The 108,526-nt window shown below is 42.0% G+C and overlaps 4 protein-coding genes across 16 annotated transcripts; 3 read left to right on the top strand and 1 right to left on the bottom strand.

Annotated features, from left to right (window-relative positions):
- The first annotated feature begins 32,894 nt into the window (after positions 1 to 32,894).
- tbca (tubulin cofactor a) lies at positions 32,895 to 43,608 on the top strand. Its single transcript, XM_076079419.1, has 4 exons — positions 32,895 to 33,053; positions 38,244 to 38,349; positions 40,732 to 40,818; positions 42,781 to 43,608. Exons 1-4 carry the CDS (start codon positions 33,001 to 33,003, stop codon positions 42,859 to 42,861), a joined length of 327 nt encoding a protein of 108 aa, XP_075935534.1. The 5' UTR covers positions 32,895 to 33,000; the 3' UTR covers positions 42,862 to 43,608.
- Positions 43,609 to 43,743: 135 nt separating this feature from the next.
- otpa (orthopedia homeobox a) lies at positions 43,744 to 52,929 on the top strand. 3 transcript variants are annotated; one of them, XM_076079303.1, is made up of 4 exons: positions 43,744 to 45,655; positions 48,223 to 48,283; positions 48,768 to 49,192; positions 51,590 to 52,929. In XM_076079303.1, the coding sequence occupies exons 1-4, from the start codon at positions 45,644 to 45,646 to the stop codon at positions 52,100 to 52,102; spliced, it is 1,011 nt and encodes a 336-aa protein (XP_075935418.1). In that variant the 5' UTR covers positions 43,744 to 45,643; the 3' UTR covers positions 52,103 to 52,929. The 3 variants fall into 3 exon arrangements, with proteins under 3 accessions (XP_075935418.1, XP_075935258.1, XP_075935337.1); XM_076079143.1 differs by having other exon boundaries at positions 48,223 to 48,322; XM_076079222.1 differs by lacking the exon at positions 43,744 to 45,655 and having other exon boundaries at positions 48,046 to 48,322.
- Positions 52,930 to 61,507: 8,578 nt separating this feature from the next.
- On the top strand, positions 61,508 to 75,640 carry wdr41 (WD repeat domain 41). 3 transcript variants are annotated; one of them, XR_012947746.1, is made up of 14 exons: positions 61,508 to 61,701; positions 63,180 to 63,295; positions 64,134 to 64,182; positions 64,276 to 64,404; positions 64,523 to 64,585; positions 65,051 to 65,162; positions 65,281 to 65,343; positions 66,091 to 66,195; positions 66,323 to 66,507; positions 66,608 to 66,729; positions 67,427 to 67,512; positions 68,373 to 68,506; positions 68,602 to 70,840; positions 71,081 to 75,640. XR_012947746.1 is itself a non-coding variant. In XM_076079032.1 (13 exons), exons 1-13 carry the CDS (start codon positions 61,654 to 61,656, stop codon positions 68,740 to 68,742), a joined length of 1,353 nt encoding a protein of 450 aa, XP_075935147.1. In that variant the 5' UTR covers positions 61,508 to 61,653; the 3' UTR covers positions 68,743 to 75,640. The 3 variants fall into 3 exon arrangements, 1 of the variants encoding a protein (XP_075935147.1); XR_012947745.1 differs by having other exon boundaries at positions 68,602 to 71,444; positions 72,106 to 75,640; XM_076079032.1 differs by having other exon boundaries at positions 68,602 to 75,640.
- pde8b (phosphodiesterase 8B) lies at positions 65,977 to 102,298 on the bottom strand. 9 transcript variants are annotated; one of them, XM_076078763.1, is made up of 23 exons: positions 101,983 to 102,298; positions 94,513 to 94,569; positions 87,483 to 87,673; positions 85,775 to 85,834; positions 85,263 to 85,320; positions 84,923 to 85,011; positions 84,706 to 84,784; positions 84,242 to 84,382; positions 84,066 to 84,154; positions 83,923 to 83,977; positions 81,410 to 81,461; positions 80,721 to 80,798; positions 79,958 to 80,034; positions 78,356 to 78,520; positions 77,509 to 77,554; positions 76,409 to 76,538; positions 75,692 to 75,890; positions 75,081 to 75,298; positions 74,842 to 74,980; positions 74,530 to 74,697; positions 74,186 to 74,315; positions 72,504 to 72,581; positions 65,977 to 65,996 (listed from the first exon to the last, which is right to left on the bottom strand). In XM_076078763.1, exons 1-23 carry the CDS (start codon positions 102,265 to 102,267, stop codon positions 65,977 to 65,979), a joined length of 2,604 nt encoding a protein of 867 aa, XP_075934878.1. In that variant the 5' UTR covers positions 102,268 to 102,298. The 9 variants fall into 9 exon arrangements, with proteins under 9 accessions (XP_075934878.1, XP_075934793.1, XP_075935063.1 ...); XM_076078678.1 differs by lacking the exon at positions 65,977 to 65,996 and adding an exon at positions 97,236 to 97,238 and having other exon boundaries at positions 72,472 to 72,581; XM_076078948.1 differs by lacking the exons at positions 65,977 to 65,996; positions 78,356 to 78,520 and adding an exon at positions 97,236 to 97,238 and having other exon boundaries at positions 72,472 to 72,581.
- Positions 102,299 to 108,526: the final 6,228 nt, after the last annotated feature.

The raw sequence follows: 108,526 nt of genomic DNA, 5'->3' as shown, positions 1-108,526 counted from the left end.
CATACAGATCCACTGCCACATGGAAGGTTTTCAAACTTATTTACACATTTTACAAGATACTTGTAAAGGCTTTGATACAGAAAACTCTTCAGAAATAAATATACGTCACATTTTCTACATTAAAGTAAGCCAAAGACACAAGTAAGAGTCTACAGATGCTGATGTTTAGCAGGTATAATGTTTACCATCTTAAGGCCTTTACACATCGGGGGTGTGATGGATAAACAACAACAAAAAACATCGTTGTGACAGTTTGCGACACGTTTTCATTAAAAGGTTTGAATAGATTTGTGCATGCAGAGGACCAATGTAGGTGAAGTGTTCTACAGCCTAAAATACTGTAAACTATTTCATTGAGTTTCCTTCTAGCGAAATGCTCTGAGTGGGTTTTAGTTCTCTCTCTGGTCATTTTGAAGCCTCGAGTTCGGCGATTTGCCATCTTGACTTTTTTCCAACCAGTGAACAGAAGTGAGCATATCTGGACTGAGGAGGAGTGACGTAGAGACACGTCTCTGGTAGCAACCTGTCAATCACCATGTAGCCCCGCCCCTAAAGCATCCCCTGCTTTATGGTCTGTGTGACTCTAAATGGACCATAATGTAAAAAATGAACATCATGCTGTATTGAAGAAGACTTGAAACTAGAGATTGAGACCATAAACTCATGTTTACAATGTTTACTGAGGTAATAAATCAAGAGAGAAGTAGAGTCATTTTCTCATAGACTTCTATACAACCAGAGGAGTCGCCCCCTGGTGGACACTAGAGAGAATGCAGCTTTAAAACACTGCAAAAACTAACCATCAGCCTTCGTTGTTAGCAAATGTTAGCATCCAAACACGCTGACCTAAGCAAACGTTATACCAGCTAAACACCATCACGTTAGCATTACTATCGTGAGCATGTTAGCATTATGATATTAGCATATAGCTCTACAGCCTTGCAGAGCTTCTAGCCCGGCTGTAAGTCTTGTTTTATTGTCAAGTTTTAAAGTGTAGATCGGAGAAAGAGTTTAAACGAACTCAACACAGGGTGTCCTCATGCCGATAGATGCACAAAGGGTGGGTGTGTGTGTGTGTGTGTGATCCATCTCCCCGTGTTGGCACCTGCTATAATAGGCTCTGGGGAGGGAATGAGAGAGCGGAGGGTGCTGCCTCTCCTCCCCTTCACCTCTCCCAGTGACAGCTTGATTTCTTTCCCTCTCTGGGCTGCAGCACAGTGACATGATGGGCCTGTTCAGTTGGTCTTATCACGGTCTGTGTTTGAGGAGGGTGGATGGAGGGGACGTTGGGTTGGGGGAGGGGGGGAGGTAAAAGCAGAGGATCCCCAGCTGAGGAAACCGCCTGTCTGACCTTAACACTGAGAGCAACTTCTCATTAGCCAGCGTGTCTCTGATCAGCATCTCGAGCTACAGACCTGCCAGTCCACGCTGATACGTTATGGATTTACTCCGTTTATTAGGAGGAATTTGACTTTGCTTTTAACCACAGTGTCGTTCTCAACTGTTGTCACATGTACTCTGGCAAAGAAAACGCCGTCTGCATGAGTACATGTTAGTCACATGATCTCCCATTAACCAACCACATTATTATGTAAATAACACAACAAGATATCCTGTGTAAATACTGCACAAGTTTCCTCTTCACTGTAAAATGTTAAGTTCACATATTATTCAATCAAAGGCCTGATTGTCTGCTATAAAATAACCAGTTACGTCAAAGCGGTTTTTGAAGCCTGGAGTTCGGCATTTTGTTTTTTTGCAACAGGAAGTGACTATATTTGGACTGGAGTGACATAGGAGTGACGTAGAGACGCCGTCTACGTCTCTGGTAGAGAGCTGTCAATCACCGTGTAGCCCCGCCCTAAAGCATCCCCTGCTTTATGGTCTGTTTGACTCTAAATGGACCATAATGTACTAAATGAACATCATGCTGTATTGAAGAAGACTTGAAACTAGAGATTGAGACCATAAACTCATGTTTACAATGTTTACTGAGGTAATAAATCAAGAGAGAAGTAGTCATTTTCTCATAGACTTCTATACAACCAGAGGAGTCGCCCCCTGGTGGACAGTAGAGAGAATGCAGGTTTAACACATGAAGCATTGGCTGCCAAAAACACATTGACTTCAAACAAGGGAACCGAAAGTGTTATAGATGCTAATTTCCTGGTTTTAGGACTCATTCCTGCAGCTCTCTCTGGGCTTCACATATATAACAGTTTGATCAAGTAACAGTAGATGATGATGTGATGATGTACATAAAGTAAGAGTTGTTTGTCACATTTAGTTTACGGCTCTTCTCCCTTTTCTTTCTGTAAGCTCAGCCAGCGTCTTGTAATTACCTTCTTGCTCGCTTCCAGTCTAATCTTTACTAATTGTTTGTCTCTGGTATTCAGTTTCAGTTAAGATCTGTCGATTGACAGATGAACTCTATTTTAAATCTTATTAAACTCAAAAGTCAACTTGATTCAACTACTTTTCGATCAGCTCATTAAATGAATCGCCTTTTTTCACCAACGCAACGCAGTTCAGTCTTTCTTTTCTGGCTGATGCACTAATTCATGTCTCTGTTACATACAGACTTTATTTTATTGTAATGTTTGTTTTTTAATCCAAAAAATGTTTTTTTTTAATGCAACTTGAGGGTCTGAGGACAGAGGGTCGGAGGACTGAGGACAGAGGGACTGAGGACAGAGGGACTGAGGGACTGAGGACAGAGGGTCTGAGGACAGAAGGTCGGAGGACTGAGGACAGAGGGACTGAGGACAGAGGGACTGAGGACAGAGGGACTGAGGACAGAGGGACTGAGGACAGAGGGTCCTAGGACAGAGGGACTGAGGACAGAGGGACTGAGGACAGAGGGACCGAGGACAGAGGGTCCGAGGTCACAGGGTCCGAGGACAGAGGGTCTGAGGACAGAGGGTCCTAGGTCAGAAGGTCTGAGGACAGAGGGTCCTAGGACAGAGGGTCTGAGGACAGAGGGTCCTAGGACAGAGGGTCTGAGGACAGAGGGTCCTGCACAGATTTGAAGGGCTTCATAAGTAAAATGTACTCGTTAAATAGTCTATTTATCTAATTCGACATGAAACCAAAAACACAGTTTCATGTGTCGTGCCGATAGTTCAGGGACTATTTCTTTGGTATAAAACACCTCAAATCGAACCATCAAAGTCTTCTTGTTGAGATTAATCACGACGGTGTTTCTAGAAGACTAGCCTGGGTTGAACTTCCTAAACAGTTTAACCAAACACAAAAGAAGACGTATAATCCGTCGCTGAAACCCATTCCTCTCTGAACACTGATTGCTGAGGAGCTAATAAATAGATTACAGATTCTGCAACTGATCATTTCACAAGTCGCTAACGCAGTTAATCCTCCGGCAACACGGAGCGATGTTCCCCCGACGAGCTGAGCGCTCCTCACTTAGAATAGATAATGGGAAGATGCATGACTTCTGAGGAAGAAGGTGTCATATCCACACAAATACAATTTATTCCCCCAAAACAATCACTGAGTGACTCCAGCGGACCCGTGGGAGCAGTAATTGTAGTGATTATGCTTAAATTGATGCTTCACAGCTATTCCTGTTTCTCCTGTATTGTAATTATATATTTTTTTCTTCTTCCTCGACTGAAGTTTCTTTTTAAACGCTTCTTCGCAGCGTGGAGACTAATGACTCCATGTTTCCCCACTGAAATGTTCAATCAGCGGCTCGTTAGAGGGACGGACACATTCAGCTCTGCTGATTTGATTTTTCACTTGATTTCTTCTTTTTTTTTTATGGTGTCCAACATTTATCAATCTCCAGTCCGGAGGAGACGAGGTTCATCTGGGCACACGGAAGCTTACATCTCAAGCTCGAGAGTATTATGAATCTTGAGATCAGAGTATTTATGATATGTGACGTTTTGCAATAATAACGAGTGAATAATTCGCTTTAAATGTAAGGTGACAGACTCTTGTGCATCTGCTCTGTGCTGTCACTCAAAGAGCAAAGCAAAAAGATCCTTTTAAGAGGCTTTCATTGCATTGTTTACCTTCCTCTCTTTAAAAAGAGGCCATCTTGCAGGTGCATTGAACAATTGACTCGTGCTTCTGTTTCTCCCAAAGTGAAAGCACAAAAGAGCATTCATGGTCAACACCCACCGCCAGCCTTTAATTACCGTTTGATTGCACTTTAAAAAACACTCAAGTGCATTAAAAAGTGATCACGCGGTCCAGAAAATAAATACATGGAGATGGGCTTCATTAATAGTGACTAGGAGGTAAAAGGAAGCTTCACACACTCGGCGCCCGCCGCTGAGATTTATTTGTGCCACAGACGCAGAGCTGTTGACGGGTTTAAAGCGAGTTAATGTAAGTTAATAAGTTAAAAGGGGTGAGGAGGAGGTGAGTGCTGGTAAAGTGCTCCGCCGGCCCCATAAAGCGTCGCACTAAAACAGACTCCCTCTGACATAGTGGCGTATTAGTGGTGCAGGAAAAAAAGAGACATAAACCTCAGTGATTCACGCACACAAAAGCCCCCCCCACCCCCCCCCCCACCAAAGTCTCGAGACGCTCCTAATGAAGACCTGTATGTGACGGCGAGCGCACAATAAAGTGCCCACAAACACTTTGCATCAGCCTCCGCGTGCTCTCAATGATCATAAAAAGCCAGAGAGGAGTCTGGTACTCAGAAGTGTGTGTGTGTGTGTGTGTGTGTGTGTGTGTGTGTGTGTGTGTGTGTGTGTGTGTGTGTGTGTGTGTGTGTGTGTGTGTGTGTGTGTGTGTGTGTGTGTGTGTGTGTGTGTGTGTGTGTGTGTGTGTGTGTGTGTGTGTGTGTGTGTGTGTGTGTGCGCTCGCGGGCTGCTGGGAGTTCATGGATGGGGGGGAAAAATGAGAAATTAGAGCTGCGGGGATAAATCTACGAATCGATTGATCGTTCAAGCTTCTCAAATCTGAAGATTTGTTGCTGTTTTTTAGTCTTTACATGACAGTGAATTTCACTTTTTGGACAAAACAAGACGTTTTGAGTCATGCTGAGCTCTTGTAAACTAAGTTTTTCTCAGTTTTCTGATATTTATTGACCAAATGATTCGTCGATGATGAAAATAATCAAAGCTTTCTGCCTTATAATACTGAAATAGTTCCATCTTCGTTTGAGTCTTCAGTCACTCATCGGGACACGTTTAAAACAACTCGAGTCAAATGTAAAATATTGTCAGCAGATCTACATTTGAGATCACATGCAGCGATCTGTTGATGAATCAGTTGATTTACAGGACGATATTTTGATAATCGATTGATCGTTTCAGTCGTTTTTTAAGCAGAAATGAGAAACATTCAACAGAATTTGCTACTTTTTCTGTGTCTTATGTGACAGTAAATTTAATATTTCATCATATTTTATCTCATCTCGTGCTTTGGAAGCATGCGATTGGTACATGTTAATGTTTTAATATAAAGTACTCCGTTACAAGTCAAAGTACAACGTTCAGAATCCTAATGAAGTCAAAGTACAGAAGTTTGAGCAACAAAATGTACTAAAAGAATGAAAAGTAAATGTACTCATTCTGCAGAAAAACTGCCTTTTAAGACTGATATATTAATATGTATGACATGTTTAATACTGATGCATCAATTATAGAGCAGCATGAACTACTTCCTCATCCTTAGCTAGTCTAGTCCAAGGCACAAGTTTCTATCTATTTTTCAGACGAATGGGTCACAAGAACCTTTTGTTCAGGAGATCTGAACCATCAACCTCAAATATGTATTACCCTTTTAAAAAACAGTTATTTAACATTTAAATTAAACCGTGTGAGATGTTTGGAGGTGAAGTGTCTCTTTGGTGAAACGGCAAACGACTCATAAACAACATGAAAAGAAGCAACAAAGTGTTTGTGTGAGAGCAAAGCCAAGAAACTATAACTGGTTCAATCTTTAACAATGTTTTATTTTATAAACATATACCATGTTTTTAATGTGAAATGTTTATCTGAGTCACTAAGTCACAAAGTACAATATAGTAGACTATAATGTAGCAGAAAATGGAAATACTTGTACTTGAGTAAATGTACTTAGTTACATTCCACCACTGAATATCCGGCTGCTGGACTTTTGATTTGTAAAAACATTTTTAAGACACAACTTTGGGCTCTGGGACCTTGTGAGGACATTATCAATGAAGAATAATCCACATTAATTAAGTGCTTTTTAGTTGAATACGTTGTAGGACCTAATATCTGGCTAAGAGCACTTTAAAGCCTGATTAGCACAAATACTCAGTAACATGCTTCATTATTTTTACATACTTAAATATGTATTTATCTGGATTGTTCAGTGAGAACTTGTTCTTCCCTCAGTCAGTGAATGCAGCATATGTGAGACTCGTGTTTTGCCCCACTTTAGTAAATCAGCATCAGCATCCTAAATACTTTTAAAAGTATGACCACTGTATGATCTGTAACGTCTCGCGCTCTGAAGGCGCAGCGCCATGACGCACCGGCCTCTCATCTGAATGCTAATTTGCTATTTAGAAATCCTCCTTTTACGCACGGAGGAGGATTTTAAATGCACATCTCATTTCCACGGTGGCGCACACGCAGCCCCTTCTTTAGCGCACGGAGAAAAGAAATAGAGGCGGTGCTGCAAACCCCAAATCCACCATCTAATCCCCCCCCCCCCCCCAGAGACAGACAGCCTTTGAGAGGGGCCCCGGGTCGAGCCGCGGAGTCACTTTCGGAGAGTTAAATGCTCTGGAACGATCCTTTTGTTTGCGCCACGCACACAGCGGCGCTCTTTTGAGGCGACTTAAATAGAAGAGCGAGCGGCCTTTAATTGGAGCAGTTGTCATATGGAGATATTTGAATAGAGATCGTGTGCAGCACTTCACCCAAATCCACTGGCGGTTTGGAGGAGAGGCGGAGGGATTAGATAAATGGACTCAATCAGCCAATTAACACTTCGACCGGCTCCGGGAACATGCCGGTTAACATTTGAAAAGGCTCGTGAGACCTTTTTTGTTTGTTACATGTGTTAATAACAGACGTGTCATAATACTGAGGGGGATTACACGAGAGGAGGCTGTAATCCTGTTAGGTTTAAGACCGGGATCAGGTTCGAGTTTTGAATATTTGGCCTCAATTGTTCCATTTTTTTTGGTTTCGTCCCTCATTGAAGATGATTCCCGCATCAGCCCCCTGCGCGTGCGTGTGTGCGTGCAGGGGGGGGGGGGGGGGGGGTACGGGGGCTGACAAGGTTACACGCTGCATTTGTTTTTTTGAGTTTGGCATCTCTAATCATGGCGTTTCCAATCGTGTGATTTATGTTCGCCGTCCGCACGCGCGCTATGATTACGGGCCCCGGTGGCGAGTTGCGGTTTGGATGTCTGCTGCGGGCGAACAAGGGGGAGTAAACGGGCGTTTTATTTATCACCGGTGCCACAGACCCCCGGAGCGGAAGAGCGCGCTCCCAAATTGAAATATAGCGGAGTTTACTCTCCTGATTAGGAGTCTCTCTCTCTCTCTCTCTCTCTCTCTCTCTCCTCTCTCTCTCTCTCTCTCTCTCTCTCTCTCTCTCTCTCTCTCTCTCTCTCTCTCTCTCTCTCTCTCTCTCTCTCTCTCTCTCTCTCTCTCTCTCTCTCTCTCTCTCTCTCTCTCTCTCTCTCTCTCTCTCTCTGACACCTAATTGGGTCTGGATTAATGTGGTCTGGATTGACAGTGAAGTGAATATGTAATTGATTCATATTCCTAATGTTTCACTTATTTGAGAGTTGGTTTATAAGCCTTTATAGGCTGTTAAAATGAACAGTATTGCATGTTTTGGGTGATAATTCAATATAATAACTTTTCATCTTTCAATGGAATCATATCCGGATTAAATCATATATCGAGATATCGTGATAAATAACCTACAATATATTGATAATAACCAGCTCCTACTTACTCAAATTTCTCCGATAATCATAATTTAATTGCTAAAATTTACGGTACGGCATGTTTGGGGCGATCATTAAATATGATAATTCATAATCTTTAAATGGACGGTGAAAGCGGAATTATTTGAACCTAAACCACCATCTGTTCCTAAAACTAACTGAGTTGTTTCCTGTGGAGACGGAACAGACGAAGTAGTAAAATAAACACCCGAATGTGTATTTTGGATGTTTTCTTTCCAGTAGTCTGAAAAAAAAGACATCAAATCTCAGTGATCACAACGCATGAAGAACAACAACAATGTGTTTGCCTTCCCTTTTCTCTCAGCACCAGAGGCTCATGGGAAGTTAAGCTCCCATTACCTGTAAATGCAAAGTTGTGTTGTAAAAAAAACAAAAAAACTCTACCCTCCTCCCGTGAGATGCAGGAAGCCCTTAAACTAAACGGATAACGCGTGCGTGTGTGTCTGCGCGAGGCGGCCCTGGAGGCGCTCACCTGAGCGTCACCGTACAAACCTCCACAAAGCACCGGCAGGCTGTGACCTTTACTATAATTCATCAAGCGGCGCGCTGACAGCGGGGCCCTTCACAGGCCGATAATTTGATTACTATAACATCTGTAACATCAATAATGTCCGATGAGATTGTTTTGCGCAACCAAACATGCAGAGGCCATAAAGGATTGTTGTGGCGGGCACGTGAGGAGGATGAAGAGGAGGAGGAAGAGGCATGTCATGACATTTAACCGCGTGCAGTCAGCGTGGCCTGTTTGCGAGAGGACGATGACGCTCGCGGTGATGGTGATGGTGATTTATAGCTTGTAATAAAAGTTGGAATCACCTTTACGCACGTGGTTTAAATGATGTGGACGTTTAAAAAAACAACAAGGAAGCGCGAGACTGACACCTTTTTATTGTGCACGTGTGAATTTCAGAATAACCGAAACAAAAACGCAGGCGTTCATATCACAGCAGAGATGTGTGTGATGTAACGGAGAGAGAGAGCGTGTGTGTGTGCGCGAGAGAGAGAAAGAGAGATTGTGGGATATAAATGTTTTGCTTAACCAGAGGAAACACTGAGCTCGCGCTAACCGATCGTCGAATCCATTAAGCTAATTTATTAAATGCAATTTGCCGTGTGTCATTGAGCTGAGTAATGCTGGGGAGGGTTGAGAACGGGGCCGACAAAGGGCGGGACAGCGGGTGCACGCGGCCCTGACACGCGGAATTAGGGGGGAATTAAGAGACTCATTGGAGAGCTGCTTCCTGGGTAAACAGAGAGGCAGACAGACAGACAGAGGAACGCACGAGGCCCCTCAGTGGATTTCTTCCGAGTCATTTCGATTATTGAATTTCCATGTTCAATAAAGTCTATATTTAGTATTCCCACGCGGCGAGCATGCATGATTAGCACTTTTCTCTAGAAGCTAATGTGCTTGAGGTTGTTTTCCCCACGTGCACGCGGCCAAGCTATTAAATCATCCTCCCGTGTGTTTCCTCAAATCCTCTCTTGTTCTGCTCTGCAGGTTCATTCTGCAGGTGAGGCGTTCAAAGACTCCCCGCAACGCACAGACTCTACCTTTTGAAACTGCAAGCTTTTGCAACCATTTTTTTGGTGTGTTTTTCCTTCTACTATAGTTACTATTTCTAGTCACAAATGTCAATGTTACATTACAAGACGTTTCATCATTTTGACCACATATTTAAATAAATGAAACTGCAGAAAAAAACTCTGGAGGAGCAGATAAAATAAATAAAAAAGTCCCTCTGCCATGGTTATTAGCTCGGGCAATTTATTTTTGTGTCTCAGAAAACAAGAAGACCAGAAAAAACAGAATATATAGGCTTTTTTTCCATTACCAAACATTACAACCTTATTTCCATCACTGCACCGTTAAGTAATTTGCGGGGTGGTGCGGTGGGAGGGGGGGCAACATTCTCGGTGCGTGTGTTTAAACCCATTACTTTGCCTTTTAATCAAATGGCGCGCGGGTGTCAAAACGCACTATTTTCTCCATGCATCTCCTCTCGTTCCACTTCACCGGGTGACCTTGAAGATGTTTGCTCTCCTAAACATCTCCCTCTCCCCGGGCTGCTCACCCCTCATCCATTTTTCGGCTGATCCCGGGGAAAAGGAAGCAGATCCTCAGTTTGGGGGGCACAAAGACGGTTATAATCAGGACGATATGATGGGTTTAAAGGTGGAGTCATAAAACAGGAGTTCTAATAATCATAAAAGGTAAAAACAACAAGTGATTTCAACAACAAAAATAATCAATTACGCCTCCAGAAAGGCGTGTATCCGTGTTTTTTCTTGCATGATGGATTTGATTCATGTCAGCTTTAAAGAGGCCTGTAGTTTGGTTTGTCCTCAACTGCTCATGCGTGCTAACAAGAGGAAATGACAGCCAAGCCCTAATGCTGCGTTCACTGTCATAAAAAAAGAAAAACAAACTATATTCAAAGCTATAGCTAACGCAGGGCGTTGTTTATTAGCTCTAAATGAATATTAGAGCCTAATTGTTTCACTGTCGGGCTCAGATAATGGACTATTGCTTCAATTACACCGCTGATCAATTGGTTTAACCCGCAGGTGGAAAGGTGTGAGGGAAGCACGTCATGATGGGAGTACACATACCTGTGTGTGTGTGTGTGTGTGCGTGTGCGTGGGCATCTGAGTGTGAATGTAACAACACATGGCCGTATGATTTATCGCAATGGGAACGCAGCTCCAGTTTTTTGGTGCCTGGCCTGTCCTAACGCATTTCGCTCCAGCCATCAGCTATGATTAAACACCTGCTGTTGCAAAAAGGCTGGTGGTGGGGGGGGGGGGAACAAAGCGCACTAATCCAATATGTATTTCTGACATCTTAAATATCACCCAATCCCCAATGACATCACAGGCCGCTTTTCTTTTCTTTCTTTTTTCGCGGGATGGAATTCTAAAACATATTTTTCTAATTTATGGACGGACTATAAATCAAAATTAAGCCGGCGGACAACGAAATATACATCAATGCAAAAAAAACGATGAAGGAGCCACATGCTCACACACAAGACTGAAACACATGCCCTTGTATTCTCTCTCTCTCTGTCTCTCTCTTTCTCTTTCTCTCTTTCTCTTTCTCTCTTTCTCTCTATTGACACATTCCTTGATATTTCATAGTAATATCTTCAATTTCAAACATTTCTTTTGGTCATTTGTAAAAGAACACAATCGTATCAGTTCACCAGCCATTTCAAGCCCTCCAATGCTCATTAAGCTCTACTACATTCGCTCTCAATGGATTAGGCACAATTTTTAGAGCTGAACTGGACCTGTGGACTCTTCTTTGACTGGTCTGTGATTGCATCCATGGTGCTGGAGTCTTATTGCACCTGTGTCCGCTCAAGTTCAATGCACTTTTTGTGGGGTGGAAAGTATTTCTACCTAAGTGATGTACTCACAGGAGCAGATAGCTGTTTGGGGCATCTATTGGCAGAAATTGAAAAGGATAGGTCAACGTATCCTCATACAACGGTTAGATATCTAAATAAAAGTGCAAAAGCAACTCGTGTCATTTTCCACTCGTTACATGCATACAGTCAAAAATAAACTTCTGTCTTCACAGGACACAACTTACTTATTTAGGTTGAGAAAAATACAAAGTTAGGTTTAGGAAAGATCGTGAAATACTAAGTTAGGTTTAGGAATGATCGTGAAATACTAAGTTAGGTTTAGGAAAGATCGTGAAATACTGAGCTATGTTTAGGAAAGATCGTGAAATACTGAGCTAAGTTTAGGAAAAGATCGTGAAATACTGAGCTATGTTTAGGAAAAGATCGTGAAATACTGAGCTAAGTTTAGGAAAAGATCGTGAAATACTGAGCTATGTTTAGGAAAAGATCGTGAAATACTAAGTTAGGTTTAGGAAAGATCGTGAAATACTGAGCTAAGTTTAGGAAAAGATCGTGAAATACTTAGGTTTAGGAAAGATCGTGAAATACTAAGTTAGGTTTAGGAAAGATCGTGAAATACTGAGCTACTGTATTTCTCCTACAGTCTTTGCATCGTGCTTTTTATTGGCTTTAGGGGTATAAAAGTAAAAACAGCCTAACAAACACAATATAATACGATATGAGAATACAATATAACAAAACATGTTTCAATATCAAGTTAAAGGTTACAACTAACATTTTCATTATCAATTAATCTGCTGATTATTTCCTCGTTTGATCATTTGGTCCATTAATGTATAGAAATACTGAATAAATGCACATCACATTTTTCCCAGAGTGCAAATTTGTGTCTTCAAACCCCAAAATACTCAATTTAATATCGTATATGACGGTGAAAAGCAGCAAATCCTTTATTTTAGGAAAAATGTACAACTTGTCGCAGTATTTTACATTTACGGAAAGATAAGTTTCTGTTTTCTTCAAAGTTGCTGCAGTGTTTTAGAAAGGCCTGCTGCATCTGTCCCCCCCTCCGACTCCCCCTAACTCCCCCAACCCCCCACCCCCACCCCTCCTGAGGTGACACTCATTGTATGTGACTCTTCAATTTCGCTGCTTCCCTGCATTTACAGCACATTTCTGCCGCTGTATTACCGCGCTATGAACTATCTGGACAACCGGTGTTTTCACCAGGTAATAGATTGTTTTTTTTTTATCCTCTGGACTCCACTGCTGATGTGCTGAGTATACCATGAGTGTACCATTTCTCCCCCAGAAAACCTCCCATAAAAGACCAAACAATGTTCTATTTGTTCATCTTCGTGCTGGAGGAAATTCTCGGCCTTTGCACTGTCCTAAGTGGCATTGTGTAGAAATTAGTCTCACTGCGGTGTTGATTCTATCACAACAATGACCCATTACAGGATAACTGAAAAACTAACCCAGATAATTGTTTATAGTGGCTTTAATTAATGCGCTAATGACTGCATTTCATGCCTCCTAATGAAAATAAAGTATATTTTTCAAGCATATAAAGTTTGTGGCCAATAGGGCGGGTAATTGTCATAATGTCTTCTTATTGATATTTATGTAAATAAGCGAGTTTCTTTAATCAAACCATTTGAGTCAGGTGAAAACGTTTTGGATTCATTACAACGCGCATGCGGAGAATCGATGCAGCAGTAATTTCGGACAGCGCGCTCAAAGCCGAGGACGTATCGGACCAATTTGCATCTAAAACGACTCTGTCAAACGTGTTTTGGTAATGCGTTTATGAATGTTATTCAGGCATTAGTGGATTATTTACCCTCACAATGCACACTGCGGTTAAATAGTCTGGAAAGGTTGTGTCGCTAAGTAGCTGCCTAAAGCTACAGACTTTAACCCGGACAAACATCACCACACGGCCCCCAAATAATACCATTAAGTGAAGACTTTTTAGAAGTCTGGGTGGAGCTATGCTAAGCTGTTCAGGTTTTTAAAAACACAAAGCGGTAGCATCAAGAACACGTCTGTTTCCTGAAATGATTTACAAAAAGGTTGTTTTTTGGGAGGGAAAAACAGGTGGCGTTAATTAAGAGAAGAGTGAAAGATGCAGACATTCCTCTCCATTCAGCGACTTTTATGTCAGACAGCACAAATTTAACGGCGACGTCGGTGTCCAGGAAATGAATGCTTCCCTTAAACTATCATTTTCATCTCGCTGACAAATTGGTCTCTTTTCTGCCTAACACGCCTCCCATGGCTGCCACTTTACGACGTTTCATTTTTCACCGGCGGCAGCTTCCCATCAGCTGCCTTTCTTCTTCATGAGGATCCTGATGCTGGATTACAGGAAGTGTCCTTTCCTGCTTTACAGAGCCGGGCCTCGTGGTGACGGCGTGAGGCGACGGGACAAAATATAAATAGACACTGTGGTGGAATAGAACCGAGTACATTCACCCAGGAACAATACCGAAAGTACAAATACTTTATTTTATGCTACTTTATACTTTTACACCACTACAATTCAGGCAGGAAAAGTATACTACTTTTACTCTTTTTTTGACTTCTTTACTCATTTATTTGACAGCTGTTGATTCAAAAATGACATACTTTTACTTTGCTTTTACTACCTATGTACTTTTACTTAAATGGCATTTTTATTGCAGGATTTTTGCTTGTATTGGAGCACTTTTATTTTGCAGTATTGCTACTTTTACTGACTACTTCCTCTACCACTTGGTATGTGTATATAATGTGTTTTATAACATTTGTTTTACAGAGGTGAAGAGGAACCCCAGTACATTTACTTTAAGAACTGTGCAGTTTTGAGGTACTTTATACTGCTTTATACTTCTACTTTGTAGATTTAAGATTTTGCATACTAAACATATGATTACTCATATATAGTTGGAAAAGTACCCAAAAATGAGCTCTACCACGAACAGCTAAGTACTACTTACACATGAATGCTTCAGAAATATTAATCCAATAATCAATATATAATAAATAACACTGATAAGACATTCTACTACGTAACAAGTCATTTTTGCTAATACTACTTCTCTACCTATACTATCCGAATACTTCTTCTGTCGCAGTATTTTTCATCAGTAATACAGTATTATATTACACTATCTTCGATTTTCTATCAATATATTAATATTTTTACACATTTTATGGATTTTTTCCAACAATAACATCTTAAAAACCAACATACTAGTGTCCGTATGTACCATGTTACATGTAATACATGTTGGCACCTTTGAACACGTTCATACATGAATCTGTGCAGGAGGAATGAGAAGTGCGGAGGGAGATGATTTCTCATTCTGTGTTTCGCTTCAGCTCTGCTGCCCCCCCTCCCCTCCCCCCCCTCCTCCTTTCTACAGAGGATCCAATCAATCTGCCAGCTATTAAGTTTGTTAATTGATAATGCATACTAATTAGGCTGTGCGCAGTTACTTTGGAGACTCTGAGGAGGTAATTGTAGGCACAAGTCCAAATGGAGTTTAAAACAGTCTGTGCCAGGTAAAAATTCATTAGGCGGATAGATTGGAGAGGACGAGGAGAGGGAGGACTAGAACAGGTGGAGGTGGGGGGGGGGGGGGAGGAAGGAAGGATGGGGGTCAATGCTAATGCCAGTCTGTGGAGAAATTTCCCTCTGTGATCCAATCATTGTTTCTTTACCGCGCGGCTCTCCGCTTATGGAAAGACTTTGTTGTTCTATAAACTTGAGTGAAACTTTCATCTTTATTTCTTGTTTGAACTCGCTCTCCTCCTCTTCCTCCTCCATGTTGTTGCCCTGAGGCGTGTGTGATTGACATGCATTTAACATGATGGGATCTCTGGACGCGTGACGGCTGCGAATCAAAGGCCCGCGGCGGCTTAATTGAGACGGTTGTGGTGTGTTTACTGTCCCTCCTCTCGGTGTCAGCCTGACGACCCTTTGAACCGTCTTGTCAGTCTCCCCGACAAATGAATGTGTCCCTCACTGTGAGAGGCATGCCTGGGGATCATGTCAAAAGCATGTTTTACAGCTCGCCTCAGTGTCTTTGTCACTGAGACAGAGTGACGGAGAGAGATACGCTGGATGGAAATAGATTTGGCTCGGAGGACGTCGACGAGTCCCTTCAGGGGTTTACAGTTTGTGTTACAGTGGACGCAGGTCGGACTATTTCCAAAAGACGTGTAAAAAGCTGGAGGGAGTTCTGTCCTTTTCCCTCTGTCCGTCTTTGTCTTTTCCCATTTCACCGGTTTTTCTTGTCGCTGACAAAGTGAATTAGCTATTCTCTGCTTTTGCCGCCTCAAACTCGATGAAGAGAGACCGTAAACTCTACAAATTGCTCTGATGTTCTACCGCTGTCACATTATTTATCCAGCAATAGTCTTCCGTTTCTGAATATCGCCGTCCGCTTTTGTTGAATTAATAATAATTTATAGCGAGAGATTTCACTTGCAATGTGAGCCTATCCTTCACTCCCGCTCTTCTCTCCCCGTGGTCACTTGCTAAACAATCTCTCTCTCTCTCAAGTCTTATTCTCCGTCTCTCGCTTTTGTTTGTTTCCCCGCTCGCCTCGCGGGACACCCAGAGACGGACAGCCTTGCCAGATTCATTTTCTGATCAAAGCTGTTTGATTTGGTCAATTTTGCCACATTGGAGACGTTCTCTATTACTGAGATAAATAGCCTCGGGCTAACTGTCAACGAAAACTTGTAAGCTAATAAATTATTCCAATTTCTTCCAGCTGGATTTCTCTTGGGAGTCAGCCTCTAGGAAATACACTTTTTGATTAGTAAATTTCTGCCCGTGTGTGTGTGTGTGTGTGTGTGTGTGTGTGTGTGTGTGTGTGTGTGTGTGTGTGTGTGTGTGTGTGTGTGTGTGTGTGTGTGTGTGTGTGTGTGTGTGTGTGTGTGTGTGTGTGTGTGTGTCTGTGTCTGTGTGTGTGTGTGTGTGTGTGTGTGTGTGTGTGTGTCTGGACATTCTGATGTGTCGTTTTCGATTAGCGGGCGGGCTGCTGGAGTGGAAGGCGGCAGAGGGGGCTGTCAGCAGGAGGAGGCCTCTAATGCATTATGCATTGACAAGGCTTTGGATCCTGCCACCTCCGCTGGCACGCCGGGGAGAAGGAGGCCGAGTCGGGCCTCACCTGAGGGGCCTCGGCTCTGCTTCCTCCCCCCCCACACCCACCCCCCTCTTCCTTGCTCCTCCATCCCACGCTCTCACTCCTGGGAGGGGGAGACTTTGACAGAAGCCAGCCCCCCCCCCCCAAACTCTCCGTCTACTACGCCGCTCCCCTCGGACGACCCTCAGGTGTGTGTTCTTTCCCCTCTTCTTCTTCTTTCTGCCTCGGACAGACACACACACACACACACACACACACACACACACACACACACACACACACACACACACACGCTCAAGACAAATACACACACCTCGAATTTTCTTTTTTTTTACGCTCTTGGCCTGGAAATGGGCCGATGGGCAGAGAAAGTGTGTCATCAGCAGAAACGGACAGACTGAGAGGACATGACTGATAGGCTGGAGGGGAAAATTGATCGGCTCCACGTCTCCCAGCCAGGCGGTCTGTCCTCTCTCCATCGCTCCGTCCCTCCTCCTCCTCCTCCTCCTCCTCCCCCCGTCTTTCCGCTCAACCAGCCCTGGTGACTCAATAAGGCTTCAGCATGCTCCGCATCTCCAGCCCTGCTCGGCTGTTTTTTTTTTTTAAGGCCCGGAGCAGATAAATAGGTGTGCGTGTGCATACGAGCACCAAAGCCACACACACCATTCATCAACCTACCAAAACTGTCCCTAGATGATTACCTCTTCCAAGCTCCCCCCCAAAAAACCAGGGGGAGGGAGATACAAGAGGAGGCGGAGGGGTGGGGAGGAGATGGTAAATGAAACTTTTGAGGGGTCAGTGGTTTTGTACTTTGGCTATTCATCTTCTCTCTCACCTCGCAGGGCTGCAGAACGGCGGGAGTGCTGCTGGGTAATTACCTCTCAGCGTGCCGCACTGCTTCATTATGTCCTGCAACTCTAATCCACTGAAACATTTGTAATTTAGTCTGGGAAGCTCCGCGCAGGCCACGCTGAGACCAAGATGGTTGTGCGTGCGTGCGTGCGCGCGTGCCTCGGAGGGTGATATGTGCATGCATATCATTGGTAGGGATCGTTTCTATCTCTACCTAGTCCATTTAGGAAATGAATCGAAATTTAATTCATCAGTTGCAGAGATTGCCCATTATTTTCAATGAGTATTGTTTTTCAAATCAGGGACTGGATTTTGGATTTACTGACCCCGAGCCGAGTGTTCATGATGCATACAGAGACGTACTTTCGTGCCGAATATACTGTCGCTGATTTTTATTTTGGCGCCTGGATCTGGACGAAAATGTCATGTGAAATGTTTATTGGAGATCTTGAGTCTTGATTCTTTTGTCATGCGTCTTTAATTTTGATGTCTTTTCTCGTCGATCCAAAGGTAAATAGAAAAAAGGTGTAGTTTACTCTGTAATGCAACAGACTGACTCTCCAAACTCTGACCGTTTGAAGAGAGCTGCTCTCTCTCTCTCTCTCTCTCTCTCTCTGTCTTTTCCTGCTCACCTAGCATTAGCATTAGCATTAGCTCGGTTTAGCTTGAGGGAAGAAGCTAAACCGTCGTCATTTTTTCGTGCGTTTTCCGACAAAAGTCCAGCAACACATTTCAATTTCCGCCAGTTACATGCAGACAGTCTTTTGAAAATAAACTTCAGTCTTCATGGGAAACTACTCAGCTGGGTTTAGGCAACAGAACTAGTTGGTTAAGTTTAGGAAAAGATTGTGAAATACAGGCCGAGAGAAAGATCGTCGTTTGGGTTAAAATAACCACAGAAGTGTCTCCTGGGTGAAAGATCGCTTTTGTATTGTTCCGTCTTCTTGTGTAATTTTCAGTGAGTTGAAGCTGAATAATAACATTATTAATGTTCCAATAACATTATATTACATAACATTACTGAACACAGCGTGCTTCTTACTTTAACTGTAGTGCGACAGCTACATCACCTTCTGAAGGTTTTACTGATCCGGATTGTGCAGGTAGGTGCATGCAGGCCGTTGAACCAGACTTAGCATTAAAACAATCATTCATTTGTTAATCTCTCACATTATTTAGTTTTAATCGTTGACGAAGAATGCAATTAACTTCATCATAGTTCTCCTTTTGCAGCCAGTGTTTGAGGAAATCTACCCAAACCTCGCGTCTCTTCTTCATGCTTGACTTTAGTGGTAAACTTGCTGCACTGGATCGACTGTGTCTCCGTCCTCCACGTCTTTCCTGTCATCAGCTTTATCGAAACCTTCTCCGTGTCGTCCTCCTCGGCCGGTGACGTCACGGTAGACTGGAGCCGCACCGTGAATGAGCTCTTGTCACGCAGAAAGACCAGAGACAACACGCCCGTACGTCCACAAACCCCCCACGGGGCCGCCGTCCCGGCCGAAGGCCTCGGTCTCTCACATGTGGACTCAGATGAGAGGACGGATGGGTGAACAGGCCTTTGTTTTGACAGAGCCTGAGGGACTGAGATATACACTCTCTGGACAGATGTGTTTTCAGATCTTCTGAAGGCTCCACTCACACAGTGCTGCGTGTATGACGAGTACTCTGACCTGCTATGTACATGTGAAGTGGGCCTAAAGAATATTAATCAAACAGGTTTCATTCTTTAAAAGGCTCGTTAATTTCCTGAATCAGCCGGGTGCTGTGGCTTTAATCAAATGTCACTCAAACAGGAGGAAATAGTTTGTTGGGGACTATTTTCAGCGGCGGATTAATCCACATGTGGGATTGAGAGCAAATAAACTAAAGTTCATCATAATAAAGGAGTATGTTACCCAGTGCAACACTGACAGATAACACTTGTTAGCAGGATGAATTCAGAGCTGCGTTTTGTCTTTTTCGTGGGATAAGGAAAACATAATTCTGTAAATATCAAATATACAAAAGTATTATTATTTATAGTGTGAAAGACTTCTACCTACAACTTTATTCTCTACTTTAAGTAGGAAAGTTGAAGATGTGTGCCATCATAAATGACTCATTGCAAAAATACGTCATTTATATTTGACTACTAAAGTCAATAATTTGTTATATTACATGTTAGTTTTTGCGTTTGGCTAAATATGCCCATTGTGCATATTTTTGTCTGTTCGGCTGACCTGCTTTATTCTGCCAATGTTTGTAAAGCACATGTTTTAAATATTATAGTAATTTAATATCCGTTTAATAAGGATTTACACATTTTCTGAGGGGAAGGTTGACTGCGTTACGTTTAATTAAATACACATCTAATCTCTATTCCACCGAACTGTTTATACTAAATTCTTACATGTAAATGTTTGAACATGACTTCCTCCACGACGATGATCCTCATCATCTCACCGCCGACACAAGTTGTGCAAAGTCCGTGTCCCTCTGTTGTTCTTTTGATTCACACTTTTAAAGTCTGATTTGCCTCCTCTCCCCTTCTCCTCTTCTCTTCTCCTCTTCTCCTCTTCTCCTCCTCTTCTCCTCCTCTCCTCCTCCCCCCTCGTTGTCACCTGAGAGCTCCTCCTAACTAAGCAGCTCCCAGACAAGTCCCTATTAGAGACGGTTGGCCTCTAATCCGCTAATCAGAAAACTCATTTTTCCCCCCCATCCATGAACTCCCAGTAGCCCGCGAGCACACACACACACACACACACACACACACACACACACACACACACACACACACACACATTATGCTTGTTTACACACACACACACACACACACACACACACACACACACACACACACACACACACACACATATAAGAGGTGGGGCCTTACAGTAGGAAGAAGACCCCCCCCCTCCTCCCCTCAGTTGAGAGGAGAGAGTGTAGGGAGGGCAGGAGCAGCCAGCTGGGTTGTAGGAGTAATAAAGAAGGAGAATCAATAGGGCATGCAATGGAGCCAAGGTGCTGCCATTCATCACGCCGCCTCCCTGACTCCCATCATTCATCATGCTCAATGAGGCAGCAAATAGGAAAATGACTATTTGTATCAAACACATCTGCACTCATCCACCAAGGTATTTTATTCCCATTAACTCTCAGAGTAAAATACGCACAGGCTTGTTGTTTTTCCCCTCCTCCTCCTCCTCCTCGCGGTGTCTTTGTGTTGTACGTGTCTCTCTGTTTGTAAAGAACGGTGGTGAAAAATTTCTCGGGCAAAGAAACACCTTTTTTTTTTTTTGTGCAGACAAATATTTTTACGATTCAACCACACCCACCTTCCTCCTCCTCCTCCTCCTCCTCCTCCTCCCAGGTCTCACACCCAGCTCCCCATCATCCTTTATGTGCTGTCATTGGCAGGTTGTCATGGATGTCTTCATTCTTGAACACCGACCACAAACACACACACACACGTTTCTATTTGCCTTCTGGGGTTCACACTCCTGTAATAAATCTCCGCGCTTGACTCTAAGTGTGGCTTGTATTATTCCAGAGCGGCTTATTCACGCCTTTACTCTATAAATTACCCGTGCCAGGTAAAAAAAAAAAGAAGGAAGATGGAGGTGCAGCTCGGCAGCTAAAGGCTGGATGGGATGCAAATGTGGAGGGCTATCATCATTATAGTGTAATACCCCATGAAATGGCGGGATCATTACGGTCTATGGCGGGATCATTATTGTCTCCGAGCTTTATGAGGTTCTGGGGGAACGGCAGAGAGAAGCGGCGAAAAAGTAGTCCCCCCGTTGCTCCTCTTCATCGCCCCGTGATCCGGCCCCTCAACCTTTACATTAAAGTAGTGCTGTTTGTTTTGAGGCCGCTCCCCCGGTGGCAAGCCCGCGGTTTTAATTGGATCTGTCAAATTCTAATTAAAGCGGATGATCCTCAAAACATCAACAAGCAGATTCTCATTTAGAGGAAAATCTTTTTGTCTTTGTTTTGTTGAGTCAACAGAGAGGCCAAACCGTCAGCGATGGATCAACATATTGTTCACGTTTCAGAGGGACGGTATTGTTGGTAACGCATATTAATAAGCAGCACGTAAACATGTAATAAATAAGTTATTAAAAGACACTTTAATATTGCTGGAAGCAGAAGAAACAACTAACAACTTCTCAACTCTTCCTAAGTGGAGGCCGGTGAATGAACAGATAATGAATGATAGTAAAACATAATATAAAATGTGCCTCCACATGAGACGTTATCGCTGTTGAAACACTTTAAATGCTTTTATTCGCTTACAGCTGCATCTCTTATCTTATTATCATGCAATATTTCACTTGTTTCAAAGTTTAAACTTTTATATTCCATGAAAACTGTAAAGATGTTTATTTTAACTTCACCTGTAAACTCATATTTTTCACTTTACATAAAGCAAAAACCTCTTAGAGTAACTTATAAACACATTATAATGCATTATAACTCTGATTAAAATGTATTATAAACACATTTTAATGTGTTATAACTATGTGAATTATAAAACATTATCTTTGCAAAACCAGCGATTATGAAGTATCATTTATGTTGAGCCGTGTTGTGTTTTAAGCACATTTTCAGTCATTTTAGTTGTCATATTCCACATGCACACGTTAAGGGAATTGTCTAGGAAAAGAACCAGACGTGTTTATAATAAGACATCACAGAGAATTGCAACGTATATTATGCACCAAATAACAAGCCGCCATCTGTGGACATGAAAGGGGGAACTATGTTAATCACTGCAAAAATCTCAACAACTACAAATAATAAAAAGAGAAGCAAAACAATGACGAATATAAAAAACATCAGAATGTCTGGAAACCTTCAACACACTTTCAAATCCAACTTCAGTAGATCTTTTTTTCCTGTAGGTGTTTTGATTAAAGCAGCAAGATGTTAAAGTTGCAACACTGACTGCTAGTAACCCCTGACCTTTGACACAAGAAGTGATGATACACAGAGTACATACGTTTATCTATAAACCAGAAGACTGACAAGTATAAGTATTAGTATCAGGAGTAAATAGTGAATTTAGCGAGGACTATTTTCAGATGAATCCACATTCTGGTGCTCTTTGGTGATCTTTTCATGGGATTTGTTGACGATAAGATAAATGCAGAAAGTCAGCAGATTTATCTTTTACAAAACATCAAGATTGAGAACAATTCCAAATCAAACAGCTCTAATTGTTCAGGAAAAGTTCACTGAAGTTCACTGGAAGCGACAAATACGACGTCCTCGATCTTTACCGGCGTGTTTTTAAGCCAATTAAAGAATGAAACGAAGTCTTTAAATGATTCTGATACACAACAATAATAAAAAACAACCAACCAACATTTCTCACTAACCTCTCGGTCGCTCACAGTAACTTTAATTGTTGACCTTAGATGTCATCTAACGGCAAAGAAAAAAAGTCATTTAAATCATCACAGGTGCCAGATTACAAACACGAAGTTGTATTAAAAACCTTCCTTCTCTCTTCTCTCCACGTCTCCCCCGTTTGGCCCCTCGCCTGGGCCCCACTTTCCAGCGGCTCCTCGGGGAGCAGCCGGCAAAGTCACCGACTGCAGGAACAGACCTTTCAAATTCATAAAATTCATAGGTTTTTTCACAAATGAATGAACACAATTTTCTACCAATTTCCTCATTATGCAAATATGCAAAATATCGCATTTAGGCCAATTAGGCTTCCACACAGTTCCAAATTTAACCGTTTAAGTCGTAATTGCAGAAACTATCAAATAATTACCGCCGCTAATTGTGAATATTTGTGACAGATACAACAAATTCTCACACAAATTACATTTTTATTCAAGGAGCCACTGAATGCCACTGCAGCTATTCTTTTTTTTTTTTTTAAGCAGAAGTCTAATTTAACTTACATAATAACGTGAAGTGAGTGCTTGTTATCAAATTTGAACAATTCACGAGGCTGTAATGTGGGATGATGGAGTGAATCGGTCCGAGATGCTCGCAATATTTTGCCCGTCTTCTTCGCTGGCCTTTGAATCTGCAGGAGAAACGTCTCCCGTCATTACTGCAGGTGTCACAAAGTCATTCAGAGAGTGATGGGAGCTGATAAAAGGTGATGGGCTCTCATCACCGAGCCTCTCTCCTCCTCCTTCACTGAAATACTCCCTTTTTCTTTTTTTGTGAAAACGAGCCCCTTTAATAAAAACATAATAAAACATTTTGTCTTTTTCCCCTCCTCCCTATCCCATAATAAACTGCAGGGAGCGGTGGGTGCTGCATTCAGGGAAGGTCATCTTTGGACACGGACATCTATTCCAGCCCCCCTAACACCACACACAGGCATTTATAACTGTCTTGCCGGTGACCCGTTAGCGGATTATGGATGTCCCCCCTCGGGCAGTGATTTGTTTAATCCGTGGAAATGGTCCTGGTGCTATGTAAACAAGCCAAGTGCGGAATGAAGGCGGCCACCGGAGCGTAGCGGGGAGGCCCTATTTGTCAGGGACCCTTCATAAAATACGAGGACGGCGTTGGAGATGTGATGTCTTCATTTAACACAGAGGGCAAGAAAAAAAAGAGGCTGAAATACTATTCCAGTGGATTTAACCACTTTTCTTCAGCTCATTGAAAGTGCTGCTGCAGAAAGATAATATTTTAAATTACCTGGATGAGATAGTTTTAGTTTAACAATCACACAGGACATTTGTTGATTTTATGTTTTCTAAAAAGTGACTAAATAGTTGACTTTACTAACGTTAGACTTTAAGCCGGTATGTCCGGTGTACTTGTTAGAATTCATTTCTTTTGTTGCCTGTTTTTAGGGAATTATCACGCCGGACCGAATTACATTTTCTATTTACGTTACAACAAAATGTTAATTAACACATCAGGCAAGTTGATCGAAAAATGTTGATCGTACCAGTACAATGTTAATACTCAATCAAGCTATCCACTCGCAGCATTATTAAACTGTGTTGTGGTTATTTTTAGGTTCTGGCAGCTTATGGTTAAGGTTCGAGAAAGATTTTGTTCTGCAGTGACTTTTACGTTTAACCAAAACCACGATGTTTCCTAATCTCAACCACAGTGCTTTAAACCACAGAGTAACTCTTAATTCACTCACAGGTACTTTTCCTCTGAACATAATCCAGGCAGAGAATATATTTGTCACCAAAATGGGATTTAGAAAGAATTCTAGGAGAAAGGGTTAGCTTAGCTTAGCATAAACACTATAGCAACAGGAGGAAACAGCTAGCCTGAAGGTAGAATCTGCCTACCAGCAAAAACTCACCAGTTAACACGTTTAAAAACCAAAGAGCACTTTTGGACAACCAGGCTAGCTGTTTCCAGTCTTTATGCTAAGCTAAGCTAACCGTCTCCTGGCTCTAGCTTCATATTTTATCACACATACATGAGAGTGGTATCGATCTTCTCCTCTGATTCTCAGCAAGAAAGCAGAGCGTAAATAAACACCTGCATTTGGCATTCATTGAATTAAACAGAATGGTGAACATTGTTGCAGTAAAAAGTCTCCTTTTCCTCCTAATAATAATAATAATAGTTGTATTTATGTAGCACCTTTAAAAACAGTTTACAAAGTGCTTTGAGAGAAAAATGTAAACAAAAGCGAGGCAATAAGCGACGTTATACAACAGTTTGTATGATATCTTATGTAAAGTTACTCATTTTTTGTGCATTTTCCTACAAAGTTAAGCAACACGTGTCAATTTCCGCTAGTATTTTTCAAAATAAACTTCCATCTTTACAGGAAATATCTCAGTTAGGTTTAGGCAACAAAACTAGTTGGTTAGGTTTAAGAAAAGATCGTCTTTTGGGTTTAAATAATTACGGAAGTGTCGTAACAACGTTACGCAAGTTTTGTGACAAATAAATCCTGTCCGTGAGCTTTTGCGGCCTTCATACTTCCTGGTTCATTTTTACGTGGATAACATACGAAACATATCGACAAATTAAGGCGCATTATTTTTCTGAGACCAGTATGCAATATAACATCAGAAAGCAAGACAACATAAGGGACGATGTAAACACGGGTAAAACAGTAGAATAGATGAAACAATGAAATCAATCGATACAATAACAAACAAACAAATAAATAAATAACTCAAAGCTGTAGCGTTGGACGCAGAATGGTTTCGGGAGTGAATAGAGATGAAGGAGGGGATATTAAGTCACTCTCTATAACATCCAGGACACAATGGTGCAGTGATTGATGGGGGACAAAGTGGGAACAGCAGGACAGGGTGGTGGAGGGGGGGGGGGGTCCTCGGAGACAGCAGGGGGGAGTAAATATTGGAGAGGAGAGAAAAAGAAGAGGAGAGGAGGTGAACAGAGGGAAAACACATTTCTGGAGGGACCAGGCGGAGTTTGGAGTCTATTTGTATGAGTAATCAGCCGCCTATCTACCCCACACACACACACACACACACACACACACACACACACACACACACACATACACACACACACACACACACACACACACACACACACACATACACTCTCTCTCCCTCTCTCTCTGTCAGCCGTGTTTACTCACTGATTTTCTCAACAAGACAGCCATTGACACTGGATGGATGGGGCTAATCCGACATAGAGAGGAGCAGCTCTGCCGGGGTTACAGGTCTGAGACGGAGCGCCCTCGACACACTCCCCTCACCTAATCTTCCGGCAAATATTTATCACTATCAATTTGGCTCTGACTCCGTGACATTAAAATACCACGTATAGATAACCTCTCGCTGGAGAATCGATCGCTGGGGCTCCTGCCGGCCCGTCCAGGCCGTGTGTGTGTGTGTGTGTGTGTGTGTGTGTGTGTGTGTGTGTGTGTGTGTGTGTGTGTGTGTGTGTGTGTGTGTGTGTGTGTGTGTGTGTGTGTGTGTGTGTGTGTGTGTGTGTGTGTGTGTGTGTGTGTGTGTGTGTGTGTGTGTGTGTGTGTGTGTGTGTGTGGGTGTGTGTGTGGCAGAGAGGATCAGATGGAGAAGGTCACTTTAGTGGCACATCACACCTGATGCCAAACAGGTCATCCGTGCTGCTGCTGCGGTGCCCAGGGAGGCCTTATGCATTTTAATAAGGGTTTTGTTAAAAGGGGTTCAGGAGCCAACGGGGTCCCTGAGAAGAGGAGGAGGGGGGGGGGGGACCAAGGGGCCCCCTGGCAACAAAATTAGAAAGTAGGTTTATATTTCAACCACAGGTCTCATTATCATCACAATGTGCAAAAGATTTAGGATTAAATAAAACGTTTACTTTGGTTGACCTTTTTGCTGAAAATATCACAATAATTTGTACTGTTTCAATGCTTAAAACTGTTTTGATTATACATTAATAGTTGACATGCAAAGATAAACTCAGTCAATACTTTGTTCCTCAAAGTGTTGCTATGATGTTGAATATTAAAGGCACTGCGACAAATGCAAATGCAGATCTCACTGTTCTGATTGCATAAAAAGTCAACTTTTTTTACTCTTCTACAAACTTATTTCATGCCGACAGCGGTGTGTTTATACAATGACAGTTTTCCTAAAATTATATTTTTAATAATCTTTTTGAACTTGTTCTTATTTGCCTTTATTTTGATGGTGCAGAGAGCAACAGGACCTGATCTGTGGTACCTGTTTCACTCATTGTCAACACTTTGCTGTTAAATTACAACAGTTTGTTCTATTTTAACTATATTTTACTGATGATTCTGGTTCGACGTGTGTGTGTTTGTGACATATTTCCCATGTGGGAAAAACAAAACACTGAACTGAAAATGTAACAAATAACCTGAGCCACAATAAACCTTTAATAGAAGCAATGTCTGTTACTTTAAAACACTGAACACATTTTATTAGAGCTACTTTAATATGAAAACTGTTCACCGTGAAGTTTGATGTTCCAGAGAAAAACATGTTCATGATAATTGCTCAATGCTGTGAGCCACACTAACAGAACTGTCTATTGATAGCGAAATAGATGAAAACTATCTGCAGGTAAGTGATTTTTTATTTTATTCACTGAACTGACCCTTTAATATTTGCAGGAAATTAAGTCAATCACGAAACACTTGTTATTCTGTCATCAGTCAGAGATGTTATTTCCTCAACTTTTATTAGAATTCAGAGGAAATCACATAAAGCTTCTGAGAGAGAGGGAAGACAGAAGGTGTGTGTGTGTGTGTGTGCGTCTGCACTATGAGAGCACCAGCTGATTCTCTCGCCTCCTCCTCTTCCTCTTCCTCTTCCTCCTCCTCCTCCTCTCCTCTTCCTCTCGCCTCTCACTAATTGACCGTCGGTGTTCATACACACATTTCTCACTAATTTCTCATTTGCTATTCCAGCAGTGGCCGAGGCAGGTCTGAGGAATACATCTCGCCCTCACTGCAGAGTCCATCAACGATTTCCTCCCTCCCTCCCTCTCTCCTTCTCCTCCTCCTCTTCCTCCTCCTCCATCCTCCTCCTCCTCTTCCTCAGTTATAAATTTGCTGTTTGGTTTGATAATCAAATCTATGTGATTCAGCCTTGTTCTCTCTCTCTCTCTCTCTCTCTCTCTCTCTCTCTCTCTCTCTCTCTCTCTCTCTCTCTCTCTCTCTCTCTCTCTCTCTCTCTCACACACACGAACACACACACGTACGCGCTATTACGCACACACGCGCAGATGCCTGACGCTATTTCTTATGGAGAAAATTGCCAAATTGATATCTGATTTTTTTGAGGAATATAACGATCTTGCAATTACACACACACACACACACACACACACACACACACACACACACACACACACACACACACACACACACACACACACACACACACACACACACACACACGCACGCATGCATGCTCATATACAACATAAAGACTGCAAGTACACACACACACACACAGGAGCGGCGGCGGCGCATTAGAAAACTCCAAAGTCATCCAGTTTGCTCTAATCATTACAATTAGTCGTGAATTATCACCGGACTCTGACAGACGTTCCTTGTAACTCTCTTTTATTTCCACCCCGCGCTAATCAGCGGCTCTCATTACGAACGCTGATTAAACTGCAAATTACCCAGCAGCGGCCCCGTGCGCGCCTACCAGCGCCTCGCTCAATATCAATTAAGTCGAGCAGCCCGTCTGTACTCTCGCGGCGCTTCCAAATGCTTGATAGTGCCACTTATTAGTTTGGAAAACTCGGAAAATACCAATAATCAACGGCCATGGAGCTGCACGAGGGGGGGATAGAGAGCCCGGGGTTTTCCCACCTCTCAGATGCAATCACACGAGCTTCTGCCGGTATTGGTTTTTCTCTCTCGTGCATGCTGCTCCCGTGCATGCAGGCCTGGAGGAGGCACGCGTGCACGCAGAAACCTGCGCCATGTTTTCTCCGACTGTGAGAGATATATATATATATATTAGAAAAGCTTACATCTTTTGGATTAATATGTATTTTTTGAATAACGTCGTGCATTATTAATGCATGGCAAATCTCATCTAACACCATTACATCGTTCCGGTTGCAGAGAGAATGAACTGGTTTCTCCCCTATTATGTTAACCTGTTTAGTCTTGGTATAATATAAATTAATAGCAACTCATTATAATTATTTTTGCATTAGAAGGGAATCCTGGTCCATGTTTCTAATTGAACCCCTTTTTGTGCTGGTTGATGTTGAGCAAGAGAAGGATGGAGAATGGGTTCAAATACGTTATTATGAGTATAATACTGCAGTGAAAATGTTACCAAAAATATACTCATCATGCAGATAAATGACACTTCTCTGTCTTTCACAGAGTATTATATTACTGGATTGTTGTTATGGCATTATTTTAAGGTTTAAATTGATGGAGCTTATTTTAATTTCTTCTCAAGATTTTACTCAAGTATTGTGAATAAGTCAAAAGTATCATCAAATAGAAGTAAAGTACCTCAAAATTGCAATCAAGTATAGTTTTTGTTCCACCATTATCCCATTTAGCCGTTATAACCTTATCAGCTTATGCATAAAGTTGTTATAATGTCTATTTACATTGAAAGACATTTTCATAATTTACTTTTTCATGTCTGTTTTACAGCTTAGAGTAATACATTGTGTGTAATAAAGATGAATTTAGTTTAAAATATCATTTAGGTGGAATTGAGTTTGTAAGAAGCAGAAGCAGCAGCATTTAATGAGTCTCTATTTGCAGGCTTTAATAATGTCACGTCTAAATGAAAATCAAACGTGGTGGTGTAAAAATGAACGCATTCACAGTAAATATGTGGGGTTTTTTGGCAGCAAAATGTATATTTGTTGAGAATAATAACAATATGTACAGTATATGTTTTCATGTTTCCTTAATTTGAGGCTGGATATGTAAAACATGAGCTAAAGAGACATGATATTGTATTATGGGTGGATTGTATTACAACTAGAAGCGCCACCTTGCTGATGACTCATCAACATGTTCAGTTGTACACCAGCATTATCCAATGTTTTTTTGTTTTTTTTTGGCACCACTCAAACACCTTCAGATTGGACTTTTTTCTCATGTTTTTCATTATGACAAGAACAAATATTTTCCATTTTGACAGATGAAAAAACATGAAAACCACACAACTGCAAATTTTATGGTTTAATACTTTGTGTTGTGGATTTCTTTGCAAGCCAAAGGTGTAAATTTCCTCCCTCCATCAAGCTGTCTTCCTTTCCTCCACCCTTGATATCAGTTGTATGTTTTGTTGTCATGATCAGCTGATGAGCAATTAAGACATTAAAGGTGTCTTTGTAACGTACTGTATATAATAAGTATTCTATTGTTAGGATGTGTGAACGCTGTTGCGCCATAATGTGCAGAAATGTAGTTGAGTAACATGAACTTGTAATGGTATTGGCATGCTGAAGACTCCATTGTAATGATATATATATATATATATATATTCTTTTAACACAAGTAGCCTCGAAGAAAACTATGAAATTGAATCTTTTTTCATAGATCACACAAATCAATATCAGATGCACAAAGATTCAAATGATATTGAATGTGCTGTCTTTGTAACACAGCTTTATAAGCATGTCAATTGTTTAGCTTAAGTGATATACTGTGTAAATAAAGAAATTGGCTGATACAACCTTATATGTGTCTGTATATAGTTTAATGCTCACTGACACGAAATGTTAGAAGCCAAGTCAATGCAAACACCATTAAATACACTGAAAAACATATAGAGCAGGACTCAGTATCAGGTGAGACCTAAGTGTGTTATTTTACTGTTGTTTTTGTTTTAAACAAGATGGGCCGGTCATTCTGGTTATTAATTAATCTGGTTATTCTTTAATTGAACCATTAACAGTGAAACACATGCTAGAGGCAGGAGACTGTATGTGCAAATCAATAGATAGATACTAAATGGATAGATGGATAGATGGGTAGGTAGGTAGGTATAGGTAGATGAGACGGCTGAGATATCCTTGATCATCTCATCTTCTCTCAGTGTGGAACAACCTCAGCTGTCAATACATACCTCCCACCTCACTACAAGTACGAATTAAATTAATTGTCAAGCTGAGTGAGGCCTTCCACTTTGCTCCAAACCCAAAGGACATCACCAAATGTCAACTATACCCTCAGATATACAGTTGTGTGAAAAAGTGTTTGCCCCCTTCCTGATTTCTTATTTTTTTGCATGTTTGTCACACTTAAATGTTTCAGATCATCAAACAAATTTAAATATTAGACAAAGATAACACAAGTAAACACAAAATGCAGTTTTTAAATGAAGGTTTTTATTATTAAGGGGGAAAAAAATCCAAACCTACATGGCCCTGTGTGAAAAAGTGATTGCCCCCCCTGTTAAAACATAAATTAACTGTGGTTTATCACATCTTTGGAAAGCTGAGTTCAATTTCTCTAGCCACACCCAGGCCTGATTACTGCCACACCTGTTCTCAATCAAGAAATCACTTAAATAGGACCTGCCTGACAAAGTGAGGTAGACCAAAAGATCCTCAAAAGCTAGACATCATGCTGCGATCCAAAGAAATTCAGGAACAAATGAGAAACAAAGTAATTGAGATCTATCAGTCTGGAAAAGGTTACAAAGCCTTTTCTAAAGCTTTGGGACTCCAGCGAACCACAGTGAGAGCCATTATCCACAAATGGCGAAAACATGGAACAGTGGTGAACCTTCCCAGGAGTGGCCGGCCGACCAAAATTACCCCAAGAGCGCAGCGACGACTCATCCAAGAGATCACAAAAGACCCCAGAACAACATCCAAAGAACTGCAGGCCTCACTTGCCTCAATTAAGGTCAATGTTCATGACTCCACCATAAGAAAGAGACTGGGCAAAAATGGCCTGCATGGCAGAGTTCCAAGACAAAAACCACTGCTGAGCAAAAAGAACATAAAGGCTTGTCTCAGTTTTGCCAGAAAACATCTTGATAATCCCCAAGACTTTTGGGAAAATACTTTGTGGACTGACGAGACAAAAGTTGAACTTTTTGGAAGGTGTATGTCCCATTACATCTGGCGTAAAAGTAACACGGCATTTCAGAAAAGGAACATCATACCAACAGTAAAATATGGTGGTGGTAGTGTGATGGTCTGGGGCTGTTTTGCTGCTTCAGGACCTGGAAGACTTGCTGTGGTAAATGGAACCATGAATTCTGCTGTCTACCAAAAAATCCTGAAGGAGAATGTCCGGCCATCTGTTCGTGACCTCAAGCTGAAGCGCACTTGGGTTCTGCAGCAGGACAATGATCCAAAACACACCAGCAAGTCCACCTCTGAATGGCTTAAGAAAAACAAAATTAAGACTTTGGAGTGGCCTAGTCAAAGTCCCGACCTGAATCCGATTGAGATGCTGTGGCATGACCTTAAAAAGGCGGTTCATGCTCGAAAACCCTCCAATGTGGCTGAATTACAACAATTCTGCAAAGATGAGTGGGCCAAAATTCCTCTACAGCGCTGTAAAAGACTCATTGCCAGTTATCGCAAACGCTTGATTGCAGTTGTTGCTGTTAAGGGTGGCCCAACCAGTTATTAGGTTTAGGGGGCAATCACTTTTTCACACAGGGCCATGTAGGTTTGAATTTTTTTTCCCCCTTAATAATAAAAACCTTCATTTAAAAACTGCATTTTGTGTTTACTTGTGTTATCTTTGTCTAATATTTAAATTTGTTTGATGATCTGAAACATTTAAGTGTGACAAACATGCAAAAAAATAAGAAATCAGGAAGGGGGCAAACACTTTTTCACACAACTGTAAATAACGTGTACAATCTGGTTTAAATCCTTTTATTTTCTTTCTTTCTTTCTTTCTTTCTTTCTGTAATAATGAAAATAATGATAAGTATTATTATTATTAAATAAATACATTTTTTTATAATATAATATAATATAATTTATATTGTATTATATTATATTATATTATATTATATTATATTGTATTATGTATCCATTCTGGTATACTGATATTAAAAGAATACAATGATTCTCTGCAAGAATAGTATTTTTTTATTTATTTGACACGTGATTAATTTTAGCCTAAAGGGCTTACTGGAACGGTCATTGAGATCCACACGCTCGACGATCATCCGCTCCTAGAGTTCGATTTATCTGCACGCAACTGGTCGTCTCTGATTTCCGGCTTGCACACGCTCCACAGCAGTAAACCAACGCACGTTACATCCACAGACTGCAGGCTACAACCGAGTAATACCCACAACCTACAGCCATGGCAGACCCAAGAATACGGCAAATTAAGATTAAAACTGGCATCGTGAGGAGGTATGGTTGGCTTTTTGTTCCAGTTAAACCAGACGATTTAGCATGTAAATAAAGCTAAGTACGTACAATAGCTAACGTTACGTTAAGCTAAGGCTAGCTAGCGAGCTAACTAGCTTAGCCGGACGGACAAGCCGGGCTCGGCATAGAACCGCGCGTGGAGGAATGTTTTGTCCGTTAGGGTTTCAACTTTACCCCGGTGCTTTGGTGCGGCCTGTGGTTAGTAAGCCGTCTTCTTTTATTGTGTTTTCAGTAGATACACTTCATCTTGCTCACACTTCTGGTGTGGTAATACAAGTGCATTTACCCAAAAACACAGCGTTGTACTTTAATAATATGTTATGTTGTGAGTTGCAGCGGTAGCTAACGTTAGTCGACTCATGCTAGCTTTTAGCTAGCTGGCTATCAAATTGCTAATAACATGTAGCCTCGTTTTTGGCTCGTCTGCTGCTTCTTTGTTTCTCAAAATGTAATGTATGCTAATGTAAGAGGCCATTAAGGTCCAAAAAATAAAACGTTTTTATATTGTTTACTCTGAAATGGTTGTAAATTTGACTTAAACACAGAGAAGCTTACACTGAAATATGACCGATGCTTTGGTTTTAATCTCTATAAAGAAAGACTTTTCCCATCAGTCTGAGCTGACTTTGCACATTTGTGGCGATGTAGGAAATGCCTGCGCAGTCGGATGACACAGCATCACATGTACTACTACTGTTATTGTGGTCTGTGGTCATCACAAGGATATTAATAGGATATTAACGACTGAAAATGTATATATTTTAGTATTACATTTCTTATTTATCTAACTTTTTCTTTGGTCACAGAAATCATTTCTTTTATCGGGGTATAACTTTAGTGAACCATGAGATTATATTTCACCCACTCAAGCTCTCGGCTATGTCTTTGTTAAGGTTTTATATTATAAAGATTATTAAGACATTTATATGTCTAATCTTGTACAGTCGGTATTCGTCAGATTCGGTTTGACTGGAATCTACAGATCCTGTGTCGATCAATACTCATAATACACTAGTATCAAAGCTTGGACTATTATATGTGTAGTAACAGAGGGGAAGTGATTGGAATAATAAAACTAATCCACCCACAATAGTGGTTAAAAATATGGGAAATGTAGTATAATTTCTAAGCTGATTTAAATCCGAAAAAGACTAAGCAAAGCTAGTAGCCAAGTGAGAGTTTGTTGTATTAGACCAGTAGCTTCACTTTAGATTTACTGGGACTAATCCTCAATAAATGCAACACGTAATTCTGAGTTTCTGCAAAAAGCAGCAACAGGAAATGTGGAGTTTGCTGTAAGAGCATGTTAACATTATAAAATCTCTCTCTTGTCCTTTAGGAGCACTTTGTCCCTGAGACACTCAATTAGTTTTTTCAACTCGGCCTTTTAGCTGTTTGAACAAAATGTCTGCTCTCTTACATTTAGACAGACGTGGAAATGTCTTCATATGAACCCTGAAGACTCTTAAAGCTGGAAAAGTTTTTCTCGAAAAACGATAAACTAACTTCTGTTCTTCAAACTATGTTACAAGGCTGCAGGTCTGTCTCTCTCTCTCTGTCTCTTTCTCGCTCTCTCTGTCTCTCGCTCTGTCACACATCAATTTTACTTTAAAATGAACACTTACAAATTAAAGTTTTACTAGATTATGGTACTAACGTTGGTCAACACTCGTCTCTCACTGTTTCGTTGTTGTCTGTTCTCAAACTCGTAGCTCTGCCGGGTGGCTGGAAGTCCCTGTCGTACTGGAGAACATTTATGCTTTTGTTCTTTTACAGTTTATTTGTGAATTTCACAATGGTCGTGCAGAACAAAGGCACAAACCGTGACTTCAATTGTCCGCTTCGTAGGGCTTATAACGCCGCTGGACACGCCGCTCGCGAATCACTCCAGTAACAGCAAGCTTCCTCCGCATGTCGGCAGTAGTAGAATTATGAAAATATATTGCACAATTTAACTGCTTCTAGTATAAACAAAGTCAGCAAGGCCGGTCATTTTTATGCATGTTGAATTAACCACTGGTAGTCGATCGACACGTCATGACTGCTAAAACCCGATACAGTAGCGAACACGGGTGTCTACGTCATCGTTTCCCCGTCCACACTACGGCTCGACCCCGACGTTCTCAAACTAACACGTCGTCGCTAACGTTTTCAAACGCCTCCGTTTTTGGGGTTCTAAGACTCCGAAGTAGTGCGGACGCTCGCCGTTAACGTAGCAAAGGATATGCGTTTAAAAATGTTAGTAGTGTGGATGTAGCCTATTAATAGAGTTGGCTTCCATTGTGAGCTAAATGTGTGGGGTAATGTGCTCAGGGTAGTAGTCTGTGTGATGGACCGGGAGTCTAATCCCCCCCCCCCCCCCCCCCCCCCTCCCCATCAGCGGCGATGGTGTAATGTGCTATCGATTGTGTTTTGATGAGGGTCAGATTACTAACAGGCTCCCCGAGGTGCTGATGATGATGCTGGCTGGATTTCCCACAGCGCATAATGTGTCCAGTGTAGGAAAACAACAGGACAATAGTGTACTTCATCAAGCAGTATTTCACCTCAATACTGTTCTGATGTTTTTAAGGTTAAATGTACTATTTAATACTGCAGATATTACACAAAGTACTGTTTTTACATGGAGCCTTAATCAAGCTGTTAGGTTTAAAAGAACAGACTGTCATCGCTTTCTGTCTCTTCATAATCTCACTCTTTCTCCTCCTCCTCCTCTCCTTCGTCTCTCCTCTTACCTTGCTCTCCTCCCTCCCTTTAGAGGAAGCCTGCCTGCTCTTTTAGCCGGGCCTATTTCCACTGGCTTTTCTGCACATTCCAGTCGGTGCTTTTTCTGCCCTAGCGAGGCGGATGCCCTTAATAAAATGACAACAGTAATTTGCTTTTGTCATTCCGGTCCCAGCACAGACTACACCGTGGCTCAAAAATACAGTGCTAGAGGAGGCGGCCGAATGTGTGTGTCGGCTGGCTCTAATTCCCTTTTTTTTCCTATTTTCCAGAGAGCTGCCTTTTCCATTAAGCCCGAGGTGGCAGGTCTATTTAAAAACCAGCCGCGACCCCACCCCTCATTCACACGGCGCTCCAAGTCTGGGAGAAATAAGAAATTAACATCAGGACTGGAAAAAAGGGAGGAGGAATGGACATTTTGTTATTAGACTGTCCTTCAGTTTTATTCAAATGATTCCAGCCTTCCTCCCTCCATCTTTTCCCCCTTCTCTTCGCCTCTAAACGGGCGACATCGCTCACTCCACGAGAGTGGAAGGCAGGAGCTGCTATTGCATATGGTGGCTGTTTTAAAAAGCTTCTTTATTAGAATGAGTAATTGATGTAAAATATGACAGAGTGCCGCTGGCTTCCTTCACTAAGCAAGGAGCAACACGGAGGGAAGGTCCTCCAGTAATGTTACTGATTAATGAAGGATCGCCCACTTAACGCACACGCAGCGGATTTTCATGAAAAATTAAACTTGTGTTGTCACTGCGACAGGCAGGCGCAGCCGGAAAAAGACGATTAGTTGTGAATCATTATCAATGGCGATATTTTCAGACTCCATTATGCCAATCAGGGTCGGAATCTGTTGAATATATTTAGTTCCATTTGGCCCGTAATTGATAAATAATCAGAATTTATCAATGTACTCGAGCCCATTTTCACTAACAATCAAGGAAAAGAGGCCCATTTACCACCTGACTTGGTCCAAATTAGGGACTAAATTGATGATCAATTAATGTGTGTGCGTGCGTGTGTGTGTGTGTAAAGGAGTCAGATAAGCACAGTGATAACGTCGTGTGAGCTGGAATGAATGATAGTTTGTGTAGCTGCTGTTTGTTTACTCAACACAGAAAACGTTGAGCACAAACTTTAACTTAAGTTGCATATCGACGTTACTCGACACTTAAAAAATAAAGAAATTCTGACATTTGTTTGAGTAATTCATTGGTAACAATTAATTAAATCAGAATTCAGTTTGCTATACAGTAGGAATGATAAAGAAAAAATCATTTTGTACTTTAAAAGTCTCTAAAAGAAAGAAATAATCAAATGATTAAAGTTGATGTCTCTAATTGTCTTTAGAGAGATTTTAATTTACTCTGGAAATTCCTACAATAAATAAACGTGAAAGTGATTTTATATTTTGTCTGTTTTATTGAAATGTAAATGTAATACTTCTGAATATTACTGTTAAATACTCGAAACAATTTGACAAATATCGCGTTGAGTTTATTGCCATTTCTCACAGTTTTCCAACCATAGTTACTCAGTTAAATGTGCCAAAAACCAACACCAATGAATCACGTAATTAAATAAATAGTTTAAAGATAATCCGTGAGAATGATCGTGAGTTGCAGCCCTAGATTAGACTGAATTACTAGATTCAGACTTTTAAAATAGTCTAAAAGGTATCCTAATATTCTTATAAATGTAACGGTATCTATGTGTAGTGTGTAATAATTAAAGCATGTTGTACAATTCTCAAATTACAAAAACTGAGAGGAAAATGTAAGAATATATATTACATTTTATCCCTAAAAGCTCAACTTTAGCACACTATAAACCGTGTTTTTGCTGAACTCGTGTGGTTTAGCGGCTCAACTTTGCCTCAGTGATGTAGAAGTGTACTCGAGCGTGTGTCAGTACACTGTGACATCACTGCAGGGTGTGTGAGGGGGTGCAGGTACCACATACTTTAAACCAGGGAGGGAACAAAGTGCAGATACTTTTGAATTGGCAGGTCTTTACAAAGAGAAAGCTGCATTTTTAGATAATATTTTTGTGTAAAAGACGAGGTTTGTCCGGAAAAACAAGCATATTAACAATTTATTAAAAAGTATTTCAGTCAGATATTCAAAGACAGCTTTAAGATATGCAAGCACACCCCATCCTGAGTTGCTTTAGATCAAAATACACTGTGTATATATATATAGTGTGTGTGTGTGTGTGTGTGTGTATATATAGTGTATCTGAAGCATTATTGGATGCCGGTACTCTGCGTAGCAGCAGCAGTGAGGAGGACTGATGTGTTCGCTGGTTGTTATTGAGGTGTGTATCTTGCCACCCTGCGGGAGATGATCTCACCGATGGAGAGAATAAAGATGGATGGCTCTGTCTGTGAAAAGGTGACCATCGCATGCTACCGTGTCACTGCCTTTTAACTACTAGAACTGTCTTCTGCAGGCTGGCCAAAGAGAAGGTTTCGTACCAGACCGAGGCGAAGCAGCAGGAGGAGAAGGTGGAGCGTCTGAAAGCGGAGGCAGGAGACCCGTATGTCATCAAGAAGCAGGTACGTAAGGGGCTACATTTGGGCTTCTTTGAGACCGTACGATAGCGGCGCAACGGATCATAAAACTCACGGATCGGATCAGCACAAAAGAAAAGATCGCATATTTTACTAAATATCGGTGGATAACGATCGTCAGTAAAACTTTATTTCACTGTGATGATTAACGTTAAACTGTTATTAATCCGCGGTTCACATCGGATCGACAATGGTCCCGTTACACGACTACCGTACGACAATTATGTGTCTTAATTCAAAAAAATCTTTCCATTCATCACGGACAGTTTTCCTGCGCTCTCAGCCAGTACGTGACGAGGTTTTGCTCTCCCTTATAGTTCGGAAGTGAATTCTATCTTCTTTCGCGTAATGAGGTCGGTCCACGGTGATAATGAAGAATTAGGTTTTGAGAGGAGAACCATTAGTGATTTTGTAATCTGCTTGATGCAGATGTAATTATATCATGTTACTTTAGAGGAGTTTGATAATTACTGACATGCTGGTGATTTAGTGTCCCTACCCTCTCATTGTCTCTCGCTGGGCCTGCAGCCCTCCATCATTTATGAGTGCATTACGTTGCTAGCTTGCTTTATGTCTTGATAGCATCTTAAACACTTTATCTGTTCGTGGAGCATTTTTACACTTTTACACGTTTTCTTTTTCTAACTTTAAAACTGAAATGCAGAACAAAAACGATCTAATTTCGTACAGTATTTTCAGCCGTGTCGTGGCTCCAGGGATGTAAATCACTCTTCATCATTTTGGTGCAGACTGAAATATCTCCACAACTATGCGATGGACTGTCATGAAACTTTGTACAGACATTCATGGTCTCCAGAGGAAGAATCCTGGTGACTTCGGTAATTCACAGATTTTGTCCTCTAGTGCCACCATCGGTTTATGGTTTTGATTGAAAATTCCCAACAACTGTTGGGATGGATTGCCGTGGAGTTTGGTTCCGACGTTCATGTTCCCCTGAGGATGAACTGTAACCACTTTGGTGATCCTCTGACTTCTCAACCAGCACCATCATACTTTTGTTTGAGTGAATACTGTACCTGCCAAAGTCAGTCTCAGCTGTACTTTGTTTGAAGTGCTAATTAAGAAATGTTAGCATGCTAACACGGTAAACTAGGGTGCGTTCCAAATCGCCTACTTTTTGACCCGCTTGCTCATATGTCCACGGCTTCTGTCACAAAGGATTGTGGGTCTGAATAGCCAGAAAAGGCATGCTGGCCATGCTGCACTTGACATACTATTTTTGGTACATACTAAATATTTGTCTGGCATACTAACTAGTACGGTAGTATGGGTATTTGAACGCACCCAGAGGTTATACATGCTGAACATCAGCATGTTAGCATTGTTATTGTAAGTAGTGTTAGCATGCCGTCGTTAGCATTTATAGCTTTATGGGTCCCGGTTGATTTCGGATTTTTCCCTTCTAGATGTTCCTGGCAGGGTTGGAACCGCAGAGCCGGCAGGCAGCGCATCTGATCTTTTTTTATTTTTTATTTTTTACTGGTATAGCATTAGAATTCCGTGTGTGTTTTTGTTTTGTTCATTCACAGAGCGGCGGCTCGGGCTGAGCAGCAGGCTTGGCTGGCGTTAAATGGGAGAGATTGGGAGGCCAGATGGATTATGGTTGGAGATGAGAGGTCTGAGGCAGGATGGATTAGAGGTTTTTATTTTAATGGAATCAATACGCTGTAAGTGTCATCTTTATCCAGCGCTGATGGGATCATTCCACTGCACTGGGAGGGCACCGTGACTTTTCTCTGTTTCAGCACTCACCTTGTCATATCCAGACGGCCAACCGGCTCCACTAGTTGTCTTTCGGCGTGTCAGTTAGTCTGCGTACGAGTTCACCCGACCGCCCGTTGGTGTGCACGTCCGTGTAATGTACACGTGTGTAACTGCGTCCGTGTTGTGACTCGACAGAGGGGGCTCGGTGAGGAAGCGTCTGTCAGCGAGTGAGTGTGTCTGACAGCGTTAGCCAGCTCCTCTCTGCTCTTTAGGGGGCCAGCCGCGGCTGTGAAAGTTCCCCCACAGTTTCACTCCAGGCGTAGTAATACCGCTTTACGCCTGATCACAGCGCCCTCGGCTCGGGGGGCTTCTTCATTTATCCAGGTGTGTCAGTCAGAATCGAGGCGGTCGATAACTCAATACCATATTTCATACCGCCGGCTTGTTTGGAGGTGTTAAACCGCAGCGCAGTGCGTGCGGGACACCCTGCATGTTAGTGCCAGGAATACAACGAAATGCAGCCAATGAATATGCCTGTTTCTAGCTGTTTAGATTAATGTTCTTTACTTGTTCACTGATGTGTATAAAGTCTAATTTCTGCACATGGTGACGGCACTGATGTGGTCTCTTGTGTGGTTTCAGATCGAGGTTTTGCAGGAGTCCCACATGATGGTCCCAGACTGCCACCGACGTCTGACCGCAGCCCACGGGGATCTGTTTCAGTTATTAGTAAGTAAACCTCCCAACAGGACAAATGTGTATTGATGAGACTCTCAATCCATTTATTTTGTTGCTGTTACTGTAACTAATTTACGGCCTTGTTGAAAATACATGGTGTGAGATGATAAGAGACACACGACAACAATAACAATCTATTTATCAGAAAGAAAAATAGCGTAGCTTAACACAAAATGGGTTCCTTTCCCTGCCATCGAGCAGTGTACCTTTTTTAGTCCTTTTAGTTTCTGTTGTATATCTGAGAGTAACTGAATCTGATCTGGAACCAAGCTGGTCCTCATGGCTCATTTGTAAGTAGGAGAACGTGGGCTTCGCTCAATATTTGACTGAACAGAACCTTTGTTCGTTAGCGGTGCTGCTAACGTTACCGTCCGTGCTTCAAAATTATACCATGATATAAATGTTAGGCCATACCACAGAGGGGGGGTTGTGTGTGATTTCAATGAACTGCTCCAAGTATCACACGTTACACCAATTAACAGTATTTCAGTGTAAGCGTGCCCAGCGTGCGTCTAATCCCTTCAGGACTTCAGTTGATGTGGTGAGAAGCAAACATAAGCATGCGAGTCTCAGGGTCATCTCAATTAATGCTGCTGGTGTGTGTCACTCACATGAGGGCGGAGGGAGCGAACCCTTATCACTCCTCACTTCCTTCTTCCCTTTCAGACAGACATGCACACGCTCATCACAGCTCATTAGCAGCGCTGTCACTTTGGGTGACCACCGCAGGAACTCACACTCTCTCTCACTCTCTCTCTCTCTCTCACTCTCTCTCTCTCTCTCTCTCTCACTCACTCAGACTCACTCGCTCACAGTCACTCTCACACTCGCTCACAGTCACTCTCACACTCTCTCACAGTCACTCTCACACTCACTCACAGTCACTCTCACACTCACTCAGTCACTCACTCACAGTCACTCACTCACACAGTCACTCTCACTCACTCACACTCACTCACTCACACTCACTCACAGTCACTCTCACAGTCACTCAGTCACTCTCACTCACTCACTCACAGTCACTCTCACATTACATTACAGTCATTTAGCAGACGCTTTTATCCAAAGCGACTTACAATAAGTGTATTCAACATCGGTTTTCGAGAGAACTAGTCACCAGAAGTCATAAGTGCATCTCCTTTCCTCAAACAAGCATCTAAGAGCATAAACCAGAGCCAACGTACAGTGCAGAAACAAACGAATGCAATAAGTGCCACAAACTAATATAAAAACAATAAGTGCAATAAGCTAGTATGAATACAATAAGTGCTAAGTAAGTGCTAAGTAAGTGCTAAGTAAGTGCTAAGTAAGTGCTAAGTAAGTGCTAAGTAAGTGCTAAGTAAGTGCTAAGTAAGTGCTAAGTAAGTGCTAAGTAAGTGCTAAGTAAGTGCTAAGTAAGTGCTAAGTAAGTGCTAAGTAAGTGCTAAGTAAGTGCTAAGTAAGTGCTAAGTAAGTGCTAAGTAAGTGCTAAGTAAGTGCTAAGTAAGTGCTAAGTAAGTGCTAAGTAAGTGCTAAGTAAGTGCTAAGTAAGTGCTAAGTAAGTGCTAAGTAAGTGCTAAGTAAGTGCTAAGTAAGTGCTAAGTAAGTGCTAAGTAAGTGCTAAGTAAGTGCTCTCACAGTCATTCTCTCACTCACTCTCTCACTCACTCTCTCACTCACTCGCTCACTCACTCGCTCACTCACTCTCTCACTCACTCTCTCACTCACTCACTCTCTCACTCTCTCTCTCACTCACTCTCTCACTCTCACGGACTCGTACCGTAAATCTCACTTACGTGACACTGACTGAAATGCGACCTCTGGCTTTAACTTTGTTTTATGACGACATCGACACTTTTTGTTCAAAAAGAAGTTGAGGAGAATTGCGGATTAATTGTTAAGTAACCGTAATTCCTCACTTTTGTGTGTAGGAGATGGCAATGAAACTGTGTGTGTGTGTTTGTGTCCTTCCAGGAAACAGAAGAGGATTTGGGCGAATCAGAGGAGTACAAAGAGGCTCGAAACATATTGGACTCGGTGAAGCTTGAAGGATGATTTCTGATCTGTTTCTGTTCTCACTGTGAGATTCACTCGCTTCTTTAATGTTCATTCCTTTCGTCGGACCCGCTTGGAGACCGTTGAGGGCGAACTGAATCCGCCCAGAGTCTCCGTTGTTGATATTATTTTCTACTGTTTACCGTTAACGTGTGATCACACTCGATGAAACACTCGGTTTATCACAGAGGAGGGTTTATCTTTCTGTTCGTCACACTGAAACACAATCTGGACTTTAAAAGACATAATTAAACACACGCACGCATGTTTGTCTTTTCTGCAATTATAACCACTGTGGGTCCACTGCTGGATTGATTTGAAGTGGGAAGGCTTTACACTGAATGATGTAAACAGTAAAAAGAAAAAGAAAACTGTAGTTATCCATGTTTACCGTAATACCTTTCAGAATGATTCCTTTTTGTATGTAAAGAGCCGCTTACGCCTGCAGGGCGTTTATTGGCTCTAACCTTAGCTGACGATGCATCCCAGAATACTAACCAAAGCTGCAAGTAGCGATTATTTTCATTCTTTCGATTAATCGTGTCTGAAATGTCATGAACAACTTGTGTGTGCAAAACACAAATATATTCAACTTACAGTAAAAGAAACAGAAAATAATCATATTTGAGGAACTTAAAACAATGAATGTTTCTTCTTTTTTTTTTTTTTATCAATTATCAAAATTGTTGGAATGTAATTTTCTTTCACTCTATAACTGGTGAATAAACTGATGGATTCAGCTCCTAACTGTTGGATTTATTTGAGTCTTGTAGAGAGCAGTGGAATGGAAGCCTGCAGTACAGAGTTGTTACTTTGTCAGTTTAAAAGACAAACGTCGGTTATGTCCGTGAATAATAAAACATTAACCGTTACATCTGTTCTCCAAATGGCCTAAAATAACGACACCTTGCATTAAAGGCTGAGAGTCATTCCTAAATAGTCATACTAATAAACGAACTCAATTGCCAGACAAATTAAGGTTACATTTGACTTGATCCTTATTTTGCAGATTTCGATAATTATCGGGATCACCCCCAAAGTCTCATTACCGCCCTAATGAGGCGCTGCTACTCCGTGACATCCACCCCGCTCCGTGTCGTTAAGGAAATCGCTCTTCAATGCTGATTATTTTATTTGGAGGTATAATTATATTTCTTTCGGATAAATCACGGCCTAATCGAGTCCGTGCAGGGGGGGCAGTGCCGCTAATTGAGGCATGAGATGCGGCGGCGGGGCGCTACATCTGGGTTTATGTGACCAGAGGACCCCGTGCAGGCTGCTGACTGCTCTGAACACGTAGAGGCTGCTGGGTAACAAGCTTTCACATCCGACACTGAAGTAGCAGCAGCAGGAGATGATGTATAGCTCCTGCATTTCCTTATGTAAAAGTATTATCAGCTAAATGTAACCTAAACAGCCACGATAACAGCACTCATGAGGCAGCGGAGTGGCCTCTTTTCAGGGAGTTATATTTATTATGTAATTAGATTTTTATTGGCTACTAATGTGTGAATTTAAAAGCAGCATTTTAATGTTTAATTGGAGGAAAGTGAAGTGCATCTTATTTCATAAACTGACGTTTCTATAAGGTCTGAGTCTCTATATGTGTCAGATAAATGAATATTAAAAGCACAATTGTCTTAATCTGAAATGTAGTGGACTATAAAAAGCACAACAAAGGAAACACTCAAGTGCCAGTACTTCAAAATTGTCCTTGCATTAAGTAACTATTACTCACTCATTAGCTCATTTATTGGGGCTGCTGCTATAAAAACAGAAAACTAGCTGCTTCAACCTCTCTGCTGTGAGATCATTTGACTCGTCTGCTGTGAATTATCAGAGAAACCAACTGTAGGCTTTCTACAATTGGCACTAAATGAAGGATTTGATCTGTAGATATAACCTCTGAGCAAGCTGACCTGACATTTCCAATCTGACAATGTGAGAGGATGTAGCACAAGTATGGGCCTGCATTTGCTCAAATAATTGTGAGGTATATCGGGCTTTACTTAAGTCATTTTATGGCACTTTTACGCCACAATCCAGTAGAAAATAGTTAAATACACTTTTTGAAAGGCTACTTTGAAGAAAAGTATTTCAATATCTTATATTGAGCATATGAAATGATTAAAATTAAGAAAATGTAACTTTAGTCCTTAAAAAAGGTTAAAATTAGAATGCATAAGTGTAATAATCTAATATTAGGATCTATAGATTATGGATAATATGTTAAGAGTTTATTGATATAAAAAATAGGCTTTAACTTTAGGGGATATTGCCTACACGAGTCCTTATTTATGACGTGGGAGCGGTGCGTTGCCGCCTCCAGACGCGGAAGCGGCACAGAAACGGACAGATGCGTTTTTACCGCACATCGTCCTTCTTTTCTGCCGCTAAAGTTGGTCCATGTCAAACTTTATATCTTCTGGTTGCGGGAGCAGCCCCCGCTGCGGCTGCGGCATCAGCTGCTCCCTTTCCCTCTTCAACACGGTAAGTTATTAGGCTGCTCCTCCATATAATCCCTCCATGACTGTCACCACACCGGCCCCATGAAACAAGAATCTCATTTGTTAAACTGGGGCTCGTGCAGATGGAAGATCGATTGTTTTTCTCCTTAGAAATCTCTAATTGAGTGAATACAGACTGCAAAGGCGGATCAGAGGGGAGGAAAGGAGAGAGAACAGAAATCACTAAGGCCTCGTGGTGTGGAGAGGCTGTACATGTAAACCAAGTGGTCAGAGGTTCGAGCCCCGCCTGGTACCAAACTGCAACAGTCACACACATGGATCTGGAGGTAAAACAAACTGCCTCAGAGGCTTCAACCTTGATGCACCATTCACTTTACAGTATCACACTCATATGTTGTTGTTTTTTCTTTATTAAAAGTCACTCCTCATCTCCACAGCGCGTGAAAGCGTCTACTTTCCGCACAGATGCACCGCATTAACTTGCAGGGGGCGAATTTGTTTGTCTATTTTTATTTATGTCATGGATGAGATGGATGTCAGCGCGTTAGTGGAGAGATGTAGCGAACTGCGCTGTGCTCCTTGTTTACTCTAATTACGGCCTTATCAAGTCAGCAAAACCAGGACCTTCAACACACACACACACACACACACACACACACACACACACACACACACACAATCTATTGACACTATTAAGTGAAATGATGCCTCTGAATTAGTTGAACTAAATGCATTGCATCTAACTTCCAAATTGGGTCATATTACAAAAATAACTATACAAACTTGTGTTTAAGTCTCTAATGCATTGAATAAATTGTTTTGTTATTCACGTTTTCCAAATAAAGCATGAAATACTGCAGGATTCAATCCATACAAAACAAAATAAATTATTTTACAGGCAGCAGCAAGCAAAAACATGTTTATTTTGGGGGAAAAACACTTATTCTACATAAAAAAATAATTATAGTGCAGCTTTTTCCTCGGCTTGTAAATAATAAACGAAATATTAAACAAAACCAGACAAGATCATATTTATTATTCCTTTTTTTTTGGCCCAGTACAAATATCTTGCGCCTCCTGACATCTCGTCCCTCTCTCTCTCCCTCTCTGTCTCGCTGTTTTGGGGTTAAATATGACCTGCTGCCACGAGAGGACTCATTCACTTCTGTTTGTACAGCCATAAAAGCGCTGAGCTGTCGGAGAGTCGTAAAGTGAAGCGCGCAGTCCATCATCCCGCAATGTGATGACTTTAAACGAACATGTATAGGCTTTCAGCGCACCAACAAAAGCTGCTGCTGCGAGAATAAACGCTACCTTTTGCACCTAATTATTAACACGAATAACACAAGACAATTTATTTATAATTGTGTAAAATAAATACGTTAATATGTCCTAAGAAATACAGAATATCTTTAAATAACGACGCTTATTTCCAGCCTTAAATCTACCTTAAATTCCAGCTTCTAAAAAAAAAAAAAATAGAGAGAGAGGACAATAAATATCTCCACATCTTCTTCTCCTCCTCGGAAGAATAGACGCAGACAATCTGCGCAAAGACACTCCGATGCGTCCGAGAGGAGACTTCCCCGCACACTGCTCGCGCTCCATCCGTCCCTCCCGGTCTGTCCCCTCGTGCCACCAGATTGCAGACAAATAAAAGACGAGCGGAGAGGCGTTAGAAGCCTGGATGGATGAAGAAGAAGCGGGTTCACGCTCGGACGCCTCCTTTGTGCCACTTCTTTTTTTTCCAGCACATAATAAATTAAAAAAAGCTGCTCGCTCACACAAACGTCCCGACATCTGTCTGAAGCGTGTCCGATTTAGTTTAGTCCTTAAATATTAAGGCGGACTGGTGTGTGTGTGTTTGTGCTAATTGAGTCTAATGGCGGTTTATTCGGAGATAAAGGGAGCTCCTTACTTCTGTTTCTCTCATTGAGAATAAATCATTTAGATTTAAAGGCCTCCTCCGCGTGTTGCAAATGCTGGTGTTTTAACTGTGTCCCTTTCATGTTGAACTCCCTCCACTTTCCCTTCGAATTAATTCGCTCACACATCATTTGAACCAAGTCCCTCCCTTCTTGACAGTTGGGCCTAAATACTAGTAAATCACCGCTAATTTATACCGATCCGAGATGTGGAATAAAGGCGTATAGATCCGGCGCTAATTACATAAAAGCCTAATGGCCTTGAAAATGAGAGCCTGGTTAGAATTATACAAAGTTTGTTATTTGGCTGACTGGGAAATCATATTAGAGGAGGTTCACTTGGTCTCCAAGAGGCATTTAGTGTCTTTAAAGAGGTCGACAATAGCATCATGGAGACTAAAAAAAGAGGAAGAAGCTTCACATTATAGAAGTTTGTATTCAAGGTGTTGCATCTGTTAATGCAGCCATGTGCTTCCTCCTCATGAATAAACTCCCATATTCTAACAAAACAACACAGAGCAGCATGCACAATTAAACAAATATTGTGGCGATCCAACATTTCTTGAACGGGTCGAAAGCTCTCACACATATTAAATCAGGTTATTTTATTGGATGTAATTTGGAGGAGAAATCAAAGCCAATTACAGGAATGAGGAGGAATGAACTTGTGGATGTGAGAGGATGGAGGAGGAGGAGGAGGAGGAGGAGGATGGAATGGGGGGGGGGGGGGGGGGGCTGCTGGGGGTCTCGGGCTAAAGCTGACATACCTCAGGCTTCAGCTCTGATTGGTCCTCGTTTGGAGAAGCTCATGGGTTCATTCCGTTGTTAAGCGCCTCCCCATTTCTCTAAACTACATTATAATGCAACGAACCTCCCTTTTAACCACAAACCGAATTTGCTTTCATTTAGTCTATATATATTTCTTAAATAGGTTAAAGTCATAGAGATATTTTTTTTGTTGGGAATAGCACTTCGCCCTGGAGCGGTGCGCAATGCTATCTCATGCCGACCTCCTGGATGCTCGCCTCGGTGAGTTATCATCACCAAACTCCGGTCTTCAACTCTACTGTAAGCTGGAGGCACTTCTAATCCTAAATCAAGCTTTGAATGTTGTCAATTTGCTTCTTATTTCCTCTTAATGCGACCGAAGTGAGCTAAACTCGCTTAATTCATTGGAAAAGTAATTATTATTATTATATTACCGCGTAATTTGATTTAACAATTTCCTAAGATATCGGTGTGATCGAATTGAATTAAGAGTATTTAAGGAGCAGATTGTAATGTGCATGCTGTAGTTGTCTCTCTAAGAGCTGCACGCGTTGATTGTGTTTTTAATATTTCTATATCTGTGTTTTAAATCTGCTTTAATGCATGATGTGCATCTTTTTTCTACTGCAGCAAAAATAATGTGTTGCATGAGAAGTATTTGCTTAACCATGTGTCCCTTTTTTCCTCCCAGCAAAAAGTGTTCACTATTCAAAAATCTCACGCGCTGTGGTTTTGTCTCGTGCAGGGATGAAGGATGCCGCGGCGGAGCTCCTGGGCCACAGGGAGGCTCTGAAGTGCCGGCTCGGCGGAGGGGGCCCTGACCCCGGACACTCCGGTGGGGAGCTCGGCCCGGGCCAGGACGGCGTGGAAGGGACCACGATGCTCCCGGGCGATGATATCAGCAGCGGCGGCGGTAGCGGCGGAGGATCCAACGCGGTGCAGGTCAACAGCAAAGAGCAGGAGAAGCAGAACAACAACAACAACAACAACCAGTCTGGAGGAGGGCAGCAGAGCCAGAGCCAGAGTCAGAAACAGAAGCGGCACCGGACCCGCTTCACGCCGGCGCAGCTCAACGAGCTGGAGAGGAGCTTCGCCAAAACGCACTACCCAGACATCTTCATGCGGGAGGAGCTGGCGCTGAGGGTCGGTCTCACGGAGTCCAGAGTGCAGGTACGGAGGGCTGGATCCTGTTTAATCAGCGGTGGATGAGAGGAAATCACAGGGACTCGTGTTCCGTTTGATAAAGATATAATAATCTAAAGCAGCATCCAATACACGAGCCACAGCTGAGGTCCGAATAAATCCGCGTATGAATAAAAAAAATAATTAAAAACTCAAAAATTCGGACAAAATAAAAACCTTCTTTATTGTAATAATTATAGAAATCAAACCCCTCATAAAAGCAGCTTTTTATTCTTTATTTGTGTCTTGTTGTGTTCTCTTATTGAACATTTGTATTTAATGACTTTGCACATTTAAAACCATACAAAATTATTAATTTCTCATAAATAATCAAAGTAAATTTACTTTTAAAAAATTGCCGTTATTTTCCCCCCTTGGATGTAGAATTAAATGTTCTGATTTCAGCCGTCGGTGTTTGGATTTTATTACTGGAGAATCTAAAAATAATAAAAAAAATGTAAGTAGCCTAAAATAACATCTGATGTCTTAATATAAGTTATTTCAGTTCAGCACAAATAAATAACTTGAAGTTTATTCATCGTCTATAGCTTCCGGTTACACTGAAATAATAATCTACAACATAAAACACAACTATTAAAATACAAATACACGTTTTCATTACATCCCAGAATTTTACTTTATTTTATAGAAAAAAACATCAAAAAACAAAAGTATAACAGCAGAATTTTCATTTTATTTTGTTTGTTATTACGTTGAACTTTTATAAGTGAGCCAATAAGAAATAAAGTGTATCGGTGTGTGTGTGTGTGTGTGTTGTGCGGGTTGAGTGCCTTGCCCAAGGGCAGTGACCGTGTCTGGACTTGAGATTCAAACCTGCGGATTAGCACACACACACACACACACACACACACACACACACACACACACACACACACACACACACACACACACACCATGCACATAGAGAGCAGTTATTAGTATAAGTAAGTTTAGTTACAGCACATCCTGTCGTCCTCTCACTTCACCAGATTGTATTCTTCAAAAAAAGAATAATAATAAAATAACGTATGCTTATTATATTATATTATATTATATTTAACTGCAGCAGCTCGTTTTACAGAAAGGTGTTTTTATTCCTGGTGACTTTATTCTGCCTGATTCAGAATCGGCCCTTTATACACATTCTGCGTCCGTCTCATGTAAAATGAACCGACGGGGAAATGATGATTACATCTTAATTACACTCGTTTAAATCGCCTTCAGATAAAAGCCACTCTGCACCGATATGAACCTTTTAACCGGACCTGACTCTACTGTGTCACTGTGCGGGTTCCTCGGTGATGCCCTCAGTGACTTATGTCTGCAGATAAAACATCCACCACATTGGGGCTCATGGAGCCACCGCCTTATTAACTACAGCACTCGAAGCTGCTCACATGTGAAATAAAAGCCTAATAATCATTATTATTATTATTATTGCATGGATCGATTCGGTTTATATTTCCATATAATAAGAATTAGTGAAATGACGCACGTCTGCTGTGATGAGAATAAGAAGCAGGTCCAGGATCTTCTACGTCTTAATGCCGCACGCGCTGAGGGAGCACTCTGTCTTTTAAACGGAATGAGAAATTGGGTTTTCTTTCTCTTGAAGTGTAATGCATTTCAGGCCGGATTTCACGGCTGGCTACGTGGAGAGAGGAGGTGGGAGGAGGAGGGAGGAGGAGGGGGAGAGTGAGATTGTCCCGTTCTTATTACTGCGCCTCCACTTTCTCAAGCAAATCTTCACATTAATCATATATAGACGCCCCGCGCGCGCTTACAACCAAACGTACAGAGAGCTCAAGGACCTCCACGAAAGAAAAAGTGTGTTTGTCACAGCAATAACAGTATCTGTATCATGAGGGCGCGTGGTGTTCAGTGGCTCCAAACAGAGCAGTCATTTGGGATCAAATTATGTTTTTAAAAAGGTTGGATTTTGTACCAAAATAATACCAAAAAATACTTTCTACATCTATGAAACATCGAAATAATTACACATACAACTATAAATGGAAATGCCGATTTATTGAAGCAAAAATGATTTACAAAATATTTCCCTTTGTTGCACTGTCTGAAGTCTGAATCCTCCAGAGTCTACCCACGTGTTATTCCTTTATTTGTATTAATTGGAGACTTTTATACATAAATGATAACAATGTAAATGGGTGGCATGTTGTCACGAGCTGATAAGATCCTGAAAAGAACAACATAAATCAGTGTTTTTCTGCAGCAGATTTATCGCTGCTGGTTCACATCATCGTGATGATCACAGGCCGATGTCACAACCTTTTTTATGTGCACTCGGCTCTGACAACATGACCTGCAGATTCACCATCACGTCCGCTGCTCCTATAACTCATCATCGTCTCTGTCCCGCTGCAGGTCTGGTTTCAGAACCGACGTGCCAAGTGGAAGAAGCGCAAGAAGACCACCAACGTCTTCCGGTCTCCTGGGACCCTGCTGCCGACGCACCACGGCCTGTCTCAGTTCCCGTCCGCGGCGGCGGCGGCTGCGGCCATGGGCGACAGCCTCTGCTCCTTCCACGCCAACGACACCCGCTGGGCCACGGCGGGGATGCCCGGCGTGTCTCAGCTGCAGCTACCGCCGTCTCTGGGCCGCCAGCAGGTCATGGCGCAGTCCCTGTCTCAGTGCAGCCTCGGCGCCGGTCAGCCGCACAACTCCATGGGTCTGTCCAACATGTCGAACGGCTCCGGGCTCCAGTCGCACCTCTACCAGCCCACTTTCCCCGGGATGGCGTCCCTGTCGGGCCCGACCAACATGACCCACTCGCCTCAGCTGTGTAGCTCCCCGGAGAGTGAGGTCTGGAGAGGGACAAGCATCGCGTCGCTGCGCCGCAAAGCGCTGGAGCACACAGTATCCATGAGTTTCACCTAGTGACGAAGGGGCCACGCGCGGAGAGCTTTTTTCTTTCACTCGCACAGAGATCTTCTGCGTTCAGTTCTTCTTCATCCAATCCATCCAAACGGCGCACCGGGAGAAATACAACCAGGATACTTGATCAGATAAGAAAACGCACAGCACATCTGGTATTTTATTTCCTCCCCAAATCACAACCAAGAGGGAACACTGCAGCGGCTCACCCGGCCTGTCGGACTGGTTCTGTTTTAAGCTATAATTTATTATTTCGCATGTAGCCTATGGCACCTATTTATTTATCTATTTAAATTAACTTATTTGTTCTGTGTTTATTTATTTATGCGGCTCATGCGGGCCCTCGAGGCTTTCAGTGAACTTTGCTTGGTGACTGATTTTTTTGAAGACAAATTCTGGGGATACTTTGAAATACAAAAACTCGGTTATGATGCCTTTTCCCCCACGTGCTGCACAGCACGCGCACAGTGGACCTGCAGACACCTGGAGGTTTAAAGGAACGAGGAAGATTCACCTGGAACAGGACATCATGAAGAGGACTTGACTGCATGTGCTGTCCAAGGCAACAAAAAAAAATACAAAACAAGGGAAATACTATAAATTAAGACATGGAAGCTGACTTCACTATAATCTGTTATATAGGATGTTTTGTGTAGCGGAAGCACTCTTGTTCCCATTTGGTCAGTTTGTGATAACTTCTGTTTCCAAAAAAAGTATGTGCTTATTATGAAATTATGACTTTCTTAAATGTTTGAACCATTTTGTTTCATGGACATGTTTATATCAATTAAATGTAAATGATCAAATAAAAATCATTTTCAATTATGTCACATCATGAATCAAACCTCCTTTTTTTGTATCTCCAAAAAGGACAAAGGTCCACTTGTCCTGTTTTTAACTTCTCTAAAGAAATCCAAACGGTTTTTAAAACGGATTATTAAACTTTTAACTGTCACAGAATTCCTGAAGCAACACTTCATCATGTCGGTTTAATCTGTGACATCATGCGATGAGTGATGTCATCATCAGTCAGAGAAGACATGAAGATGACTTCTGCAGCCATGATGGTGGAAATACGTTTAAAAAGCTCAAAATAAACTAAATTAAACTAATAAAGGGACATTTGAGCAGTGAAATGATTGTGTTCATGAGCGACGAGGCTTTAATCAGAAACCATCTCCAGTTGTGGTTAAATAACAATTTGGATGCTACTTAATAATTCATACTCCTGAAGGAAATACTGTACTTTTTTGCTCCTGGACACATTTTATCTGACAGCTTCTACTTGGCAAAGTTCTATTTTACATTTAAAAACATATGAGCAGTTTATAAAGTATGCATACAAGATGCATTGTTAAAGATTCAACTTAATTAGCCGCACATCAATCGGCTGCAGCTTTAAAATGCTGCTTACATGTTAATGTCTAAAATGATAATCAGATATTATAATATATGAAAGACCACTTTGAAATTTGCATCATGAGACCTTTTGATACTTTAAGTCCATTTTGCTGATAATACTTCTGCACTTTACAATTATCATTTTAATGCAGTACTTTCACTTGCAGTGCAGTACTTTTACACAGTAATACTAGTTATTTAATTAAAGATTCGTCTTCCTCCTCTGCTCTGCTTGTTTCCGTGTGTTTGCTCCTGAAAGCCGTTTTGTGAAATCAAACCTTTTAAACCTTTTTAAAGAATCACATCTGATCTGATCTACACAGCACAAATAAACGGATCAACATCCAATCATGCATTTCTTTTCTAAGTGGAGTGTGATTAAAAAAAATAAAATATAGGTCATCAAGGAGCAGCTCATACACAAAAGGCTCAATTCCCAATTAATTATTTAGGCCAGAATCAGAGGTGTCAAACTCAATCGCAGTGAGGACCAACCGGATAGATTAGCAGAGGACCCAAAGGTGCTGATCTTCATTTTATTATCTTTTAGCTGAAAACACAAAATATTAATCACAAACGTGCTACAAAAGCCTGAAAGGAGATCACTTCAGGAGCTTTGAATACTTAACTCCATGTTTGACAAAGCTCTTGATGACATTTCTACAGTTTATATATATTATTATTATATATTATATATATATATTATATATTATTTATATATAAGCTTTTACAAACTACTTTGGCTCCATTGTTTCGTCTCTTGTCAGCATTGGTTGGGTCTGAAGACTACAAGTCAGAAATTAATTAAAAATAAATAAATCTGGTGTTGTTGAGTTAGAAAGAAGTGAGACCTCCGTAACTCGCTGCTCATCTCTGCTGCAGGCCAGAGGCTCCGGGCTACGTTAGCCGCTGCTAGCACAACCCATCAGAATCTCAGACAGAACTTCTGGCTGTTGAGTTGCATCGTGGGTAATGTAGGCGCCAGGTTTTGACGAGGGAGAAGAATGCGTAGAATAAAATAGATACCTCTGGTTCAGCTGAATTGATTTTAATACTTAAAAAACTGCCCAGCATGATTACAAGGATGTTTTAGAACAATGCTACACGTTTAATGTGTATGTCACCTTTAAGACATATTTTGTTTTTGTTTATGATTTTGGCAACATCTAGTGGCGAAGTTACAGATTGCAAACAACTGAAACTTCTCCCGCGTAATACTAAGGTGGCCGACGTGAAAAGTGAATGTCCCTCTTTAGAGCCAGTGCTTGGTTTGTCCGTTCTGGGCTACTGTAGAAACATGGCGGCGGCAGAAGAGGACCGGCTATGTATGTAGATATAAATGGCTCATTCAAAGCTCATGAACACACAACGATTCTTATTTTCATGTGATTATACACGACTGAAAACATAGTTATTAATAATAAATTCAATTTTTGCTACTATACGACACACTGAACCTTTAACCAATGAACAATGTTTTAAAGAAGTGGTTTGTTTCATTGTGCTTTAAAAACATTTTTGCCACTGGCTCCATGTGGATACATGTGTTTTAGAGGTAAGACTGTTTCACAATAACAAGCAGAGATCAGAGAGCCATAAATTATAAACACAGTTCATAAAACTATATATATTTTTGTTGGAATTAGATCGTAAGCAACAGCGGAAAGCATGAAATTAGATAAAAATAATTCGACAAAAAAATAATAATTAATAAATCCTGTGACCCTGGAAGGGTCTTGCTCCCCATGTTAGAAATTACTTCTCTAGGTGCTTGTTAACCTTCTGTTATTGACAAAAAATAATTCATTTTTTATTAAAGTGCTGAAACAATGTTAAGTCCTTTGAAATAAATCCCTCTTCATGTTCAGTAAAAGTGCAGAGCTTCCACGTCTGGATTATAATCACAGAGAGAAAGAGATCGAGGCGACTGGGAGGCACACGGATAAAGATTGCAGTCATAGCGACAGATGTGAAATAATATTACATAAATGTAATAATTTGTTTCACTATCACACAGGTTAATTAGTTTGTGGAAATGGGTAACCTATTTCTCATTGGGTAATTTGTCACACACTGACGAGGTAGCCAATCAGTGACCCTGCTGCTGGTGGGATCATTTCTCCCAGAATGCTGTGCAGCGAGTGTGTCGCGGAAAAAATGTGAGAGCGAGCCAATGTTTACCTCCTATTTATTCCACACAAATAAATGAAATCAGTCAATAAACCATCCAAGGGTGAATATGGCTCTCTCTATCCGGGATTATGAATGAGAGCTCATTAATTTTCCGGTGTGTGTGTGTGTGAGAGAGAGACGATGTGTGTGTGTGTGTGTGTGTGTGTGTGTGTGTGTGTGTGTGTGTGTGTGTGTGTGTGTGTGAGAGAGAGAGAGAGACGATGTTTGTGTGTGTGTGTGTGTGTATGGTTATTTTGTTCACATTTATATTTCTGTAAAATAGTCTGAATAAAATCATGTGAATTTATATTTATGAACAAGCATCAGGCTACTTTATTAGAAATCTAAATAATTAAAGGGTCCATGTTTGTCTTAACAAAATGAAATATGCTTATTTACCGTCTTGACAGAACAATACAGAGTAAAAATAGATATAATGCGTTAATTATGAGCTTTAGATGTGCTGATAGGCAAATTCTGTCACTTTTAGACAGAGCAAGGCTTTTCCAGTCCTTATGCTAAGCTAAGCTAATCGGCGGCTGGCTTTAGCTTCGTAATTAGCGTACACACATTGATGGTGGTTTCAGTCTTCTCATCTAAGAAAGCAAATAATCACATATCCCCAAAATGTTGAACTATTGATTTAAATTCAGTCTCAAAAGAGCTAATGTGAGACTTCAGCAGTCAAAATGAGTCACATCAAGTTTTGTGTTTCCATTCTTAGCGGTAACTTCGTACAGAAAAACCTCAAACTTTGGGAGAAACTCACTTCAAATGGACTTTGTCTGAACTTAAAAATGTATTTTGGACAGAACAAGGACGTCTTTCGATATTAGACAAAAACTGTGCTTCCTTTAGAAGAATAACTGATCATTTTATTGTTTGTATTCATTTTAATTTACCATGACGCCACTTTACCTTTATGAATAATATATTTATTACTTCTCTCTACGCATATATACATTTACTACATTTATGTTTACATTCAGTTTATTCATTTTGCAATTTCAGTCTCCCACAAATATTTTACATTTTATTCCTATATTTGTACTTCTCTGCTTCTGTATCTATCTACTAGCATGATTTTCTGTTCATGCTATTTTATTGAGCATTGTTGGAGGGAGCTTGAGATCCATTGTTAACAACTGCTTCTCTGCAATTATTGTGCATGTGATTATAAATAACTTGACACTTGAGAATTTGGGGAAATTGCCCATTTTGCTGTAACACTCTCAAGCGTTAAAAATGAAGCTAGAGCTAGCTGCCAGTTAGCTTAGCTTAGCATAAAGGGATCTCTTCAGGGCGGTTTGGAGATACAGGGATACAAAAAGTACAACAAACTGTTTTAATGCAGCTTTCAGATGGACATGAGAGCATTGTTTTGAAAGATACTTATCCTTTAAGTAACACTAACGTTACCTGTTTTATAATGTCTGTCTTTAAAGACAGACATTTAATTTCTTTTTATTGATGTAAAAATGTCTATTTCTTTGGTTTTCTTTCGGTGTTTGTGCTTCACATCCACGTTGTGAATCCAAATTCATGAGAACTTTAATTTTATTTGACAGGCAGACTCCAGCAGTGTCTTGGTGATTGTTATGCCAGATGGCGGCGAGAAAATTCCATCTGAAGGTTTTTTTATTAATTTCCGTTAAAATGGAGTGTAGGCTCGCCGACGCCGTCTCCGCTCCCCCACTGACGAGGCTGACTGACATCTCGCTGCTCCCTCCATTTGTCATCGTTTGAAAAGGTCTTAATTGTATTACATGCAAATGAAGAGATTTGATTTTTGCCCATTATCTATTCATAAGAGAAAATGAACAGAACATTAGCGGGTCACCAGATGAGGGAGGGAGGGATGGGAGGGATGGGAGGGATGGGAGGAAGGGGTGAGGGACAGGCAGCAATGATCAGTTAGACAGCGAGGAAGATGATACAGAGTAAAAAGAGAAGTGGCAGCTTTACATTACTGAGCTTGTGGGCCTCCTAACTTTTTTTTTATGGTTGTACTAAAGCGATCCTTCCACCCCCACGTCTAAAGCGCGTGTCTGCATGTGTGTGTGTGTAATAGGTCAAGGCTGATAATTAACCTATGATGACTGAAACACAGCAATTACAGTCATACTCATGTGACAAATCAAAGTGACAAGCTTGAATACGCTCAGGCATCTTCTCTGGTCATCTTCAGACCATCACCCTCTGGATTATGTGTCATATATATTCCAATCAGATCCACATGCACTTTGTTTTAATTAGGTCTTATGGCACCATGCAGGTTTAAAGGGTCAGTTAGAAAAACACTGTTTTCACTGGAACTACTTTCTACTAAACAGAGGTATATTGGCAGAAATTAAATATAATTTTATTAATTATGTTTTCTTTAGTCTTCAAAATAAGAATCTGTGTGTTTTGGTGAGCTCAGAATGAGCCGTTTATATCTACATATGGAGCAGGTCCTCTTCATGGAGCTGGCCGCCATGTTTCTACAGTAGCCAACAAAGGACAAACCAAACAGCGGCTCTGGAGAGGGACATTTGCGTTTTCATGTCTGAGTATGCTTGAAACAAAAGGCGTGTCAGAACAGCGTCTTTCCAACATCAGGATCAGGAAGTATGGGGCCCGCGTACGAATGATTTTCACTACATTTCAACGACTAAACAATCCGAAAAAGCATGTCCACTTCTCCCCAGAATCTTTCCATGAGTTCCAAATCTTTTTCTTTAGGTAACTGCAGTATGCATACATTTGGTACACACTACTTCCTCATAACATTGCATCTTGAACTTTGCCTTTTAGCTGATCTATCTGCGGCACAAATGATTGCGGGTCAGAAAAGCATGCTGCGACCGAATTCAGTACACCCTGGTACTTTTCGGCATACTGCATTTGGCGTACTATGTATTGGGACGTACTGAATCCTTCTCTGGCATACTAAGTAGTATGGTAGTATTGGTAATGGGATGCATAGATTATCTGTGTAGTCAAAACATACATTCATACATACAATGTCCTAAATACTCACAAATACATCAAATGTGTATTAATCCGCGGCAGAAAATAGTCCCCAACAAATGCTCTATTTACTCCAGTTTGAGTGACTTTTGCTAAAACTACAGTGCCCAGATGCATTAGAGTTTATTTTTAGACCTGAGAAAGAAACCTTGTATTTGTGACTTGATTTTGAAGATTTATTTGTGGAATTAATAATATTAGGATAGGAAAGTAGGGCAATATTGGTACAAAAAAGAAACATGAATTATTAAACTGTGGACCTCTGATGCTTCCCTGCGTGTTGAGGCCTGAGTGCAGATCTCTCGTGAGCCACGAGGCCTCGCCAGGTAAAGCAGGACACAGTGAAAGCCTGATGAAGAGGGACAGTGAAGTGTGTTGGTCAAGTATCAGACTCTCTTCTACACGACCCCTCCAAACAGCGAGGGAGGGAGGGAAGCCCGTTATCGAATAATGTTGTTGGCCCGTTGTTAAATTACAGCTTAATTCCTTTTCCATCATAATAACCATTTGTTTTCCTTACAGTGTGGAGAACGGGGATATCAGGAGGGAAGAGGGAGCAGGCAGACTTTTGTTTTTTTTGCCCTGACTCTGATCTTTAGTGCTTGGAGTGTTTTGGTGGCCATCGCATCATGACTTCACCTCTTAGCTGATTCCTGCCATTGGTCATATTTGACACCTCGTCTGCACCGGGCCGAGCCGCTGCACTCAAGATCCACTTACTTTTTCCTCCCATTTGTTCTCAGTGAACTCCTGAATGCTTCCTGTGCTCGCCTGGTGTTTATCTTTTCTCTCATCTTCACCCTATAATGTGGCTACATTTTACTTTTCCCACCTCATTTCCTTTTTTTAAGCTGCTCGTGGCAATGTTGGCCTTTTAGTGGGTCGTTCAGTTTGGTCCTGAATTCTTCAACAACTGTTCGATGGATTACAATAAAATTTGGTACAAACATTCATTGTCCCCAGAGGATGAATCCTAATGTCTTTGGTGATTCCTTGACTTTTCCTCTAGCGCCACCAACAGGTCATATTCTTCACTTATTCTGTGAAATATCTCAACATCTATTGGAGTGACTGGTGCATAATTACCTGCAAAACTAATGATATTCACCGTTACTTTGTGTTTAGTGCTAAGTAGTAAATGTTAGGACGATAATAAACTAAGATGTTGAACATAGTAAACAAGCTTAAAATCTGCATGTTAGCCATCTTTTTATGAGCATGTTCTCATGCCGACATTAACATTCAGCTAAAAGCACCATTGTGCATCTATAAGTACAGCCTGGATCACATTCTTTCTCATCTTTTGCATTAATTATATACTGATTCACATCTCTGGAGTCTACATATTTGACCTCTTCATTCAGATGTCTGACAGACAGTTAAACAAACAGAGCATCACACCATCCCCAAATCTAAAAAAAAACCATTCCCTCCACCTCAACCAATCCCCTCCTCCTTTCTCTAGCTGCCCTTGAGCTTTTCTATTACCGCATGGAAAGCACCTCGCAGCCCCTGACAAGCGCGGCGGATCGACACTAAATCAGAAATCAGTGCCAGCCGCAGATCTGAGCCACCATGAAGGTCACAGGCCCTACACTGCGCGTCGTCTCAATCGTGGGAGCAGGACTAGACACAGCTAGGGGTGGTGTGTGTGTGTGTGTGTTAACAGGGGAGACACCGAGAAGAGGAGGAGGAGGAGGAGGAGGAGGAGGAGGAAGATATGGAGGGAGAGCAGGTCAACATTAATGCAGAAGTCACGGGATGGAGCTCAGATAAAAGGAGAAGTAAGAACAACTGTAGAGAGTGTTTTCAAATCATACAACAGAATCAAATGATTTGATTTTGTCTTTCAGGAATTAGACGTATAATTTAGATAAATGAAAAGGGAGCAATTTAGCAAAAAAGACTTGTTTTTTCTGTCTAAAGGAGGATTGAACCTTGCTCTGTTCTCATGGGATTGTTACACACTGCCATCTAGTTGTTTAAAGGAGAATGACACCTCAAAACAGTTCTTGTTATTTCTCTTGGACGTTTGAGTTTCTCTGTGCAGAATGAAGAATGTTTTACACTAGAAGACTATTTCACGCTCATCCGCTAAAGAGTTTATCTGTGCTCTCCTTATATCTGTGACTGTATTGGCAGGATTGTTATAACTAATTGTGGTTCAATCAATATGTAATTTATACAAGTATGATGTAGAAACTTGAATCCTTCCGTGCACTAAACAGATAATGGACTTTTGGGTGTGTTGTAATAATTTTAGCTACTTTTTGTACCATTTTGATGGTTTCCCCCAAAATTAGGCTAAATTCCAAGACGCTTCTTCATTCCCTCAAGTCGTATCTTGTAGTATGATTGAGATGGACAGTGCCCTGAGTTCAGTGACTGAATTAACTTATAACCACTGAAATTAAATGACATTTCAGTTTATCTTTTTGTCTTTTCATATTATTAATTATAATTATGTTAAAGATTTGTAAAAAGAAGATTTTAAGTTTTTATTTTATTTTTTATTGAAGATTTGAGTTTGCTTAATTATACTGATACAACTTTTTCATTGTTTATTTTTTACTTTTATTGATTGATTTTTTATTGATAAAAAAAGATTTTTGTATTAAAAAATAATATCATTCAAAACAAAGTATTTTTCAAAATATATTGTATTGTATTTCTTTTTAAATATATGTTAAAGCAAGTCTGGAGTGTTATCTAAACAGGATAAATAAATATCTATAAATAAAATGTTTTGGTACAGCAGTCCAAATTTTAATCGGCCTGAATGAATTTCGTCCAACCAAAGCTTCCGTAGTTTGAGTCACATGAGTGAGTTGTTGTGGTCGTGATAGCATAAACATGAAGCTAGCTCACGTACTGCTGCACTAACGTTACATTTTGGGGACGTTATCCGCTCAACATAACGACGGGGCTTCACGTCTCTTATACCGTCTGACGTTAACCGATAATTAACGATGCTTCGGTGGATTCTAGGTGGTCGAGAAGCTCAGGGTTCAGTGGAGGTAAGATGTAACGGCGGCTAACGTTACCTAAAGCTAATGTATGCTAGCTGTTTCATCACGTGTCTTGTCTGTATTATATTATTCCATTATTTATCTCTCTTTTATGTGTTGTAATATTGGTTTAAGCTTTATGTATTACTGCAAGAACAGCTTCGTAAGATTGTCGACAGGTGGTGGAAAGTAACTAAGTACATTTACTCAAGTAACGTTACTTTACTCGAGTATTTCAATTTGATGTTACTTTATTATTATTATTATTATTCAACCCTGCTACAATACTTTACTATTTACTCCTCTACATGTATGTGCTCTGTAGTAAGTCAGCAGAGAGCAGATAAAACACGAGATATTGTTATAAAGTGAATAAAAACAACAACATTATTATGACATTTATAAAAGTAGCTTTACTGCAGCTGGCTACAATGTTACAATGCTGGTAATAATGTTGCATAGTGAGTACTTTGATACTTAAATTAAACTTTGTAGGACTTTTAATTGTAATTATAAATTGTGGTATAAATACTTTTTCAAGTGAAATGTCTTCATTCAATCTGTCAAATTCAAAAGAGGCTCAACATGACTTTCATATAAATTATCATCAGATTTGTAGGTTTATGCATAAATATATTCACCTCCTTTCATCTTTCAGCAACTTCTTTGAATGTATTTCTGATTCTCGTAATATCAGGCAGGTTGATCGTCTCCATCTTCTTTTTGTAAAAGTACTTGTACAACAACACAAGTACTCTGGTCTGGGATGCCAAAGTATGTCATCAAGAGCTCGTTTTATTCTGAAAAATGTAAAAATGAATCATCACATTAATTCATGCTGTCTAATTCGTTCTTGATTATGTATCATTCTTTTTGTCATAACTTTTTAAAAATGTCATGATTATTGTCCGCTGATTTAGTGAATTTAGTTAATCGTGTTTGTTGTTTGTAGTCTTTTTTTTGGGAGGTTGAGACAATTTTAACAACTTTATATACAAGCTAAATCTGAGGGGTCGTGAGATGATTAATATCGTAATACAACAGAGAGTTCTGATACACAAATTGCTATTAATTCCTCTGACTTTTCTTTAATCTTTGTTTTTTTGTTTGAAATATTGGATAATATAAATCTGTGGTCCTCCAAAAAAAACATAATTTGAGAAGTTTAGAGGGGAAATGACTCGTCGGTGAAACTGTTAAAACCTCATCGACATCTGAAGCACATATGAATTGAATAAGCTTAAATTGTTTTATGCTGTCATATAAGTGAAGGACAGTAAAAAGTACAATAATTCCCTCTGAAATCTGTACGAGTATAAAATAGCAGAAAATGGAAATACTTAAATAAAGAACAAGTCTCTTGAAATTGTAGCAGCACAACACTTGAGTAAATGTACTTTCCACCACAGCCTGCTCCTCTCAGAGTCCACTGTCAACCTCTGCACCTCAGCCTGTTTGTCTCACTACTTTCCCTCTTATGTCTGCAGAAAAGCTCCGTGTTGTGCATCGGAGAGGAACAGCCCAAAAACTGGTTCACTGAGCTGCAGGTGCTGAAAGGACATTTTGACATTGTTCGATTTCTGGTGCAGATTGATGACTTCAGGTAAGCAGACCCACCCCCCCCCCCCCCCCCTCTCTCTCTTTCTAACTCCTCTCCTCTCTACCCTTGGCTGGCCTCTATCCCTCTGTGATTGACAGGAGATCCTCACCTACAGAAAACCTACAGAGCATGACAAGAGCCCAATCATCACCACTATGTGATTGTGTGTGCACAGTACAGTACAACCGAAGCCTCTTAATGCTGTCCATGCACACGTGCACGCACACGTATAAAGGTTTTGCACCTGCTCTCTTCCCTGCGCTGCTGTGTGGAAGCATGCTGCACACTGGCATGGTAGAGTGGTTCTGCATAAGTGGTCAGATTGGGATTTATAACAGAACTAAGTGTGTGTGTGTGTGTGTGTGTATGTGTGAGAGTCAGGAGGTGGGGGTTGCTTCACGCCTGGTCTCCTCCAGTAATAACCCCGTCCTCTGGGTCTCGTCCTCTCCGCACACAGGTCCACAGTCGGGGGCAAAGGGCAGAAAATTCTCTCCAGATTGCTTTTGAAGTCCGAAAATGTATCCTCCCCAGTTCCTCTCTTCTCGTTTCATCTCTCTCTCTTTTTTTTTTTTTTATCTGGCCATCCTGTCTGTTGATTTTGGGAACGGGTAGTGTGGATGGTGGAGGGTCAGAGGGCAAGTGAGAGTGGAAAGCCCCAGGACAGATGTTTTGTTAAGATTTCTCTGGAGGAGATGGACTTACGGGAAATGATTCCTCCCGCAGACGGAGAATAACTCGGTGTGTTTGACTGCGTGTAACATGAGGCCTGCCAAGTGCACTGAAGTATTTCTGTCACGTACGAGTCTCACTCGCGAGAAACAACTCATCTTATGTTTTCCAGATGTGCCTCAGCAGGCGATGACGGCCTTGTGTTGGTGTGGAATGTTGAGGTAATATGCTGCAAGTTGATTAATACAGTGCATTGTGGAATTGTACACAACAGTGCTAATTGCTTTTTTCTTTCTTCTCTTTCTGACTGTTAGACCGGGGAGAGGCTGCAGGAGCTGAGGGGCCACTCCCAGCAAATAACAGCCATAACCACCTTCACCTGTAATAACGGAGCCACATCGCACACCTCGCTCCTCACAGCCTCGTCAGACCGACGTCTCAGTGTATCCTCAGACCCAAAGACGCAGCGAACACCGCTACATTTAAACACACACTGAAATCATTCACACGTTATTGTTGTGTTGAACTTCAAGCTTGAGTTTCCTTAACGTGACTCGTCAGCTGTGGGACCCTGATACAGGCAACAGGGTTCAGACCATTTCAGACCTTCAGTCTTCTGTAAAGGTAAATGTGTTTGTTGAGAAACTGTTTTCCTTTTTGATTTTGTCGACACTTCTGCTTTGTGCAGTTTCTGTATTACGTAATGTTCCCTGACAAGAACATGTCTGAAATGCATCATGCAAGCAAATATTTTTCGTCTCTTAAAAATGGAAAAAGATCAAATATTTAAAGTACTTTTGAAGGTTGTATCTGCACGAATGGACCATGCACACATAGAACATATACAGTGCGGCTTGGTCCTTCACAAGTTTGTATTGGCATGATGTATAATATACTAATTAAAATGTTTGACACAAAGGTTGTTCTGCCAGTTATGATTTAATAATTGCCTCCTCTTGATCTCACATTAAGGTTAATTACAGCATCCTAAGGCTAATTGTATTTGGTTCATTTTCTTCGCTGATATTGTGTGTTTGTGTGTGTGTGTGTGTGTGTGTGTGTGTGTCTGTGTGTGTTTGACCCACTCAGTGTTTGCTGGTGCTGGAGCGGCTGTGTGTGTGGGTCTCCGGCGGTGAGGAGCTGTGTGTGTGGAACAAAGACTTCCAGCTTCAGTGTCAAACACAGAACCACAGCGACACCGGTGAGCAGAAACAACTGTCACAATAAACCTCTCGTGTGCTTATTGTTGCACCAACTGATCTCACACCCAGTTTGCACACAAACTGATTAATTGTCACTCAGTTTTTGGCATTTTGCAGGAATAACTGCTTTGATAGAGCTGCCCAAGAACTGCATAGCTGCTGCTGTGGATAAAGAGATAGGTAAGAGACCGGATTGATGCTGAATATGTGCAATAAGATGAGAACGACGTGGCTATGAAGGTATTATATGTAGCAATTTACATATTAATCACTTTGTATTAGGGATGTCCTGACCAAGTTTATTTTGTCTGCATGCAAGCTGCTCCTTAAGTTTTTATTTTTTTTTTAAATTATTGTTTTGTAAATAATGCTTGCTACGTTATCGCTAGCAAAAGGCTATCTGAGTGGATGTGTTAGCTAGCGAGCTTACTAAATTACTTCACCAGCTAACACGATCCATGATACTAACTTATTTATTGTGACAAACGGTGTTGATTTTAGCCAACGGTACAAAGTAAATGTGTGTAATTCGTAATTTCTTTCTAATAGCCAAGAGCAACAGCGGCGCCCAGCTAGCTAACTGCAACCTAAGCTAAGTTTAGCCAGCTAGCTGTGAAATAGCTACGTGGCATAGATCTGACGTTTATAACGTTAGCTAATGAAGTCATTAGCCAAAGGCAAGCTAGTTAGCATCCTGGAACCAAAGGTCCAAATAAAATATTGGAACATTACAGATGGGAGCATTTTTTAAATGCGATATATGATTGTAATGTTATGTCATGACACTGTTTTGGCCGGTGCCCAGGATGCTCGCTAGCGCCGACAACAGGATGCTAACTGCAGTTCACTTAACGCCCACCGGTGTCAACGCTAACAATGATTCCACAGAGCACCTTTAAAGAACATTGACCATTATTGTTTCTGCAGTGATCTACAGGCTGACGGTCTCCACTGATTCCTCCATGTCGGTGGCTGAGATCCGCCGTCTGTCCGACCACCAGGACAGGATTCGAGCTCTTATCAACGTCAATGGTCAGTCTGTCAGGAAACTCTGACTCATCGATGACAATCAAAGAGCAAACCTGCATTCCGTTTTTGAGATGCTGAGAAACTGCATGTCCCTTTGGTTCACATGACTTAAGTTCCACGTCTTCCTCAGACGGGCTCTTCGCCAGCGGCTCCCATGCCGGCGAGTTGATCTTATGGGATGCGATTGATTGGAACATCCTGGGCTACGAGCACATCCTGTGGGAGGAGTCACAAGCCTGCACTCAGGCCGAAATACGACTGGCTGCTCCCAAACCCAGCGAGATGTCAATTCAGCATCTGACCACCAACGGAAGGGTGAGGAAGACGGCATGAGCGGATGTCGTGTGTCGTTTAAAACTGTTCGTTTTGTTATTTTTGAATCCATAACAAAACGTGATGTTTGTGTTTTTTGCAGCACATCCTTGCAGCTGTGGGCAGCGGCCTGTATGTGTACAGCATTCTGACCAAGACGGTGGTGGCCTACAGGAAGGTTGCCCATGACTCTAATGTCTTACACACCATGCTGTTATCTGACAGGTGAGGTATCAGTTCCTGTCCTAACAGAATACTACAGGAGGGCTGCAGTATGATTCACAGATAGTTAACGTTCTCTTTAGATGAATATTTGATGAATAAGAAGAATGAGCAGTTAGTAATTGATTCATATTTATTAGTAAAATCTTTTGGGAGAAATCCTTTGAAAATACCAGTGTTTAAAAATACAAAACAAGGCAAAACACAGAGCTGTAGCTCCACCTAGTGGAAAAGTAATGCAACTGAAGAAATCAAAACATTACAGACTGGGTCTACTCTACCAAATAGTCCAAGAGACTTGTAATATATATAATATATGGGCTTTTAGAAATGTTTATATGTCATTGACAAAGCCAGCCAAGATTATGCACTTTAGGACACATTCATGTACACACTTTCTATAAGAATGTGGACATATGAGGACCAGAACACCTCTGAATATGGACTGAATGATCAGTCCTCAATGCGTCTTGGGTGCCCTCCCACCTGTACGTAGAGCTGCCCTCCCACCCGTACGTAGAGCTGCCCTCCCACCCGTACGTAGAGCTGCCCTCCCACCCGTACGTAGAGCTGCCCTCCCACCCGTACGTAGAGCTGCCCTCCCACCCGTACGTAGAGCTGCCCTCCCACCCTTACGTAGAGCTGCCCTCCCACCCGTACGTAGAGCTGTCCTCTTGTAATCAGATCGTCTCTGTTTCAGCGAGCTGATGTCGTGCTCTGAGGACGGCAGTGTGAGGATGTGGGAGATCCAAGACCTGCCTTTACCTGGTGAACCAGCCTCTCCAGGTGACACACACACACACACAACAGGACACACACTTCAACATGTAACATGCTTGAATGTCACACTGCTGATAGGATGGTAAGTAGTTCACATTTGCAGAAGAAGTAGGCCATCGTCCCATCTCCTCCTGTGGATTTGCCACCTTAAGAAACATAAGTATGAATCAGAAAGTTCAAAGACTGACAGAAAATTGCCTGCACTCAACTCTTGTGTGATTGTGTAGATGTGCGGGCGGCGTGGAGGTGCAGTCATGCAGTCCAGATGTGGTATTGTGTATATCAAAGGAGAGAGTACTGCACCAGCACTCACAGAGGCTGTGTTTTCTACTTAAGTGGTCTGAAGCCGAGTGTGTGTCTGTGAGGTCAGGCTGCCTTTGATGGTCTCGCTCTCTGCAGTCGGTGTAGAGCTGCAGTGGCTCTGAATGGATCTCGGCTGGAGAGGCTGCATCACTTGCTGATCACTTATCCATCGTTTGTTTGTTGTGTCTCCAGGAATCAATGACTTGCATCTCCTGTGGTCAGGAAACGTTGTGTATTTCCCATAATTGTGGCATTGTGGAAGCTTCGTTACGGATTTATTCTACTGTAGTTCTACTCTGTTCTGGTTCCCTCTCACTTCTGAGTCTGATTGAACTTGAACGAAGACGAAGAACACGTTGAAACACAGAGGATTTTCTCCTCTAATGATGTGAAACTGCTGTTTTTAGCAGATCCTACCTGAATGTACAGAAACATGTATCATTGTGTTTATGCAGTAACCATGTAGGTAACAAACGCATTAAGCACCAGATCATCTGTACTGTTTATGTCTTTTTAAATACATGTTTCTGAATATGAGACTTCCTCTCCGTCCATCACGTCAGGGTTCTTTGGAATGTGGTCTTTCGGCCGGTCGAACAAACAGGCCGGTGTTCCGTCAAAGAAGGTCACGGACGTCCCAAACATCCGGACGCTGGAGCTGACGGGTGATCTGATCGGCCACTCGGGGGCAGTCCAGGTACGATTGATGAAGTCTGATCTTATGTTCCACTGCAAAACGCTGTCACGACGGCGCTTTGACGATCCATTTTCTTTCTCTGCCGCTCGTGCCAGATGTTTGTGAGCTTCAGGGAGAACGGTTTGGTCACCTGCTCGACGGACCACCTGCTGATTCTGTGGAAGAACGGAGAGAGGCAGTCGCACCTCCGCAGCCTGGCACTGTTCCACAAACTGGAGGAGAATGGAGGACTCTGACCTTTAACCCTTTAAACAAGCAGAGGCGTGAAGCTGTCGGGTGACGTTGGTCTCAAATCAGTTTCATTGACTGTAATGATTGTTTGTTTGTGTTGCTTTTAATAATAATGTAATTGTTGTTTGCCTTATGACCGAAAGTATTTAACTTAAATTAAAAAATAAATAAATCAGTAAATACCTCACATAAAAACACATTGTTGTAATATTTTTATAGCGTGTGAAGTCAGACAGTCAAATGCTGAGCAGGTATGTTATTGGCTGCTAGGCAAGCGTTAGCTAGGCTGCCGGTTAGCTTAGCATAGAGACTGTAAACATGGGGAAACAGCTAGCTACCATCACATCTACAACTCACTAATTAATATCTTGTGTCCGGCACATTCCTCCAGTAAAACCTCAATGTAGGGCTGAAGGCAACCAACGAGTTCAAAGCTTCATTAATAACTCCGACATTCAAATTCTAAATTAACATTTAAATGCTGCTTCAATCCACATGTGTTTGTGTGGAGCCTTTCATAAACCGTTACTGCTTTCTGCACACAGAGAGGCAACACTGACGAGTTCAATTCATTAAAGAAAGTTTATTTGATAAAAAACAAAAAAAAGACAAACTCATTTAATACAACGAATCACTTTATTCAAACTAATGATTTTGTTTTTTTGGGTGATGACGTCGTTAAAAAAGACATTCGTTGCAGCCCGACCCTCACTTGTAGTTTTCATGTCTCCGGTTAAACAAAGAATTCATAAAGTTGTAATTGGTGAGCTTCAGAGGGACAGAGCTCGCTGTCCATCTCCCGGTTGTCGTCTTATATTTACCGCGCAGACATGAGAGCTGTTGATCTTCTGATCCAATTCTTTAATCAGAAAGAAAATAAGTGTTTATCCCAAAATGTCAAACTACTCCTTGACCTTAGTCGCTGCCATTCAGGTAACAACTTCAATTACAGAGCGCTTTAATCGTCTCTGACGGTACATTTCTGTATGTGACAAACATTTAAATAAGACCTCGTTTACCGGAGAGCAAACTCTTCAAACACTCTCAATGGAAATCTTTTCACAGGATATTCATGTGGCAGTAAAATCCCTCAAAACACACGTTACAGTTCTCATGGCCGGTGATTGTTTTTGTTCTTTGAAAAATAATTTGTACCGCATACAACACTCTAATTATTGTTCTGTTTCATAAATGATAGAAAAACAACACAGGATTGGCACGCAGCCACGGCCGTCAGTGTCGGAGAGGAAGGAGGAGTCACTCAGTGATGGAGGCTCATCGTTACGTAACGAGCAGTTATACAACGTGGCGGCGCCTCAGTCGACTCGCAGCGACCGGCTGTCATCTGGTCTGAGTGATGTCATCACGCTCCACTGACGCTCACAGGAAATAATAAAGGCGCGTGAATCTGAAATCATTAAGTCTTCGTTGTCGACGAGCAAAAATATCTCATGAGCGGTGATGACACATTCAGGGGCGGAGCCACATTTTCAAGTCACTTTTTAAAAAATGATAATTTTGGAAAACAAGCAAATTACGTAAAATGCAAAGCAAAAATGATACATTGGGTGAGTATTTACAAGAACAGCAGGTACATTAGGTAGTTCTTTACAGTGTATTGCAACAATAGCAGACCTAAACACTGACGTGACACGATTAAGGCGTTGATTAAGACCTTGGTCATCAATTAAATGACTTCATATCGTTATGAATACGTTGAACGTGGACGCGACCGGTTCAGTCTCTTTTAAAGTGAACTGAAACAACAACCGATAAAAAGTGGAATTCACATCTGATCCGACTTCCCCTGATTCAGTTTCTCTCTTTAAAAAATCCTCGTAATTAAAACAGAAAAGATAAAATGTCGTAACAGAACTATTAACACCGACTCCCCAAGTCGACTCAAAGCCGCAGCACAGACCATAGAGCAACAGATCCGAGGTCGTTTATATATATTTGAAATATCTAAAACATGTATGGCTTTTCTCTAGAGGAGAGGAGGAACTATTTCAACCACGAATACTTCTGTTTGTGTAAAGAAGACCAAAGGATAAGGCACCAGTAGAGAGCTGTCTGTGCCTTAATGTTCTGTGACTCGAGCCGGTAATACTTCATAATGCCTTCTCACAATTCTCCATTTTGATTTCTAATCCAATTTTCTTTTTAAAATAATGAAGGTTTCAATAGTGCTGCAACAATAGTGCTTTCCAATGCTGTCTCTTGAGCCTTCATGTGTTGAAATTGAATAAAAGTGCTTTGAAAGATGTGTGAACTCAGAGGTAATACTGGTTCAATCCTCAAATATTAAAGCCGAATCATCATAATCTCTCTTCCCGGTCACAGCGGGGCAATAACCGACCTGACAGATGATTCACCGTTAGATGTACCACGACTGCAACGGCCTCACGCAGCCACCAGAGGGCAGACGCATCACGCAGACCTCATGACCTCGCGTCTCATTTCTCTCAAATCCAAATAATCTGAACATCACGTGCAGGACTGGATTAGAGCCCAAAGACTGCGAGGGGAAATTGCAGTTGCAGGATTTTGAGAAACAGTAAATCGGTCGAACAAAAACCATGCGAGTACCCGGAGCTGATTAGTGTTAGAAGCTGCTGTTTCTATTCTACAAGCTGGATCCAAACAGGTCGCTGTGAGGTCCAACACGGCTACTCGCTACTCTGCAGGACGTGTGCACCGTACAACAGTCAGTGTCGCTCCACAAAGAGCTTATACTCCGATCCGTTTCTTCCTCTCGTTTGAGTGCAAATGTCTACAGTTAGTGTCACAAAGCTATATGTGTGTGTGTGTGTGTCTGAGTGCATCGCAGCTGAACCGGTGACAGTGCAATTCTGTTCCTCAAATTTGTTCTGACAGAGATGTTAACGAAAGGACGACGATGCTGTAACGTAGCTACATGATCTTTAAATCCAGCATCCAGACGTCCGCTCTGTATACGAGGCTGGACGTTTAGAAACCCTGTGTGCGTGGCTGGTTCTCCCCCTCTGAGTGGACCACAGCTAACCGTCTCTAGAACTCCAGGTTCTTAAATCTGTCCGGCAAGTTCTCTCTGTGCACGGCCGACAGGGAGGCACGAGTCAAAGTGTGCCTCATGCCGTGGATCCTATCACAGCTCATAAGAGTTATTCCAGCTGAGCAACTTCACAAGTTGGCAATTTAAAAAAGCAACAAGCTTTGGTCACCATCTCGTTCACCAGGTGTTTGTTCTACAGCAACAGACAGACGAAGTGAAAAGATTTGTTTTTGACGAAGATTAAAAACTGTGAAAATAAAACAGCAAGAGGATGCTGGAAATGTCTTAATTATCTAAAGTGCAGGTTTGTGGTGTGTTACACTGGATGGTACAGATTGTCAGGTGATCTGCGAGGTCCTCACAGCTTCACGGAGGTGCTGTCAGGAGGACTCAGCGGGGCCATGGAGTCCACGGGGCCCCTCAAACGACAACCTGTTCTCCGATGGCAGAACACCACCTCCGCCGAGAACCGCGCAAGAAAAGAGGCTGTGATTTGAGATTGAAGAACGGCGTCTCAGTGTTTCGTCAGTCAGTGATGTCGGCTCCCCCCCCAGCCTCGGGGCCCGTGAACTTGTCGTGGGGAGGGGGGGTGCAGAGCTCCGTCGAATCACAGCTGAAGAGACTAATTGTTCCACCGCAGGGCTGCATTCGCTGTCCCACCCTGCTCAGAGTGATGGAGGCGACGAGGAGGAGGAGGAGGTCAGGAAGGAGGCGGAGGACGCAGGCTCTTGCACTTCATCTCGTCCAAGCCCTTCCAGTACTTGTAGTTCTCCGACAGGTGTTCCATGAGACCAGGCAGGCTGGCGAAGGCTGGGGGGGGGGGGGGGGGGGGGACAGAGAAGTTCAGGTGGGTTGAAAACAAACAAACATGGGCACAGATTTGATGATCACATGACCACCTGTGCTTTAAAACAGTTTGTGTTGCTGTAATCATTCCTCTTCATACAGACCGTGTTCTTTGCAAACATGTGATTGTAACTCTGGAAAACACCCTCCTGATTTGACGAACAGACTTCTGAAGCCTCGTATTAATCTCTGCTGAACTTTCTTTGCACAGAACTTCTGACCAGCATCTCTTACATCACATCATGAAGGAGGTCTCTTCAGGGCCGGCATGAACCGCAGGAACAATTGCAGCCGCCAATTAACTCTCTCTGTGCACAAAGACACGTGCAGCTCTCCTTCAAAGCTTCAGACACAAACACAAGCTGACAGCCACACCTGCTACCAGACACTTCCTGTTTTCATTCCACATGAGCTGTTAGGAAGATGTGTGTGTGTGTGTGTGTGGTTCATGTACAGTGGTTCATGTTATGTACTCTCTGCAATGTTTTCTCCCACAGTAAAGGACTCATTGGGTGAAACGGTCTCTCTGCGTCCCCCCCCCCGTGTTGTTTACGTCCTCGTTTCCGGCTCGTTGATGACCCACAATGCCTCTCTGGAACTAACCGTGACCCCGGCGGTGACCCCGGTGAATGGAAAGCGACTGCTCTTCCTCTCCATTAACCGAGTGATCGTGAACCCCCATCCCCTCTACTACTTTTTCCCAACTCCCCCCCCCTCCCCTCCCCTCCCCTCCCCTCCCCCGACGCCCTCACTGCTTCTCTCTCCGTCCCGCTGGCATTTGGAATCTTTCCGTGACATCAGAGCGGCGTTGACAGTAAACAAGTTCCCTCTTGGGGAGACTAAACTAAAAGGGAAATTCAGTGGGAAAGGGGAGCAGATAAGCACCGTGCGCTCCCTTTTCCTGTGATTCGCTATCCTTGCAATCTGCCGAGAGAAATTAAGCAAAGTAAAGGAGGGCAGGGGTGAGGAACTCAATGTATGAGGTTCTGTTTCTTCCTGGTAGTCGATTTGTTTCATTGATTTTCTTTTGAATAGCTGAACAAGTCAGAACCGTACCAGGTTGGATCTGTTTCTGCTAAAGTCACAACTGAAATAGAAAGACAATTAGAGGAAACTGGGAGTCTAAAAACAAAACAAACGAGGTCTATTTACTGGCTTTTACTTCAGCTTTGGCTGAAAGCTCCCAAAAGAGCTTTCAGGTAGAATTTTCAACTTCAGATTTAGTTTTTCAATTGTCAAAGTCAAGTTTTAGCTAAACAGCTGTTTATCAACATTTGTACATATTCAACAAAGAAAAGTGCAAACAATGTTAATCATAGGTGGACTTACTTAGCAGGTGAGGAAGCGACACCAAGCCAATTATGTTACATACTTAAGTCCTTTAAACATTGAAGCTTGTGAAGTGTGTGACTCAAACTATGGCTTGCGGCCACACAGTCAGACTCCACAGTAAATATATATCTAGGGCTCTGCTTTAGGAACCATCTTGCCTACTTGGAATTGAAGTGGAAAAAGCACAGAAATACAGTGCGAGCCTTCACACGCACAGAAGAAGATAGAGTTCTTACCATCCCAGGCGTCAAACATGTCAGTGATGAAATAGTCCATGAAGGAGATCTGAGATTTGGGAACGCTGCAGGTGTTCCTGTCAAACACCGGCATCACCACCGGCAGCCCTTGTGTCTTCTCCTCATCCGTCTGCAGGGCGAACACATACGAGATCACAACCAATCACTCTCACACTCCAGGAATGTGAGAGGCCATACATGAGATCATGCAAAGTTAGATGATGAAATTGATCACAAAAAAACCCCCAGAATGCTTTGCCTCCTTTTATAGATGCACCTCACGTTCTCAGCTTTTTAAATGCATTCTCCTATTCAACTGCTGCATCAGTGCTGTTCTCCCACACCTGTGCAAAGTACTCCTCAGAGATGCGTCCAGCCCACTCGATGCAGAGCTCCAGCGGTCTGCAGGGGTTCGCCACATCTGCACACTTGATCAACATCCTCTTTATCAGCAGACGGTTCTCTGGAGAGTTCCTGATGTTGGCCTGACCCTCACAGTCGCTGTTCACGCTCTGCAGGAGAGACGCAAAATACATCATGCATCTGCAATATACTACGACTTCTTTCGACATGCTATACCATGACTTTCTTTGATATCGCAAATAAGCGACCCGACATGCTTACTCTTAAAGCTGCAACAAACTAAGCACACTTACACTGGTGCTGGTCTCCTCCATGGCAGCCATTGGCTTGTTGATGCTGTTGACAAACTTGCTGACGTGCTCAAAGTGTCTCGTCATCTCTGTAGCCAGCACCATGTCTATGATTGCCTGTCGCAGTGTTCGGAACTGATTCCTGTCAGCGGTGAAGGGGCGGAGAGGATAAAGTGAAGATCTGGATCCGTCTCATACGAATACAAAGGATGATAATGTCACACCGAGCCTCCTCTACCGACCTGTCTGTGTTCTTGAAGATGTTGCTCTTGCTGTCTCGGACGGTGAGCTGGAAGGCGAGGGCCGCGTGGTGGCTCTCCAGCACGGCCGTGTCGTTGTAGAGGATCGCCAGTTCGCTCCCGGCGTTGCACAAGAAGGAGTTGGTCCTGCCCGGGTGGTCCACATCGTGCACCGTGGCCGCTATCAGAGCAGCCACCTCGTCCAGCTGGTCCAGACTGGTCTGAATGGAACAGCAGAGACACAGAGGGATGTCACTACCAGACTGCACTGCACGGACACCGCTAATGTTAATAAATGAAGCTGTACGATGGATTACCATAAATCATGAGTTGTAAACGCCTTTTATACTCTGACATTAAGAAATGTTGACCGGTTTTTGGGCTCTGTTTTGGATCAACAGAAACCTGATAAAACTTTACCACCTCGGCTGACATTCAAACATTCTGTGTTTGTGTGACACGAGGAAGTATTCCTTCAGTATCCAGTATCTTCTGTACTGTATTCTATATGGCTTGGTATGATTTGAGTTTAGTTAAAATGGCTAATAAAATGTAGACTTGAATGAACACACCTAATGTTATATATTTTATATATAAGGGGCTGCGGGTGGTACCTTGACTCTCTCTTTGCGGAGGAAGTAGGCAGTGGCGTGCAGCACGTCTGCGGCATGCGTGGAGTTGTGGTAGGAGTTGGAGGAGTGGTAGCTGGCCTCCATGAGCTGCAGCCAGGAGCGCAGCGTGGCCTCCGAGCAGCTCAGGAAGTCGCACACGCCGAAACTGGTGAAGATCTTCAGCCCGAGGTATGTCAGCGGTCTGCAGAGGATCCGCACAAAAGACTTCAGCCACTACTTCTGTGTCCTACTCTCTTTGCCTCATCAGGGTATCTTTGTTATCCTTTCTTTCTGCATTCTCATCCGTTTTATTTATAATTGTTGAATGAAGCTTCTTATTTACCCTAAAGACATGAGAATGGTGTCGATCTTCTCAAGACAGTCGGGCGAGACGATAATTAAATATGGGATTTATTGTCTTTCGATGGAATCATACATCGAGATGTTGTGACATATGATTACATCGTTTATATTGACAGTAACATACGAACTCAAACTTCTCAGAAAATCGGATGTGAAATATTTCGAGGAATCGTGTGAAGAGGTTGAAGGTCGGGCGACATCACCTGCTAGATTTGAGGATGTTAAAGAAGTGTAACGTAACAGTAAATTAAGTAACCGCTGGAGTGATTACCTCAATAAAATGATTACTATACAACAAGCACTACACCGCCCTCTCTGAACCTGATCATCTTTCTCCAGTGTCCACCGTCGTCTCACCTCTTGTGTGTAGCCGCCTCCAGCTCCAGGATGTTGAACTCCCAGCACTCCTCATCGTTCAGCATCTCGGCGATGGGCGGAGGGACGTCATTCAGAGTGACTGGGATGGCCAGCTGGCTCTGGCTCATATCTAGCAGATAGACAGACGCGTGAACACACACACACACACACACACACACACACACACACACACACACACACACACACACACACACACTTTAAGGTGATTTGACCATAAAAGGGGCAAACCGAGAGGGAGCTGTGTGCGATTTGACGAGTGAATAGCGAATGGCTGTGCCAGTCTTGGCTCTCTAACATCTCTAATATCTATATACATGTGCTGGCTGAGCGCCTCACTTTGTGGAGAGATGGTGCGTGATAAGATTGTTTAAAGAATGGTATGAGAGCAGAAGTCTCTGCAGCTCTGAGATAAGCATACTGTTTCCACTTTAATGAAAGAGAAGAACATTTCTCCAGAAACAGACTCTTGATTTAGATTCTGCTCTCAGTTAAGTGCTCTTGTGACTGTAATCATTATAACGGGGTTACGCAACGAACTCCGATGGAAGGATCCACACTCTTCACGAACATTCATCACGACAGTAACCACTAGATGAATAATATTTATTCATTAGATCCTCTCAAGGCAGCATAATCTGGTGGTGATGACGGCCGCAGGCTAAAACGTCTGTACTCTTTTCTTAACTCGTGAACATTAAAGCTCTTGGTTATCTTTTAGAGAGTGAGCCTGCAGGTCAATATCAGAGCGCTGCAGATGTACCTAGAATTTTTGCCGAGAGTTAGATGAGAAGATCGATGCCACTCTCGTATATGTTCGTTAAAGATGAATCTGGAGTTGGGAGTCGATTAGCTTAGCTTAGCATAAAGACTGGAAGCAGGGGGAAACAGCTAGCCTGGCTCTCTCAAAGTCACTGGCCACTAGTCACACTAGTGCTGTGTTTCCACTAACGTATAGTGAGAGTACATCAGCTGCACAGTGAGTGTGCAGGGCCTTTAAGAGGTATTATATCGTATCACTACTATTATCATATTGTATTATATCAATATCACTGATAATTCACTGGTTCTTTAAAACTTACTTTTGCAGAAGACATATTCATTCCCAGAGAGTCTCCGCAGTCCATCCTGGAGAGAAAAACAACAACAACAAATGGGTTAAATCATTGAAGGAAAACATTGATTCTTCTTTGGTTCATTAAAAGCTTCAACTCCATTTACTCTATGAATCTGCAAAACACAAATCTTAAGTAATGGGACAACAGGACTTTTGCTATTCTCTGAATTTATTGTGAAAAAAACAACAATGTGTTAGTCTGTGTCTCTCAGCTCCAAGACAAGTTGTTTCTTCTGAAAACATTCATCTTTAACAAATAGATATTTGTATTTTTTTAAAGGCTCAGTCATCTCCTAAATAAACTGGCCACTGTCGTCTTTATCCAACGTTACCCACACAGGGAGAAATCGTAAATCTTTAATGGAGTCTGTGGTTCAAAGGATGAAGATATATCCGGTTTTGGATACTTAATCTACAAAAGTAGATCCATTTTTATTTGTAGACAAAAAAAATTGATAAAAAGTAGATTTAGTTGAATTCGGTATTTGTTTCTGCAGTCGACAGATGGATCTGAAAACTCACAAGAAACCCCGTTTGCAGAACGACTGACATCTGCGTGCAGTTACTCACTTCATCGTTGGTCTTATTCAACAAAATTCAGAAATAAATAAATAAACAAAGACTCTGTTGGCACTCCGAAAAAACACAGATTCGATTTTGGAAGCCAGAGACGTCTTACTCCAACAAGAATGCATGTTCAACTTCAGACGCATGAGGTCAGAACATTTTTACAATGTGATTAAAATAGTACACTGAACTTCTCCTTATAAAGAGCTTCAGGCATGTACACTTATGAATGAACTCAATCGTACACTCATGAGCCCCCCGACCAGGTCGTTGGTGTGGGGGTCGTCATCTTTGGAGGCGAGCTGAGGCGAGTAGAGCTCCGTGGTTCTCAGGATCTCCAACACTCGATCCAGGGCCTCGGCCACCGTCACCGGACTGTTCTCCTGGGCCGCGTTGATGATGTTTATTACCTGGGAGAGAGGAAGAATTAAAACAGTTTAAACTCTGTATTTCTGCTGCAGAACAGACCCTACAGACGTGCACATGGAGCCCTCTGACAGACATGCTGTCAAACAGAGAGCTCCTTTCTTTGGCCATGTGTTCATGGAGATGTTCATGTGACGCTGGAGGACATGTTGTCTGAGGCACAATGGCTAAAAAAAGCTGCTGCTCGAACACACAAGAGCATCACAGGACCTGCAGTGGGACGGGGGGGTGACGGGGGCATAATGACCCTGATCCAGCACAGTCAGGGAGAACCCAGAGAACCCAGAACTATTCTGAGCCTTCTTATTTAAATGTGACACACACAGTATGAAATGCCCCGATGTTGCAGTAACATATAAATCCAAAGAAATGTTTTTCTGTCACAACGATCCTAAGAAACTTCGCTTCCTGCTGTGAATGCAGAAACAATGGGACCTTTGTTTTTTTACTGCAAATCATTTTAATTTTATTCTCAAGAAATTCATCGCGTATTAAATGAAGCTGAATACTCTTTTGTTGTCGTTTTTTGGAACATAGCTTTAACTTTTAATTCATGAACACGCGGTCAAATGTGACGGTTGACCTTTCCTAAAGTGTATAAAATGTTCTGAAAGTAACCATCTCCACAGAAGAGATCTAGTACCTCTGGAGGCAGGGTTCTGTCCATGCACTGCATCTTCTTACTGGTGATAGATTCCCATAAAGTCTGGCTACTCTGCAAGAAAGTGAGTTCAAACACCAAATGGAGGCGGCCTATGAGCGGCCATCAGAGGCGAACACCTGTGTGGTGTTTGGAATAACGTGCCAAACTGCTAGAATTTGAACGGACAGATTCCAGTTTAGGTGCCGCCATGAACCCGTGAGCATCGGCTGAAGAAACACGCTGCTTCAGGGCCATAAAATAACTTTATTGTTGGTGAAAATCCAACATGAGCAACCTGATGGCGGCTGGTGGAGGAATGAGCTCTACTGAGCGACAACTCCTCTGGAGGAAACATTTGTGTATTTTAATAAAAGCGCTGAAGGCAGAACCTGCCTCCGTCATCGTCTTCTGGTCATCTGTTTGTTTTATATTATATTAATATGCTTTCATTGGAAATACGGCGGTGAAACTAAACCAGACTTAAGCACAATAACCGTTGTAGATATTGACAAAACCTCACTCTGATCACTGGGGATGATGCAGAAAGAGGATCCGTCCCCGAAAAACACCTTTGAGCAGCAAACAGTCAGAAAGAATGTTTCATTTTTAAAGTTTTATATATTCCATGAAAGAGGCTTTAAAAATAGTCTATAATAGAGAAAAAAACATGCAGAATGTTAGTTTATTGTTTTATTTAGTGCCAAATGAACTAAGAAAATTAAAATAATTCATCCAAATAAGTTTCCCAATGTTTTATCGTTAGCTGTGCAGGACGTACCTTTGTGATGGGAGCCTCGATAGTCATGGAGTGAATCCTGGCGACGGAGGAATATCTTCGATTCTGTAAACTGGGAGCTGCAATAAAAAAAAATAAAAAAAGAATCATGATTGTGTGACTCATTGATCGCCAGCCCCTATAATCTATTAATTTAATTAATACACAGAAATAGATCACAGGGCCTGCGATTGTCATCAAAAGATGAATAGAAAATGTTCACAAAGCGAGAGCCAATGAAGAAAGTACGGAGAGCAAATGTTAATATAAAAGGTAATGAAGGACGAGAAGACGGAGGAAGTGGTTTGATTGAAGGAGCAGAAAGAGGAGCACTCAGCTGGAGACAGCAGCAGAGACGAGGAGGGAGGTTCGTGATGTCATCGGCCCACGACGTCTCTCTTTAGTCTGACTCATCTCCCCTTTCTCTCCCTTTGTGCTCCTGCTTTCACGTCTCTACTTTATTATTATCTCAAGCCGGGAGATAATGAGATGCGTGTGTGTGTGCATCTCTGTGTCTGTCCACGGCTAATCTCTCACACTGCGTTATATTTTTGGGTGTGCATGCTCAAGGACCTCTCATAGTTGCAGATTGATACTGCCATTGATCGACTACCGACTCCTCACTTGCTACTCTTAGGGGCCACAAGAGAGTGTTTGGCTATCGGCTAACGGAACTACCAGAGCACACACAGAGCTGACTGCGTCACAGGTAACCTTTCCTACAGAGAGGCTCAAATTAAAGATAATGCATTTTGAGCGGTCTTACCGTCACTGCTGCGAGAGCTGAGCGATCTGGCGTCGATTGAATCTTTCCTCCTGTCCCGGTGACGTAGAGAATGGCACTCTGTAGCGGGGGAGAGGGAAGTGATGGGCATTACATGTACGGCATGTTCAGACTGCTGGACAGACGGGTTCATATTGATAGAGGGGATTCCCGGCACTCTGGAAAAATAAAAACCAGATCCATCTTTGAAAAAAGACATTTTGTACGGTTCCAAAAAGGTATTTCTAGAATCCTGAAAGACTTTTCTTATTATCTGGAGGATAAAATATTCGGTCTGCTACTTGATCAAATAGAATTTTTGAATCAGTTTCCGAAGTTGCAACTCTTGTCTCCTAATCCAGGTATGAACACGGCCATCTTATCACACCGGAACATGCAGTAGGACAACTAGAAATGGACATGTTGCATGGGAAATGAAAGGACTCAGAAAGGCAAATTAATAATACAATGTTTCCATTTTAAACCAACATCTAAGTTAAAGAAAAATGCTGATGTATGCAGTTATACTTCTAATTTTCTAATCATACGTTTATTCTGGTCAGTTTCGGGGCTCCATAGATCAGTTCTGTTGACATCATGCTATCCTATAACTATCTATAAGGTTTTAAATGTGAATCTACGTGTCCGATGAAGAGACCCGGTCAACATTAAAGTGTCTGGAGGTGAGTTACCTGACTGGGAGTGCTCCCCGCTGCATCGCTCCTCCTTGTTGAACCTGTGGACCTGACAGACAGAGAGAGCAGCAGCCGGTTAAAGTCGAAGGCTTTGGACGACGACCAAGAGTCACGGCTGGTTCGCCGTCGCTGTGAGGAACACAAGCGGCCTGATTTCCTGTTCCTTGAAAGCAACACGCTGGCAAGGAATCGCTTCTGTTGATTAAAGCCTTAATGTGAGCCAGCGACATGTTTCTATATACTTTGAAGATATCTTTGTCTCACCTCAACAAACTGTTGCATTTAAAAAAATAAATAATTACCATCAGTCGTAAAAAGGAACACAATAGTTTGAATTGTTCACGGGACTTTAAAAACACTTCCCATAACTGTGAACTTCAGTGCACATTTATCCATGTTTGCAATAATATATGTTCATGCAGGTGACACTACAGTACATCCCGTTAGTCACGCTGAGGTCATGCAGGTATGGATGAGTAGAGCCGGTTTAATCCGGCTAGAGAAGATTCTCCTCACCCGGTGACTCACCTGCACCTTTACATCTTGCTGACCGTGCACATTTATGTAAGGGTGAATGTGCACACACAATTTGTACTTTTTTTAATAGACGGAAATCATAAAAGTAATAACTTTGATATACAGAGAAAGGGGTCCCTGATACGTTTGTCCATTGCATTTCATTTCTTCCCTCCACGTCACTCTACTTCCTCTTCTGACGGTCGCCTGCTCTCAGGTCTCCAGTGTGTCCCGTGTGGAGTAAATAGGATTAGGACACTATAAACACTTCTAATGACACACAAGGTTGCCAGATTTCTTTGCTGGCTACATCTTAATGGGCTTCTTGGGCTGCGAAGCACAAACAGAAAAAAAAAACGCATTTTGAATTAAGTTGACTGAAGCTGTAAATAGTTGAGATTATGACGGCCCCTTTAATTGAAGGAGAAGGACAAACAAAAGTGTCCGTAAACCTGCTGTAAGTCTGGAGTGCTTAGACAAACACTGCTAACCAAACAACACCATGCAATGGAAACCGTGGTCCGCAGCCAAGCGTCTGGGTGGGAATAGAAGAAGTGGTTTTAAGTGCTCAGAGGAAAATGTCCTCAGCAGGGATACGGCATCAGATCAGGGTTATCCTGAAAGGACCTCTGTGGCCTCGGGTCGTCTAATGGATAATAGTGTCTCAGTGACGATGTGCACGACTCACGGAGGATTTAGTTTAAAATGTCATCAAATACTAAACTTTTGCTCCCACTTTGCATCCTATAATGTGTGATGAGAATGCATAAAGAAAGGGGGGACACCCCCTGTCCAGTTTGACGCTGCACGAGAATGGGATCAGCCGCTGCCATGTCCAAGGATTCCCAATCCCAAAGCAGGGATGAATGCCATCTTGGCTTTTGGCAGGCAGACGCCAGCGGCTGACTCACCTTGTGTCCACGCGATGAAAGAGAGCAACGGGCCAAAGCTGGTCTCTGTGCAGCTTTGCCTGCGGGTATAAATAGCCCCGGCGCCTGGCTGCTGGCCCTCGCGGGCCTTAGCGGGGGATCCTGGTGCTTAGCCTTAGCTTAGCGTAGTATGACGCTATTGGCCCGGAACCCAGCTGGAGAGCGGCGGCGGCGGCACACCTGCTTTCAGAGGTGTGTCGCTGCTCAACGGAGCTGGACGCCTGTGAGACTGCATATCCCGTTGGAAGTATGCAAATCTGACACTCGCAGCCCTGCAGTTCATTTGAAGTATTTATGTAACTGCCAGCAAGAGTTTTGCAACCCGGTCTGAGACTCAATCATTGGTTTCTCCGGCAGGCTTGATTGGGCCAAGCTGTGCCGTAGCATTAGGACTGCTGATGGACTGACATTTAAATATTCCACCCTGTCATCGTAAAACGTGGGTTCAGAAAGTATAAAGCTTTTGTAAATTAAATTCTGTAGCAGCAGCTGCTAGTAAACTTCTAAACTAAGGATTTATCATGTAAGCCTGAAAATCAGCGTTTTGGTTTAAGATTTCAAAACTGTGAACGTGCACTATTCAGGCTGGATGAGTACATGCAGAGAAGGATTTACATTTCTGCCTCAGGTACCTGAATGTGTCAAAGATGAAGATTTTATTTTCCACTCTTGTGGTCAAAGCTCTTGCGTGAGTTCTTGTGAGAACCTCTTCTGCTCTCAGGAGGCCTCCAGATATTATTAGAGCGTAACTAAACATCTTGTGACGACTGAAATCATCACTGAGTTCAGCGCTTCATCAGGCTTTGGCCAGAATCAGGCGATACGATTAGTGTCGTGATAGAGGGGTTACGATATATATTACGATTTTCTGAATTGAAGTTGAGTAAAAGCTGTCGTAGTATAAAGAATCATTTGAATGTTTTTGAGAAGCGATACAGCATAAAAATCATAATATCGCGATACTCAATATTTTCATGAACTCCTGCGTTTCATCATGACCAAAAATGAAAAGAACGGAAATAGTCCAGTAACATGTGTCTCACATTAGGTCGTCACATGACTCACCTGATTATTGTTGTCAATGTGAGGTCTCTTGATGGCCACGAAATGTCGAATCTTCCTGTTGGAAGCGAGATAAGAGTCCGTCAGTAATTCAGACTTCTTGGAAATGCCCTGTGAGCACTTTGTGCTGACTAATCTTAGCTTACCCTCCTTGACCGACGACAGGTGTTATCTTCACATGCTGCTGTACGCTGTCGCCCGACTTCTTCCTGGCGTAGTACATGCCCTGCCATTCCTTTCAGAGACAAGCAAAGCAGTCAGGCGGCGATACGGCGTCGTATCATTTCACAGAGGAGTAGACGGAAGGAGGCGTGAGACTCACCTTTCCTTTTTTGATACAGGTGTTGATGGTGTCCAGCAGGTCGGCTCTGTTCTTGTCGCTCTTGGGGAGTTCGGTCAGTTCCTTCCCGATCAACTCCCCCTTGTGATAGCCCATCATCCGCTCAAACGCTGGGTTCACGTACTGGGACCAAACCGGGAAAATGTAGCGTTAAAGTCTAGTAATGTACAGTTTTCTTATTGATGACAAATTCTATGAAAGGGTGGGTCCCTTATTTATTTATTTTCTGGGAATTTTTAAGATAATTCTATAGCAACCAAGTGTTGTTCCGTTTGTATTAAAATCTAAAAATTACAATGTTGGTCAAAGTATGTATTTCCGTCAATGCTTTCTAAAAATAAATGTACATCTCCTGACAGGCTGGGGAAGACGGAAGGTGTGGAGTATGGTATCTAACAGATCTCGCTCCTTCTGACTCTGCATGTCTGTGCACGTCTGTGCATCACCTGTATTATGTGGTCCTCACTGGTGATCTCCACAGCCTCGTGACAGTGCTCCAAAGCCGTGAAGACGGAGTTACAAGCCCTGCGGATCAATAAAGCCGCATGCATCTCAGGATTAGCAACTCCAGTACCAACACCTCCACCTTCTAATGTGTCCGTGCATGCATGCATATGACCATTAATATGAATAATATGACTATGATTATGGTGTTTGCCATACCTGAGTTTGAACTGGCAGCGCACCTCTCCATGCTCAATCTGTATGAGCTCATTATAGCAGGCCGACACACTGCTGCTCTCCACAAACCTCTGGAGGTTCAGCGGCGTTTGAAGGAGAAAGAGAGACAGGGGAGTGGAAAAATCAAATGAGTCAGGATTTACTCAGTAGCGACCTCCTATACGTCACATTCACGCCATCAAACACCGCTGACGCTAAGCGCCTCCTTCAAAAACCCGGCAACGTGCTGCTGTTCTAGAGGCTCAATGAAAACCAGGACGTCCCACTTCACAGTCTGCTGTAAACACACATGCACAAGTGAAAGGCGAGCGGCGGGACGTACTCTGCTGAATCCGGCACAGAGGAGAGGAAGAACAGACGGCTCGTCCTGGTCAGCCGGTCTACACAATGACAAGAAAAGAATCATTAGCAGCTGCAAACACAAACAAACAACACTTAAAAGCCTGAGATTTTATTCCTTTTGCACAATTCTTGCTGACCAAAGATAGGGAATATGATCAAATTGGTTTATTTGAAACAGTGTGAATATTACTATCAAATAACAGATCATTCATTTGATCTATGACCTGGCAAACATCTCTCTTTATCCCTTTAAATCCCACCTGCACCCAACAACATGCTGCAGGAAGAGAAAATATTGTTTCAAGGAAATGTGACAACATCAAGACAAGCGGTAAATATGGAGGAGGTTTTTAAGTTTGCATTAACTCATTTATTATTATTTTTTACTTTGTTGCTTTGAAGCAAAGTTTTCAGGGACTTTGAGACACAACTGCACAAAACACCCACAACACAGAAGGTGTTAAAGTCTTCAAAAGGTCAAATCAAACTCACTTCTGCGGCACAACAGCCAGAATAACGGTGTTTTCGGACGGCTTCGTTGCACGGATCAACCTGGAATAAAAAACAATAACAAGTAGATTAAAAGTCAATAAGGGCTCATCTCAGGCACACTTTCAGCTCATGACACGCTGCTCGGACTCAGGTACATCACAAACACGAGGGCAGATTTGGGGGTGATGATGTCATCACCACGAGGGAACGGAACATTTCTGTGTTTTACTCAGAAACACCAAACACAACATGAGCTTCAGAGGTTTCTCAGGCCACAAAGCCACACCGCTGGCAGGAGGTACGGGGAAAGTGGAGAGAAGACATGGAGGAGGAGGAGGAGGAGGAGGAGGAGAGGAGGAGGAGAGGAGGAGGAACAGGGGAGCAGATGACGGCAGAGAAAAATAAATGGTGATGAGGACGGACGAAACGAGAGAAGCAGCCAAACTGGTAATCAGGAGAGACGAATGGATCTGTTCCTGTGCTGATGGAAATAATGAATCACTTGTAATAAATCACTCTATGAAATACTTGCTGGTGGCTTTTAGTGCATCTAAGAAGAACTCTGGATGGGTTTGTACTGTTCCTCACAATAACTACAAGAAGTCTGCAGGAATAAACACAATAATAATAATAATACGTTTATTTTTATAGCAGTTTAAAAAGGTACTCAAAGGCACTTTACATGGTAAAAAGCAAAACAATAGAAGCAATAAGAATATTCAGAACGGTGAAGGGCTGAGGCTGTGAAGGGCTTTGAGGATTTACAATCAGCCGAAAACTCAAAACTCAAGGATGTTTAAACGTGAATAAAAGATGCTTGCAGACATTGCAATGATGCACAGAGGGTATTCACACAGAAGTAACACAACCACGGGACACTCGTTAAACACTTTGTTCAGTGGGAAACCCCATTCAATGCTCTAAACAAAGAAAAGTAACAAGCAGAAGAAGAATATTCAGCTTTTTTAGTTGTTGTTTGCATTAATCAGAGATTAGTTATGATTTTAATGTCACCTCATATTCTTCAGGGAGTCAGGGAAGAGGAGGAAACATTTAAAGTTTTCAGATTTGCAAAAGATATATGGTTAAATACACTTCCTCCTGCATACATCTTCAAAAAGATGCCCATAACAAACTCAGTACTGCCAGTGTGAACTCAACTAACACCTGCAGGAAGGAGGAAGGAGCGAGGTTATTCTGCAATCACAGAGAGGTTTCTGAAAGACAAGAAAGATCCCTGCATGTGCACAACTCTCCTCTCCTCCGGGCCGCCATCCAGCTTTACCGCCAACAAACAAACTCACCAGATCAGACTCACTCTAGTGCCGCTCTACTTCAATGGCCACTTGTGAATTGTGACATCCAGCGTCCACCGCTTCTTCTTCTCAGAGCAGCACAGAGAGTTGAGCAACAGTTGGAGCAGCAGCGATATCAGACGACAGTGAAGCAAAGAGTGTAGATTCAGCCGGATAGAAGCCCGTAGTACCTGCAGTGAACACCAGGTGGTGCCAACAAGCCCTCCACTGCAGCTGTTTGCAGTTCAGACTGAACTCTGGATTTTCTTGTTAATTATTAGTTTTAGTTTTAGGTGAAAACCTCATAATCTCAGCATGGATTGTCTTTGACTGAAGTGAAGGATTTCATGCTCTTTGTGATAAGAAATGATCCACACAGAAGCAGCGACGGCAGACACACAGGTGAGGCTCACCGGCATACAGCTTCGGGCTCAAAGTAGCGAGAGTGGCGTCCATCAACGACTATAATCTCGTGGTGCTTGTCCAGGAAACACTCGACGGCAGACTCGGCCGTCCGTGCGATGTTACACCTGAACCCGGCGCGGTCGCAGGCCCACCAGAAGGCGTCGCTTTGGCTGTCCTCCTTGGCGAACACCAGCAGGACCTGAGGAGGCAGAGGAAGGAACGGACGCCCGGGTGAGATGGCGCTGCTACTACGGTGATAATTATAGGATATCTACGTTAGCAGGTCCTCACTACATTTACTACTCAGACAGGACATTCTCCAGAGAAGCACACATCCAAGAACCAGACTTCAGCTGTAACATACACTTCTGACACCAAGGTTACAGTACGACCAGGGCTACTGACAGTTATGGGCCTGAATAATACAGTGCTGCAAAACCTCAAAAAACACAGTAACTCACATGATGAATAAACACATTTAAAAAAGGACAAAATAATAAATAATAACCGTGTTACAGTTTGCATCTTCTCTCTGAGAATGAGTGGACTTCCTCCCACAGTCACATGACTATCTCAGGGGATTTGAAGACTGGGAACTGTCCATAATTGTAAGTGTGTTCATCCATCTGCTCGTCTCCCCCTCTGATAGGCTGGCAGCTTTTTTGCTCATTGCATGCTGGGAAACACTCCAGCCCTCAACATAACTCTCGCTAGAGAGAGTTAATGAAGAACACCTGGGCTTAACAGACCACATCATGCTAACGTCATGGTATCGTCTTCTCCCAGTTAAGAGTCATTCCATCAATAAAATAAAAAAACTGAGCGGCACATAATTCACAACTGAGAGCTGTTTATCACACCGACAGACACGAAGCCTGCAGACTCTTGTTTTTGATCCCACACTGTGTTTGTGACCACGAACACACCAGCCACCTTTGGTGCGGTGGTGAGGAAATACAACACTGTAACACACACACACACACACACACACACACACACACACACACACACACACACACACACACACACACACACACACACACACACACACACACACACACACACACACACACACACACACACACACACACACAGCTGGGCTGCAGCTAGAACCAACAGTACTGAGCTCTGCCTCGCAGCAGCATCACCTCCTGACTCCCTCTAAGGACAACAAAGGATAGAGTGACAGAGGGAGAGCATGGAGGTGCAGCAGAGAGAGAGAGAGGGAAAAGAGAATACTCTTACTGTATAGTGGGGCTGCTCGATTATGGCAAAAATCATCATTTATTTGTCAATATTGACATTGTGATTATTTAACAGGATTACTCACTGACTTCTGGAACATCTTTCATTTAGAAATAACATTTCGTTGTATAGATTTCAAAGTTAAATGCATCAATCTGGTTCAATTTGAGAGCAACACAAAGAGATCCATGTACTCTTGTTAACAATGTTGTTCTCTAGTACGTTCAACTTTAAAAATGTAAATCGTCGACATATTGGTTGCGTAGCTGTAAATGGTGATGACACACAAAAAGAATAAGAGAGACTGCAAGACGAGTCAGGGGTGTTTGCAGAATCAGATCGGTACTAGATGATTGGCCGATGCTCAACGCTCAGTTTTCGGTATCGGGACTGAAAGAGTCAGACTGCTGCTTCCCGAGTGCTCTGAGCTCAGGGACCCGGCAGCAGCTGTAAAGAGCCATCGTCACCTCACAAATCAAAAATAAATCAAAGCCTTTCCAAACCGAAACTAGAGCTGAATGCGGCCCAACATGGAGGAGGAAATACGCCCCAATCTGTGTGAAGACACACCACTGTAACTGGATTTATAACACTAGACAAAACAAGAGTGTTATTGTGAAACAGAATACAGAAAAGAACAGATGAGAACGGCAGATGAAGACGATGTAGGAGAAGAAGATGACGTAGGAGAAGACGACGTAGGCAAAGAAGACATAGGAGAAGAAGAAGAAGACGTAGGCGAAGAAGACGTAGGAGAAGATGAAGACGACGTAGGAGAAGAAGAAGATGTAGGGAAGAAGAAGATGTAGGGAAGAAGAAGAAGAAGACGTAGGAGAAGAAGACGTAGGAGAAGAAGAAAACGTAGGAGAAGAAGATGAAGAAGAAGAAGAAGATGTAGGAGAAGAAGAAGATGTAGGGAAGAAGAAGAAGAAGAAGACGTAGGAGAAGAAGATGAAGAAGAAGACGTAGGAGAAGAAGAAGAAGTAGGAGAAGAAGATGAAGAAGAAGACGTAGGAGAAGAAGAAAACGTAGGAGAAGAAGATGAAGAAGAAGAAGAAGATGATGTAGGAGAAGACGAAGATGTAGGGAAGAAGAAGGAGAAGACGTAGGAGAAGAAGACGTAGGAGAAGAAGATGAAGAAGAAGAAGATGATGTAGGAGAAGAAGAAGATGTAGGAGAAGAAGATGAAGAAGAAGACGTAGGAGAAGAAGAAGAAGTAGAAGAGGAGGAGAAAATGAGCTAGTATTGGTGAGTGCTTGTGAAAGTCCACAGTCTTTGATCCCGTGCTGGCTTGCGTAACTGTGGCACCGCTTTGTGTAACCATGGTGCCAACGTGTGAAATTCCACACACAGCAGCACGGGGGGGGGTTTAATACCACCAACTGATGTACACATTTAAACGCCACCATGTCTGTCTGAGACACGTTACTCACTGTTAAGGTACACTAATGAAAGTATGTTTACACAATCAACTGGTGATGTCTTCAAAGTAAACACATCATTTACATTTTAACATTCACCACCGTCTGTAATCTTCAATGATCTTTTATATCTTCAGGTTGTAGAAAGTCATGCAACACTGTGGAGGCATCGACTACATACAAGTTTGAATCATTTGAATCTTCTTTTGGGGTCAAAACTATTTCAACTCTGACTGAAACATATGGTGACTGAATCAAACCGTTTTTGTCTCTGTTCAAAAAGTTCTTATTGAAGAAAAGACGTAACTTTTGAGCTGTAGTGTTTATGAGTTTAGCTACACAAACAACACGGTTCATGGTTTGTATAAAACAATGCCGTACAGTCTCTCTGATGACTGCTGCTGCTGAGAGCTGACTCACATCTTCAGAGGTCAGAGGTTAATCCGCCGTGTTTGCACACCGAGGCCAGATGCCATCTAACGCCGGGAGGTTCCCAAACACAGAGAGGTGTCATTGGGCGAACTAGGCTTTGAGGGTTTTATCTGTGTGGGAGCGAATCAGAGTAACACATACTACAGGACGCTTTGTATAAGATATGAATAATATATAAAAGTATGAGCTTATTGACCTGAATCTATAAACGGTAGATACGCTTGTCTATAAGAATTTCTGTTGTACAAGAACTTTATACAGTTTGAAAAACATATTAAGAACATTTTGAACATAATTTCTCAAGAATGAACTTACAGACTAAACTATAATAAAAGTCCACATGAGTATTTCATAACACACAAACTGCATCAAACTGCATCAAACTGCATCAAACTGCATCAAACTGTATCAAACTGCATCAAACTGTATCAAACTGCATCAAACTGCATCAAACTGTATCAAACTGTATCAAACTGCATCAAACTGCATCAAACTGCATCAAACTCAAACTGCATCAAACTGCATCAAACTGTATCAAACTGCATCAAACTGCATCAAACTGCATCAAACTGTATCAAACTGCATCAAACTGCATCAAACTGCATCAAACTGCATCAAACTGCATCAAACTGTATCAAACTGCATCAAACTGTATCAAACTGCATCAAACTGCATCAAACTCAAACTGCATCAAACTGCATCAAACTGCATCAAACTGTATCAAACTGCATCAAACTGTATCAAACTGCATCAAACTGCATCAAACTGCATCAAACTGTATCAAACTGCATCAAACTGCATCAAACTCAAACTGCATCAAACTGCATCAAACTGCATCAAACTGCATCAAACTGCATCAAACTGTATCAAACTGCATCAAACTGTATCAAACTGCATCAAACTGCATCAAACTCAAACTGCATCAAACTGCATCAAACTGCATCAAACTGCATCAAACTGTATCAAACTGCATCAAACTGCATCAAACTGTATCAAACTGCATCAAACTGTATCAAACTGCATCAAACTGCATCAAACTCAAACTGCATCAAACTGCATCAAACTGTATCAAACTGCATCAAACTGCATCAAACTGTATCAAACTGCATCAAACTGCATCAAACTGCATCAAACTGTATCAAACTGCATCAAACTGCATCAAACTGCATCAAACTGCATCAAACTGTATCAAACTGTATCAAACTCAAACTGTAGAGGCTTTAGAGGCTTTCGAGGCTTTAGATATAAATCAAGCTGTTAACCCTTCAACACTCAGCCCCCTTTGGCTCGTTAGACCTCTCTCTGTGTTCAAACGATTTATTACATTGTTGGACTGCATGAATGCTTTGAAGCTTTCGGTTGTTTACTATGTGGGTAATCTGATCATAATTATTTTCTCATTTAATCTTTTAGGGGCCAAGTTGACATATTGTTTGTTTTAAATCAACACATTCAGCTTTTGTACCGTAGAAGACAAAAAAAAGTGTTGGTTTTTTCGGTACTTTTGCTATAAAAAAAATATTTTAACTTTTTGACAATACATTTTCTGCTGATCCACTAATTGATTAATTGACTAATACTTTTGGCTCTTATATGCTCAAATTCATGTGACCTGTGCAGGAAACAACAGTGGGTACGAAAAGGTTAAAGTAGCAGAATAACAAAACTTTTGGCTGTTTCAACAAGACATAAAAACCCTGAACATACAACACGTGTGTGTTACTGTACCATCACTTATCTGTGTAATGAATGCAACACATGAATCATTGGATAAGCTGAAGGGGGGAAGGGGGGGGGGGGGGGGTATCTGGAGAGTTTGAAACTCTCCAGGGCTGTGAGGCAGTAACAGTAAATGTCAAGGAAAAACTCACTATATATAACTCTCCTGTGGAGCATTTTATCTCTCTCGTTTCATCTGGAGGAGGGACGCGGGTTTAGCTCACGGATCCGGCAGAAGGCTTGGAGGAACAACTTTGGGGGAGCAGTTTAAGGGTCTTAGAAGGCTTCTTAATAAAGCCCCCCTGGTCCCTCCACCTGCCTGCACGCTGCCACAGATTCCCTGGTGCGATGTTATTTGGCAGGGCAGATACGGAGGAGGAAAAGGGCGAGGGGGGGTAGAGCAGGGTACTGTAGCACAGCATGAACACGAGCGGCATGCCAGGCCTCTCACATCACCGCGCTGGAGTAGAGCTTTAAACCCAGAAACCCCTGGAGATCGCTCAAACCCAACAAATGAAATGAAAGCACCTCGTAAAAGCAGCCGATTCCTGAGGTCGGAGCGAATGCTGCATCTCAACCGCCGGTAACCTCTCCGAGTTCCCTTTGTTGCATAAGGGTAAATCTGACTCGCACATGGCCTAATCCCTCACAGGAGGCTGAGCACAGACAATCCCTGACTCACCTTGCAATATTCCTCTTGAGAGGCGTCTGCGAGCGAAAAATACAATATCAGCATAATCTCTTCCAAAGACTCACTTTTACTCGTTTTACCTCTCGGGTTCTGGATCTTATTTGCTTATTTGCTTTTATTGTGAAGCACTTTGTAACTTTGTTTTGAAATTAAGTTATTATTATTATTAATATCCTCTCACATCCACGAATGTACAGTTAATGACAATATGCTGAGCTCAGTGTATAGATCACAGTGTGATATGGTTTTCACTATTGATTCCAGTTTTGGGAAATTTTACTAGAAGCGTAAGATCCAAATGCATCCATGATTTATGTTATTTTATACATTTTAACTCAACACAAAAACTCGGGGAGATATTTATATTGTATTATTATATATTATTTAAAGGAGAACTTCACTGTTTTTCAAGAGGACATTTTGGACTAAAGACAAATCGCTCCTCTTGAAGCCTCACTTAGCTTCACATAAACTCTTAAATATAATGTTTTTGGCACAAAACAAGGACTTTGGATTTTTTCCACTTACATAAGAATCACATAAGAGCTGTTTCACTGCTCATTCGGGCACATGGCCTTTTGTTTTAAGACAGACTTGACAAACTGTGAGGCGGCCCTTTAAGACTGTGTTATTGGTTTATGTAAACATCCTCCTGCAGTGTAAGAAAGGAGGAGGGACATGTTGAGGTTAGCAAATCCATTTCCAACATACTTCAAGCTCAGTTAACACCAAGATGTTAATGTTTTCCCAGTACAAAGCTCGTATTTCCCAATGTGACCTGAACATAACACAAGAGTACAAACGGTCGTATGGGTGTTTGCTCCCTAGTTTAATTAAGTAATGTACAATAAAACTGGAGATTTCTTCCTATAGCTGTGTGTTGAGTGGTACATAATGTTATTGAGCTGATGAACACAAAGTTTACAGAAACATTATTTTAAAGAAAAATTACATTATTTGACAAAAACTAGGGGAAATATCTGAAATGATCATTAAAGTTAACGTAGAGCTGAAACAATTAATCGATTGACGAAAAAATAATCAACTATTTCAATAATAAATTAATAATTTGTCATATTTCAAGTAAAAAATGTAAAAGAATGTCAAATATTCTCTGATTCCAGCCTCTCCAACGAGAGAATTTGCTGCTTTTCTTTGTCACATATCGTTGTAAAGTTAATATTTACTTTTTTGGGGAATTTTGGTCAAACAAAACAAAACATCTGAAGACGTCAGATTTGTCTGGACAAGGTTGTGATCGGCGTTTTCCAACATTTGGCCGTTTTCCAACATTTGGCCGTTTTCCAACATTTGGCCGTTTTCATATACTAATAGATTAATTGGTTAATCATACAAATAATCTGCAGATTAATCGCTGATGAAAACAATCGTTAGTTGCATAATGGAAGTTCCCGTACACCGACAACAAAGAAAGAGGATACGTTCTCTATTTTCTAATTCTCTCATTTGACCCACGAGCTCCTGAAACAGGCCTGAAGGGAACACGGCTCCAGATGTAACGTCTCTTACCTGGATGGGCTCTTGGGTCAGTCTCATCGGTCCGACACATTCTTCTGTCGCTGAAACCTGAAACAGAGGAGACGCGTGAATCACTGTCACAAACCAAACACACAAAAGCAAAAATAAAGCTAAGAACACTTCTTACCATTTCACCATTCATTTCCAGAAGCATGTTGGCATATTGGTGTGTTCACCTCCTTTACTCCTCCCTCTTACCTCTCTCACTTCTAAGAGTCCATGCAGCAATAAGAAGTACACCAGCCGCTTAAAAACAAACCAAACATCTACTTTCTTTACTACAGATTCTTCTCTCCTGAGCTGCAGACGTGGATATTCACATGAAGTCTCAGCCGCCCAGAGGGAAGCCGTCCACTGCAAACCTCTTTAGAAGGCATTAGCAGGCAGTTTACTTGGATAATCCCACTGCAGGAGCATCACACCCTGAGCTGTGTGTATATATATACACATGTGTGTTTTCACAGCTGGCCTCATGCGTCACTGAGCCGTGAACGAGCGACTCGGCTCCCATGTGCGTGCACACACATGCTTACGCCACACTTTGGACACACGGTGAATCAGCGGTTGTTATTTACCGCGCTGCATCACAGCGGACAACACCGATTAACCGCCTCTGACTCATTTCTCCTCGTTGGAAAGATCTTTGTTAGAATGCGTGGTTTTGTGGCGCAAACATGTTGTTAAACACACGCTCATAATCCACAGGGGAATGCTCCAGATTAAGGAGGACAAATATCCATGAGGTGTCCACAACAAGAGAGAGGAGAGATAAAGAAAGAGGGGGAGGTTAATTCTAGCAGGAGGCCCGAGCTCCATAATAAGGTAGAAACCAGTCGGTGACTCAACCGGCTGACATACTTCTAGTGTCGACCAGCCGCCAACCAACCCAACCTCATCCAGAGCGCTTTGGTGCTACACTTTAAGAAAACACTTTTTGGGTAACGTTGCATCAATAAAACATTATATTAGAAAAAACAAGACACAGCATCAGTGTTGGGAACATGATGCAAACCACAAACCGCACTGCCCTCACTATGACATACTGGTGGCATGCAACCTAATACGACCCAAATGTTTGGCAGTGATGCTGATTTGGTAACTTCAAATGTAAGGCCTTTTGTTTATGTAGCGTTCATGTTATTTTGTGTGTAGTGAGGCATAAAAACACCATTTTAAAAGGAATGTATTGAAGTGGAAACACAGACACACACTTCCTTTGTCCCGTTAAAACACACACACACACACACACACACACACACACACACTTGTTTTAAATAGTTATTTTGGAATTCCTCAAACTACAAAAACACGAGCCGATCAGCCGATTCACGAAGCCTCCGCTGTCACTACTGTGAAGCTGCTGTGAAACTGTTTGATAAATTATTTTGTCACAGCCAGAAGTCCCACACAGACTCAATACACAATATACAAGCTGTCATGGATGTAAGCCACGGGTACTAGGCTGTATCGCTAACAATAAAGCTATCAGGGGGGTCTGAAGTGTCCAATAGAGGGGTTCTCGCCGTATTTCGCACGCTGGTCACAACCCGGCGAAATGATTCCTTTTACTATTAAGAGTTTGATTAATTCAGTCCAATGACATTTGGAAAGTCTGAATATTTGATCCCCATTTCAGTTAGCAGAGGGCTAAACCGGAAAGTGTCCGGCCCAGCCAGCGGAAGTCTTTGAGAGTGCAGCAGTGAGATGGCCAATAAGAAGTGTTGCTGCACCTGACCTATAACCTTTGAGGAGCATCAATAATTGTATATTATATGGAGAGAACATCCCTGATCAGGTGAGTCACTTGTTTGTCTCCGAGTGCAAGAAGAGATTCTTGGAAGTCTGAGCTGGAATCACTCTCATGCCGTCAGGGATCACGGTGAGGTCTGAGAAATGAGGTCAATCTAGTAAGAGACGACCCGAGGGAGTCAGTAAGAGAGACAAGCAGCGTCTCGTAAAGAACAGACTGAAGGGACCGAATCACTGTTGGCAACAAGAAGCACAGACTCCAAATATGTCGGGGGGGGGGGTTTGCTTCATGAGAAAATGAGTAATTGTGTTTTACTTGAAGACGACTCAGCCAGATGTGAAACAGAACAGGAAGGAAGGAGGTGCAAACGGGGACAGACGGGACAGACGGTACAGAAATCACTGCTGAGAGGAGAATTTGGAGGGAGAGCAGCCAGCGGAGTTAAGACGCGTGATGGAGGAGGCGCTGTCATCGGACACCGTCTCTTCTTCAGAGTAGGTGACACAAAATCCTCACGGGAAGACATGGAAACAGGTGAAGGGAGATTTAGGACAGACAAGAGCCTCAGAGCTGATGGAGGTGGAAACAAGATGGATGGAGGCGGAGGAGCAGGAGAAGTTTGCTGGTACGCTTCATTCATTCAAGGACTCAAGACAACCAAGAGGAAAGAAAGAGAATGAAGACAGACAGGAAGTACATGTAGACACAAAGAAAAAAGTGCAGATATACAGATGATGGAGTGGTTTATGAAGCTGAACATACTGCAAAGACACTCAAAGAGTTACATGTAGATTAGCTATAAAATGAAGAGAAATATAAACATTGATAGGGCACTTCTGATGTGCATTGACAATAATTAACTTCCCATTGTTTTCAGAACGCTAGCGTGCACCTCTAGCGGTATCTTTGCTCCTCCCTCTGAACCTCCACGGTTTGAAAACCTCCGACTTGGATTTTAAACTACTTGCTAACTTAATAAAGTGGAGCTGCCGTCCTCTTGAACTCATTTCAGCTCGTTCCATTGTTTTTGTGAAGCACTTAACGACGTCGGCTTTGAAAAGGTGCTGTATAAATAAACCCTTAATCACTTACTGGGGCCCAGGTACATCATGCCACGGCACATCCTGTACCGCACCACCATTTCACTGCAGTTTATTCTTCAGAATGCAATAAACTTAACGAAGTTAGGGCGTGTTTAATGTCTTCTTTTGAAGGTGTTTTTTTCACTGTTTACGATGATAAGTGAGTTTACATTATGGCTGCAGAACAGAGAGAGTTCTTTACACTCTCGGCCCAACGTCTGTTCATTTTTGAACAAGTGACAAAGAGGGGTGTATTTCTCTTGATTCTGTGTGTGTGACTCTTACTTTGAAACTTAGACTGTTTAGGAATAAATGATGCAGTATGACGTTATTGTTGCCTTCAGAGCGGGGTTCAATCCTCTGATCCTGTGCATTAGGAACCACAGTGAAATGTTATTGGATATATTCTGTGTATTGCCAGATAAATACCGAGCTTTCGTCGTATTATATTACTCATTGTTAGCAGCAGGCCGCGGAGTTTACGTGAATCACCGTCCACGAAACAAGGCCGTCTTTTCTGCGGGGAAGGCCTTCTGTGGTCTCAGTCCGCTGCCTTCCATCCTTTAGGCTTCTTTCCACACGATGAAGTCACGATAAGCTCACTCTGATCTACTGATATTGTGAGGTGGGTTGACTTCGTCATGTGATCAGGCTTCTTGGCTGCCACCTTTAAATTTGATGTTCACACTGCCATTAATAGCGCACTGTGGGGATATTATTGTACAGAGTAACAGTAGTTGCTTTATACATTTAATTAATCAAAATTCTGGTACAAATGAGCTCCTATTCTAACCCAATGGCATGTAAATAAAGAAGTGTTGTTGAGACAGATACTTCCACTTACTATACAGATACTCCAATACTAATCCTGGTGAATACAATCCCGCCTGACTCGTCTATCGATGTCATTTGATATTGGCCGTTATTCCACCCAAACTGCTTTGCATGAATCCGGTTTGGAATCCCTCAAACAAATCAGCAGCATCTGCATTAAGTAATCAAAGTGTCATCGTCTCTGCTACTTCATTTCAAAACCACCACAAAAAAATAAATAGAAATAGAGCACGGAAACATGACTGTGCTTGATAGAAATCCGAACTATGCTCCAGTGAGATAACATGCGTGTAAACACACACCTACAGGAACGTCTTCACATGTAAACAGTTGTCCCAGTCCAACATTTAAACTATTTCCCACTTCACAGTGTGGAAGACATTCCTGCTCTTACACCCCTGCTGTATTACAGGTCGATAAAACTGGAAGACTGACTGTCGTTAAGTCATTTTTAATAGCTGGACCTGGTTTAAAAGCTTCTGTACTGGCGAAGAAAAGTGCTCAAATAAATCTGAAATAACAAGCAATAACACTAAAAAGGCAAGAACGTCAATACTGATGACAAATAATGAAACTTGCAACACAAAATGTATCCACGTACAGACAGTGAGAGAAGCATGCTCCAGCAAACACAGACCTGCACACCTGAGCTCAGCAGCTCAGGTGTGCCTTGAATCAGGTCCCGCCCACCTCTGACTGGGCAGGATTTGGGATTTTTCAACACTGAGAGAGTGTTAGAAGTATTACAGCTTAACATTTCACAACCGTGTATGAGGCGGGCTATATGGGCAAAATCTTGTACGGTAACGGTTTATATCACGATACAGTAATTGTTTCCCGTGTGCCGTGATTTATCTACGGTGGCCGACGTGAAAACAGATATAAACGGCTCATTCGACAGTAATGAAAACACAACGGTTATAATTATGAGGGGATTCTAGACTAAAGAAAACACACTTATTTATGTGTATTCCATTTCTGACAATAGATCGAAAGTGACCATATTTGAAATGCGGAGGAGTGACGTAAAGACGCCGTATACGTCTCTGGTAGAGGCCTGTCAATCACCGTGTAGCCCCGCCCTAAAGCATCCCCTGCTTTATGGTCTGTTTGACTCTAAATGGACCATAATGTACTAAATGAACATCATGCTGTATTGAAGAAGACTTGAAACTAGAGATTGAGACCATAAACTCATGTTTACAATGTTTACTGAGGTAATAAATCAAGAGAGAAGTAGAGTCATTTTCTCATAGACTTCTATACAACCAGAGGAGTCGCCCCCTGGTGGACATTAGAGAGAATGCAGGTTATAACCGGAGGTTGCCGCCTGTGTACGTCACAAAGGATACGGTCTTTGTCTACACTCAGCTGTAAGATACTGTGATTGTACAAACCAACATTTTCAAAAGCAGTTTTCAAAACTTATGTGCTATAATCAACATGTTTTTACTCAGGATCTCGACATTGTTACTTTATAGTATATCTGTCCTGTTAACATCTGATTCATCTGCGCTGCATTTCTTTTTCAAAGCACAGAAGCTTTATTGTTCAATTCTCTCTCCGTATATTTGTATAAGTTAGTGAGTGTGTGTGAGACCCCGAGGGGATCTCTGTACAGACCGACCAGCATCAGCTCCTTCACATGTGAACGTTCACACCCCTGCAGTACTGACCGGAGGGGTAAACAAATGACTTGTGCATATAAAAAAACACACACAATCACACACACACACACACACACACACACACACACACACGATCAACACCATAGCAGATTATGAAGATCCTGCAGGGAAAGGCAGATGGTTTTAATAATAAATGGTATCATTGATCCTCTCACAGTTCTCTGACATAGAGGAGAAACAGCTGACAAACCAGCCCAACACACACACACACACACACACACACACACACACACACACACACACACACACACACACACACAAATGCCAAATGATACTACTTGTTTAAACCAAATGTCCAAACTTATCTTTACAAAATCTAAACATTTAAACTAAAGGAAAGGTTTTAATCACATTTCCTTCTGTGAATCCGGGCCTGAACGGGTTAATGTCTTCTGAGGGTCTGATGACATGATCATCTGCTTCACTACTTCTTAACAAATCACAGCTTTATCCTCTGGGGCTCGATCATAAGTAAGAAGAAGTATCTGTTCACATGCTCCCCCATGAGAAGGATCCATCAACGAGCGAAGAGGCACACAAATAATGTGACAGGACGAGTACACAACAGCAGCTGATGGTCTTCAGACTCTGACTGAATGAAAACATGAACGTGTCACTCTCAGCTCTCACTATTAACTCTTGGTGCTTTATTAAGTCAAGAGCTAGTTCACTTATCAGCTTTTTCTTCACTTCGTCCCCCGAGGAAGACCCTTGAGATGAACGTTTTGGGGGAAAAAGCTAGTAAGTGCACCTTGAGTTAAGAGTTCTCCCTCTGATGAAAGCAGTAAATAAACGTATTTTTCCCTCTGTGGCATAATCATTTAGTTTAATAGCTTATTAAGCGCTGCGTCTCCCAAGTTGTGTCAACCTTCAGCGTTGAAGCGGAGCCGTCAGCGCCGCGAAGCGTCCGGAGGGAGGAACTGAATTTAACGGAAGAACACGAGAGGTCAGACCACAGATGATCCTTTGACTCTTTGCCCTTCTGAGGCACACGAGCTGTACGCCGTTGCTCATCTGACTTGTGCTTCAGGGAACCTTTTCGCCCATGGGCGTGCACTTAGAGATACTAAACTGTTAATACACGTTTTGTTCCAGCACACATTCAGACTCTATACTGCCTCATGAGAGAGAGGACGGTGCAGACACGTGCACAAATATGGATTTCTGGGATAATTTCCCCAACATTGCACCAGCAACGCTTTACTGTACTGCCTTGTGTTCATAAGTAGGATATAAACAGGTAATACATGGTTTATTACACACTATAATGTAGTTGTGAGCAGATATAGCAGCAGCCATAGAGGCTGGTGTATAAACAGATAATGAATGACTATAATGAATATAGTAGTTGTAATAATTGACACTTTACAACTGCATTAAAAGTGTCTTAAACCATTTATTAAATGTTAATAAAGTCAGATTATAATATGAGGAAAATAATAACTGATCTGTTTCTCTCAAGCTTAAATGTAACAACCACCTTGATCTAACAACACGGTCACCTCAATATCTCTTCTTTAAAAACAGCAGATTTATAATGTTTAGGTTGCCAGGTTGTGGTTGGACTATATGCACCTCCAGGACAGTGGAGGAGCCAGGCCAGTACTTAGTTTAAAGGTGGTTTAATATATGTATCTTCAGCAACAGTTGCTGCTAAATGAGGATCTAAAGTTAACGTTTTGACGTCTTTAGAGAAAGAAATGGTAAATTCCAACTGAACATGCTTAGATGTATTGTAAAGTCAAGATCCGACACGCTGAGCATTTTTAACGATACAATCTTAATTCCACAAGCCCATCTGTCATTGATTACATGCTTCTTTGACAGAAACAGTTCATGCATGAGATCACATGTCATGTTGCATGCAATCTCATCACTGATGTCTGGCTGCAGGGAGAGTGAGAGGAGACTGAATGACTTAAAGTCATCACAGGATTGTAAATAAAGGCGTCGGCCTCCTCCTCCGGTGACACACAAACAAACCGACAGGCCTCCTCACGTGTGACTCCCCCACTCACGACTCCAGGTGATGATGATGCTGTGACATGAGCCAGCGCTACCCGGGTTCGGTTCCCAACCTCCCCGGCTGCACTACATCCCCGTGTACCTTGACGCTGGTGTAGCTGGTCTGCGTCTCGGCCTCGATGCGGACGTGCCCCCCGCCGCTGTTCTCCTTGTGATCGCGGCACGAGTTGTTGCGCGAGTGGCTGCTCTGGTAGGTGAGGGCGGAGGGGATGGTCTCGGCCGCGTCGGTCTTGATGAAGAGCCCGTGCAGCGTGGCCGCGGTGCCCTGCGAGATGGTGGTGGTCTGGTGGGGGGAGTTGGATTCGTCCGAGTCCCGGCAGTAGATCACGCCGCTCTGAGAGACGTGGATGCTGGGAGCGCAGCCCATGCCTCAGCGACGCGCCTCCGCAGTCAGAGATCCCCCGTTAACCAACGCCGACACTCGGGTACCACCGCCCGCATCGGCTGCGGGCTCGAATCGCTCTCTCCTCCGCACACCTCCGTTTGAGCGCATCAAGGGGGAGGGGGGGGCGCTATTGCAGGATCTCGGATGTCGATATCATATCGAGGACAAAAAGGTGGCTACAATCTAAAACCTTGCAGATGGCCTGTGCCGCGCGCTGTAGCGCGTCTATGAAATGAGCCGGACTAATGAAAAAATAAATAAAAGAAATCCACCTAAACGGACTGAAGCACCTGGCTCCTCTTCATCACCTCTCGCTTCATATCCGGCTGTGTATCTCCACTCATCGGCCTGGAGAGTAAACTGGTTTTATGAAATCTCCTCTGTGTCTCTTACTTTAGTTATTCTGCCTGCAGATCATTGGCCACGGTCCATCCCTCTCCCCCCCCCTCCCTCTCTCTCTCCCTCTCTCTACACCACTATAACATTAAATCGCTTTCTTTCTCCCCACCATGACCCTCTCGTCTCCCCGGAGGCCATGCATCTGACTCCAGGGCTCGTTTGAAGCCTCGCTATGCTGAATTATGATTCTATGAAAGAAGTAGTGGCTTGTTGAAAACCACTTCCTGTCTTCTGTTCCAGTTTATTTCGATTTCTTGACAAAGACACACTGGGACATTTGTTTTGCCAAAATTGTGCAGCAGATCACAAAATGACTCAGGCTGACCTTTGACATCTGAACTATGACCACACAGGAAGGCCGATTATTTTTTCGATTCATTCATTCACCTATAAAATATCCGCAAATATAAGAAATTATAAAATATATATATGTAAAAAGAGAATTAGTCTGATATGGATTTCACCTTAAATGTTGTTTTATCAGAATTCACCTTTTCCCAAACCCTAAGTTGACGTCTTCAAATTGCTTGTTTTGTCCGATCAACAGTCCAAAAACCCAAATGTATTCAGCAAACTGTCATTTATGACAAAGACAAACTTGCTTCAAAAGGACAATCGATCAGGTTGGCGATTAATAAACAGTTTCAGTTCTATGACTTTTACTATAAATAGTGGAACTCCCGTTTTATTTTTGAATGACAATGTATTTAAAGTTACTGTGAGGAACTTTTAACTGTTCTGAACCAGTCTCAGTGTAGTCCTGATCCTCTATCAGACCTCCATCAGTAAAGAGACCATCAGAGAGAAGATGGTCTGTTTCTATAGAGTTATTCTTAAAGCTCGTCATCGGAGTCACCGGGTCGGATTCTGGTGAAACCAGATGAACTCATGCAGGTTCACCAGAAACTCCTTCAGCTCAGACTCCAGCAGAGACCGGTCCACCGTGGACAGACTCAGATCCTCCAGCAGAGACCGGTCCACCGTGGACAGACCCAGATCCTCCAGCAGAGACCGGTCCACCGTGGACAGACCCAGATCCGGCTTTACCTGCAGCCTTGGACCTGCAGTCGGAGCTCCGGAGGGAGGAGGAGAGCTCAGCTCCCGGCAGCAGCAGCAGCGTCTCCTCCTCCTCCAGGAGCAGAGCACCGACACCACGCTGCTGGAGACCCAGGACGTATTGCTGGACCCGCTGGAGGGAAGGGAGGCACGGGAGAACCAGAACCAGGACTGAGAGGGGCAGACTGTCGGACCCTGCTGCAGTAAAATGAGAGGTTTTCTAAAGGGACTCTGGTGCTCAGAGACACAACAGAGAAATAAAGTTCCTTGTTGTAACTTTATGTTTCACAGTTATTTATTCTATATGGACATAGTTACAGATAGAAAACAAACAAAAAATGTAATACATGGACAGTGACACTGCCCAGCAAACAATACAATAAATAAAGAAAGGATTCATTAAAATTGAAGAAAAAAAAGCAAACAAGCTGTTGAAAGCTGATTCCAGGTTCTCAAAATATGAGAATGTTCTGATCTTCTTTTCCATATTATATTTAATAATTTGGGGTTTTGACATTTGGTAAAAAAAAAAATCAAGCAATTTGAAAACGACACTTTGGTCTCTTGGAAACTGTGTTGGAAATCTTTTCACTATTTTTGACATTTTATAGACAAAACAATTGAGTTGTCAGATCAATAGATAATGAAAACAATAACAGATCTGTTCCTCTCATTCTCAATGTGGACAAACATAGAAGTAAAACTGTTCGGTTGCCAGGTTGTGGCTTGTGTATGTGCACCTCCAGGACAGTGGAGGAGCCGGACTGAAACCAGTATTTAGTTTAAGGGGGACAGGATTCAGGATATGGTTCAGTTATTGGTGCTGCGTGGAGCTGAAGGTCCTTATGTTGCTTCAATCATGCACTCGGGCAACATTGTGATGCTTATACTTTTATACGTCTACTTGATTGTGAATGCAGGACTATAACAGGGTATTTTATTCTGCAGTATATACTTTTACTGAAGTAAAACACCTGAATACTTTCCACCACTGTGGGTTTCTCACTTTCTAATAAGCCGTCACATCAGTGGTTGTAAATATTAAAAGTTGTCCCAAAACTTTGTGACACAGCAGCTAAGTACAAGTACACACTTAAATACAATGCCGGGATACCTGTGCTTCTATACTTGAGTATTTCTCTTTTCTGCTACTCCACTACATTTCAAAAGGGAAATATTATTACTGCATCACATTTATGTAACAGCTATAATAACTAGTTACCGTACAAATAAATACTCTACATAACGAATGGTTTGCTTATAAAATGAGTCACTGTTACAGATTAATAGCAACAGCTAATCATAATTAAAAAGCTCCACCTCTACATGCTACAGCACTAAAAGGATAATCCAATAATACGGTATGTAATACTGCAACGTTAACAGGGACCCTTCTTCTACAATAAATACTTCTATCTTTGATACTTCAAGTACATTTAGCCAATGGTACTTCTGATCTAACTTTTACTTTAAGTATAAACTATTGTCTGTGTGGTAATTAGTATTTGAGAGAACTGTGTACAATATACCTCCTTTAGTGTACTCGGCACCATGAAATGATCTCCTGTTGAGACGGCAGACAGCCCCCTGGTGGCGGGCCTCACACATGAGCACCACCTCATCAAAACCAGAGTGTTCTACTGGTTTCCTATCCTCAGACAAGTCCACCACCGCAGCTGTACGCAGACTTTAAGCTCCAACATCCAGTGATGCAAATCAGCAAATACAAATTACAGCAAGCAACTATACACACAATAAACAACCATAATCAGACAACAAACTATGTTATCAACCTTAATAATGAGAGTTTTGCTCATTATACCTCCCACCATTAACATATAAACAACTCCACATGTGTGTCTTCTAGACTTGTATAGAGTTTTTGCATTTCTTTAAATATTTGTCAGAGTAAAGCAAATACATTTTCAGCAATTTGGGCTCTAACTTCTGTTTTTCATGCACTAGCTGCACTTTCTCTCATCTACAATGTTTAGTTTGGCTCATAAATGAGCAACAAGTTACAGGCGACAAGTGCTTCAGTGGTTTGTTTGTTTGCTTCGGACATAAATTATGAAAGATATAGATAAAGTTGTTTTTCCCCACAGGAAGAACGAAGCAGAGTTGTCAGTGTTTACTGCATAGAGCTCCTACCTTCCGTGGTCCATTGGGGAATAAAGCACTTTCCTCTGATGACAGTCCACTCATGTCTTAAAGCCACAAAGTTGTGTCCTTCAGTGAGAAAACAAAAAAATGTAAATAATGAGCATAAAGGCGTTTGCTCTGAACATAAACTGTGTCTGAGACACACGCGCTGTCCCTCAGGTACCGAGCGGCGGACACTTGAGTTCGCTGTCGGCCCCTGAACTTCTCAACCTCCTCGGTTTCAGGCTGCAGCGCGCGGGCTCGGTGTCCTCGCGGCCCTAGTGTCCTCACAGTCCGGCAGCAGCACGAGGACAGCGGCGCCGGAAGTGGAGACTATTCAGGGTTTTATTGTTCAAACTTTTTAATGTTAAAATACAAATAACAGTACTACAAGTACTACCAAGTACTTTATCAGCAAACTGCACTTATATAACCTACATAGCTATTATTTAATTATTAATAATATTGACATTTTAATCAGGGGGCGGAAGATTATTACAAAAGCCTACTGTTACTTTAAGGTATTATTTTATAAGTAAACGCATGAAAAATACTTCAATACAAGGAGAAGTCCTACGACCAAGTACTTTATCCGCACTTTTTAACCTACTTTATACTCTGTATTAGGCTATGAGCTATTATTATTTATTATTATTATTTATATATTAACATTTGCATCAGGGTTGGAGAGAATACTACAATAACCTACTGTTACTTTAAAATGTTTTTACTCAAATATAAGTCAAATTAGGGCACTTTGGTACGAAAAGCACTTAGATACAAGTTAAAATGTACATTGTAGCCTATATGATGATGATGTTTATGATTTATGAAGTAAAGAGCACATTTAGGCTACAAATAAACAAAGTGCATCAACATGTCAACATAAAGGCTACACATCACAGCAGTGTCCCTCCGCCGGGTGGAGCAGAATCACTGCCTAAAAAATACATGCTGTTTTTTAATCCTATAATGACTGCATTCTTCATCATAGTACATTATTATAAATATATATACATATGTAGACTACATGTACAATTATTAAAATAAGAACTTTGTTACAGTAATGGGATTTATTTTGTTACTTCCACCCTGATTTTAATGTTGTAGCAGGTCAAGATGGAGATAATATTACCGACTTTATATACTGATGAGTATTTTAATTTCATCATATTTTATAGGATCATGATGCAAAACCTTAGTGGTGGAAGGTTACGACATAAGTAGCCAACATTAACTCCAGTAAAACTACTCAAGCAATAATGTGAGTAAATGATACTTTACTTGAGTATTTCCAATCTGAATTGAACACAGGGCTTTCACTTGTCATGGAGTATTTTTGGACTGTGATATTTTTTACTTTTACTGAAGTGAAGGATCTGAGTACTTCTTCCACCACTGATATAATGTATATAAATATACATTATATCAGTTTTACGTATGAAATACAATGCATGGCTATAGGTAACATCTACAGCAGTACTTCTGAGTACTTTCAGTCAATGTTATGAATGCATTTATAAAGGATTTAAGATGATAATCAGAGCCTTGGATGCTTCTCAGACTGTTAACCTACAGCGTCTCTGTTTTTATTCTTGTTCGTTAGTTCATTGTTGACCTGAACTCACCGGTACAATGACGTGTAATTGTTACGTTTCTACCTCATATATTACATTTAAATACTGTGAAAACTGCTTTGCTTTCACATGCGATGAACAATTCTTTAGTTTAATGTGATATATCATAAAAGGCAATTAAATTACATGTGTAAGGCCCCTCAACAAAACTATGTGCACCCCTTATTATTTATGTATTCATAATTAAAGACAAGGCATTATGATTTTGTTAGGGTCAGATAATCTCTGTGTTTGTATCTAATTTGTCAGATTTTTTAAATCAGAAGGTTTCAGTATTTGGGTCGGTAATAGATCAACAAAATATGTAAATGCATAAGTGCCACAATTGAAGAAAAAAAAGGATGCAATTATCTTGCAGACTCCTCAGCTGACCAGCAGAGGGCATGAGAAGTACAGTAGATCAGATTTGATCAGCTCCATTCACGTTTCTTTTTATATTATTAGCTTGTCTGTTATTCTTCTTCTGTACTGTGATCGGAAACGGTGAAGAAGAGGAGGATACCTTAGTGTGGGAGCCAATAAAGAACACATCAAAGGGACAAACATGAAGATTGTCTTGACGAAAAAGTGAAGAGAAACATGAGATCAAAAATAAAAATATACATATGAAAAAAATATCCACATTGGTCTTTCACGTACAACTATGTTAACTTCAACAGGAGACAGCTGATGAAAATTAAACAAACAGATAAAAAGAAAGAAAGGAAGATTTCCTGAGTTATAGCCAATATAATTCTCTAAAAACGGATAAATTGAATGCTGAGTATTATTTTTGTGTGTGTGTTCGGATCAGATGTATAAATGTGTAAAATAGGCCTTTCTTGGAAGACACATAAAAGCTAAAGATGAACGAGCGCTCATCCTGTTTACCAGGAAGCCGGATTTCAGTCTCTTCTGCTCAACTTGCAAGAATGTGTAGCTTACCCAGTTATGACATAAGCAGGCCTTTGTTTCCCCAAATCTGAATTACGCATGGCTCAACTGAATCCTTCTTACACAAACACACA

Source organism: Anarhichas minor, unplaced genomic scaffold (assembly GCF_050575085.1).
Source record: "Anarhichas minor isolate MPS153535 unplaced genomic scaffold, ASM5057508v1 ptg000002l, whole genome shotgun sequence".
Classification (NCBI taxonomy): domain Eukaryota; kingdom Metazoa; phylum Chordata; class Actinopteri; order Perciformes; family Anarhichadidae; genus Anarhichas; species Anarhichas minor.
The sequence above is the reverse complement of the archived record's forward strand: the minus strand, read 5'-3'. Positions and strand labels throughout refer to the sequence as shown.

Coding starts and splice junctions, on each gene's coding strand:
- tbca (XM_076079419.1), top strand. CDS start 33,001: ATGGCAGACCCAAGAATACGGCAAATTAAGATTAAAACTGGCATCGTG. Junction 33,054..38,243: donor AAAACTGGCATCGTGAGGAG/GTATGGTTGGCT, acceptor TGTCTTCTGCAG/GCTGGCCAAAGAGAAGGTTT. Junction 38,350..40,731: donor CGTATGTCATCAAGAAGCAG/GTACGTAAGGGG, acceptor GTGTGGTTTCAG/ATCGAGGTTTTGCAGGAGTC.
- pde8b (XM_076078678.1), bottom strand. CDS start 102,267: ATGGGCTGCGCTCCCAGCATCCACGTCTCTCAGAGCGGCGTGATCTAC. Junction 84,785..84,922: donor CGCTGCCAGTTCAAACTCAG/GTATGGCAAACA, acceptor ATTGATCCGCAG/GGCTTGTAACTCCGTCTTCA. Junction 84,155..84,241: donor CCTGTATCAAAAAAGGAAAG/GTGAGTCTCACG, acceptor TGTCTCTGAAAG/GAATGGCAGGGCATGTACTA.
- wdr41 (XM_076079032.1), top strand. CDS start 61,654: ATGCTTCGGTGGATTCTAGGTGGTCGAGAAGCTCAGGGTTCAGTGGAG. Junction 64,405..64,522: donor CGTCAGACCGACGTCTCAGT/GTATCCTCAGAC, acceptor GTGACTCGTCAG/CTGTGGGACCCTGATACAGG. Junction 65,163..65,280: donor ACAGAACCACAGCGACACCG/GTGAGCAGAAAC, acceptor GGCATTTTGCAG/GAATAACTGCTTTGATAGAG.
- otpa (XM_076079143.1), top strand. Junction 48,323..48,767: donor CTCCGGTCTTCAACTCTACT/GTAAGCTGGAGG, acceptor TGTCTCGTGCAG/GGATGAAGGATGCCGCGGCG. Junction 49,193..51,589: donor TCACGGAGTCCAGAGTGCAG/GTACGGAGGGCT, acceptor GTCCCGCTGCAG/GTCTGGTTTCAGAACCGACG.